Source organism: Manacus candei, unplaced genomic scaffold (genome assembly GCF_025592945.1).
Source record: "Manacus candei isolate 608988 ecotype Guabito, Panama unplaced genomic scaffold, ASM2559294v1 h1tg000014l, whole genome shotgun sequence".
Classification (NCBI taxonomy): Eukaryota; Metazoa; Chordata; class Aves; order Passeriformes; family Pipridae; genus Manacus; species Manacus candei.
In genome coordinates this window covers 40,658,385-40,801,383 of record NW_026138062.1, presented here as the reverse complement: position 1 = coordinate 40,801,383, position 142,999 = coordinate 40,658,385, and the positions used below count along the sequence as shown (strand labels likewise).

General features: G+C 37.8%; 2 protein-coding genes and 1 long non-coding RNA gene across 8 annotated transcripts; 1 reads left to right on the top strand and 2 right to left on the bottom strand.

Moving 5' to 3' along the window:
- Window positions 1-75,330: 75,330 nt before the first annotated feature.
- ANGPTL5 (angiopoietin like 5) lies at window positions 75,331-91,155 on the bottom strand. Of its 3 annotated transcripts, none has more exons than XM_051780187.1 (10): window positions 90,866-91,155; window positions 88,772-88,861; window positions 87,799-87,844; window positions 85,919-86,066; window positions 84,813-84,916; window positions 84,140-84,233; window positions 83,096-83,196; window positions 78,894-79,014; window positions 77,695-77,880; window positions 75,331-76,492 (listed from the first exon to the last, which is right to left on the bottom strand). In XM_051780187.1, the coding sequence occupies exons 2-10, from the start codon at window positions 88,825-88,827 to the stop codon at window positions 76,173-76,175; spliced, it is 1,176 nt and encodes a 391-aa protein (XP_051636147.1). In that variant the 5' UTR covers window positions 88,828-88,861; window positions 90,866-91,155; the 3' UTR covers window positions 75,331-76,172. The 3 variants fall into 3 exon arrangements, with proteins under 3 accessions (XP_051636147.1, XP_051636148.1, XP_051636149.1); XM_051780188.1 differs by lacking the exon at window positions 90,866-91,155 and adding an exon at window positions 89,827-90,015; XM_051780189.1 differs by lacking the exons at window positions 75,331-76,492; window positions 88,772-88,861; window positions 90,866-91,155 and adding an exon at window positions 77,136-77,296 and having other exon boundaries at window positions 87,799-88,144.
- A 101-nt stretch (window positions 91,156-91,256) lies between these two features.
- Window positions 91,257-131,569, top strand: CEP126 (centrosomal protein 126). 4 transcript variants are annotated; one of them, XM_051780173.1, is made up of 11 exons: window positions 91,257-91,360; window positions 92,197-92,322; window positions 100,271-100,416; window positions 101,818-101,923; window positions 106,824-107,019; window positions 115,538-117,650; window positions 124,213-124,337; window positions 124,625-124,712; window positions 125,225-125,434; window positions 127,854-127,917; window positions 130,983-131,569. In XM_051780173.1, coding segments are annotated over exons 1-11 (3,270 nt in total). In that variant the 5' UTR covers window positions 91,257-91,265; the 3' UTR covers window positions 130,984-131,569. The 4 variants fall into 4 exon arrangements, with proteins under 4 accessions (XP_051636133.1, XP_051636135.1, XP_051636136.1 ...); XM_051780174.1 differs by lacking the exon at window positions 92,197-92,322 and having other exon boundaries at window positions 91,261-91,360; XM_051780175.1 differs by lacking the exons at window positions 127,854-127,917; window positions 130,983-131,569 and having other exon boundaries at window positions 125,145-125,236.
- On the bottom strand, window positions 128,210-135,599 carry LOC127467810 (uncharacterized). The gene is made up of 3 exons (XR_007903317.1): window positions 135,483-135,599; window positions 129,985-130,060; window positions 128,210-128,449 (listed from the first exon to the last, which is right to left on the bottom strand). It is a non-coding gene; the product is annotated as an uncharacterized LOC127467810 (long non-coding RNA).
- Between the last annotated feature and the right edge of the window lie 7,400 nt (window positions 135,600-142,999).

The following is a 142,999-nucleotide window of genomic DNA, read 5'->3' as shown; positions in this document are numbered from 1 at the left end:
TATTTTGTCAAAGGAAACGACAGACCTGGTGCCCCTGAATATAGCTGAATGTAGTTCTGAATGACACTACTAAAATAATAATGAAACTGAAGACTGAAACACATCTTGCTACGGTTCAGACTGATGGCCAGTTACAGATGTTCTTGTACCTCAGGTGGGATGTACTTATGCAGTTCTCCTGGTATATGGACCAGTAGCTCTCCACCACTAGTGTGGAGTACTTGATTCAAAAAACATAGCTATGAATATGAAAGAAAATAAGCTGTTCATTAGCGTAAATGCATGGAAGAAGTAATTTTTACTTGGGAGGTGAGTTGTGTTGCAAAATTGAAAAGAAAATTATATTATCTAAATTTTTTCAGTCAGGAATTGTGTTTTATTACACACTTTTTCAAAAGGCTTCAAGAGTTGTTGCTGGTTCAGATAATTCATTTAGGCAATAATACTGGAAGTGGAATAATTTTTAATAGAAGACATTGCAGATTACACTAATGAAGAGAATTTTTATTAGGATTTATAAAATACTGGTTTGGATTGTATAGAAGCTGCTTTTCAAGAAAAGTATTGATGAATCATAACAGATAGGATGTAAATTTTCAATTGCCTGTAAAAAGGCCATGGTTTCTAGAAGAGGAACTGCAGCAAAAAAATGCAAAAAAATCTGCGCTTGTAAACTTAGGCCACAGGGAAGAAATAGAATTTAATTTTCAGCCACTGTTTCCACATACGAGCAGCAAAGCTAGGACTACTGATGAAGCATGGCTATTAACAAGTGATTAGGGTTAAAAATACTGAGGTAGCTCTTTCTAGCCAGTAGAATCAGTAAAAAGAAAGAATAGAATTACAGAATTTTTTGAGTTGGAAGGAACCTTAAACATCACCCAGTTCCAACACACCTGGCATGGACAGACACACCTTTCACTAGACCAACTTGCTCAAAACCCCATCCAACCTGGCCTTGAACACTTCCAGGGGTGGATCCTCCTCAACTTCTTGAGGCAACCTGTTCCAGTGCCTCAGCAGCCTCCAAGTAAAGAATTTCTTCCTAATATCTGACACATATTCACTGAAGTCAGCTCGTGTTATAAGCCAGAACTCTATAGCTCCTCTTCACAAATTTGATGAAAAATAATTTCTAGGTCAGCTGATCTGAAAACGTATATTTTGGCTGCTTAATGAGCCAATGTCAAGGCAGTAGCACTCACATTCTCTTGAGGCACAGGCAAAGTACACACAATTCTTGGCTCTTTAGCTGACTGAAGAAATGATTTCAAGAGCTGTGTGACCAACCTGTAGCAGGAGACGTAAGCCTGCTGCAGAGTTAAAGTAGCTCTATGATGTCATAGCCATCTGGAAGTTTGTACCAAAATAAATCAATATCTGGGCAAGAAGGACGTGTTGAAATCACAGATGTGTGGGTCTTCACAGTTATACAAATACAGTGCAAATACTTGTGGAAAGGGAAGGAAAAGATTTGCTAAGAAAGAATGTACAGTATAGTGGAAAAATTTAGAACGAACCATAATAGACTATGTAATAGTGCTAGAAGTACACAAGTCTAATCTGACACTTCTTGTTTAGAAAAATTATTTTCCAAACAAAAGAAGTATTGTAGTTCTGATTTATCCAGAATGTCAGATAAGTATTTTATAGACTATAAATAAAAAAAAAAAAATAAGTTGGGAATTTTTTTTTTTTGTAAGAACTGAAGAAGAGAGAGAAGACTGAGAGATAGCCAGCTTGGCTTAAAACTTGAAATTCTAATTCCCTGATGAGAAATGTAACATTATTAATGGGGAAAAGGCCTGGGATATCAGATATAAGAAAACCAGGTATTTCAAGAATGAGTACATTAGGAACAGCATGAAATATTGCTCTATAACAACCAAGTCATGAACGTGACTGTTAATAAACGTGACTTTTACTGCAGCAGGGGAAACTCAGATGGAATTTGACAACTAGGAGAGAGATCTAATTGTCTAAATCAAATCTCGGTGAAAAGTGAGTCTTTATAACCATGACAGAATATTGTTCTAGACTTAAGCAGTCAAAGTGTTTTCTGCAAAGAAACAGAAGTCCTGATAACTGAATCATCATGGACTCACAGGCAATGCACTGATGCATCTGAGACATCTTCCTGAGGATGATGTATTTGATAGTTGATCATACCTGAGGTACAAATGACAGTGAGAAGCTAAATAAAACATCTCATATTCCACTTGTCACAGGTGCTTGGGCCCCGGAAATGCTTCCTGGGATTTGTACCTGTTTAGGTTCATTGACTATAATAATGAAAAGGAAGAGAATGGAGTCCAACAGAAGAATATGTTTCTTCAATTTGATATTTAAGAATTAGTGAAACTGTATCTTTATGTCTGCAGCTTTTTAAGATATCCATTTGATTCCCAAGCAACAAGAAGTTTTCTCCTCGAAGAAAATGAAGAAACAATGTTTAATGTGTCTCAAAATATTTTTGACTGTACTTAAATGAAGTTACATCTTCTTAGGGGCACTCTCCATGTCATTAGAAAGTGAAAGCATTTAAAGCTCATGAATGATGCTTTGATGTTTCTTTTAATAAATGCAGATATGCCAAGATTAACTGATATATGTTTTATCTTGTGCTTCGTGAGCTGGTTACAGATACAGTGAAAGCTTCACCCAGAATTTTGCAAGATCATGTGAAAGTCAATATAAATCTCCTAAGCTTTCCCAAGACTTAACTTTACAAATGCCAGTAACGTCTACCACGCATGCCCATACTCATCCAACACAAACAGGCTGCACAACCAAATGAAGACCTCTCTCATTAGGATATCTGTCTTTCCCTTTGTCAAGTCTTTTTACATACAAAATATGAAACTTCATAAATTTACATGGTTATGTTTCTAATACCATTTCTTGGAAGGAGAGAAAAAAGAAAATCCACAGTACAGGCAATTTTTCACTTAGATCTATGCTGACATTTGGCATTGCAAGTCAGCCTTGTCCAGATGTCTTGTAGAGGAAGGGTAGCCTGTTTTGGCTTTTGATGACACATCTGCCAATGTCAGAAATATTTTTCATTGGCAGAGAATCTCATGCTTGCTATACATAATGCCAGTGATGCAGAAGGAAAAGACAGACAGTTCCTATATTCAGTGAACAAATTGTTTCATATGTTTAAACATTTGTTTGAGAGCAGATGCTATCCTTCCTCCTGTTTTTCAAACCTAGTAGAGTATCATCCTGCTAAAGGTCACCTGACTGCAGTTAACCTATGAAAATGATATAATTGTTTAAATATATAAGCAATTCCTCTCCAGATTTTTTCCAGGTTTTTTTTAAGGAGATAACCCTAATCTGCATATAATGCCTATTGTTTCTGAACAAAATATTCTTCAGCCTAAGGATCACTTTATAACTTTGAGAATGTTGAAAATGGACAACATGGAATACAAGAAAAAAGTCTGTAAAAGTAGTGTTTGCAAAATGAACCCAAATTAACAATGAAATCTAGTTACCACAAATTTCACAAAGCCATCTAAAATTTCAAGTGCTTTGAGAGAAGGCCTTCCAGAAGAGAAGATACGCAGGCTGGTGAGAGAAAAAGCACTACCATTCTTTGCATAAAGTTCACAGATCTTCATAATCTTCATAACCTGTTTGCTTTGACCAATTCAATTTACATTGCCATAGTTTTTCACTTATTATTAGTGACCTTGGTTTTGTTATGACACCTTAAAGCAAGCAGAATGAAAACTTACTCTGATGGACACTATATAAAAAGAAAGTCTAGAAGGCTGTGTAAGGATAAAGAAGGTGAACAGACGGGAGGCTGAAGACAGAGATGCCAAGAGGGAAAGTCCAGTTATTACTGCACAAGATCCTGCTAATGTTTAAAGACCTCTTTGATAATTCGAACATCTACTTCCATCATTTGATGTTACTTACTGATTTATTTTCATTATAGAACCCCAATTAGAAAAATCCCCAATCCACAAAAAAATCCACCAAAATGCCACCACACTTTGATAGGAAAGGGTGAATGGGGACAAGAAAGGGTTCCTGAAAAAGGCTCCCTTGTGCAGTCATTTTTCTGGGGAAATCTAAAAGTAATTGCATTTTAATTGGACATAATCTTATTGGAACAGGGAATAGTGAATGTAGCACATTATATAAATAAAATCAAACTACTTTCTAATTACCTTCTTACAATCTCAGTAAGGAATTCACAGTTAGATTAGGGTGTTTCAGGTAATTACATTAAGGATTTCCCAATTCAGAAGGGAATCCAGCTGGCACTTGAAAAACAATATTGTCCTTGAAGTGCAAAATGTAATGTTCTCCTGGTTTCCTTCAGCCTTCTTTTTTTCTTTTCCTTTTTTTTAAGAGTAAGGGAGTTTGGAACAAAGTATTAGATCATCAGTATGTCCTAGCGCATGTTTCAAGCCACAGAACATGGCAAAAAAAATAACTGTATGAATGAAGAACCTATTTTTTTTCTACACTACCAACCAACACTATAACTGTACCTTTTCTGTGTCCTGACAAAAGCTATATACAGACAGGATATAATAAAATACAAGTAATGTTTTCACACATTCATTTCTCAGCTTTCAATTAGTGGAGTAGAGGAGTAGCATGGTTGATAAACGACACTTTAGAACCGGTCAAAGCAGCATCAGAAGAGTGCCTGCTCTATTTGAGAAGCTGTGAAGGATAGAGAAAGAAGGCAGACACAGTGTCCTTCCTTAAAAAGGAGGAATCAAACACCTACAAACTAACCTACTTAGCTTATCATAGATATTCTGCTAAAAATAATTAAATAAGCATATAAATTAAGACACACTAACACAAACTTGTTATGAACAAATACTCTGAAACTATATTTTTCCATGACTGCATGACAGGCAGAAGCACTTGTTTTCACACAAGCCTTTTGTTCTTGTCAAGTATTGCATAGAATTTCTTAAGCAAAACAAGAATTAGGTTTCACTTTTCTAAAATATGATACGACTACCATAGTTTGGATATAGCATTAGTTAGAAAACTTCATTGAGATAGTAGTTATCTTTCATTGATTATCAAAACTGAAGGTTGTACTATTCTGTAGGGATATAAGGATAGGACAAGAGATAAAGGTTGTAAATAGAAAGAGGGTAAGTTTAAATAGGAAGAAATTCTTTATTGTGAGGCTGGTGAAGTACTGTCACAGATTGCCCAGAGAAGCTGTGGATGCCCCATCCCTCAAAGTGCTCAAAGGTAGTTTAGATGGGGCTTTGAGTAAGCTGGTCTAGTGGAAGTGTTTCTGTCCGTGGCAGAGGGATTGAAGCTGTATGATCTTTAAGGTTCTCCTTCCAACCCAAACCAATCTGAGGTTCTGTGATATGTCCTGTATTCTATATTACTCAATTACCTCATTTATTACCTGGACAACTGAACAGAAGGTACATGCTGTTAAACTTGCAGATAACAAGAGACTGAGAAAAAAAAGATTGCCTTGGGGACAGAATTGCAGTACAAAATGAGCTACTGTGGAGTGCTCTGGAAAACAAGGACAAAATTCAGCCAGAATAAGTACAAGGTATTTATTTAAGGATATTGAATTCTATAAATGCCTAGGGAAACAATTCATTGGAAAAATTTCATTAGAAACTCAAGGGAGATCACAAGCTGGAAAGCAGTTAAAAACATCTTAATGTTAAAAAGAGTGTATGTATTAGAATACGGCCTGCAAGACACAAGAAGCAATCCTTACTCTCTGCACCACACTAGTAAAGATTTTGCTGTAATACTGTGTCCCGCTTTGGAAATCGCACTATAAGGAAAACACTAAATACTAGGAATGCTTCAGAGAAGAAAATGATAAATAATTTATGTAAAAGGAAGGGGGGAAAACTGCTTTTCATGTTCATGCCTAATTATTTCAGTAGTAGCAGGTTTGAAAAGTTCATGTTAGACAGGCTAGAAAGACTTATGTCAGATATTAGGAAAACTTTGCTAATAACAGGGCTCTCAGAACTAAATAACCAGTTTGAGATCTCATCAGATTTTTGTTCTATGGTGCATCATATCTCCAGATTGCAGGTAACACTGGCATAAGATATAACATGGAGGTTTACATCAGGTTGTTGTTTTTTTCCTTTGTTAGGATTCTTAGAACTGCTTGCCCAAAACTTTGAGGCAGGGAGTGATGCCAAATGCACTCATTCTTTAGTCACTTCCGTGAAATCCATTATATTGTCAATTTTAAGGGCAAATATTTGAAACTGTTTAAAATCATATGTGCACTAATACCTGCAGAAATATGCTTTTTAATGTACTTACCAGTGTAAATAAATATGTGATGATCTTGATAGTTGCTACTCTATCATAATAAACTTTTATGAAAGTTCATTCTAGACGTGTATACTTTTTGATAACTGTATTTCATAACTACTTAACTAAAACAAATTCAGTTCATTCCCGTTTTGGTCATTATTTATAGCAAATTGTAACTAAGACTAGTTTACAGACTGAATTGCAGGAATTAGCCAAAAGCTGTTTATTTCAGCAGTCTGAAGAGAAGAACATTGAAAATACCCAGATTTCCTCTCAAGAAACTCAAAGTGAGTGAAGTGACATGACACATTCATGTGTGGTCCCAGTAAGTGCAAAGAAATATGTCATGGTATAGAAAAGGTGTTTTAATTGAAAGAATACCAATAGACTAGCTTATAATAAATCATGAAGTACCAGAGAGCAACATACAGATTTCACAAAAGGAGAATTACTTGTCATCCTCTTACATCTGCAAAAAAGCCAACAGAGCTATGAGATTCTTCTAAAAATTCTTCGGACAGAAAAGGTAAAAGTGGATTTAAATAAGGAGAAATACAAAAACATTTCAGGGAATGATGTCAACAGTCTTAAAATTCTGACCTCAATTTTTAATAGGAATCACTTTCAAGTGACTATTTTTCTATGATTTATTGCATCACGAGAACAAGATGAAAGAAGTCACATTTTTGGCATTAAGTAGAGACATGGAAGACCTCATTTACATTTCTGTTTATGGCAGTATCTCCTTATATCAACACCAACAAATTTTAATGTCTTTAGTATTCTGCCACTCTTTTACTGGGAATATGAACCTTTCCCTTTCTGAAAGTTTGTATGAGAATAACCAGATGGCACAGTGACAGGTAAATAAAGAAATTCGGAAGAAAATATGTCTCCTAGTAACCACTGAAGCACACAGAATTTTGGTACTAGATTGAAATTCAAACAGGACCTACATAGAATGAAAAATTTTATGGGGCCCAAGAAGAGAGTAGATGGGCCATGTACTATTTGTTTTATAGTCAATTATCATAGACAAAGGTGAACTAAATGGAATAATTGTACAACAGACAATTATTCTTGTCAATTAATTCTCTGCCTTAGGCTAGAAGAATTTTCTGCTGCTGTATCATAAGTCTGCAGGGTTCTTGGGAGAAGATGAACCAGAGTGAAAACACGGGCAGACTAGTTCTACTAGCAAAGAAAATAAGCTTTTGAATCGCCAGACTAAAAAAATAAAAAAATAATATTCTCATGATTCATTGTGAGCTTGTGTCAGAAGATAAATTAAAAATCTACAGTAGCATTTAAAATTGTCTACATCCCTTTTGCTCACCTCTGCAGAAGTGTAAGAGAAAGGTAGGCTCCAATGTCACTGTCAGAATACATCAGCTATCACTCACATTTGACAGCTGGAAAGTATCATGCTAAAAAATCCAGAAGATTAGTAGGAAATCCATAAAAGTTAAAAATGTCTCCCCTGTGGTCTAAGTAATTCAAATTACAATATTTTGGTCTAGAAAGGTCAAATATACAGCTAAGCTTTCTCACTATACCTGTAGCTCCTATTGGCAGAGGTGTGATTGGCATTTTGAGAGCAGAAAAAAAAAAATTTAGATCTGAACTGCAGTTGTATGAAAGAGCCAGACCACTGAAAAAAAAAAAGTGTACAAAATTGATAAAAGTCATTCTTCCTCCATTAAACCACTTGAACTAAATTTGTCTACAAATCCAGTCTTCTAACACAAAGATCTGGGTAATCTTCATCACTGGAATTGAAAACACAGATGTTTTGCTCAGTGTGGAACTCACATCACTGCATCCTGACTTAGAGGTAAAAAGACTCTTTTTTAAACCAACACAGGCAAGAGTGCAAAGAGGCCCAGGTAGCTCAGCTAACACTGAGGCTTCCTGGAATGGAAATAGTTACAATATTTTATACTGCGGAATCAAGGTCTGCGAGATGCCATTGTACCATCTCTATTCGCGATGCCTTGCTTCCTGTGTAGTCACCCTTATCTGCAGGGTCTATGTTTGGATTCAAGCATTTTCTCTGCATCAAGACAGCAACTTTCATCTAATTCTTTTCATAGACTGCCTTTTTTCTAGTACTTTTATTGATATTGTTTCATAGTTGCTACATAAGTAGAATGTCTACTGGTTTATTAATTATAATTGAAGTTGTACCTGTAGTCTGACAAATCAATATTAGCTCTTTATTAAAAAGATTTAATTTAATTAAGAATTAATGTCTTTTCTGCACTGTGCAAAATTCTCTAAGTTGATAATTTGTAACACCTGGATTTTTCATTGAAATAACTATGGGTATGCTACCTAAGCAATGAAAGTAATTTTTATCGCACAAGAAATTATGTTTTTAATATGTTAAGTTTCACTTGCCTCATTACTTAATCACGCTAATGCAACTGCATTCACCAGCAGAGTAGCATTTAAGTACTGCTGTGACTTCAGCAAGAGCAAATTCATGATGCTGAAGAAATCCTCCAGTTGGCATTAATAGGATTTTGTACAATGTGCAGTAGTGTCAGCTCGTTCCCTTTGCTGAGGATAGAACTGTGACGCAGGTCATAGGCAGCCATTTCCTTCTTGCCACCCAATGTACATGCTGTGCCAGGCTGGGAGTTGGGCCTCAGGGGCAGCCAGGGCAAACCCCACACTGGGGACAACTTTGCAGGCACCGCTTTCTTCCTCCTCACGAACTCCCTCCTGCCTCCCTCCAACAGACACACATGCATATTTAGGGATTAGGGCAAAGAGAAACACAGAGACAACATGAGGTGAGTGAGATGAGTGACATGTCTAGCATGTTCCTTTAGACAGGGCTCTGTCCAGCTGGTGTGTTTTGTGGCAGGGCTGCACCAGGAAGGGTGAATTTAAGTTATTTTTTAAAATTTATTTTTGGGAGTAGGGTGTCAATCCTACAAGTTTTCTCCCCAGTCTGTTTTGCTCCAGCCACCCAACTCCTGAGATATTAAATACTCTTGACCATTTCTATAACACAGTCATTTATCTAAGGCGAGACTAAAACAGAATTTCTTCACAGAGTTTTTAAAATCTGCACATGATATTTACATATTCTTTTTGCAATGTTAGAGAAAAGTATTAAAAGTGTCTGTAGTATAACTCTTTGACAGAATAACAGTATTTGCTGTTCAATATTTTATTGAACAATCAAATATTTTATTGTTTTACTAAGTACCTGAATTTTTTTTGGAGGCAGTTTGGCAAATCAGAGCCTACATTCTGCCCAAAGTCCTTTCCTCAGCACCATGATCAGTTGCTAGAGTCAGAATTAATTTTTTCTAACCATAGGTACCTAGTGCCATCTGAAAGGCTCTAGTGGTATCAAATAAACTTCACAAAGGACTGACAAATTAACGTAGCACCCACTAGAAATCTGTACTTCGCTGGTGCAGCCATTGGAGGCTCAGCAAAATAAGCCATCGACCTACAATGTCATTAAACATTCATGATTAGGCAAACATATGCTGCCCAGTGTATATCTCCTTTGGGTAGTGGAGACATTAATATGAAACACGTGAAACATGACCTGTAAGTAATCCATGTCTCACTGGAGAGGGTTACATGCTTATATATGAGTGACCAACCTTAATTCCAAATCTCTGTTGACTTTACTAGGAGCTTGGACAACTTCTGCATAAGCAAACATTTATGTATTTCTTAATTGAGGTATTTTATTTGCAGCCTGAATCCCATCCTCCATGGCTTGTATTGCTCTAGGGCAATGGTAGCATTCCTAGAGTTTTGACCTTGGGTTATTGAGCTTTTCAGTTTTAGTCTGTAAGGTTTGAGTCCTGTCTACTGCCCTGAATATCTTCCTCAGTCACTTTAACACACTTCCAGCAGCAGCACTGTAGATGAAACTAAGAGCTTCACAGTCATATAACCCACCTTTTTCCTCAGCATTGTTACAGAACAGATTCTTTGCCAGCTGGTATTTACCTGTATAATAACATCCTCTATCGTATAATCACATCTTCTATTGTAAGACCAACGTTACACAGCCCAGTTTTTAGCTATTTAACTTCTTTGTAGTGTTAATATTACTGTTTCTGGCACAGTTTTTGCCTCTAAACCTTTCTTGATCCAACTCAAGGTTTGCAAATGTTGTATGTGCTTTTGGGCTGCTAGTTTGTCTTTTGCTGCAGCGTAACCTTTTGTGTCTAGCTCTAATTCTTTTGAATTAAGGCAGTACTTCAATCCCCCAGTCCATGCTGTGCACACTGCTGTCATTTGCAAAGCCCAGTCAAATAATATAATCCATTGTTAATATTACCTTCTCTCCCAATCTCATCTCCCTCCCCATAAAAATGCTAATCTCGTTCTGGAGCTACACATGGCAAATACATGCTGGCTCTGAACAATTTTTCACCTTGGATCATTTTTCTTCTATTTTATGTTGTCTGTCTGTCATACCTACAGTATCAGAGCCCTCTCCATTCTTCATCAGCTTCAGTCTGAAGGGAGGGGTGGGAGTGTCTTAATTTTCTTGGCAAACTCTTATGACTCTGAAGGGTTAATTCTATTTCCTGGTGTGAGTCTGCACATCTGCCTCTTTTGTTGGCATCCAAAACAAATCTAATTATTTAACCAGTACACTGTCCTGATGACTGAGTGCTGTTAAAAATAATTGTAAAATCCACCACCAGAACTGTAACTGCCCTCAGACTTCTTGCTTTCATGCTGCAACCCACTGATTGCAGATTCAGTGATGTGTGAGTAAATCTTCTCCACATTTCATGAGTGTCAAATCTAACAGTGCTTTTACCCTCACCAGTCTTTCTCTCAGGGTGTTGTTTTCATCACCATAAAACTGACTGCCTATTATTTCTTATTGAGCTATTTTAGACAGGCATTTCACTGCAGGAGCATGATTCATTTCCATCTAAAATAATTTATCCTGTACATATCTCAAGATATTTTGTTGCAAAAAATTTCCAGGTTGTTAATTCCACAAAGTACAGACAGAATTTCTTAAAAGTTTTGTTGTGGCAGGCTTGCACACCCTGTGAAGTAAAGCACAAGTATCATCCTGTTTATATTTCTTTAGAGCTGATAGAGTCATAAGAGTTGAACTTCACTTACCAGTGACTATGTATCAGTTAAGAGAAGAGTTAACCTATTAAGACCTGTCTTCTGATTAGACTCCACCCTCTCATCACTATAGACCAAACTCCTAATTTTCATCCTCTGATGAGAATGTAGTAGATGATGTGTCATTCCCTTGTGTCCCCCATTAAGTATGTAAGCCTTGGTGAGCAGCCCTCTGCTTGCAAAAAGCATGTCTATGTTGAGGCATCATGTTGCCAGTTTGCGTAGGAAGTACAGGAGGCAAAAAGGTACCACAAGATGAAGCACAGTGAAGCCTCATTAAAATATGTTTCTCATATTTATTACACAATATAGCAACAGAGATTAAAAATCACATTTAAAATCCCTTTGGATATTTCAATCAGTCTAGGGCAGGTGATGCAGATCTAACATAACCATATTAGTCTTAGTGAAGCAATTCACCATCAGTAGTATCAGTTCCTTTCCTTCTTCCTCTGTTATTTACAGAACACTTTACATTTTTGTAGACATTAATCCAAAATGAACCAGAAAAATCACTGAGTACTTTCAGAAAACTGTGTGTTGTGAATCATGTTCTAGGACAGACCCAAAACCCATGAATTTTGGACATGTTGTGGTTGTCAGGAAGGCAACCTAGATGGCCTGCAGAGTAACGCCCTTACAGTAGTGTAAGAGCTAAGCTGAATGCTCCCTTGCTGGACACTGCATCAGGACAATGGCATCAGGCAGCATCACCAGCAACAGTCACTGCAGGACAAAGGAAGGAAGCCCTTCAGAAGAAAAATGGAAGAAGGAATTGGAAATTCTTGCAGTGGAAAGCTGTGCTTTGGTGATGGTGCTAAGGAGTAGGCCTGATAGAAGTCACAACTGTATAAACAGGGGTGGTTATGAGGGGAAAGAGGAAGAGGCAGCATGGAGCAGGAGGGTGACACCAGCAAAAATCAGCAACACAAGTGATGTTAGAAGATGAGCTGTGAGAGTAACTCTTGGGAGCTTGTCCACCTCTTCAGATTTCTCTTCTTCCCTTTAATAAAAACTATTTGTTAAGCCAATTTTTAGGGTTTGTAAGTGACAAAAACTCCCTCATTTAGTACCAAAATGTTAGTTTAATTTTTCTTTCACCTTTTGCTGGGAGGCATAAAACAGCATGTTAGCAGTGACCCCTTTAAATCTAAACCTCTCCCATTTTGCTTACAGTCAAGTGCTGACAGAAATATTGTACAGGGTATAATGAACCATGGTTTTCATGATTAAACACATTTATCTTCAAATATACTCTTCAAGTCAGCTCGTACAACAGTCTTCCTTGGAAACTCTTAACTTCAAACAAATCTGCTTGTTCAGTTAGAAGTGATTTCTCATTAAAATTATTACTAGGCAGTAGCAAGGTTTTTCTATAATTTTATTCCAATCCAAAGAGTAGTCTTGGACACAAATTAGGAGCACAAATTAGGCTTTAGAAATATTAAGACCACCCTTCATAGCAACATCCAGTATGGGTGCTTGGAAATTGTCCAAAGGAGGTTTAGTTGTTAACACTGAAGTCCTTGAAGCATCTCTTCAAAAAGCATGGATACAGCACAACAGTGCTAGAAATATTAGTCACTGCAATTAAAGCCTATTTCATATGCAGAGATGTCAAGTAGGAGTTGATTTTTTCCTATGTACAGCAGTGGTGGATGATTAATTCTCACCCAATTACTTCTTGTAACTACCTAGGTAGCCTCATCTCCTCAGATGGTGAGACTGACGGAGAGATAGACAACAGGTTAGCAAAGGCATATAGTGCTTTTGGAAAACTCCACAAAAGAGTATGGCATAATAAACACTTGAAGAACTTCAAGTACCAAGATCAGTGTTTACAGAGCCTTAGTGCTGTCTACTCTCTTGTATGGTTCCGAATCATGGGTCATCTACCGCCACCACCTGCAACTCTTAGAACACTTCCATCAGCGCTGCCTCCATACAATCCTAAACATTCACTGGTCAGATTATGTGACCAATACATCTGTTCTAGAACAAGCAGCAGTCACAAGTATTGATGCCATGTTGCTGAGAACACAGTTGCGATGGGCAGGGTACGTCTCCAGGATGAAGGACCACCGCCTCCCTAAGATCCTGCTTTATGGTGAACTTGCCACGGGCTGCCACAAGAGAGGAGCCCTGAAGAGAAGATACAAGGACTCCCAGAAACAACATTTCAGTCTCAGCCATATTGATCATCATAACTGGTCTACTGTGGCCTCCAGTCGGGAGGCCTGGAGACACACCATCTATAACGCTGCTGCTTCCTTTGAGAACGCACGCAGGATCACTCTCAAGGAGAAAAGACAACGCAGAAAGAATCGTGTCTTGCAGAATACACCATCTAAGGAGTCTTTCTGCTGTGCCTTTTGTAATCGGATATGTCTGTCACATATTGGCCTCATAAGCCACCAGTGTACTTGTAACAAACATGGATAGAGCCTTCCTAAATCTTCATTCGCAAAGCCCAACCATGACTTCTTGTAACATATGGGTTTCTAAAGTTCAGAAAAAAATCTGATGTTGGGTTCAACACTGTGGTTTCCCAGCCATTACTGTTACTAGGCACACAGTAAAGACAGATAGATAAATTCTCTCATCCATACAAAAACCCTATAATATTGGTCCTCTTCAGCTTTTATTGGTACGGTTTAATCCCTCCTTTGGTTACCCCATTTCCCTCTTGCTTCCAAGTTGTCTACAAGCATCATCTGATTTGAAATTGTCTTGGAAAACAGCCTCACAGTCCTGAACAGCTTGCACCTGGATATTCTCTAATCTTTTTTCACCATTTCACTAGCAAGTGTGCTTTGAATTGCAGCAGCTGCCACAGAGAAGAGTTGCCAGAAGCAAAAGATTAAAAGCCGGTACATTAAATAGTAGTTTATCCAATATACATAACCAGAATGTTACTGTGATTTATTCTTATAGAATACACCTTCTATTTAAACAGATACTTAATGTGGATTGTCTTGAGGCCAATCCCTGGCTACTCTGTGGTCCCAGGTTTAGCTGAACAAGTCCTATTGGATTCAGGTACTCTCTTAGCCAAAGGAGTAAAATGGAAATGAAAGTTCTGTTCACCACACAATTATATAGTGATTTTGTTTCCTTCTACCTCCAAGATTAATATTATGTCTAGTGTTTCCAGAAAAACCCACCAGGTTTTACAGAATTGTCCAAAATATCCCCAGTCTGCTCAGGAAAGCTGCTAGAGAAATTTATTGAAATGTCAACAAATACACTGCAAGGATCATGGCTGCTCTCCCTAAGATAACAGCCCTTAGACTGTCCCAAGCACTCTGACTTCAAATCTCTTATTATTTCTTTTTAGACAAAAGTGTTTGTGCCCTCCAAAAGCCACCTGTATTGGCCTCCCACAGAAATCTAGTGAGATGCAGGGTGAGTAGCCCAGTACTCCAGAGGGTTGGGTACCACCTTCTTGTATCTTTTAAGCAGCAGAGAGTTAATAGGGGTACAGAGATCTGAGTGCAAATGCTTTTGAGTCTTTCTATGATCACAGGCCAGAAAGCTTAGGTTTTGGGAACCACTGTAAGGCAAGATGAGGACAGGACCCCCAAAGACGGTTTTAATTTGAAATTTCTCTTTGCAGCGGGGAGAGGGAGAAAACTGAGGAGCGGTGGCTTTATCTTGTTTTACCCCAGCCAACCATGAAAGTTTTGTGGATGCTGCCTGGGATCTCTATCTGAAAACCCCTACAAGAGGCAGGGCAATCTGAACTGCCCACTGGGAAAGGTCTGTAAGATAGACTGCTCTCAGCATGGCCATAGAACAAATAGTGGTGAAAAGAGGCTATTTGGAGCATACAATTTAATAATAATCTGGGACAACTAGAATGCTAGTGTTGCTTCAATATTAAGCTCCTACTGGGAAAAAAATCTCTGGAAAAAAGGAATTACAAGTACTTTTATAACAAGGTTAAGCTTGTAAAAGGAAGCATATTTGAGACAAAAAAAACCCATGCTAACAAATTATTTTAAGCCCACAACCTAATTAGTCTGAGAGGATGAAGGTCAGTGCTATATAAAAACATAATATATTGTAACAGCACTTGGACCTTAATTTATTTTCACAGAAAGAAATATTCAATATTATCATAGATTGATAGAATGGTTTGGGTTGAAAGAGACCTTAAAGATCATCCAGATCAATCCCCCTCACATGAACAGGGACACTTCCACTAGACCAGGTTGCTGAAAGTCCCATCCAACTCGACCTTGAATGCTTCCAGGAAACACTTCCAATATATATGGATTTTGTAATTTTCTTCTTATCTACTCTATCAATTCACCTAGGGGAAACTTTTCCTTGTGTATTGCCTCCCTGCAATTTACTGTGCTGATCTCTTCTGCTACCTGAGAAACAGAAGAAAGCCCAAGTCCAGCTTAAGACCCTCATTTTCTTACAGCAGCAAAGTCCCTCCTTCTCCTTCTCCATAAATGTCATTTATACTCTATGAGAAAGCAAGGAATTCCAGATGTTCTGAAATCTGAGATCAAATCCTGTAGGATACAACTGTTTCTTTATTTGTTTACCTTTCATGCATAAATAGTTTCAAATTATATATTTTATCATTATGTTTATTTACCGTTCACTATTATTTATGATAATTTACTTTTCACTGAGTAAAAGCTGAGTTTTTCAAGTGTTTGCTTGGAGTTTAATCAGCAAGTAGCATTTCTAGTGATAGTTTATGATTTTTCTGCCTATGCAAAATAAATTTCACTGCCATTATTACAACATTTTCCATATTCTTTTTTGCCTGGTGCTAAATTTAGCTATTTTACTGAAGAACAGAAATTACACATTAGTTGAGATTACAGGAACTTCTTCATAGCACCATTAGCAATTTTTGAAATCTCCTTTAACACACACCTGAGTCACTGAAATCTCTTCTGCAACTGTGTGTGCCATTATGTGCACAGCGGGGCCATAGGGAAGGACATTTAGCTCTGCTAAATTGGCAACAGGTGAGGGGCAGCAGAAAGGGGACAACTTTAGCTGAGACTTGATTTTAAACATCATTATGGAGAACGATATATGCTCTAAAACAAAGGCTCTGTATTTATTATATCAAATTGTTGAACAGAGATTACCACTCAGTTTCCATCTCCCAAAAATGTAACTTCTTAGTATGTCTCTTTCTGGTTTTTTATTTATTTTTTTTTAAACAGCTCCTAAAGAGGGAGCAGTATCAAGGGCTGCATGAACTACAGAATTCCTTTCCTTTATCCCTCTATCTAGTTTTGTCTTGTGGAGAATCACACACAACATGCAAACATAAAATTCAGGCACTTTACATGAAACCTGACATCTCAAGGATCATCTGTCTAGCAGAGTTACTAGCATAAATACAATTTATGTGTAAGCTGTTAGATCTGCCAGCCAAGTGTTAGGAACTGGATACAGTCTCTCTAAATAGATGCACCACTTAGAAGTCATCACTCTCTTTCACCAAAAAATAAACATGAGAGTCACTGGAGTGACATGCCAAAAGCAAAGCTGCATTTTTCAGATGTACAGAAGTTTTAGCTAACACATATCCACGTGTTTGCAGCTGTGTCACCAACACTGCCCAATGGTTTCAAGACCACCAGAAGACTTTTAAAATTTTTTGGCTGCTCAGAAAATTCCACCACTCCAGTGCCCATGCTTGAGTCAGTCAGAAATTTGCCTAAACTGTGATTCTCTGTTCCTTTTTTTTTTTAATAAACATGAGTAAATCTTAAAAGGTCTAGATCTTTTAATTTATGAAACTTACAGTTTCAAGAAGTCCATTACTATTTTCATATATTACTTATGATAAAAGCTCAGGCTGTAGTAATGATGAGCAGCATCAGTGCAGTGCACTCTGAACACTAGTTCCAAGGAGTGATGACATTAGCTTTTTGTTACATAATTTGAAAACAGCCCTCCTGGAGCCTCACTGTCGCAGTCCATTAGGATATCAAATTTACTTATTTTTATGAGCGTAGTAGGAAAGACAGAAAAAGAAAAAAACTACAAACAATGGCTCAATCCCCTTTGTACAAACTAGTCTAACAAGTGATTCACTAATTCATGGCTTAATCCATGATGTTTCTAACCAAAAAATTCTCTAATTTATAACTTACAACTGTAACTTGTGCACCTACACACAACATACTGGTCAACAGTGAGAGAGTTCATACTTTGTCCTCTGTCACAGCACAGTCATCTCTTTTATCACATCAGCAAGCATGAAAACCTCAGCGGTTCAGCTGCTTTTGGATCTGCTTCAAAAACCTTCTTGGTAAACTGACGTATTTATAACTTTGAGCTTGGAAATTTGGTCAGAAGACAGCAAGTTGTAGGTTACAGTGGCTACCTGATGACCTTTACCCCTTTCTGGCCATGGTGTCCTGCCTTAGTGTTGTCCTTCCTTTGACCTTAAGGCACTGCTTCTAGCACACATCAAGCCTTAGCAAGAGTTGGGTTTTAGGTCAAATATGAGCAGAAGTTAAACAGTCACACCTGACTCATTTTCCCAATATGAGCCCTTGGTAGTTCAGTGACTTATTTGGTTAAGATTCCCTCCATTTATATCCCTAGGTGTGTAGGATAGTCTCTTCTCTTTATCTCATACCCTCTTGCTTTGTCAAACTGCATATGGAAGTGAGATATTTGATGAAAATATAGCCTTACATATCTGTTATTGTCTGAGAAGATATTTAGGTGCTATTTGCACAAAGAGTGTTTTGAACAATACATTATCTATCTTAGTGAGAGTTACAGAATACCAAAAGGACTTTCAGCAAGCTCAGGGGAATTTGAGAACTGTCACTTTGGCCTCTACGTATTCTACAATATCTACTCTTGCTGCAAATATAAATACTGAATTTACAAAATAAATGGGGAAAAGCCCAAATATTTTTCAGCAAACTGATACAGCAAAATTGATACTATAAAGCTACTAGACCTGATCCTAAAAATACTCATTCAACTAGTAGTTACAAATACTAGAAAGCCAACTGCATCCAAGGGAATAAAAAATACAGGAATAAAATTTGCTGTACTCTGTATTCCCTCCTTCACACATTTTACAATTAAATGAAATTTAGTTCATTAGCTGCAAGTGCAGACAGATTGTAAAGTCAAGCGTAATATATAGGTGAGAAAGAAAAAAAGTCTAAACATGCTCTGTCCCAATTCTGTCTCCCACTGAACAGACACATGCCTTAGGCTTACATGTCTTGTATCTGCTCACATATTCACTTGCTAGAGCTTGGCTTTCATCCTGTATACAAAATAATTCAACATCAGCCTCAGGTTTTTCTTTTGAGGCTGTCCCCACAGCTTTCTGTAAGTACTCCTAGTTTTCTCTCTTGTTCATGCTATCTTCTGGGCTGCTCCTGTCTCACTTTCCAAACTACTTCTTCAATAGAATTTCTATTCTCCACATCTTTTTCATATTTTAGTCATATTAGTGAGTCATATTTTGCCTTGTATACCATGTTCTGCCTTTTTTCTGCCTAAACTTCCTAGGCAAACAGGAGTTCTGTTAGAATAGATGATAAATGGATGTCTTATTCTTCACATATTATGGAAAGGGAAAGGTCTAAGAGAAACTATCTGGGTTTGAAGTTTTACAAACGAGTCAAGCAGCTCTAACAGTTATTACCAAAATGTAAAGCCTGCCTCCTCTTCCCTTTCTTTCTTCTCCCTTTCCTGTTCAGCTCTCTTGATTTTACATCCCAGTCCCACCCTTGAAATCACTCTGGTCATTATCAGGATGAATTCCGCTCACTAAATCAGAAAAGAATGAACCCATCAGAAACAATTATTTTTTGCCAATTTAAGGAGCTGAATCAACTCATCACAGAATCTTGTGTGCCAGTGCCAAGAAAAGAAAGTATGGCCAAGAGAGAGGAAAGTAGCTGGGCTGCCTCTTTTGGCATGCTGTAAAATCTCTCCTCAAGCTAAAATTACTCACTCAAGGTAAGTCTGCAGCAGAACAGGTGTAATCTAGATTTTGGTTTATTCATTATCTCTAGACCACCTCTGCTGTCAGCCATGTCAACAGTTACTTAAAAAGTAAAAAGAAATACAACTCCAAACACAGTCACTCTCCGTTTTCAACCCTGCTGAAGTCCCTAGTAGCAAAACATCATGCAATATTTCCTCTTAAACTGGTGCTTAAGAGCCTTCTAGGGCTGGGAAGCCTGTTTTTCTTCATATAGCTGGATCATACTGGGATGAGTTACAAGACTGTGTTATATGGCTTAGCTTTACTGGTATCATTGCAAGAAAGTAAATAACAGAACATCAACTAACTTTGTATAAGTACAGAAAATCTATATCATATGAAGATGAGCAATTACTAGAGCAAGAAAATAATTATGTCACTTAAAACATCAACATCACTAACAAATGAAGTCAATAGCTGACATTAACTGCTCAGTTTTTATTTAAAAGCTAACTTTATCACCTATTAATCACATTTAAGTCCCTTATTAAAAATCCTTCAATGTTGGCAAGTGCTTACAAATATTAAGGTAGATTAAGCTATTCTCTAAATGAAGGGAAGAATTCACAATCCACCTTTTACACTTCCAGGTACCTCACAATCATTATATGTGAGGCTCAACAGCAGCTACTGCAACAGTCTGAGCTCAACTCAATTACCTGAACACAAACTCTGTTCTGTTTGAGACCACAATTTTCTGAGAGAGCCTTACAGAGAAGGCTGTTATTACACAGGACCTGTCAGAGCCTAGAGTCCTTCAGCAACAGTGTCTAGAGGTCAAATAGAAGGCCATCTCAAATACATCTGGCTAGGTGTTGCAGCCCACAATGAGCTATATGTTGCTGAGCTTACCCTAGAAAATTTAAGGCTAGGTCAGATACATCTATATAAGCAGCAGTCACAAAGAGAATGACAGGAACACAAGAAAAGGGGATCAAAATAACCTGAAGAGAATACAGTAATTTAGGAAACCATGAATTTCCTGAAATTTCACAATTAGAGAGGCTGAGTCCATGAAATTCCCCTTGATGCAATCCAAGAATAATAAACTGTCTTTCCTGGCACAGCAAATGACCAGATATAGATCCAGTGATCCATTATCTCTTTTAGTCTTTTTGTAAATCTTTGTCCTTTAAGGACCTTATTTATTGACACATGTTCTCCAGGGTTTGTTCTGTGTTAATTTTAATGAGCTTTAATTAAAACTGAGTTGATTCCATAAAGTCTGTGAATATTATCATTAAAAGTTGAAATACTGATTTAGTGAAGCTTATTGCTAGCCTTTGGTTGCATAGTTCATAGATTCAAGGAACTGAGGGCAATTCATAAAAATTTATATGAGTGACCTTGCCTCTAAGCAAGCAATTTGTTATAGAGCTCATAACAATTTCAGCTCAAAGGTAACTGCCAGAGAGGCTCTCACACCATCCTTGACATGCTCTTTGTTCTCTACCCTTTAAATGAATGACAATGATTCATCTTATTTAGCCAGATATCTGAAAGCCTTGGAGATACAAAACAGTGCCATGTAGAGAGAACCACATTTGACACTTCCAATTCTGGCACTGACAGTGCCTAGAGGGTTCAAGAGGGAGTGGATTTTTATATTTGTTTCCCAAAGTGAACACAAGAAAAATATTTAGAGGAGATAACTGCAACTCTGGCATCTCTGAGCAGCACATTATTTCCCTGAATGTAGCCCAGGCTTGGCTGTACAACTTGCTGAAGTAAATCAACTCAAGACACGCAGTCAGATTTAGCAGAATAAAATATTTAATGTTGTTTAAATAGGCCCTCCATGCTCTGATGCAGACTCATTGGGCAGTGTTTTAAAACAGTCAATTATTGCCTCTTACCTCCCAAAAAAACCCACTCCTGCTTTCTACTTGCTACCATAAAATTGCCCTCATGCATCAGTAATCAAATTTTCCTATACTTCCCAGAGAGCAAGTCCTTGAAACTCTAAACCTCAGCCTACAAATAATCAAATATCCTTCCAATGCCATCCCAAAGAAGTGAGAATTGGTCCTTCACTGCCTGCAAAGAAGCAATGTCAGTGCAGAGAGGATAGACTGGAAGGTATGTTCAAGTCACTCCACCATTCTCAGCCAACACATTAAAGTTTACCCAAATGGCTGGGGATATCAAACGTTAATAGATTACAGTCAGCCCAATTAACTTGAATTCTTCCATATTTTGTCTTAAAAGAGTGGAAAATTACTCATTTTTGAACCAGTTCTCCAAATAGCAAACCATGCCATGCTATGTGAAGCTTGTGAAATCACACTTGGGTTTCTAGAGATTTCAGTGCTGGGGCTTTCTGATAAATGAGGACAACGGGCTTTCTAGGGCTGCTTACTATCATGTGGAATAAGAACTTTATTGATATACAGTTCAGGTTTTGTTGGTGCTACATTTTTGTAGTCTTCTGATGTAAAAATGTTCCAGTCAAATATTAGTTATCAGAATCCAAATTCATTAATTTTTGACAGATCACATAATTTTCTTGCTTATACCTTCCAGAGTTTTTAATAACAACTGTTTAGTCAGGAGAGAAAATAGACATTTCACTAGATGATCAGGAATTATGGAAACTGAGGAAAGACTTGTCCATAAACTGTCAGTACCAACTCCAAAAAGGTATAGAGCCAATATAAGAAATGATAGGTTGTATAAAGCATACTATTTAATTTTTGGTTTATGTTTTATTAAATCACTAAGAGGTTTTAACTGAGCTCATGTTTGAAGATATGTAATTTGTTACATTTCAAAAATCCATTAGTCCTGAATAGAAATGTAATTACTTTACAGATATCCGGATTTCACTGAGCTATCAACTCTGTGCTATTAACCAAGTGATTCAAGATTTCTTTGAGGATCCATTTGGAACCAGTCCTCCTTGGGAGCATGAGAAAAAAGTTAGAAGGTTCTTACAGTACTTTAATGAACTGTTATGAGTCTTTTGAGTTAAATTCTGGAATAAGAATTGAAGTATGTCCAACAGAGATTATAAGCAATATTTTGTGAAAATAGACTTTTCCGTTTTCTTCAAAACAGGGAAGTACTGGATTGAAATTAATTTATTAGTTCCAATAAAATTTAATAATAGTCAATTTAAATTACTAGGGATCAATTTTGAATAACCTCGAGTAAGCTTACTTAGAGAATTAATTGAACATGAGATTAAACAAAAGAATCCATAAAGCAAAATAATTAAAGGTGTATTACTATGTTTTGTCATCTTGTCTTTTACAATGCTGGCAACTCAGGTTTTGCCCGAGGCTTTGTTTATTGATTGTGTTCAACAGAAGGACAAATGTGAAAAAAATGAGAGGGGGAGCTAAATTCCGTCTGCAGATGAAGGTCAAATTCACATCGTCTGATCCTGGGAACGCGTATTTCCCATTATCTCTAAAATGAAATACCACAAGCACTTGGGCTGAAATACTTGAAATCTACGAACTTACTTAGAAAATCTTCAAGTAACCTCTTTTGCTTATGAGAGAAAAAATAATGTCTGTACAGTGGTGAAAAAAAGCCCAGGTTTGGTGCCAGCCTCTGCCCTGTCACCCTGGGGGAGCCTCAGCCCCCTTATCTCCCTCACAACTTGCTTAAATGGTCTTTAAACCCTAACAGGTTTCAGTTTCATTGGCACCCAATGGCAATGACTGCTGAACATGTGTGCCACACAATTTCAAGACAACATAGGACTTTGAAATGAAGATGATAAATGAGTAACAGCCTAAAAAGAAGAGCCATAGCTCCTGATCCTTTCTATAAAAATCATACTGATTTCAGAAGGTCAGTGCAATTAAACAAAACTCAATCCGGTTCCAGCCAGCAAAAAGCAAGGCAATTGTGAATACCAAATTTGACCAGAGGGAAAGAACAATCCAAAGGAAGCATCATACTGACCTGCCTCAGCACCCAGTGGAGAATGCCCATCTTGTATCATCACGAGTCAAGTCAGAACCAGGTGTAACTGAGCTGTGTGGGTTTTACAGAAGTAGCAATAACTCAGAAGCAAGACATTCTGAACTACAGTAAGAGAGAGGCCTGCAGTTTGCTTTGTCAAAAACTGGTAAAGAAAGTTCATCTTAACAAATAGATTTCAATAAATTCAAAAGAAATTTTGATGTTAAATACTTCTGCATCACTAGTTATGAGCCAGATTTTTCTCCTGAGATACAGCCTCAGGTTCACAATGTATCATTTATAGAAATATTTATATTATTTATACTTGGGGGGGGAGGAGAGAGAGACTTTTTTATGTCTACAGGGTCTCATTTTTCAGTAACACCTCTATTTGGTCTGGATGTTTTCCCTGTGAAGTTTGGGGGGGTTCAGAACTGGTATTAGCCTGATTTTGTACTACATTTGTACCTGTGGTAGAACTTCATCAGATTTGAGCATAGGCCATAACTTTGTAAATACTATTTATCTATAAACATTGAAGAGAAGGAAACAGTCTGCAATGACCCATGTAGACAGAAGCTAACCTACATATTTTGTTCTAGTGTCCAGCTGGAGCATGTAGCACAGGGCAGTCCCTGCAAACATCTTCCACTCATTTCAGGGACAGAAAGGTGCCAGTTCTGCAGTTCCTGCTGAAACATCCTCAGCACTGTCAGATGCTCATGGCTGCAGGGTTTGGGGATGGGTATGCCTTTAATTCTAGAGTTATGAAATAATACCTTCTGCTGCTTTTAATTCTCTTTAGTCTTTGCTGAGTTGCTTTCCTTTAAATCACACTACTAGTACTTAATTTCCCTTCCCAGCATTACCAGTTTGTTGGGTTTTGTGTTTGGGGCTTTTTTATGTAATTGTTTCTTCTTGCTTAGATGGTGGAAGATAATAGCCACCCCATCGCTAGCTGGAACTGCTTCCCCAAAATGGATCAGATCACAGCTTCTGAACAGGTCTCTCTGATTTAAACTGCTTTGCTGTAGTCTTAAAGAAAGCAGAAAGTCTTCCAAGGCAGGATTAATGTGCCACGGCTGTGGAGTGAGCAGAGGGCAGGCATTAATAACTCAGCATGAGCATAGCCATAGGTTGAAGCACTTTGGACTCCTGACTGCAGAGTATTGTCTTAAGCAGATTTCAGGAACCGGAGAATGCAAAGAAGGCACTGGGCAACAGATAGCAAAGGGTTGTAGCACTCTGGGAAAACATTTGTGTGAACTTCTGGATCCAAAGGCCATAAATGCCTTTGTTTAGCACCTCACTAAGTCTGAAAGCACCAAAAATTGCTGTGTGCCCCTCACTTAACGTTTAGGATCTCGTACATCAGCGCACTCAGGTTTCTGGACTCTGAACTCCTGCCTGCTGTTGATCATTATCCAAAAACTCGGAGAAATAATATTGCCTGCTCTGAGACTCATAACTGGTTCAGGTACTCACAAATCTAGTCATTGTTGATTTAAAAAAAAAAAAAAAACAACATGCATTCATAGGATTCACAGCCTAATGACAAGTGTGCTCAACAGAGGAAAGGGGACCTTGAAATTTAGATCTGTATTAGCCTAGTATTTCCACAATTTCAGATCTATATTCTTGGAGAAGAGTGCTAGTAGCTAGTGTTGGCTACTACTGATGCTTTGGGGATTTCTTGTTTTTTTCCATTTCTCAGAAATAATTTTTCTTCCTTTCAAGAAGAACAGATCATATCTTGTCCTTGGCTCAGCCAGTGAATTTTGTTGGTTATTTGCTTTTGGATTTTCTCTTTGGTTGGTTGGTTGGTTTTGTTCTTGTGGAAGCGAGGGTCTGATTAACAAAATGTGGAAATGAAGTTAGGATTAAAAAAATGTGGAAGAACAGAAGAATACAATAGAGAATTTGCTACAAAAAGCAGGTAGTACCAGTATGAGTTATGTAGGCATAGTAGTTTCTAACTAATGCAAATCTCTACAGTTCAGGAAAGAAAAGATTAAATGGGAAAATATAAGCAAAAGAAAACGTACCTCGCAGTGGAGATTCTTGTTTCTATAAATGCTATCTCAATATTTTTTTACGGTATTAATTATAACAGTGACAGAACAGTGAAGGGCAAGTGAAATATGAGAAAAAACTGTCTTTAAGCACACCATTATATATAACATATAAACTCTGAATAACACAGATTTGTGTTCTGTTACAATTCACACAGTGGTGGCACCTGAACTATTGCAAAATCATCATGGCAACAATAAGGTAAACCTTGGCCAATAAAAGCAGGGAACAAAAAAATCAGTTTCATCTTTAAAAAACTATCACAAAAATGTTTAAAAATGGAGCCTGAGCTCAATGAAGAATTTCAGATATCTGAAATGTCATTTCAGTAGAATCAGATTTTGTTGTTCAAACCCTTCAGACTGGGAGGCTGAGCATGCAGATATTTTTCACCAGCAGATTCTAGTGCAGCATCCAGCCTCCTTCAAATCTCACCCAGAATGGAGAAAGAATTGTGGATTACTCAAAAAAATGCTTTTGGTACCTAAGTCCAGACTCAGAGTATTAGCCTCTCAGGAGTGCCTACACCCAGGCTAAATCAGACTCCCTGTGTCTCTCCTTCCCTTGGCCCCATGAGTTGGATCCCAGGCTCAGCTCCATGAGGAGCTGTAGTAAGCATTCCCAGTCCAACATCCCACAGTGCTATGGCAAGGGCATTTTCTAAGAGATGGAAGAGTGAGTGGAAACTGTAGACTGGGAGAAAGTTTGACATGCTAGTGAGGGCTTTAGCCACTAAATGTTTTGTGCAAAACCATGTGTAGTACCTCTTCTTCCAGAGTTGGACAGACTGTAGTTGGCTGTCTGCCTAAACCTGGATTATGATGCAAATGTGGTCTGCTCATCCTTCTAGAGTATGTTTGCTCCACTTTGGAGTGTGTTTGAGGAGCTCAGTAGATAAGTGCCTACAGGACTAAGGCAGTATTTGAAAGCTGAAAGTCTAGGTTACTGTCTAGAAGAAATGCACGCAGCTTTGATTTAGGTGTCTATGTCTCAAATAAGATGAGATTTTGACATCCTGCTTCCTATCCAGAGTTAAAATAAAAAACATCAACACCTGTTGATGTGTAAAAATTTTTCAATACAAACTTTCTACAGTAACTTAAAACTAAATATTTTTTTTTATTTTTAGCTAAGTCTAAGATGATGAACAAGAATATACAGCTAAATGATAAATAAATGCAATGCAGGTTCTTAATAGTTCTTGTTCTCCTGTGCCCAAAGGACTCACGATTGCATTACAAGACCTGGACTTGTCCTGTCACACCACATAGGTCAAGTCTTGGAATTGCTTCTGAGAAATCTGTGTCTGTATGTTCTTATAGAACCATTCTAGATCTATCTAACCTAAATTAAATTTCTAAGACCTCCCAAAGCACATTATGAATTGTTTCATTTTTTAGAATCTAAATTGTAATTTAGAATCTAAATTGTATAGTAGCTCTGAAAACAGCAATTTATATTAAGAGGGAAATACATGGACTTAATGAGCAGGGAAGGAAGAAGTACCTATTAGAACTACACCTGTCTTCTCTCCAGACATCCTTGCAGGAAATATTAAAGCTATTATTTTCAGTCTTGGAGATTTAGACTCCATCTGACACAAATGGAATTTTCATTAATGTTAATGAAACTTATGCAGATGCATCAAGTGAAAAATAGTCAGTGAGTAATGAAAGCTGTGGTATAGTATAAACAGATGGCACGATAGAGAGATGACTCGTTGAAGCCAATATTTAAATATGGATCTTCCATCTTCCCCAAAATTACAGTAAGGTAATCAATTATAGGAATGCTAGGAACACTAGTTGCCTGCAAAGATGCTAATGGACCTAAATAGTTGGACAAATGTTTGGTCTTTTCTTTAACACCCATGTTTCCAACTGTTCCCCAAAAGAAAAAAAATCTCCTACTCTGAGTGTGTATGTTGCCCTGTTTCTTTAGCAAGAAAGTATCTATAAGATATTACTTCTCCCTTTCCCAGTAAGAAAATTTGTTCCTCTGTCTGAGGATTATTTTTTTAATAAATACCCATATATAAACATAAAATTTCCTGGTCTATCTCTCTCTGTATAGTTTACATATATATACAATGGATTTTTATCTGTCAACCCAAATTTAGCGGTTTTAGCTATCTGAAAACCTGAATTGGAGAATGCTCGACACAGGGAAGCTTTTTTGAACTTGTTGTCTTAAGTACTAAATAAGTCTAGTTTTTGAGACTGGGTAGATTTGTTCTGAGATACTAGTAATTCAAAGGCCTCAATATTCCTCTACATACTTCAAAGGGAAGCCAAATTGCAAGTTATATGTAAAGGGAACTATTCTGTATTCTAGTTGCCCCCTGTAGCAGTAAAAATACCTACATCTACCAACTCAGAATTTTTATTTGCAAATTAATTCTGCACTTAACTGTATTCCTAAATGGGGAAAATGAAACTAAAACCAATCCTATTTCTATGAACTAGACAAATGTGTTATCTTCCTATTTCTTGTCCCAACTTTTCTGAAAAGATCCACTCTTTATTGGCATTGCCTCTTTAGGCTGCAAAGTCATAATATTGAACTGAGTAGCCGGAAAAAAGTGATGCTTTTCAGAGGAAGGGGAATAAGGAACTGTAAAATCTGTGTCTTTATGCCTGAGTCAAGCATCTGATAAAGATGATGGTATGAGATAGCCTATATCTCTCTCCCTCCTGTCTGATAATTCTGACCCTGAGCCTGGGACATGGTTTTACAGAAAACCTTTAAAAATATTAAAAAAAATAAAAACCAATCAAACAAAAAAAAAACACCAAGAAAAACCAAACACTAGGTCTGTTTCTGGTCTGACTGACAGAGCAGACATACAAATGCTAGTGCTGACACCCCAGGCAGCAACAGCAAGGAGGGAAGGGTAGCAAAAGAGAGTCCAGTGAGGCCTGTTGCAATGAACCATTTGTTCTGTAAACAGGCACCTGATTTCCCATTTCACAGGCTCATCCAGCCTTTCATAAATCAGCAAGTGACTGCACAAACACTAAAGAAAAAGTCTTTGCAGATGTTTAAATGATCTTTTACTAGCAGGCAGGTGGACTCCACCTACACATGGCAGTAAGGGAGAGCATCTTAGTGATTGTTGAAAACAGCTGCCTGGGAAGCTTTTTCTTTCAATCCTTTCCTGCTGTACACCACAGGCTGCCTCATTGCCTGTACATTAACTCAGCAATTAGCTGAGGAACAGCAGCTGGCTACCATCAGTTATTTTGGAACACTAGTAGTTTCATTGAGTAAATGATTAGCAGCATTCAAAATAAACTGGAATTTCTTTTTTCTTTTTTTTGTGTGCGTTTTTTTGTTTGTTTGTTTGTTTTTGGGGGGCTTTTTTTGCATCTTCGTTACAAATGCTGTCTTTTCATCTTGGTTACCGATGTCCGAACTGCCTATTTTGAGCAAGATGGTTTAGTGGAAGGTGATCCTGCCCATGGCAAAGGGGCCGTAACTAGATGATCTTTAAGACTCTTTCCAACCCAAACCAGTCTATGATTCTATGATTTCTCTACTACTAGGATTATTTTTTAACTATGCCATTGTTTGAATCAACAATCTGCTATATAAAAAAAGCTGAGGAGTGTGATTAACTGGTGTACAGCATAGAAACAAGATAAAGTTATGGGAGAGGTATAGGTTTTCTTTTCTATACCTTTTTTTTCCTATTGGAAAAAATATCAGTGCAACTACACCCTAAGAAAAATAAGTGTATGCTATTATGGTCTGAATTTTTTTTTTCAGGGTCCATAGCTTCTATAGAAAATATTTATTACTTCACAAATTAGAACAGATTAAAAAACCACCACAAAACTACTAGAGAAGGACCTAAACTTACTCTAGGATTTGCAACTGCAGCTGTGACTAAAGTACTTCTGATGGAAGTATAAGATTCCCACTATATACCAAATTGTATAATGGTCAATTTGTTTATGAGAAACTTTAGCTGCAATGTTGAGTCCTCGGCTTTGGATGGACCTTTATCCTGATTTTAGTTAGTTATAGTCATAACTATATTTAAATATAGAATTAAAGCTATAAGGTTATTATAATAGATACAACTACCTCATTATAAAATACTGGACTATTATAGTTCCTAATGACATGAAATACGTGCTTTTTTTAATTCCTGAAAAACAAGTCAATATTTGAACTTCAAGAAGAAACCCAACTTTTGAATCAGCTCCAAAGATTTTGTTCATAATTTTGATCTGCACAACATTGTCATGCAGCAAAACAGCAAACTCCTTCATCTGTACATTTCTTCCTCCCTCACTCTTTTCCTTTTTTAAGGAGGTTACTGATGTCACTAGAGAAGGTTATTATGGTAAAAACTGTTAGGTCCTCAATGAAACAATTTCTTAGCAGTTTCTCAAATGCAAACGAAACTGGGAGATATACAGACTTGAGCAAAGTAAGAGGAAAAAGAAGAGGACACTTAGTATTTCTCCCAGACATGCTGATTTCCCTCTTGCCTGTTAATTGCACTCAGAGTTTTCCCCCTTCAACTCATCCAGAATATATTGCTGTGCAACAGAACTTTAGCAGCAGATTAAGCAGTTTTTCCCTCTTGCAGAGGTGAGTGCATACGCCCTGACACCTCTAGTCCCCTCAGCAGCCTCCTAGTGCTCAGAGACAATAGAATTTTTGTCTTGCATGTCTGCAGATCGCACATCTGAGCAGCAAATTCGGGGATAGTATCACAGTCCAACTTCCAATCTGGTCAAATTTCAAGTGCTTTAATGAGCTTAAAATACTGCTGCCTGGCATGTTAAGTCAGGGTTAACCTACCATTTCTGTGTAGATGTGCTCAGGGTCTTAATGTTGTTAAAAGCCTCTTTGGAGACTGGTTTACGTTCAGGATTTCTCACATTAAATATTGGGAAATGCCTTTGGGGAAACTCAGAGTATCATGGCCACACTAGAAAAAACCCTGGAGAATAGCCAGACAACCTTATTCCTTTTCTCTCACTTGAAAACCCTTGCCCACTTCTAATGAGAAGGACTTCATGAGCTCCAGAGGAAAAAAAAAGTAGCAAAAAAGTAATGACTGAAATGTGGCATTGAAATAAATTCTAATTTATATTTCCTCTGTGACATGTTTGGGGGCATTTATATTTCATTTGTGGGATGAGGGAAAAGGAGCAATGACGTATTGTGTGAAGAAGAACAAGAAGAAGAAGCATTTTCAGAGCTGTGGACCTGCCTCTACTCTATTTGTGAGTCAAAATGCTCATATACATGGACAAGTGACCTGGGGAACCTCTGGTTGGATCTAAGGAAGAATAATGTAAAATCAGTGAGGTAATAGAAATAACATTTAGCCTGCCATAACCAAACCAATTCCTACATGAGAAAAGTAGATTGACAGAGAAAATACAGAGTATCTTGAGCTATAATTAGTTCCTCAATTTTCAGGGTGATTTTGGGAAAATTGCTACAATCTGTAGTGCAATAGACTACAGAGCATAATGTAATCGCAGATTATTCTTTAATTTACATGGTTCTCAGAGAGTATGAGGGTGAATAAGTTGAATATCTGGTATTAGAGACATCTACCAATGAACTTAGAGCTGTATTTTAGCTCATGCAGCTGTCCTAGCCAGCCAGATCAAATACTTTTTTTCTTGATGTCTGCAACATATGTGTAAGAGTCTGTGGGAAAAAAATAAGTCTCACATCATTTTCAAACTTTTTTTGTGAAGGAAACTCTTCCTCTCATAAAATATGTATTCATTCAGGCTAAAAATACAGCTTTGTAAGTCATGTTCACATGACCTATGTACTAAGAATGTGCCTATAACATCAGAATAGTAAATGTACTAGAAGGACTGACAAAACAGTGATACCTGGCTCTGGATTGACAAAAGGGTTTTGTTCCCTTTGAGTTTTTTTCAGTATTTTTCCCAAGGAATCAAGACATCATGTATTTCTTCCTATGCCTTGAAAATGTAATGCATTTCAACTTAATTAAAGTTAAGTGCTTCCTGCTGCCACACTAAAAGTTAATGACCTTGCACAGTGTGTGTGTCAGCAAATAATTTGGAGGACAAATATAGTATGATTTATGCACACTGGACCCTTGCACTGTTTTTGCACAGGAGGACAAGATGATGGACTAATTACGAGAATGTTTCTTCTTCCCTAGGCAGGGAAGGAATGGGTAACATAGTCCTGACTACACTGTCCTGAGGAAAATTAATCTTTTCTACCATCATAATCTAGGACCTCTTGGTAGAACCAAATAGTACAGAATGGGTTTTACCTATTGCCTAGTGCAATGATTTTTCACGTATATGTGGTTGAACATCTGGGAAACCCATTCCTGATATACTTAGAAACTGCTCTAATTTTGTGTCTTTGAATTTTGAACAAGACACATGAGCAAACCAGTATTAGAAGTCCAGCATTCTGAATTTTCTTCTCCCTACCAATATGGGGTTGTTTCTAACTACAGGATGTTTGCTCCAACTGGCTGTAAATGAGATATTTCATTAGGCCACAGACATTTGACTAGAGTGTCCTTATTATATTATTCTTATTTGTTATTGAAATGATTCCTCTTTGTAGAGTTAGCAACCTCCAAAAATTGTCTGCTATCCTAAGCCACCTTATTACCAATATATTATTTGTGCTGCAGTATGCATCAGCAGCTCCAAATCATTTGCTGTAGGAATTATATAGACTCCTAAGGGCAAAAACGGGTCCTGAAGTTTCTATTTTAATAGAGGAAAGCTGTAAGTAATAACATACATAGTAACAGGGGCTGTCAGACAAAACATGTGTGATTGCTGGGAGGTTTAAAAAATCTTAAGGAAGAGCCAGTCAGACAACCTCTGAACATACAAACACTACACTTCTCCTCAGACATGCCTTCTTGGTACGGGCTCTTATTACTCAGACATTACATTGATTTCCAGACAAGATGGGGTCTTCAGTAAAGACTCTTTTGTCTTTATGTCAGTGTAATTAGATATAAAGAAAACGGAAATTTACCATTGCTGTGTTAAATATCCTTTAAAATCAGTATGAATTTGTGCTCAGTACGTGCCATTTTGAACTGCATTTCTGGGAAGAGGATTTTTATATCAACAAACAAGGAAATTGTCACAAAGGCAAGACTCATGCAGCACGTAGCCTTACTTCAGGAAACTTGGTAACATCTGAGAGTTGCTGTATGTAGCTGACTTTCTATTTGGGTACTAAGCAGAGGACAGTGTTTAATTAACAAAACCACTATTAATTTTCTATTTCCTTTTTACTAATAGGCAAGTTAAAGCAAAATGCAGTTGACAAGCATTTATATGATCCTGAAAAAAACATGTGGAAGTCAACCAAGCTCATGGATGCAAACAATGCTGTGCATTTTAGTAGAGCCTATGAATTGTCAGTCAGATCCGTGGGCACTCTTTTGGAAGCGCTTGGTAACCTGAATTTTCTCTGGGCACAGGCATGATTATGCCAATACCCAAGGCTACACACAGAGCTAGAACTGAGGCAGTTTTTCTTGCGAGGTTGTATCATCTCTTGGAGGAACAACTAACATTATATTTTTAGCACAATTGAGAGATGGGTTGTAGGATACTATATTTGAAAACAGGCATTACCTGACCTTATATCATGTTTCCTGACAATTATGCTTCAAGGTATATTAGACACTGCTATGAAATATGCTCCAAAACAGAAAGAAAGTTAAGTCTTTTGAATAAAGACTATTTATAATTAGTTACTGTGCTTTTCTGCTTTTTAGGTCTTTCTTGGATTTATGTTTTTTGCCTGTTTACCTGAGAAATCATCATTCTGTTTTACCAGACATATCTTGGTTCCCTTTAATGCTGCATTTTTACAAAGCATCATTATAAACAGTTCTCCATTGTAATTTAAATGAAGTTCACTTAAATTTGAACCACTTATCTGAAACTTTTCATCCTTAACTCTGCCGCTCACTAACAGTGTGTTCATCTTCAGAAGGTTCAAGATTATACATAAATTAGTATAGAAAATTCTGGAAACAGAGAGAAAGGTAGGTAAATCTGAGGTAACCCAAATAAGTTGTTTTATCAGGTTTCTTCTCAAATTAAAAAAAACAAGCATAAGAAATAAAACCAAATCTACAAAATCTGAAAGGCAGAAACAAGACACAAAATTATGGTTACAAAACTAAAAGAGTCTGACAGTCTCTCATGTGTTAATAGTTTTTAGGACAGACTGCATATCTTAAAAGATGGGAGTGAGGGAGTGAAGGTAGAATGAGAGAGAGAGAGATGTGTGGACAAGCTCTTGGATAATGCAAGCTCCTTCTTCAAGTGAACAGATAAAATGAAAGACAGAAAGCATTATACATTAAATCAGAAACTGTGGACAAACTGGGACTCATAGATATAACACTTTAAAATGGACATGTGGATGAGAAGAAAGGATACTGCTGTGGTCAGATTTGGGAATGTGAATGATATATGCTTTATAAACATAACAATGCACAAAAGACAGTCCTCTCCAGGCATGGGGGAACAGAAAATGTTTTCAGGAGCATATGCTTCATAGAGATACAATTTGATATCTTGACTTAGTCAATTTATTAGTTTTAGTTCCTATTCATATTAAGTATATCAATGGTAGAGGCTAATAATTGTAAGAGATATCCAGCTAGAAACGTCTGAAACAAAACATTAACCATTCCTCACATGGTCAACCAATGGAAAAAAAACATTGTATAACTGTTCCTCTATAAACCCATGTGCATGGGTTCATGTATGTTAATGTGTATGTGTGTGATGAGGATAAGCAGAGTTTTCAGCACATCTTGGTATCATGCTGGTAAAAAGAAGAAAAAGATGTGAAGATTGAAGAAGCTGCTTGAAAACCTTCACTATATGCCAAGTCATGCTTCTTTTGAGTACTAATATTTTAATTCTCTTTATCAGTTGACATAATGATCATAGTTTTTAATCTCAAAACATTCACTCATATAGTGAAATCCATTCAGTGTCTTGCTGGATGACACCTGGATATAGAATTCTATCAAAGTGTTGTCCAGTGTCAATGTATTGACTGAGCTGCTGGGCTGAACAATATGTTGTGGATTAAGAACAATGCTGAATAAATGTTTAGCACTGCAATTACACATATGAAAAATAACATTGTCTGCAGAAAAATATAATGATAATAGCTCAAAAGAATAAAACAAAACAAAACTAAAAAACCTCAATCAAACAAACAAAAAACCAAAGGAATAAGTCACCATGCTGTGAAAGCAAATTTCAGATTGAAAATTTCATGTTTTCACTAGAGATACCTCTCACAATTTAGTGAGAGGTACCTCTCACTATCAGGTTTATGTTAAGTATGCTAAATGCTTTAGGTAATACTTGCAGTCATAAACAGTGAATCCCTGGCATAAGTCAAACCTATTAATTTTCAGACATTTCAAGCTGCATATCTCTTATACTCATTACTTTTGACTACAATATTCAGTGCCTTTCAAACAATCAACATATATCTCAGAATGTGTTAGTGGTTACCAGCTAAAAACAAGACATATTTATTTGATTAACTACTGTGGTTACCAGTTCTAATTGGGAACATGCTTGATTCTTTCTTCTATAAAGCAAAGCTAAATACTCAAGCAATTTCTGATGGCTCTGGCTGCCAGGTAGGTCAGGAGCACCATGAGAACAGTTCCTCAGATTTCATTTTGAACATGTCCTTTCTTGTCTGGTCTAATAAACAAGAAGCACAGACCTAAGCAAAACAAGTCACAGAAAAGTACACAAGAGTTTTTTCAAGACTTAAAAAAGTTTCAGTCTCAGTTTGATGTGAAAGTTCATGGGACTTACCCAAAACATTTCTACCCTATTAATAGTCTTGGTTTAATATAGGCACAGAGCAAAGGCACTGTGAAAACTTCTTCACATAAATCTGTTAATGCACTTAAGGTTTGAGTTACACAATTTCTTTTGCACTTTTAGAATCTCTTCAGAAGCCAAACTCTATTAAGAAAAATTTAAAGTTTTCTATACATGGTTCAAGTCAGTGCTGGATGATATATCACGAGGAAGCAAAGAGAAAGGCTAAGATACCAGCTATTTCTCCAACAGGTTAGTTCTGTGTTGTTAACCAGTTTGAAGGGGTGCAGTATTAGTGTGTTTTTCCACAACTTTGGGGGAAAGTGTCCATAGGGAGATGATTTTTCAATCCTGGTCTTGGTTTTTGGGGCTGCAGATGGTGCTACTGAGCTATGAACTCTTTTGAAAATCTGGCTCTTAATGGAAGAATCAAATTACTTGAAAAAATTATCAGGCATCATCCATCGTGCAGCTGCCTCAGGACTGATGTCACTCTTGATCTCAGTTTACCAAACACAGTCTCTGAAAGATCATTGCACTGTCATACTTTCGTAGTGGAAGACGCTATGTTTGGCAGCAGCAGTGTGTTTTAACACTGGAGTATGCCTGTGAGATGTTTTGAGGTTTCGGCATTTCTTCTGATTGTGGATTAAATGTTTTAAAATTTGTGAGAGGTTTTTGGCCCTAATATTTCCAAATTAGTAACTTTTTACTCTGAAATTTTGTAAAAGGGTAAATAAGCTCATTAGTTTTCAGATTCTATTAAAATATAGTGACATTCTCATTTATTTCAACATTTGTTTTGAAAGATAAGAGCAAATTCAACCCTTTCGTTTGGCTTTTGTTCCAGCCCTCCTACTAACTAGGGGAATTAAAATAGGATTTCAGTTTGCAATCACAAATGTAGACAGGTGATACTCCTGGGTGGGGACCAGGGCATCTACGGGACAGGGAGGGCAGCCAGAAGAAGAGTCCTCAGGCATCGCCCAAGGCTCTGGGTGGGGAGAAGGGAGACCCAAGGAGCAAAGTTCAGGGATCAGCCACAAAATAGAAAGGGTGTGGGGTGGAACTATGTAGTAATAATCTTGCTTTGGGCATGAACTGAATTGTAGGATGATCTGATAATGGCTTTTCCAGTGATTAACTTTCTGGCTCAACTCTCTAACTACTGCTGGAAATGATAATGGAATATTTTTTTGCAGTGGTTACAGAGAAATAAATGATAGCGCCAAAAATGAGGGATGCATAATACACATCTGTGAGGCTCTCAGTGACAGATGCTCAAAATATGTCTCCTGGGGAGTTATGATTCCAGTGATCTTGACCCACAGCAGTTGTCTCTTAGAGATGTCCAGTAAAATATTGTTGTTATTCACAGAAAAGAGACGCATTTGAAACACACTGCCATGACATACAAATAAAACTGTGTTACAAAGGATCTCATACAGGGCGGACGAGCCCAGAGTTTGTTTTTATTCATGGTAGGATCACATTTAATGATCTCAATTGGAAAATAACTGAGTATACAGCTAAGATGATGAATCAAGCCCCTCATTCCAGCACATGATGGAATACTATTAAACCTGAAATTAATCTCACGGGATAAATCACTCCAAACTAGTGTTAAATCATACTGTATTTGAATTTTGATAATAAAGGCTCAAGTATGCTTTATTTTTTATTGCTTTAAGTTTTTTTTTCTACAAACAAAAAGATATCCTTTTAATTTCCTTTTTCATAATAAAAATATTAATTTCTATAAAAACTCATGGATCCCACATAAAGAACCTCTTTAGGGAAAACATAGAAAGAAAATTCCCAAGGATTGGAAATCTGTTCAGTACTAAAAGTTAGCCCCTTCCTACCACACACCTTCATATCAATTTTTTTTTTTGCAGAGTAGGAGGATGCATTTGAAATGACAACTTCTCAGTGATGTAACTGTTTATTTTAGGGCTGCACCAGAGAGCAGTCATTTGAGACACTTGAGAGAGTAAGAACCAAGGAGGTGGAAACAGTCTTCATATCCACGTTTACCTATTGCAGTGGCATTTCTAAGAGGCAATAATTGGGAAAAGATGAAGACATTTCAGAGAAAACCTTGTGTTTATTTGTCTAGTCCTTCACCTCAGGATTTATAACTTGGAATCAACTACAGACTGATATGACAGTAATTAAATATTATATTCCTCAAATCTAATTTTACTTTCATGGGCCTGTCACACTAAAGAAGCAATAAACACTACTCACAGTATGTTTTGGGTGTTTTAAATCCTATAATCTCCAAATAGGAAAATATCTTCAAATGAATGGGTTATAACTTCCAAGAAAGAACTTTTAAAGAAGATAGTCAATGCAAGAACAGATCAAAAATTAGCTTACAAAAAACAGAGTCACCAAACTGAGTCCTCTGCTTGACTAATCAGTTCTGTCCATATTCTCCGGCTAACATCAATTCACAGAATGTAATGCAACATCTTTGTGGTTTTCTCCAAGTTTTTGGTGGTTTCATTGTCAAGAGCAACAGAAAACAGGTTCACTATGATTAACTATTCTTCAGAAAGGAGAAAACATTAAGTATATTAAACATAAAAGCATTTAAACTATTAGTTTCTCAATTACAACACTTATCCTGTTTTCCAAAGCAATTCAGCCATTGTGTGAGACTGCAGGGAAAATCTGGACCTTTATATAGTGGTGCTGCTCAAACACAGCAAGCATGAAAGATGCAACCAGAAATGTAAGCTCTATGCAAGCAATTCTGCAAACAGTTTTTGTTTCCACATGAAGCTCATTAGTGCACACACTGAAATCTACTTGCCCAGTACTGATTTTACTACTAAAAGGTAGCTTGTTAAGAGACATGAAAATAATAGGATAGGCAGAAGAGTAAAGAAACATCACAATCTCTATCTCAAAATATCATCCAGGTGGCCAAATTCTGGAATTTCTGATCTGTGTGACTATTTATTTCTTCAACATTTCCTTTTGAGAGAAATTGAAATAAAATATCAAAACCTCTCATGAGGTGAAACTTCTAGAAAAATTCACTTCAGGATTATTGGGTATTATCTGGATTTTCATTTCAATAAATCAAAAAGACTCTTCTCACTAAAGCTTTCCATGGTAAATCATACTATGAAAGTCAACATGATAAAGGTAGAATAAAGCATTTCAGCTTTATCACAGCACTCCATTAAGAAGCTACTCGCAGCAACTATGAGAATTGATGGTCCCTGCAACCGGGGGACTTAATCTGATCTTTTCAAAGAGAAAAATTTTCAGAGGCCTTTATAACAAGAATATACTCATATGTCAATATTCCCAAACATTCTCAGAAATTTCAAGGACTGATAAGACCCCAAAAGTATTTTTAGAAGTGTATATTATTGTCCACAGAAGAATAATTTGTCTTCCTGTGTGGTTAGTTTTCATTGATGCTCATAATTATTCTTTTTTTTTCTCAAAAACATTGCACAACAGCAGCTGCTTCCCTCCAGTCCCACAGAGCCCCACAGCACAGCCCAGCACAGCTGGCAGACACCACAGGCAGTGGTTTCTGGTCTCTGCTCTGAGATCCTGTATGTCTTCTGGGAACTTTTACTGAGACTGTCAAGGGACTCTTGGGAACCCTTTGAGGAACACCAGGGTGCCTGCTGCTGCCAGAAAAGGTCAGGTGCAATAGGCTTCAACCACCCGGAAGCTCTCACAGCAGGAAGAGGTCAGAAGCCTGCACAGCATCAGGGTAAAGACGAAGAGGGTGGCTGCATCCTCTCTGAGATCTCCTGTCTTATGATCTTCAAACTCAGCTGCAGTGAGAGAGGGGCCAGCAGCATCTCTGCTTATTGGGTCAGGAAACATAGACTCACACAGTGGGAACCTCCAACCAGAGGCCAGCTGACTGGAAAGCAGCTTTGCATTGAGGGCCTTGTGGGTCCTGGCAGAGAACGAGTTGACCATGAGCCAGCATTGTGCCCTTGCAGCAAAGAAGGCCACGAGCTTCCCAGGTGGCATCAGGAAGAGTTGCCAGCAGATCGAGGGAGGTGATCTTTCCCCTCCATTCAGCACTGGTGAGACCCTGGCACAAGAGAGACACGAAGTGAAGTCTAGTGAAGGGCCATGGTGGTGATTAGGGGCTAGAAGCCTCTGCCATACAGGGAGAGACTGAGAGACCTGGGTCTATTCAGCCTAGGGGATCTTAGAAAAGGATATAAATACCTGGGGGATCTTAGAAAAGGATATAAATACCTGATGGTGGGACTGAAGAGAACAGAGCCAGACTCTTCCCAGTGGTGACCAGTGACAGGACGAGAGGTAATGGACACAAATTGAAATACATGAAATTCCATTAAACATTAGAAAAAAGAAATTCACTGTGAGGTTGGTGAGATACTGAAACAGATTTCCTGGAGAGTCTCTAAACATTCCCTTCTTGGGGGTCTTCAAAACCCAACTGCAGATGGCACTGGGCAACCTTGTCTAGCTGATCTTGCTCTGAGCAAGGTGATTGAACTAGACAATCTCCTGAGGTGCCTTCCAGCTTCAGCCACTCTGTGTGTCTGATAGAACTACTTTCAGGCTATAATCATGGATACATCATTGCAATATTACTACTTTGTAAGCAAGATACCACAAACTGTGTCAAATCCTTTCTCAGCAAACTTGTTTTACTTAGTTTTCCGTCCCTTATCTCCATATGAGTGCTGCCTCATTCTCTTTCTTATCTCCACCCTATTCACTGACAGACAAAATATGTTTGATTTTCCTGAATTGCTGAATTTTCAATGAGATGAAAATAGGATCTAATTTGAATAAAACGGAACATCATAGCTTCATAAGAAGATTTAAAGTGATTTTAGTAAATTTAGGATAATTACATATTTCCTTCCTTTCATGAAATTCTTCTGATATCAACCTGTCTGCTTGGCCTGATTCTTGTTTTGTTGGTATTTTCATGGTTTTAAGAGAAGAGGAAATGGCTTGATTAATATTTGCTTGATTTCTGTAGTTTTTCTCTCCTTCTTTTCTTTTCTTGTACATTATTACATACATTATGGGTAGTTTATGTTTAAAAAATCCTACATTTTAAGTATGCAATTAATATAATTTCTGTATTTTTGTTTAAGAGTCTATTGGACATCCTGCTCCGTGCTGGAGGTGAAGTAACTGCAAGCAGTGACATAGCTGTCAAGGCAGAATGAAAGTCTAAAACAAGGTAAGAAACAACAGAAAAGAAATAGAATCTTCACTATCAATAGGAAGGATGAGCTAGAAGGCTTGTGTGACCTTATTCCTCCCCAGCAGTGTGTTCTCACTGCAAATTGCAGCTCATGCTTTGCTTTTTAAGTTTAGAACTCTGCTGCCACTTTTCCAAATATATACTATAGAAGTCATTTTAGGCACAAAAGGTGCCTAAAGGTCCTCCAGGGCATGGGAATAGTGTATTGAGTCTAACAAAAAGCCCATCTAGGCAAGGATCCTCATTCTCTTTACTAGTCATCTTTCACTGTTAGAAAAACAACAGGATATTCATAGATGATGCTTCACTCTAATACCCTCCTGATTCAGTTCTTATCTAAATTTAGAGATATACAGCAAAGATGTCAACATCTGAGAAAATCACTTAGGGAACCTCATCATATGGAACATCTATTTGGTGAAATTTGCCTGACCTACTTTAAGCATCACTACTAGGATGAGAAGAGTCATGCTCTTACAGTACTTACTTCTCCTTTAACTGTTAGAGGGTGTCAAGCAAGATTAGTTCAGATGTAAGTGGCTTCCTGAACAGAGACAGGTGAAGTTATCTGAGATTAGTTTCATTCAAAATACCTCTAGTCAAACTTGGATTTGGGGTTTTGAAGAAGCAAGGTATGGGTTAGGGTTCAGATTTCTGCTGTGATCCACAACTGATGCAATTGTACCTCAAGGGAAGAAATCTTGCAGTGCTGAGATGTGTTCAGATAACTGGAAATAGTAACACCAAAATAATGATAAGAAACAACAGTAGAAACAGTATTCAGTGGCAGTAAAAGGAGCAGCAACAGGATAGCAGGCAAAACAAGTAGTTTGTAGAAGGAGATTGTGAGCTGACCAGGAATTAGGCAATGAGCACAAAGTGCAACACAAACAGGGAAGAAGGGTTGTGGCTTTAATCATGCCAGTACATCTCAGTTGGAGGAGTACCCCTTGCCACCATTTCTTCAAGAATGCCAGTCCATCCCACTCATAACATTATCAGGTGTTTTTCCAAGATAATACCATAATTCTGCTTTCCTTCCCTCACATAAAGGAAGACCTTTATCTTCCTTAAAGGAAGAGGCAAATATTATCTGGATGTGAATGCTGTTTGTTCTGAAGCACCCAGAAGGCACAATTTAGTGTCTGGAATGGAGCATGAGCTGCAGTTGTTTTAACTTTTTTAAGTGAAAATCCTTAGAAACTAAACATAGCCTTTTTTGCTATTTAAACACGTGACAGAAGGGTTGAGTCAAACTGAGATTGACTGGTTCTTCTAGCAAGACAATTGTACAAAAGAGCAGCTTTATTCTGTACAGCATCTTTCATACAAAACAAAGTAGTAACACCTTCAAATGCAAGAGAGAAAGATAGAATTATTTCTCTTAATGAATATCAGCAAAATAGTAATAAAATGCAAAACTAAAAAAGGGCAAAAACCTAATAACAGAATTCTAAGACTCAAAACAAATTAAGAACAAGAAGAAACAAGAAATCTTTGTAGGTTAGGTTAAAACAAGCAAAAGGCAAAAAATTAATCCAGACAGAGCACCAGTATTTCACTTTAATTCACTTAGCAAAATGGGACCACAGCCTCCAGATTTTTTTTCTCATATGGTATTTTAAATCAAACCTGCCCTACGGCAAAATAGATTGGCTAAAAGAAAACTACTAAGGATAAAACATAACAATTATCTCAAGAAAATGTAGTATTGCCAACCTCCTGTAACAGCATAAAGGCAATTCTTATTTAACCTTGATGAGCATGAACTTAGTGTATGAATGAGAACATGTAGAACAAAATTTAACTTTAAAGCCATTCCTACAAGTAAGGTCCTGCCTTTTCAATGCCGAATATTTGAGACTGGAGATATTGGTAGTCACAAGTCAAAAACAGTTTATCAAATTTTCATCTATTAGTTGGAGCTTTTCCAATCGCTGTTCCCACTGTTCTGCATTCCTGGCTTAGACACTTCTTCCTGCTGAGCATAGGAAAAAAACACTTTTGCATATTAAATGCTTTGTTATTTGACAAAAAGATAACTTCATTTTTCCTTCAAGCAGTTATCATCCCACAATTATCCTTTCTGCTGTCAAACCACTTTACTGTACAATGACTCTTGAGGTTACTTTTCATTCAAGAAGGAAAAAAATTTTTTGAGATTTGTTTCCCAGTTTTCATCCTTCTGCAACTAGTTACTACTTGTCTCTACTGATTCCCTGGGCAGTGGTGAAACAGTCCTGCCACCAAAGGACCACCTAATGTTTAGCTTTGATATTGCTTCTACTAAACCTAGCTATAAAGTTCTGGGGGTTTAGTGATGCAGAATCAGGCTCCTGATCTTGTTTGCCATTCATAATAAAATTCCCTGTGCAAAGTCACACTGAAAGTGCTAGCAGAGGGCAGCCTACCACAGTATTTCTGGAACAATGAATCTCAGGTGGGAAAAAAAAAAAAAGATTTATTCATATTCTTTTGTACCATAAGTGTACAAAAGTCTTAATTTTGGAAAATGAAATATTGCACATAGGCTCTATTACCATTTTTAGAATCAAAACAACTTCAAAGACCATCAAGTTCATCTGCCACGATAATATTTATTGTGGATTTTCAAGAGAGGCCATGAACAAGTGCTCTGAACTTTAAAAGCAACCATGACAAATTATTTAAAGCAGAGATGCCAAGTACTTTGACATCCAGGCCACATGGCGTTTACAAATAAGGACTGTGAGCCAGAGTGGTATTGCTCCCTTGGGTTATGTGGTCTTTGTTTCCACGACCTCCTGTGACCTATTTGTTCATGTATACTGTACATTTCCTTTCTATGTGAAAGGAATATTTCCAGTTCATAGAACAATTTAAAAGGTCACTATCAAAGCACGTTCTAAAATTCACAGGCTTAGCCAGCTTTCCTTGGAATTTTCTGTGGCCTATGGCATAAGGTTAATGATCCCGAAATGGAGTCATTTGAACAAATTGCTTCCGTGCTCTCCACCTGCTCCTAAAGAAGGACCATTTAAGATGAACAAGTTCTCCTGACTTTTTTACCTTTACATGGAGTTTGAAAAATGGTCCCTATCAACAGTGCTTCATGTTTTTCAGGGAATAATATGTATAGTAGCTGGTAATCAGAATCTAACATTTTCTTGACAGAGACCACATTTTTATTTGGAAGAAATGCACCAAACAGGCCTGATACTGTCTAGTTTCAAACAGAGAGTTCCTTCCAGATGAACACTTATACATTTTGCAGTCTCTTCACCTCGCATGGATACTTTTAACTCATGCACTTTAGAAGCCATGGAGTAGAGCACTCTGCCTTAAAGCCATATATATATCATTTTAGCATGTCAAATAAAAGTCAATACTCAAATAAAGTAAATCCCCTACCCTAGGCTGCACACAGATTTCTACCCTTTTACCCCAAATATGGGAGGAAGGGCAAGGATTACTGGTAAAACATCTCATCTTGATGGACTCTCACCACCAGTTACCTCTTATCTAAAGCCTGGGACACAGGCAACATTTCACCAGTTTCATAAACTGCTGCTCATCCACTGAGCCACAGCCATGAATCATGTTTGTATTCTTAGGTTTGGGAAAACAAAATAAAACATATTGATGAAGCAGATTAAAGCTATTCCATCTTATCTCAAATTTGCAAGGAGGTTAAGAGCATGTATGCAGTCAGTAATTGCTACTGCATGATGCACAGTGATGTGTTAAATCACAAAACCCATGCCCACAGCTAAGGCAAACTTCTCCAAGCTACCTCTCCCTATTTTCTACAGCCACCTGGGAAAATTCAATGCAATCACACCACATACAGATTATTCCCAGTCGCTCCAGTGCCTCCATAACTCAAGGTCTTTGGTAAGTGTCTGAACTCTCTACTGTGCAAATCACAAAGATGATTACTTAAGATTTCTGTTTTGCCTTGTGTCTACATTCAGCCATTTTTCAAATAATTTATGAATATTTAAGAGTCAAAAAATTACCTAAGAGGTTTCTGAAAGGGGAAATATCCAGTTATCAACATCATAGGAATCAGTGGACCAATTCTCCCCAAAATTTAGTTTTTACATGTGACTTTTCACTCCTGTTTTCACTCCATTTTTTTTATGTATGAAGCATTAAACGGTCATTCTGTGATCAAATGAAAGGTAGGTCTTTACTTAAAATGTTACAAACGAAGCAACAGAACTGAGTTTAATTACAAGGCATGTGATAAGGCCTGTCAACACTGCCTAAATATCAAAATAAATCTCAGTCACACTGAAACACTTTCCAAAAAATTAGGAATTTCAGGAGGCCAAGATTATACCTTTTGAGTTACTGTGTCTCTCTCTATTTGCTATATATGGATCATCTAAGATAGATAATGAAGACAGTACATTGCTTATCCAGAAACCATCACTTAACAAGTTACATAAAAATTATTAAAACCAAAAAGGTGACGCTAAAGACTACCCAGAAAAATATCTGGTCTATATTTCACTGACTCTTGTTATATTTTGTAAAGACACTTGCATTGAAAAGAAGCCCTTCTCTGACCTTTTCCCAAACTAGTGATGTTTTCACAGAGATGCAATAACAGTTATTTTCTGTAACATGAGAATCCATGATATCATACCCTAGATTATTATTCTTCCTAATTGAATCTGGAATGAAATCAAAGGACCAGAGATATCATCCACTTAAAGGGGACTTGACAGTCTAAAGTCCTGAGTTTGATAAAAATAAACATGTGTTGAGTGGTAGGAACACCATATCTGTCTTCAGCTTCACGTTTAGCTGCATACTGTGAGCAGTGAAAGATCTGCTGAGTCAGCCAGAACTGACATGCAAAATGAGTCAAAGAGGAACAGGTCAGAGGAAATACTTATTTATAAGTAGCTTTTATGGCTCTTAAACTAACACAAAGAAGACATCTCACGTTGCCAGACCACTTACCCCCAAAGACCAGGGATATTTTGTTTAGAGGTATGGGCATAGTTTTTCCTGGGCTACATATTTGTCACAGGAGTATTACTGTTGACAACAGGGCCTGAAGAGATAACCTGACAATATCAATAGGGCTGATTTCATTGTCTATACTCTTTTCCTCACAAATTTTCTGTATGTTCAAAACACTGTGATCTCAATATAACACACAGATTCTAAGAACTACAAGACTACAAGGCATTTTTCTTTCCCTCTAGGAGCAGTTAAATGTTTCCACATACACAAACAGTGTTTTTAATACTAATGAACAAGTTTTACTCAACAATTGTGTAGAGCGATTGCTCCACAACTTACACTAAGGGCCTCAGAACTGACTCAAGGCAGTGGCAACTGGACTCATGGTGGATGAAATCATACTGAATGAAAAAGGCAAAGACTGACTGGAAAACCACCCCAAAAGCTCAAAAGTTAGAACTGTAGTAAGCCTGTCTGAGTTCAAGAAGTGTTTGGACAACACTCTCAGGTACGTGGTGTGATTCTTGGGGTGTCCTGTGCAGAGCCAGGAGTTGGACTCAATGATTGTGGTGGGTCCTTTCCAACTCAGCATATTCTATGATTCTATGATTTTTTTAGAAAGTACATACTGCACCCTTGCCAATTGCTCCTGGTCTCATTTAATAGAAGACAAAATTATTCAGACAACTTATCCTTTTGCTCCCCTGACATCATTGCCTCTGCATGAAGAAGGCATTGATATGGTAATTCATAGACGTCATACAAGTCTTCAGAAAATACAAGTCAGGCATGTCCATACTTCAGAGGAATAGAATCCACAAAATAAAAACATAGAATGTGAAATGAGATTCTGGAAAATAATGGAATTTGTAGTTCAAACTGGCTCATCAGATGAATGTTATTCTAAAAGTGGAATGTTTGTCCGAGAATTGACTAGAAAATTTTCAAATATTGCTTTTTGACAAAAAAAATACCACTTCATCTTATACATAATTTTTTTAAAAATTATAGAAATAGATTTATGTTTTGCTTCTGTCATCTAGTGATTTATTAATTGCCACAGTGACTTGTTTTCCATAAGATTAATTCTGCTTTTACGTCAAATAATTTTCATTACAAAATCTAGTCTCTTCTAAGCTAGAAAAGATAATGTTTCAGAAGTGCTATATTCAAAGTAAAAGTTTCTACTCTCCAAAACGGATTACATTTTTAAACTTAAGTCATGAAAACATTAAGAATTTTAAGGTTTGTTTCAGACAGGATTCGATTTTTTTCAAAATTTGCTGGAAGGCAGAAAAGTGATTTCCTCCCCATTTTTGATATGTAATCTGGATTACATTATTCATGATGCATTCCTGCAATTTCTCTATTAACTGCAGGATCTTGATTTTCTTTTCATAGTACTTTGCGTAACAGATTATTTGAAAGTGTGCATTTAATGGAGCTGGCTTGTTTTCATTTCCATTTGTGTAAATATGACCATCAATTTCTGGGGAGATATTTTAGTCACTATGACAAGCAAGGTCAAAATTGGACTTTCTTCTAGGTACTGTTGTAACAAGTTACATCAAAGTGGTTTTATCAAAAACTTTCTAAATCACAGTAAATAGTTTGAAGGTTCTTTAACAATGTTATGGCATTGAAATTAGAACAGATAGCTGCAGTCAACACTAAGTTAGTAAAAAACTCAGTATTTTCAGTCAGTTAAGGTCCTTATTAATAAGCATCTTGTTTTATTTTACATTATCTGAAGTTTCACATTTGAATTTAAGTTCAAGCTAACTTAACTTAAGGCTCTTCCAATGTTAGACTGGGCAGTAGGGAATGAATTGAAACTGGCTTAAAACAAATTTGGTCCAAACACTTAAAACAAGACTCTTTAATAAATCACATTGGCATAATTCAGATTTATTTTTTTTTTGGTTTGGACAACCTTTACTTCTGCCTCTGCATATAAACTGTAAAAAGCATTGGATTCAGTTGTCATGCCACTGTTGTCTTTTTTTCCATATAATGAAATTACTGATTAAACTGACATGAGAAACTCAGCTCTGACTTTTGAATTTTTTTATAAAACCTATTTGGAGAGGGAGTTTTGGTATTTTTCAGACAAAAAGAGGAGAAAACTATGTTCTACACAACTTGCAGCTAGAGAAATGAAATATAGTTGTAAATCTACTGTTTTTTATTCTCTGACTTATAAGTTCAGTGTCTGAGAAGAAAACTGGAAGAGAAAAATATTGAGGACGTCCTAGCACACAGGTCTGTTATTGCTCTAAGATTTTATAGCTTACACAGTGTTTTGTTCTTGCCTTAAAACTGTAAACAACCCATTAACTCAAATATTTCAGAAAGCAATTTCAAAGAACCCTGTAAATGGGTTACTGTAGAATAACCAGCTCTCTGAGATAGAGCATGAAGCAGCCTGTAACTGCATACCCTTCTGGTTATCCTGTGTTCTGCAAGGTCAAAATGATGCTTTTCGATTTGCAAACCACTTTGTCAGCATTTTTGGGGACTGGCCCCAAACTGGTAGATTATTTTAACTTTCTATAATAGAGATTTCAAAACATAACTGGAAAATCTTGGTGGAGGGAAACCTTCCAAGTTCAAGTAAGGTAGATGGGTCATGGAAAAAAAAATATACTACTATAATGAGTTACTCAGTTATACAAACTATATTTTTAGGCTTTCACTAAAATGAAGGTGTCCTTAAGTATGTATTCAGCAAGGATATTGCAATATTAAAGTAATAAATTAGTAGTAAAAGTATAAAATGATTTTGTGTAATAATTGAATATGTGGCATGACTACTTTTAATATGTTTAATATTGTCTGATATTTCTACTGCATGATTCAGCAGAGACAAAAGAAACATGCAATGCAGGCACACAGGAAAGCAAATGGTCTCTCTGTGGAGCTTTAATAGAAGTACACACAAGAAATCTGACTTTAAAATGCAAAATGGAAAATTTCCAGCTCCCATCTTAAGAACCTTCTAAAAGATAAGCATATTTTCTAACCTCCTAGCTGCTGAAAAAAAAGAGCATCAGTAAAGGCCCATCACCAAGTTTTTTGTTTACTTGAAGACTGACCCTTTCTCTAGTTTTTTGAAGAAAAATATGTGGGCACTTGTTTCCAGAAGAGGTCTTGGCCTGCTGTTCTCAGGCAGATGGAGGCTCCTGGGCTGAGCACAGTTGACTGCTGCTCCGTCCTTTCTGTTATTTCTGCTTTGAGTCCTCTTCCTGGTGGGCATGGGGGCTGGGAATGCTTCATGCACTGGAACCTAAAAAGCAGTGCAATGAAAGTGGGTTGTTTCTGAGGACCCAAGGTGCACAGTAGATGCACAGTAAGAGGTTTGACTTTAGACTACAGCTAATCTGTCCCTGACCAGGCACAGTCCATTTGGCAGAATCAAGATGATATTAAAAAAAAAAATTCAGCTTAGTGGTTCTCAAAAGCTTTTAGTGTTCAAAATCACCACACAGCTAGTGAGTGCTTGAAACAATATGCTGACTGTGTCCTACCTTTTCCTCTTTCCTCTATTACCTTTACTTGGAAAGCCTGTTTCCAAGCAGTGTTCGCCAGTAAAGTACATCACTTGCTATTAACATTTAGAAATTAAATCCTTCTCTGATGACTCAGTCTGCTGGAAAAATCGTTTTTTCTTTCCTACTGCGCCATCGAATGAACATCCAAAAAGGATGCAGGACTCACTCTCTTGCATTTTTCATCTGCTGGCTATCAACTGGGACTTGCAAGTGCTCAGTTTATCAGATAATTTTGACGTCTCAGGAATCTTAAAATAAAATTCTATTTAAAAAGTTATACAGTGCTTCCTCCCTAAGCAGAAAGACAGAGAGCAGAATACTCCAGCTACTATGTCAGAACATACAGGGTAAAGAAGGACAAAGGTTTATTTGTCATGCAAAAGGTGCCTGTGACAGATAACTTTGAACTAGTACAACACTCACAGGAGACTGATCAGCAAAGATGCAGCTATAGGTTTGCTGTGCTCAGACAATACTTACTATTAATGCTGGCTTTTAGAGTATGTGTTTAGCTTGACTGCAATATTAGGCTAATACTGCATGACTGTGGTTGTACTGCACCCAATCTATACCAGCTCATACTGAAACAGTTTGGGTCTCCACACCCTGCTCTTCCATTCTACTGGCACCAGGGTGAGCCTGAACTAAACTCCAACTGCTCTAAACAATGGAAACGTTTTTTCCATATTATCTACTCAAAAAATATAATATTGAGACACTGCATGTCAATTGATCAATTCAATAGGTATTTCTGAAAGATAGGGATGTCTCTCAAATACTTAACACTGTTAGGAAAATATACTGAGCGTTTTTTGCCACCAATGACTTTAGTAAGTGCTTATGTTGTCCAAGTTCCCTATTTGGATGAGTGTTAAAGACTGCGAACTTGTCTTTATGTACTACACCTCCTGTCATGGACAACCACTAGGTCCGATCCTGAGGGTTTTCATGGTCTGCACGGGAACAGTGAGTGTTTCTGCAAAGAAATGGACCATTCAGAATAAAACCCTCCCCATTAGCTGGAGAAGAAAGGGTGATGTTTTTGGAGAATGTGTTTCACTTTAAAAAATACAAGCTCTCAGCAGCCTCACTGACAGTATCCAAAATAATAAGAAAATGGGCTTCAGAGCACCAGATGACTCCAGCACACTTGTGCTCCAGGGAGTAAGCATCATGTTAGACAACATGTGAAACAGCCACTGTTTGTGCAGATGCATTTTTCTTTTTTGAGCAAATTCAAATTGTTTTCGAACATACTTACCTCCTAGTATTATCAAATAACAACAATTTACTTTGAGGCATCAGGATTTCCTTGAGAAGAAACTATTAAAGCAATTTTATAGTCTTCCCAGGTCTTTAAATCCCTGATTAATGACAACACTGGTTTCTACTGTGCTTGCTCATTTGTTTGCTAGTTTAGGGACTGTGTGACCATCAGTTTAAAATTTTTTCCACTAGGACTTAATCCCTGTTCCAGGAAAATGGCACTGTTTCATGTCTGACTGACTGAAGACGAAGTGACAAGTTTCTTTCTCATTCTCTCAGGCCCCAGTGAACCAGGCAGGTTACAAGAGCCATTCTGGTGTTTTTTCTGGCTGTAATACATTGGGGAGGGCAGGCAGGGACACAGGATGAAACTTTTTCATATACTTCACATGCAGGAAGATGTACAGTAAACATTGCGTTTGCACTCTTGGACTGCGTCTATGGATCTGAAAGGGTATTTAAGGCTTTCTGTGTAATGCTGAATATGCACAGAATTAATTAAAGTGATACAAACCAACACTGACTTAAGTTACTAAACAACTACTTATGCAAACAACTCCACCAATGCAGTCCATTCCAATGCCTTTCTGTAAAGAATTTCTTCCTAATATCTAACCTAAACCACCCCTGGCAGATCTTAAGACCTTGCCCTCTTGTCCTACTGCTGGTTGCCTGGGAGAAGAGACCAACCCCCACCTGGCTACAACCCCCTTTCAGGAAGTTGTAGAGAGTGATGAGGTCTCCCCTGAGCCTCCTCTTCTCCAGGCTGAACAACTCCAGCTCCCTCAGCCTCTCCTCATAGGACTTGTGCTTGAGTCCCTTCACCAGCCTGTTTGCTCTTCTCTGGACCCGCTCCAGCACCTCAATATCCTTCCTGAACTGAAGGGCCCAGAACTGGACACAGTACTCCAGGTGTGGCCTCACCAGTGCTGAGTACAGGGAAAGAATCACTTCCCTGATCCTGCTGACCACACCATTCCTGATCCAGGCCAGGATGCCATTGGCCTTCTTGGCCACCTGGGCACACTGCTGGCTCCTGTTCAGCTTCCTGTCAAGCCAAACTCCCAGGTCCCTTTCTGCCTGGCTGCTCTCCAGTCACTCTGTCCCCAGCCTGTAGTGCTGCGGTGAAACAAGCGATTGGAGAACTCCAGAAAGACTACACTCTCCAGCCTGAGATGGACCAAGTGCACATTTTCTACCAAGTGCGTGATTAAGTTTGAAGATGTACCCAAAGGCAACAGGTCATATTTCATTAAAGCTTCTGTTTCAGCTTGAACTTGGTCACCCAAGAGATTGTTCCTGCTTTGAACGTCTGCTATGTATAGCAGGTGTAATAATAATGATTGTGATTCTGCAGTTGAGGCTGGTGTAGGTCTGTGTGCCTGGAGAAGTAAGTGATCACTACTCCCACACACAAAATCCAGAAGGTGATTCAGACAAAAGAGACGAGACTAGATAAGTAGGGAGAGACTAGTAGGGTGACACTCTGGAAGAAGTGAACAAATGCAAATGAGAAAGAATAGGAGAGATTAGAGTAAATATCCCAAATAATTTTCTGACACATTATTTATTTATTCATACTGGACCCTGCTTCATTTAAGATAATATTTGCCACAAAGGAGTTGAATGTCAGTTGAATGTTTCTGTAGAAGAAGAGAGGAACACAAAGTCCTACAAGTCAAGTTTTGCAATGAGGCTATGGCAGCCATGCAGCTTCCAAGCAAACACCAGGAATGAGTACAATCATAAGATAAGCTGGAACATGGCTATCATAGAAGAAAGAGACTTCATTTAAAATTTCATCAATATAAGATGTTCTATGTAAGGAGACACAGAATCTTAGAAAAACATACAGCTGTCTACAGGGACGTAGAGAAGGAATACAGAAGAATGTTCTTTGTCTAAACAAACAGCTTATGTAACCTGCTTCAGCCTCATGATAACTATGTGTAATACAGATGAACTTCAAATTCATATGCCTTCAGTCAAGGAATGATGCTGCTGACTAGTTGCTTTAATGATGTTCAAGAATGTCTATCTCATTGTATCTGGAACCTGCAAAAGTCCTTAATCCTGCTCATAGAAGTAAATTGTTTCAGGGAAGCAAACAGTCTCAGTGTAGGGTCAGACACTTCATTCTATCATCAGATCAACTCAAGTTAATGTACTTACTAAAAAGAATCACTAAACACATATGAGACTACCCAGGTATACTGTGGGGAACATCCAGCTGTCCAGGGTCTTATGGCTGCAAGTTGCTTAGGGCCTCACATCATTACTACCTACAACAAGAGCACAGGTCATTGTCAGTTCCTTGATAATTAACTCTGTGGGGACCTTGACATTCAAATAGTGTTGTGAACAAGTTGCTACATCATTTGATTACTTTTTTATTGCAGCAGAATAGGACAATCTAGATGATACTCAGTGGGGACAGACAATATTTAGCTCTTGGTTGCATCCTGTATGAGGGATTTCACTCAGCTTGGCAACTTTCTTATAGGAAGAGCAATGATAAAAATACATGTAAACCTGAATTTGGTGTTTGGTCAACTGAATTGGCCCTACTGAAAATGAAATACCAATTCCTTGTGTAAGAATCTACGCCAGTGTTTGTAAAGACAGAGTACCAACTCCCCAGTAAATATATCAGTAGCACATTTAGACCAGTAAGATTTTCAATGAGAGAGCTTTAAGTAAAATGAATGAGTCATATCCAGCTTTTTCCCTGCCTAAAATTGTATTGTGAACCAGGTGAAGGTAAAATCTGAAGATATCATATATCTGGATAAATACTGGATAGTTCTCCTACTGTAATCGTTTGGTAAAATGCAGCATGGAAATACACAGTGCATGACTCTGAACTTTGTTGGGTTTATAGCCATTTAAGTCCATAGTTCTTAGTTTTGCTGTCACAGTTTTCCTATACTGTGAATAATAAAAGAGAATTAACAATACTTAGGGGATCCTACCCTTTGTTTACTTAATCTTATTGTGAAAGGATGTTTAAAAAAGAGGTATTTTTAAACCTTCAGAAAATGAAAAGATCCAGTCTCGGTGTTCTTAGTGCTACTGGCTGAGTTGCCAAAGGTTTAGAGAAGATTTACTGGACATCCTGAAATTGTACAATTTGATTACTGGTAATGTCTTCAGAATTTTTTTGTGCTCTGATAAAATTTGATTTTCTCTCCAACAATATCTGTTGTGTTCACCCCACTGTTTTCTTGCTTTTAACTTTTACAACCTCATCTTCATCAGATTTATGTGCTAAAGACTTCTCTTGATTCATTCTGGTGATCTCACACCTCTATAAATTTAACTTAACCAATCAACAATGTTGGATTGACCACAACCCTATTTCATCATAATTATGATGAAAAAAACTACACTTACAAATTTGGTCAATGTCTTAATGAGACCCCATTTCAAGCTAAGTAGTTCCTGAATATACTGAATTAGTATCCCAGAGCATTATTCTTTGCTTTCACTTCCCAACAAGAGCAGCAGTAGTACATTTTATGAAGACTGATTCTCACTAAACTGGGTAATTTCTGACTCTGTATAATAATGCCTGCTCTGATTTACAATTAATTACTTTGTAGTGTATTTAAGTATCATGATTTCTCCTGTTTCCACTCAGAAAAGTAGTACATATAAGGCTAGAAGCAACACAGAAATAGCCATTCTTAACAGATGTCTTCGATTCCTCCTGAGTAAATGTTGGACAGTAATTCAGTTTTTAAGAAAAAGTTGCTCCAGAAGGAAATTTTATTTTATTTATATTCGCATCTTTTTATTCCTTAGGACTATATTACCAGTGAATTTAAATTGAGTAAACTCTTCTGTAACGTTTTTCAGCTCTTGAAAACAGAAATGCTTATATATATGTGTATATATATATATATATATGCAAACACCCAGAGGATATAATATAAAGATATGCTATAACAAGGGGACATAGCTTCAAATTGCACTAGGTGAGGTTCAGGTTGGATATTAGGAAAAATTTCTTCACTGAAAGAGTGGTTAAGCACTGGAACAGGCTGCCCAGGGAAGTGGTGAGTCACCATCCCTGAAAATGTTCAGAAAAAGTATATGTAGAACTTGGCAATATGGTTTAGTGGACAAAGTGGTATTCAGTTGAAGGTTGGACTTGATGATCATGAAGGTCTTTTCCAGTCTTAGGGATTCTGTGACTCTATAAATTGATAGCAATATTTCCATCACAAATGGAAAAATACTGATGTTACAAAAACAATGTAATTGTTAGCACTGTATAACATTATTTTTTTAAAGTTGAACTTTTTTTCCTGTCTTGGGAAAAGGTAGGAGATTTTAATGCAGAAGAACAAACAGTGAATCAAACCAAGTCAGTGTTGACACTGGGAATACTAGTTGTGTCTTACAGGTATTTATATGTCCCTCCTCAATAAGGTAACATCTGAATGCCTTGCATTTTTTTAATAAGTTCTTCCTCACCCATAAAACAGAGGAATATCTTTGTCTACAATTTGTCAGCTGTGAAGGTGAACCACAACAAATAGGAAACACAGGGATTCAGAAGGCTTAAATTTCTCTTAGATCTGTGATCTGAATATCATCTACTGGATGCCCATGGAGGTCCTCAAGCCAGCTAGAGCCAAACAGCTAGAAAATTAGTTGTGGGGAATGGAAGGTGTTTGACTATGGCCCCAAGCTTTTTTTGCCCAAGAGTTTCAAATTGCATGAGTAGATGGTCCTCATTAGATGTGTGTCTTTTCTCATTGAAATAAAAACATGTGCTTGTGTCACCCACCACAAACTATTTAGGGAGCTTCTTGACATTCAAGGTCACTGAATATCAAACAGGAAGTGTTGGATGTTGTGGGAAAAATCTCTTGTGTAAATGTTTGAGCAATACTGATATAGTGTAAAAATCAACTGCAGACAATTAGAAATAAGCTCTTAGTGTAGATGTGCATCAATGACACAAATCTAGCATCTGCTAAGATAAAAATTTCGTTTAGTATGATTCTTATGTCTATCTGTTACTATGAGTATTCTTGTTAGTTAGCTCACTGAAGATGTATTCTCTCTCCTGCTATGATTTATTCACATTCTTCATAAGGTCACTGTGTAGAACAATATACTGATGAACTCCTGAGTCACCCTAATGAATGTCTAGCCTTGCTGTTCTTCGCTCCTTTGACAAAATGCCTTGGCCTGAAACGGTTGGACCATTTTTCAGAGACGAAGGAAAGATTAAAGGGACTAGAGTCTGACAAACAAGAAAGAGGAAACTTATCTCCCATGTCTGGTGGATGGGAACTCCCCAAAGAGAGGTGGGATCCTGGTTTTCATCCTTTCTCTTGCTGTCGACTCTCTAAGGAAAATGTCTCAGCAGACTGAGGAGAAGGAATGTCTCTTAGGGAGTTTCCATCCTGGTACGCTTTTGCATTTGGTCCTTGCTATGTGGTTGTTTTCAGTCTCCAGGATTTTTGCACAGCCCTCAGTAGCAAAGGGAGTCAAGTTGCCCTTGCTAACAGGATTTTACGTAAGTGCAGAGAGCCACTATGCTGCTGTCACAGCTTGTTAAGAGGTAGAGAGGAAGACCAGCATCACCTTCAAGATCAAAGTTCAAGAACTTTATACACCCTGTTGGGATGAGCCAAACTACACTAAGTCCCAGTACAAAGTTGTTGATGGGAGTTAGATCATGTTTTGTGGCCAGGACTGGTCCTATGCAGCCATTTGCCACAGCAGTTAGCATGGTGGTGCATGCTGCATATCTCTGATGAGGTCTGTTGTTGCCCTGTCGCTTGGGCATCTTCCCACCACTTTTACTGCGTATAAGGAGTAAATTTGTTATTTTCCATTGGGGAGTTACTATCTCTGTTCAGTCCTTGCTGTTAAACTTGTACTTTCATGTTCCTTCAGCGTGCTGGGGTAAAGATGACCCTGTTTATACAGTTAAAAATCCATCAAGGAAATGCTGAAATTTGTTATAACCTCAGGAGCAGTAATTTTTGTTTTCTTCTCATTCCCCATAAGTAACCTGCCTTTGTTGCTAAGCTCAACTTTGGAACTCTACATGCAAGTAAAGCAGTTATTGTGGGAACATGCTGAGATTATTTACCATCATTCTTCAGAAAACGCATTTTTCCCTTTTCTATCTTCTTTTATTGCTGCACTCTCTGGCTTCTTTATTCATAGGTTTCTTTCACAATCAGACCTCTTTTTTTTTTTTATTTCTGTAGACTTGCCATTTCTACTTATTATCTTTTTGAGCCTTAAGACTTCAATTTTTTTCTTCTCCCCTTACCTAAGATACAGGTACCTACCTTTGAACTAGAGTTTACATTTTTGGCTTGTTGATTAGGTATCTGCAATCTTTTCACTCTGACATCAAGTGTATCCAGACTTTATAACATACTTTGAGGGAAAGAATTATCAAAGATATGCAAGTGAATTGAAGATAGGTTAGAATTACATGAAATTACTAAAGGTACATTGTACCACATTAATCCAGTATCTTTATTTGAAAAGTGTAACTCTTGACTACATTGAATTAGTGATATAGTACCATGGAAATTATTAGTTATATGGATGAAGGGATTAGGGCAGAAATTATAAAGTGGGGGGTAAACTGACTAAGTGAAAGATGGCAATGTGTAGAGCTAGAAAAGTAGGAATTAGCCTTGAGGAATTTTGCGTGCAGAGTTCTTAAAAAATTATTTTGGGGATTGGTTTCTTTAATATTTTGATTCATAATGTGGACAACAATTAGATTCTCAAAAAAAGAGACTGATTTTTGACGTGAAGAAATGCTCAGATGTGGCTGAGCATTGATATTTCAGTTTGAGGATGACATAAATATACACCTGACATAAATATTCACCTGTGACTTGTTTCTCCAGACAGCACTTCCTGATCTCCCTTTCACAGGGACTGGCTTTCATGGACAGGATGAGATCGGAAACAAACCAGAAAGGCTTGACAAAAGAGTAAAGGCCAGCTACAAGCAGGAGATTATTCTCCTGGTACGGATCAGATGTTTTCAACATTTGTCAGAGCACTGTGGAGAGAGAGAGATGAAGAGGGCTCCACCTGGGACCGATATGTGCTAGGTATCTATTCCACAGATTTAGTTTCATGCCAACGCAAACATTTTAAGAGTGTGTGCTTGGTCAAAGATAAATATTGCATATGCAAGAAAGTAGAGTTCCCTGACCCTGTGTAAATCAAAAAATGGCCATCAGTTTTCCTTCCTTTCCCCCCTCCAGATATTTCCACGCAGCTCTAGCAAATCTTATTCGGCCCAATTCAGCTTCTCCCCCCCAAGTCCTCTTCCACAGGAAATGGTGGGGGTGGGTGACACATGGAAAGAAACTGCAAAGTCAGCATTTCAGAATATCCTGTTGGGGAAAGCTATTTCTGCAGCAGTGGCTGGGAAGGCACAAAGGAGTGCTGGCTCCCTGTACCCCAGCCCCAGGACTGCCAGGGGAAAGCAGCACATGGAGCTGGAGCTTGGCACCAAGCACAGGTGTGTACAGGGAGTAGGGCTTTTATTTGGTCTCAGTTCTCAGCTGATTGCTCCTGAGTCACAGCTGAGTTCCTTGGAGTAGAATAGGTGCTGGAGGGCCTGCTTTCTACTGCTGTGCTTTTGCCACCTCTCAAACACCTGTGGGGTCCCACTCCCCATGTCAAAGGAGATTTTTAGATCTCTTGCGGGGTCCCAGACTTCAGGTCACACTGAGCTTCTGAAGAGCAACTGAAGAACCCAGGTGAAAAACCAGCAAATAAATACAAAACAAGATAACAAACAAGGTTCCAAAAGCTTCCTAAACCCAGCATTTTTCAACAGAAAACTGTTTGCCAGAAAAACATTGGACCAACTCCACTAAATTTACTTATTTATGCTTCCCCAGCAGTAAAACACATTTTTATTTTTTTCAATTTCTCTGAGAACCATGTACAGAGGTTCAGCTAATAAGCAAACACCCTAAAATGCTTTCAGTATTCCTGAAGAAAATCCTTGCATGGGTGTGCAAATTCAGAAACAAGGAAATGTCCCTCTACCTCAAGAATTTAATTAGCTCACTGCACTCACAGCTGTAAAGGACTCAAATGATCGCTATTTCATAGATGTGCCATAGAAAACTTATGCAATATTTTTGGTGTTTGCTTTGTATCTAAGGAACTTGACATTTTCTAAAGATCAGCCTCTTCAAAAGAGCCTTATACAATTTACAAATGGACCAAATGGATCAGCTGAGATCTGTCTGTCCAGCAGCAAAAATAATCACATATTTCTGCAGCAGACCTGATTCTAGAATAATACTGACTATAATGAACTATGGAAAAACATACCTTGCTCCCAGTTAAAATAGGTTTTGAAGTTTTTCTCTCAAAAAAACACCCATTTCTTAATCTAAGATTACATTCTTCAGTGTATTGCAAGGCTCTCTATTTTTCCATCCAGGACGTGTAATTTTTTTCTTTTTTCCCCTCTTTTCCAATAGGATATTCAGAAGAGATTTGCACTGCTTCAGGAGTAATCTGTGAGATGGGAGCTATACACTAAGAGTGACAGGGAAGGGAGATCATGGTGGCCTGGCTTAGCAAGTAAAGGGAGTAAGTTGTCATGGAAAAGGGAGACCCCAAAACTGGCAAAACAGGGCTGACAGTGGCCCACCTCAAGCATATGTACACAAATACAGAAGTGGTAAGAGGACAGGATGATGGGAGAAGCATTCACATCCTTTCTGGAAAATCTAGAACAGTGTGCAACTCTCTAAGGTGCATGGAAGGGGAAACCAGGCTTGATCAAGGTGTTAGCCTTCTATAAGGAGATTACTGGCTCATCAGATGAGAGGAGAGCCATGGATGTTTTTTATCTTGACTTCAGCAGTGCTTTGGAATCTTTCCCACTGCTGCCTGCTTCAAGACAAGCTGAGGAATTATATTTACGAATGGATGACAGTGAGGTGGATTGAAAGTTGGCTGAACTGCCAGGTTCACAGGGCTTTCAAAAACATGTTCCTGGATCTGCTGAGCACACATTGCAGTTATTACATGTACATACATTATAAACATATGGCATACAATAAATACATATATTATACATACCTATGTAGACACATTCCAATTTCCTGATGTAGAAACAAATAAGCATCTGTGTGGAAATGCAGTTGGCTTCAGGTAAACCCAACAGCTGTATCATGAGAGGATGGTAAAATTCTAGCAGTATTAACTGGAGAGGTAAAACAGCATTTATCAAGCAAAAGTGTTTTAAATCAACAGGATTCATTAATTTGCATCTACATACCACAAACTGGTATTACATTTCAATGCATCTTGAAATATGGGGGGACTAAAAGTCTTCAAAATTGTATCAATTCTCAAAAAAGGTAAGAAGGTTATCTGACTGAATTTGACAACAGTTTGCCTGATTTTTATTCCAGGCAAAATAAATATAAATTCTATAAGGGATCCAACTAAAACAGAAGAACAAGAATAGCAAAATACTAGTTTGCATGGCTTTTGAGTTCATTAAATGAACTAGATTTTCTTTCATTATCAGACCATGCACCTGATTTACTCATGTAGAATTAAATATATAAGAGTTTATAAGCCATCCACTTTAATACTATTTAATATTGTTAAATAAAAACTAGTACTCTAAGAGGTCTTTTCCAAATGTAATGATTCTATGATTCTATCTCAATTCAACAGAGACTAGCTAAAAAGTGGGTGTAAAATCTGTTAGCTAGTAACTGGAGAGTCACTCCCAAATGTACATATTTCTGCAAAGCTTCCTCAGTGATCAATATTTTTCACAGGTATTTTTCATGCTCAGTGAAAGGACAAGCACAAACCCCACTTTGTTCTTTTCCAGCATCTGCCTGGAGAGAGTTCAGCCCATGGCTCAAAGTAATACACCCTTGACCTTCACTGTGCTTCCAGCAAAGTCTGGGACTTTGCATTTTTCTATTGTCTAAGATCACATCAACTATTTCAGTTTCTTTTCTTACAAATCTTTTCCCTAAACAGTTATGCTTGCAGATCTGCTTATTAATATACCCTCACAAAAAGAATTTATTTTTTATAGACTTGATTTTTTCTGCTGACTTCAATGCATTTCCTGGGCATATACTGTTCTTTCTTGCCCTACTTCTTTAGCACACAGGTCACTGATGTCTGCACCTGTACTTGCTGGCTGCACTTTCATAGCAGGCCGTATCAAAAGGCATCTCTGTTCTCAGCAAATGTAAACTCAAGAAAGAGCCTATCACAGTGTCACTGACTGACCCACAGTCACAGATAACTCAAATACTTGGTAGGTCAAAAGAAATCTGGTGACAAAATGTCTTCATCTACTTCTTCCAGGGAATGAAGACACAAGCACATGGAAGAGTCATCTCATAAATACAGACATTGTTTGGGAATAACATATTCCTTCTTCTCCCAAATCGCACGAAAAAAAAATCAGAAAATACAGTTAATTATCTCAGAATTCATAGGAATTTCTGAATACAACATAAGGTACAAGTTTGAGGAAATTATTAGAAGTGTTATATCAGCATGACTGCAGCAACATCTCTCCTGCACTGACTACACAATTTCACCTTGTTTAAGCAACAACTTACAGACAACTTTTCTGCCACCTAAGGGGTAACACTATCAGGATATCTTAAGCATACAGTGGGCTATATGTAGTGGACATAAATGTGTTTAGCAGAATGTTCAAAGACAAAAGAATGCCTTTGAGAAAAGAAATGCTCCAAATTAGTCATCATATCAAGCCATCAGTTTACTACAGGTTGACTGTGCACTGAGCATCCATCCCAACTCAGAACTGCCATAAGTAGTTCATGGTAGGTAAACCCTAAGAGGTTCATGGAAACTCCCAGCTGACACACCAGCCAGCCCACAAATCCAGTGTGCGATGGCAGATGCAGGTTCTGGGTGGCAGAGGAAGAGGTGTTCATCACCATTGCACTGAACCCAGACCTACACACAGCCACAGTCTCCAGCACTGCTGTTGTGGGGCACTCCAGTGCATTCCTGACAAAATCTAGATGCAGCTCTGAAGTTATTTAAAGATGAATAAAAAACTCTGCAGCAGGGGTTTGGGTTGTGAGCAGTGTTTTCCTTCTATCACGTCTGTCAGAGACTGAGATAGTTGATGATTTATGCATTCTCAGGCTTTTGACACACCTACTGTCCTGAAAACAACAACTGACCTTGGGTTTTTGACACACCTGCTGGGCGATTAGTTACCTCTGATAGCCCATGAGGAGTCAACCTTGCAGGCTCTTGCCTATTGACACCTCTGCTGGGCGAACAACAACTGAAAAGACAATGTGCCTCTGGAGGACTAAGTCCAAAAAAGGGAGGCAACCCCTCATGCCAGGGAGGCGCCAGAGCATATAAACTTACTGGTGACTTTGGGAATTTGGGAGTTCTTCTCCCCCACCGCCTGCGAATCAAGACCATCAAGCATCGCTGGATCCAGTGGGCGGTGACTGTATACTCTCAGCCTCTCTTTTCCCCTTACTCCCATCTTGGTTTTCCTCTCCCCTAAACAGTTTCTCCCCCCCCCCAAAGGGGGTTCTTTTCTTTTCTCTTACTCTCCCTGGCTCTTATCCTGCCTTTCTCTCCCCTATGCATTTTTCTCCTCCCCAGAAAGCTTATGACAGCACCCAAAGGTGTTAGTTTACCTATTGATTATGACAGCACCCAAAAATGTTAACCTATCTGTTGATACAAAACTGTTAAAATAAATCTTATTAACTTACCTGTTGATACAAAACTGTTGAAATAAATCTTATATATTTTCATACACCGATTATTTAGTGTCGCTTCACTTTAATCCACCCCAAAGGAATTTTTGATAAAACCTGAGTTACCCCCCCCCTCTCTTTTCCTGGGGCGGGTCGTAACATTTTTGGCGTCACGGACAGGATACTTTGGATGTGGTGGAGTAATCGGTGTAGTCTAAAACTGGTACCGAGGGCGAGTCAAATGGTGACTGTCCCCTCGCAGTAAAATTATAGTAAGAATTTTTCTCCTCTCGGTGTGACCCGGGCACATCAGACCTGTTGAAAGGTTTCCTGGTGTGGCCTGGACCTGTTGAAAGGTTCTCTGGTACCTGGACCTGTTGAAAGGTTTTCCAGGAGAGAGTCAAACCAGCCCTCAGAGGGTTAAGGGGGAGAAAGACATTAACCTAAGCTGGGTTAATGACTGAGGCGAAGGGGATGATGACACCCCGGGTTGAGTTATATGGGGATTATTCCCTCCTGATAGCTATCCTTGGTTTAGAACTGTTTTTTTTGGGTGCTGTCTTAGGCGTATTCCTTAGGGCAGTGCAAAGGCAAAAATTAGCTATTCAAAAATCTGTAAGTGAAGTGATAGAATCTTTCCAAGAGTCAATGAGAACTTTGCAGGACCAACTAGGAAAAGAGGCTATTCAAAAATCTACCGGTGAGGTGATAAGGTCTCTTCAAGAGACAATGAAGGCGTTACAGGAGCAATTAGAAAAAGAACGCCTGCAGTTAACTGCTGAACGCCAGGCACTGGAGAAAGAGAGAGATTAACTCATTGCTTAGGTCAGCCCTTGAAGATGAGGAGGAACAAAATGAAAGGCTTAAAAAAATACTGGAAATGAAAAATTGTGAATTGCGAGACATCAATTCAAAATACCCTAAACCGGTAGATGTTAACAAATCCCTGTACCCCTCTGGGGAATTAGAAGAGTTGAAGCAAAGTTACCCGGAGGACGGGGTAATACATATGCGTCCCCTCATTAAAACTGAAACCACTGGCCAGGGGGCAGATCGGCAAACTACCACACGAACTACCCCGTACACGGGGGAAGCACTGGCCAAAATTCAGGAAAAATATAGCCGTAAGGCCAGTGAATCAGAGACTGAATATGTGTGGAGGGTGTCCCTTACTGGGGGAGATCGGATTTTGTTAAGTGAAGATGAGGCCAGAGGATTTTGGGGCCCTGGGGTTTTCCTGACCACAAATGATAACCGAGCCCCGTGGCCACTGACCCAGAGAGCTGCCTACTGGGCAGGTGGGTTAGACCCTATAGAAAGGGGAGATCCTTACACGATTAAAACACCCACAATTGGCCACATTGTAAAAAGCGTACAAAAAACCGCATGTCTCCAGTTAATGCATACAAAATTATTAGACCCACAACGAAATTCCCCAATGGAACTCGAGGCAGATCCACAGAGATTTCCAGTTTTAATTCGAGGCCTGCCTGATGCACTAAAAGTTTATGCTAAACAACTACAGGAGCGCATAAAGGCAACCCCCAGACCTAGAGGAAGGGGTGCTCCATCAGGAATAACCTGGTTGGAAATAGCCCAAGAATTAATAGCTACTGGTCAGCAGCTGGGGCTCCCTGGTACCAATGGCCAGAGAATACACTGCAGGAGGGCAGGGAAAGTCCAAAAACCTGCCTCGTCAGGTATTTGTCAACAAAATGTGTCATCTAGCGGAAGAAAGAGATACAGTCTGTGGAGAGAAGGTGTTGCAAAAGGAATTCCTCTAGAAGTGATGGATAAATTACCCACTGCTAATTTAGAATACTTGATAAAGCACTGGGATAAGATCAAAGAGCACAAGGCACCCCCTAAGGGCAGCCCCTCTAAGGAGTCCAACACTGTGATCCCCTCAGCCTCTCCAGAAACCGGACTAACCAGTTTGACCAGTTCTGAGTCAAGGAACTGGACTTACTGTCCTCAAGTAAATAAGCCAAAAAATAGCCAGTGGGTTTATGAGAGAAAGCTTACAGAAAACAACCAGGGAGATTTGGTAATCACTTTTCCTCTTGGCCCTTTTAAATCTTAGTTACATTCATGGTAGACACGGGTGCACAGGTCTCAGCACTCCAAACTGAAGCTGCTACCCAGTGTGGCATTAAGCCAGACAAAAAGGAAATATGGGTAACTGATGCCTTTGGCAAATCCCAACCCCAATACACTGCTCGAGTGAAATGCTGCTTACCTGGAGATGAGACAGCCCCAGAAACTACCATGATTGTGGGGCCACTACCAGCTAATATCCTGGGGTTAGATTTATTAAAGGGTCGAGCCTGGAGAGATGCCAGAGGGAGAGAATGGGTGTTTGGTCTCCCACCCCTCTCTGTCCGTCTGAGTTTATTTGTTTTTTGGAGAAAACATGTTCCAAACTTCTCTATTATTATTGCCCTAGTAACATTATGCCAGATAAGAAAAGGAGTTGGATAAATAGATAGTTCCTTCTTTTTAATAATGGGTCTGTAGTGGGCCAGATTTGTTCTTTTGCAGAAACCTGCCAGCAGATGAGATCAAACTGCATGGAACCAATGGAGCCTCAATTACAGCAAGAGGCAGCATGAGAAAACGAAATAGCAACGAGACTGAAGACTTATACTGTTCTTAATGTTTTTATCTTAATAACTTTGTAATATGCATGCCTATATGTATTTTTGTCTCAGTAAGTCTGCAATATGTAAAAGTTTGCCACAAACATTGTGTTTGTGCTCCCTCTACTCCCAGAATTACTTGTGTTATCAGCTTATTAATAATTGTTAACTTATCTGGGTTTTGTTTTTTTTTTATTATGAACAATTCACTGATAAGATTGTGTAGGACGGGCCATTTTATGTACTGCTAATTTCGTTTTGCCAAGTTTGTTTTATTATTTTGTTGGGGGGCAGGTTAGTTTGGGAGAAGCTTTTGAATGTGAGCAACTTACTGGTAAAATTGTATAAGATGTACTGTTAATTTGATTTTTGTCAAGTTCATTTTGTCCTTTTAAATATCTCTCTCGATTAAGAAACTCAACCAAATATAACCTGGGAGTTAGTACAAGTATTTGTGCATATTTAGAGTTATATGAATATGCATTATATACATTAGCCTTCTGCCTTGAAAGGCATTGAATTTTATATTTGGTTAAATTTAACAAAAACGGAACTAAATTTAGGCCTAAAAGAAAACATAAGAAAGCCTTTTACCAGCTCCCAAGTAACTCAGTGTTTTTTGATGTATAATTTCAAATATTTGTATGTATGTTTGTAACCTCATTAATGTTAAGAAATTTGATTGTAACCATTGAGATCCTATTACATCCCCTATGACGACCCACAGGGTGGAGAGAGTAACTAATGCAAATTAGCTTACTATGTTATTATAAAATTAGTTTGTTTTTTTTGAAGGGGGGGAGAATTGTAATGCATTAGGGCAATCTCTTCCTTTCCTTCACTCTTCTGTCTCCCTGTCCACTATACGAAAAGCACTGCCCACAAAGAAGATTCACAGAGAACGACAAAAGAAGAAAAACTATTGAATGCATAAATCACGGGGTGGTGTCAGAGACTGAGATAGTTGATGATTTATGCATTCTCAGGCTTTTGACACACCTACTGTCCTGAAAACAACAACTGACCTTGGGTTTTTGACACACCTGCTGGGCGATTAGTTACCTCTGATAGCCCATGAAGAGTCAACCTTGCAGGCTCTTGCCTATTGACACCTCTGCTGGGCGATTAGTTACGCTGTCCTGAAAACAACAACTGACCTTGGGTTTTTGACACACCTGCTGGGCGATTAGTTACCTCTGATAGCCCATGAGGAGTCAACCTTGCAGGCTCTTGCCTATTGACACCTCTGCTGGGCGAACAACAACTGAAAAGACAATGTGCCTCTGGAGGACTAAGTCCAAAAAAGGGAGGCAACCCCTCATGCCAGGGAGGCGCCAGAGCATATAAACTTACTGGTGACTTTGGGAATTTGGGAGTTCTTCTCCCCCACCGCCTGCGAATCAAGACCATCAAGCATCGCTGGATCCAGTGGGCGGTGACTGTATACTCTCAGCCTCTCTTTTCCCCTTACTCCCATCTTGGTTTTCCTCTCCCCTAAACAGTTTCTCCCCCCCCCCAAAGGGGGTTCTTTTCTTTTCTCTTACTCTCCCTGGCTCTTATCCTGCCTTTCTCTCCCCTATGCATTTTTCTCCTCCCCAGAAAGCTTATGACAGCACCCAAAGGTGTTAGTTTACCTATTGATTATGACAGCACCCAAAAATGTTAACCTATCTGTTGATACAAAACTGTTAAAATAAATCTTATTAACTTACCTGTTGATACAAAACTGTTGAAATAAATCTTATATATTTTCATACACCGATTATTTAGTGTCGCTTCACTTTAATCCACCCCAAAGGAATTTTTGATAAAACCTGAGTTACCCCCCCCCTCTCTTTTCCTGGGGCGGGTCGTAACAACGTCACCGACGTGTTGCTATGCGGGGTGAGCCCCCTCGAGCCCATTTAGACAAAGCTGTTTATGTTTTAAATTTTTTGACTTTTCCCCTGGATTCTCATTTTCCAGTTCTCTTTTTGCTTTTCTTTTTTTAAACGCTTTTTTTTTAACACAAGTTGCTAAGGCAACTTGTGGCAGAAACAGGGAGGCAGACACAATAGATGCCTGACCCCACAAGGTTAACGTGTCATGACATTTAGAGTCAAGGGCCAGTGACCATTTGGTCAAAACATGACTGTAGAGATGGGAATGATTCAACAAAAGCTTTTCTGTGGGGGTAAGCAAACCTAATTTACCAAAGGTACAGGGTCCCCTAGTGGGCTTTGCCGGAATACCTGGCCATGCCCGATTGCCACAAATCAAAAAGTATCCTTTCGGGAGTTGACGAGCAACTGCTACACCAGGTGAGGGTTGCTTGTGTGTATATAAACACCAAGCAGATGCATTCTGGTAAAAGGGCATATCTGGAGACAAGTCTTGTGAAAGGGTTTCTGTGGTAGCAGAAGCATCATATCACTTACTGTACTTATTAGCCAGCAGTGTTGCACCCGTATTATCAAAATAAAAGCAAGCAGCAGCAGTTAAGGTACCCAAAATATCTAACTCCTGTGGTGCAATGCCTACTGGTAGCTTAACAAGCCAGTCATTTATATTTGCGATGCAGCTCTGCACAGAAGCATTACAAGCCTTTGTTGCTAAATCAGGTAATCGTGTAACATTAGAAACAAGTTTCACTGCATCAGAGTTATTTACAGGTGCCCCAACAAGGCATGTGTGAAAAGGCAGCTCTGGTTTCACCAAGGAGGCACAGAAGGTAGTCTGGTTCAGTGCTTTCATCAGGGTCATCCAGACGTTGTGGCTGTTCCACGGGTTGAGTTGTTTGAGCTGTTTCACGTAGGAGTCATCACTGCCTGTTCCCCCGAGGCAAAAAAGGACGCATGCACTGAGCAGGAACCCACCACGGTCCATCGTCTGTAGAAACACAAAAACTGATAACCTTTCCCCAGGTTATCAGTTGATGAGGGTAGTACCACTGTCCAGACACCAGGTCCCATACCTGAATGGGAGCAGGAGCAGTGACAGGTTGAGATGACACTAACAAGGAAAAATGCAAAAAGAGAGCAGGAAAATGAGAATCCAGAGGAAATGTCAAAAAATTTAAAACATAAACAGCTTTGTCTAAACGGGCTTGAGGGGGCTCACCCTGCATTGCTCCATGGGTCTCTTCCCCTCTCTGCTCTGGTGCCAGCCTGCAGCTGCCCAAACCCACTCATCTGATCTGTCCCACGTCAAGTCCAGCCAGCAAGCCTTGGGTCTGCCACGTAATGTGCCTTAGGCACAGTACCAGTGAGTGCCACAGGACTTGTCTGCAAGCTTCAGGTCCCCCACTGAGACTCCACAGGCCTGGATGTCCTGTCTATGCAAAGCCTCAGGACAGTGAGGTGCCTTCAACGTGACATCAGGGAGACAGTCAAGGTCACCCTGCAAAAGAGGGCACGGCTCAGCCTCCCCATTCCCTGGTTTTCCTCACCATCCTCACAGCATGTCCCCATTCCCCAGTTTCCACTCAGGAGTGACTTCTCCAGGAGACATGAAAGTTGGGGGTTGCCAGGGGCAGGTGGCCCCTGATCAGTTTGGGAGTATTTCTACGGTAGGTAATTTATGTGCCTCTTTAGTTGATGCCTTTACTGTTTGGATTAGTAATTAAGACTAACTTTTGTCAGGCACCATGAAGCAAGCCTAAAGCAGATTCATATATCCTTCCTTCATAACCTTGACTTAGAAAAATTCCATGCAGGAAAAGTCCATATTGCAGATTTTTTTTCCCCATAATTCTAATCAGGAATGACACATATTTGGCTCAAGGCAGTGATGCATATTTGTGAGCTTTCCTTGCTCCTGGGTGGCTTCTGAAAATGTCAAATCTAGAATTTGAGCACTTCCTTTTCTGATGTAATTTGAGAAAGCAGGTTTGTAAACAATTGGACTATATCTGCTGTTGACGACATTAACTGCATCTATTAGTGAAGTCATACATCCAATTACTGTTTCCAGTAAGTCTGCAAGTAGTAATGCAGCAAAAGACAGAGGTTTTACAATGAACAGCGTCAACTACTCAATAAAAGTATATTTGATTGTCTCCACACCATGTGTTCTGTCATTACTGAATAGAAAATAAATTAAGCCAAGGCTTTCTCCAAGTAACATTTTAGAAGTTATCCACAAACTCATGAAATTAAAGCTTGGTATATACAGTCTTCAGAGTCAATACAAATATAGAGCCTGTTGAGCTTAAAATTATTTTATAGTTACTTCTGTAAAGGAGCTTAATCACAGTTCATTCAACTCGATAGACATTTCACTTTATAACATAGCTGAATCAGTGCAACTTGAAGGAACACTTTGCACCAATATGTCTGATACCAAACTTAATTAAATATTTCAGCTAAATATCTTTTGCCTTGATTGACTAATCATGGGTCCTAAACTGAGACTTCAGCTTCCAGAAAAATACCTCCTTTGGGTATCCACCTGCTCCAGTGTGGGGTCCCCCATGGGCTACAGGTGGATCTCTGCTCCCCTGTGGACCTCCATGGGCTGCAGGGGCACAGCTGCCTCACCATGGTCTGCATCACGGGCTGCAGGGGAATCTCTGCTCTGGCAACTGGGGCACTTCTCCACCTCCAGTGACCTTTGGGTCTGCAGGGCTGTTTCTCTCACGTATTCTCACTCCGCTCTTCTCTGTCTGCAAGCTGTCTGACAGAATTCGGTCACAGTTTGCCTGATGTTAATTCCCAATCAAAAAAAATTTCAAGTTCTACAAGGGGTCTGATTAATACTGAACAGTAGGTTCTGTATTAATACAGAATAGCAGGGTTTTTTCCCTGTCTCAAATACGTTATCCCAGAGGTGGTACCACTGTCACTGATGGGCTCAGCTGTGGAGACAGCTGGCATTGGCTCCACTGGACATGGGGGAAACTTCCAGCAGCTTCTCACCAAAGCCACATCTGTAGTCCCCCTGCAGCCCCCCACTAGCAAAACTGAAACATGCAAACCCAATGCAGTGTTTTAGAATGATAAGCACTAATCAATTGTTAATTTTCATTAGAATTCAGGAGTTATTTCTGCTTACGTCTTGTAATTATTAATTTAAAAGGACAGAAAAGATGTGAAGACAGTTTAAGCATCTAAAAAGGTATTAGCAAAAGAATATAATGCAAAATCAAAAAAGTTACAGAGATGAATTCCTTCAAATATTTCACTAGAAAATAGAATGTGCTTTTTCTTCTGATTGCAATTTCCTAATAAGAAAGGAGTTATTAAAATTGTAATAGCTAACAGGCTTTGTATAAATTATTCTTTTATATTACTTGGACATTCTTAGCTTTTGTACTCTGGCCTGCTGAATTCTGTTTATTTCTCAGCATTTTAGTGGACTGCCAATCTATGTAGTAGGATCAGAATTAAATCAGAATGCTAGAAAGGTTTGAAAAATATTTAACCTTGCAACAATCCAGGACCTTATTGAATATTATGCAGCAGAGATAGCTGCAAATATAAAAATGAATCTGTTGTCACAGGCAGGAGACATACAAAATGGAACCTTATTTTTTAAACACTCTGGTGTTCCTGTGATGAGTTCTCAGTGTCATAACTCATGTATTTAGTTTTGCAACCAAAAAAATACAGAAGAAAAAAATAATTTCTATTTTATATCTGTTCATTGTAGAAAATTAATTGGATTTTGACATTTTTTGCAGCTACATATCACAAAATAGCTAAGACTGGAAACATCTACTTCATTTTCCTGTATATCTCATAGTTTCCCCGTCCCTGTTTCAGCTGAGAGACACAAAGCTATGTTTTTGTACATGGGCCAGGAAAAGAGGTACAAGGACAGAGAGGGTAACATTTTCTCCCTCTACACTTAGGTGTGGGTACATGATGAACGCAGAAGTCCTGGTCTGACAAGCATTCTGACCAGCACCTGGCCAAAGTATGCTCTAACGCCTGCCTAGGAAGTGCCATGTGTTACTTCTGCTTGAAAACCCAGGTGCATCAGAGGAATTAATTGGGTCTGGCAGGCACCCAAGCAGAAGGGGAGTTAAGCACAGTGATGTTAAGCCACAGCCGAAGTTTATCCATCCCACCTTAACTAGGAAGTCCTTCTCACATCTATCTCTATAAATGCAACTTCTGCGCACTTACAGAAAGAGATTACCCACCCTACACATTCCCATTACACAATCTTCATCCAAAGGTCCATCTAAGCAAGCCTCACACCTGGTGGGAGCCTATAGTAGATGCCTATGGAAGCTATCAAGGCAAAACAAGACAGCCTTCAGAAACCTCTGGTGCAGGCATCTCTTATTCTAGTGTCGATGTCTGTGAACATAATAGTACAGGGGAAGGTTTAGACTGGATATTAAGAAAAATTTCTTCACTGAAAGGGTGGTTAAGCAATGGAACAGGCTGCTTAGGGAAATGGTGGAATCACCGTCTCTGGAAATGTTAAAAAAAATGTGTAGGTGTGATGCTTAGGGACATGTGTTTAGTGGTGGACCTTAGAATGTTGGGTTAATGGTTGGACTCCACGATCTTGGAGGTTTTTTTCCAACCTTAATGATTCTATGGTTCTATACATTCATCTCCCATGAATCCATCCAAGTCTTTTTGGAATACATGCAAACTTCTACTGTCTTTAGCAAACGTTTTATGTGCAAAGATTCATTGCCATGAGCCCCTCTTCCCCAGTGCTAAATAGAAAATTCCCCACAAAGTATAGTACAAAAACATTAAAAAAAAAAAAAAAAAAAAAAAAAAAAAAAAAAAAAGATGTGTGAAAACCACAGTACACGGAAATCCTGACAGGCAGTGCATGCTCTGAGGGTTTTCGCATGGAAAGCAAACAGCAGTGACCGCAGTTCTGGGCTGCAAGGGGAGCCCAGGACATGCTGTGCCTCCTGCCATCCCGTGCGTCCTGGGCTGAGCAATGCAGGGAGGGAACACGTGACATCGCAGCTGGAGGAGACTGTAGGCAAAATACACTCAGGAGAAGGAAGCAGAAAAAGAGAAAGCCGGGCAGGGGAAAGGAGAGAGAAAGCGGAAGGCAGGCTCTCACGGAGGACGGGAAGCGCAGGGGCCGCCCCAGGCGGGGCACAGCGGCGCCGACAGGGCGGAGCGCGCGCCGCGCCCGGCGCTTTGGCGCCCCCTGGCGGCTGTCCCCGCGAGGCGCCCCGGCCCTGAGCGCCGGCCCGGCCCTGCTGGGGTCTGGAAGCACCCGGGATTCGGGCCCTGGGCAGGGGGCAAAAGGGGTGTACCTGAAACAACCGTGTCAGTTTTGAATGGTTGTTATAACGGAGCTTTTCTGGACTCAAAGCTGAGCCTGATATTTGCTTCTGAGAGCTTGTCTTTGTTAGGCAGCCTTGCCTGCGAGCCCCCTGCCAAGGACAGCCGCTGCAACCACAAAACCCGAAACTGTCAGACCAGACAAGGCTGGGGAAAAGCTGAGGCAATGGAGGAAAACACGTGGAAAATAAACGGTTGGAAGCGTCTTTGATACTGGTCTTAGCAGCCTTCTGTCTCACTGAAAGCTGCATTAGAAATGTACATTAGTACGTAGGTTTGTCTGCACGTGTGTGATTTTTACACACACACACCCACACACGCACACAGAAATTGAAAATTTGAAATGATGGAGCAAAAAAGCTTTCTGTAATGAAAGGACCATTCCTTTGTTCATGTGAATTGTATCTTTGGACAGTCCTGCAGAATACAGTGTCATTTGCACTGTTTGGTATAAGAAGTATTCATTAGAGCATGTTGTACAGTAACAACTTAACTTCTGGTCGATGGATATAGACCACGTCAGCAAAACCTGTGTCCGCTGAAAGCCAAGGATGCCTTCCTTTCCTCAATTTTAACTCATTTTACAATGAGCTGCAAAATGAAGTGCAGCCTGTCTTTATGGATTAGAACAACTGGCAGATCAATACCTAGCCTGGAAATATGTATGCAGGTTTCCAGTACCCCTTTTGTAAATAACTTACTTTCTCTTTGCAGCCATGCCAACAGAAATCCCACAAAGCACCCCTTCCATGCCAATGGATTGTCTCTGCTGGCTTTTGGGTTGACAATGGGACAATGCAGGGCATGCTCCAGGGGGAGCGGTGCAAAACAAAACTAAAATCCCCAGAAAGGTTTCTTGTGACCAGAACGGTCAAATGATTAAATAATTTGAGTTCACCAAACTGAGACTTACAAATTAAAGATATACTATGGGGAAAAGAAAACGAAAGAAATGCAGTTTCATAACATCAGAGATTGCATGTCCTGTAAATACAACTTCTCATAGCTTAGAGTATCATTCCTGGAGTAGATATTAAAAGCATTTAAACCAAGATACTCTTTATTTGAAACACTCAATCAGTTTCTCTTAATATGGTACACCCTACATGTTCCTTTATATTATAGTCGAAATAAGACTGTTTGGGCAATGACCAACTGATTACTGGTTGTAAGTATATGGCCACAAAAATCTTATGTGTGGTAGTTGGGAATCATCAGCTGTAAATATGGAACATGGGCCTCTGAAACAGTTTAATATTCTTGTAAATTCTCTGTGTTTAAGTAAAAATTTGTTTTCACAGTTGTTTTAGTGGAAATGGAATGAACTTTTGAAGACAGTAGCCATCTATCACATGGGAAATGTTCTCTTGTCATTGCTGTATTTCAGATTTGAATAGGCAAGCTGCCAACTAATCTCTAGCACTCTGATTTTCTAAGCACATGCTAAATTTTAAAACAAAACTAGACTAAACCAACACTCACATTTCAGAACATCCAAATGATAATAAAACTAAGAGATTCCTATGCTCAACAGCTTTTCATAGAAACCTCCATGAAAGGAAATAAAATCATTAAACTATATTAAATTATATTATTATCTAATTACTTGGTTTGGTGCCACAGAAGCATTTAGTGTGATCATGACTAGTAGATAAAAAAGAATTAAAGCATTATCCATCTTTTGATTGAGAATATTACATTGAAAACTCATACCTGGAAGATTTCTAGGAGTTAAAACCTGACTAGTATTTGCAATTTGGACTTCACCCTGTTTGCAGTTAATGCTGCAGATCCAGCTCTCACAGCACAACAAAGACACAAGTCAAGCCTGGGGCAAAATAAATTCATTTTATCTACAAAGGGACAGAACTCTAAGCCACAGAGAACATAGTGTCTACCTGCAACCTTGCTAGTAGAGCAGTACCTAATGGTATTAAAGCATATGTATTGAGTTTAAAGCAAGTGTCTGCAAATAGTCTTGGAAACGTTTTTATCTTTCAAGGAACAGTAAAATTCAAAACCTCGCCCCACCACTGACATTGTGAATTCAATTCATTTTTTGTATAGGTTTTCAATTTGACTTGACTTAAAGATGCCATGCCTATTTGCAAGATGATCCTTCAAGATTTAGTTATTTTTCCAGGCCCATCTCCACTGTGATTACTTGCTGCCAGCTAATCTAACCAATGATGGCAAAGGGGAGATTAAACCTGATAATTAATCGTGGTAGTATCTGCCAGCACACATCTGCAATCTTCACTTGTCACCTTCATTTTTAATCAGGGATTCTAATTAAGCCACAAGCAGCCTCAGGGTGTCAGTAGAATATAGCTCTATGCATCCAGAATCCCTACTTAGACTCTTCCTTTCTGCTTGCAGGCTTGGACCTGGTTGTCAGAACAGGGGTCCCACCATCAAAGTTTGAGGCTTTCATTAAAGCCATTACATTTTCATGAAATTTAGCCAGTGGCATTCTCCAGTAGGATTGTTGTACTGCAGCCTGAGGACTCTTTCTGACATAAGAGCCCTAATAGCATAACACCATCCAGGCTTGCAGCCAGGATTAATACTCTTCTAAAGCTCTAATGCCTGTTAATCTTGGTGCAGAAGCTCTTTCATTGTAATATCTACCTTTATAGGTCTGCTGGGTCCATGTTGCCATTCAAAAAGATTGCATTCCTAATAAATATGGAGTGAGAGGGAGGGCTAAACAGGGTTTACATACAATCTCTTCACCTCTAATTTCAAAGACTAAAGTGTCTGACAACAAAATCACCCCACGCTCAGAAAATTCAGTCTCCCCCAAGAGCAGGACATATCCCCTTTCTCATAATCCCTCTACAGGGCCTGTGATATTTTTCTTCAAGCTACTTCCTACCCTGTTTCTCTTGCAGCCCCTCTCCCCTGATAACTATAGTCCCCAATTTCTCTCTAGCAGAGAGAAGCCTACTGCTTTTAGCAACTTTTTACATCCGACTGTTAAAGACTAGTACTAAAGGACAGAATAAAAGAGGAATGTTTTCTCTCTCTTAAGCTTGTAACATACCCTATGAAAAGATTCATTTCCTCCTATAGCTATGTATATCTTTGGGAAGAAGTTCTAAACCACTGAGGTTCTGAACTGATGATGGTTTCTGCTCACTGTATTAATGTTTGGCCTAAACAAAAAATAGCAAAGGGGAAACTCACAGTTTTTAACTGTTTTCATTCCACGTGCTACTACAGAGCTGATCTATTGAAACTGAAGCAAAGATGAGAAATACCATGCCTAGCTGCTGCAGATTAGATGCCAGGTTCCAGAAACACTGCTGTACTGACAATAGTCACATTTTTATTGATTATTATTTTATTTTTACTGACAGAAATTCAAAGAATTAATAACGTACTTATACAACTTAAATTGGTTTTGTTCATTACCACATGATCATTCAGAAAGTGAATGACAATCAGAATGAAAAACATAAGATCAGGCCCATATATCCAAAAATTAAAATCCAAAGCTATGCATTTTCTTTAAAAAAAGTTTTTAATTTGTAGTGAACTGTAAAATGGACAATGGTAGAGTAAAAATTGGATTATGAAACACATTGACTGTGCAAATTAAATACAAAATAGACCATAGTTCTTGAATCTCAGTATCAACCTTACTTGTATAAAGATCAGGACCTGAGGGTATACTGAACTCTATATATACATTGCAACAATTTTTAACTTGCCTGATAAAGAATATAAAAAGGAGAGCTGATTCTGAAAAATTAACCTAAGGTGAAGAAAAGATATTTTTCCAAAATATTATGATGGAAATGGCAGGTACATAGGTTTTTAAAAGAAAATTTGCTGCAATTTCTTAGAAATTCAGATATGCAGAGAGCATAGAAAAAGTACATTCAGAGGTCATCATTACACATCTTTTTATAATTTTTTTCTGCTGGTTCTGAGATTGCCTAAGAGTAAATAAAATTAAAAGTTGAATAAAAGCTGACAAGAACTAAGCTTAATCCTTTTTCTGAAAACCCAGTTCTTTTTAGGACCTTCTTACTCAAGCGGGAACACTACAAATGCTGACATTTCCCAATAAAAATTAGTAACTGTATTGTAGAAATACCTAATAAAGTTTTGACTGAACTCTTCAAGTGAATATGAAAGGTATTTATGATTGCAATGATACATTATTCCACATAATTGCCAGAAGAGATATATTTCTAATGGAAATATGGATAATAGGTTCTCCGAATTTTCATTGAAACTGACTTAATTTTGACTGGTTTATTCTTCATTTTCCAGGTATCCCAGTGAATCCCAGTTGCAAGAAATCTACCTGTGTAGCGATGAACACCATTAAGATTTGCAAGGCCACACTTGCTGAACCACCATCCAGTGCTATCACTGAAGTTACTGCAGCTCTTTACAAGCTGTTCTTTAATAGTGCATACTGGTCTGCATCCATCATTATCAACATCAAAAGTGCTGAAAGGCATTGAATTCTGGTTATCTTCTTTTCTATATCCTCTAAATGCATCACCTAAGCACAACAGATAGAACAGAAGGATAAAAAAATTATTTATGGAAGAACATTTCTTACTTGTTGCATATCTCACAAACTTTTCCTCTGATTTTATTAGAAAAATAGAATTCTTCAAAAACATTTCAAGAGCACCAGATAATGAGCAGGCAAAGTGTTAAAAATGAAGGAAAGAAAAAGAATAAAATACTGAGAAATATGGAAGAAGTTGAAATTCAATGAAACAACATCTTTATATTGTTGTTGCTTTCAGCAGTGCATACTGGCTAGGAAGGTAAAGGCTTCTGTCCTCAAAGACAGAGGAAGAAAAGATAAAGGAAACAAAAAGGGTTGTAATTTAAGATTTTCCAGTAATGCGTCCAAAGTCCCAGAGAGACTAATGAGAAAAGATGGAATTTTAAAACTCAAAGGTCAGTGATTATTGGCTCTGTTGTCTTACTAAAGAAATACAAATACACTATCTTACAAATACAGGTAGAATAAAGCACCAACACCTTTAGAGAATAGCTATTTCATTGGTAATAAAGAACATTCTTGCATATCACTAAACATGTGAAAAAAAAAAAAAAAGAGAAAAAAGCAGTAAGACATGCAATATTTAATGAAAACCTTTGCACACTTAGCTATTAAGAGAGGTCTGAAGTTGTAAATTAATTTGTGTCTATGTAGCACCCAGTAACTGTTACACACTGTAGACCAACTTTGTTCACTCAGTTTCTTTCTCTACCCTTTGTGCATGACTGTCTGGGCACTTCTGAATTAACCAAAGCATCATCAGGAAGACTTCCACTAACATCAGCAAATCTGAGATGAGATAATAGACATATAAAGAACTGTACCATTAGATAGATAAACACTAACACCTAAAAAATCCCTTATTTATTATATATATCCTATGGACTTGAATCTGTTAAAGATCCTTCCTTAATTCATCTTTATTAAAGAAGAGTTTATTCAGTTACTCCATTAAGGACATTGAAGTGATAAAGTGATTTCCTACTATGTAAAGATTAATGTTGGCATAACCAAAATTGCTATATCATCACCATTTATCTGCATAAATGTTCACTATGCGCCAGAGAAAAACACATTATAAATAATTTTTTTAAAAGTTATCTTAATTATTACTCTTTTGAATGCATTTTTTCATATTAAGAAAGGGACCAGCTACTTTTAAATACTTTAAAAAAGGAAGTTCTTACCAGCATTTCCTGAATAATGCCCCAAATGGATCTTAAAAAAACATGCTTCATCTTCTATCCAGAATCCATCATATAATGCATAGGCATGCTTGTCATTTTCTGATTCCAAGTCCACATAAAGATTGAAACTAGTGGCTTTTTGATTTACTATGTCAAAAATCTTCCTTAGTCCAAGCCAAAATTCCCCTTAAACAGAAATATAATATATAGTCTAGAAATGGAAACTGTAAAAGAAAAAAATATTGTTCTTTCTTTTCTACTTTTCTTCCTGAATCAAATGTAATAAAAGTTGTATGATAGGCTTATATTCCTTTAAAAGACTAATGAAGGAACAGAGTAATTTTCCTACTTCCTTAGGAAATCCATGGAAAGAATTCGATGTGGGCATCATCTTTTTTCTCTATGATACTTTTTAGAAAATTGTCCACATGATAGATTTCAAACATTTGTCTGCAATATATCTTAGGAAACCACAAAAAAAATGGATGTGCTAAAGATCCACTTGCAAAAATGGAGTTCAGCATTCCTAAGGGCAGTACTGAGAAATGATGAATGTTAGCATTCTATGAAACACAACAAAACACAAACCCTATTCTCGGGATTTGCTGCCTCCGTAAATCGCATTTGTTGCCCCATATGAGCTGTGCTTTTTTGTACAGAAAAGCTGTGTGCTTCCATTGCAATCCCAGATAAACTTCTGATAAAGCAAATGGCTTTAGACTTGCTGGATGAAAGGTGGAAACAAAAAATTATTATCACAATTGTGGTGTTATTAGCTATTGAAATATTTCCATTCTGTTTCTAACTTTGATTGTCCTATGGTGAAATATTACTGATTTTTCTCTCCTTTAAGGAAATATTTTGCAAATGTGATTCAAAACAACTATTTGGTTTGAATAGGCTATTTTTTTTAATCTGAAAAGAGAGCAAATACAATCTATACATTATTTCAGGCAGAAAATATTATATTTTAAACACCTCCTGTGAGACAGCAATGGCTAAAGACTCTAGCGGGGTCACAGTCATTACTGAGAAGATCATACAACAGATTTGAAAAAAAAATACTTATGTAAAAATAAGACTTAATAAACAAGAACTTTATACTACTGAAACTCCTACACAATTTAGTGGAATGTTGCTCACATAGAGGCAGTAGAAATGTAGGATACGAAGCACTTTAGAGTATTTAAAATTAATACCAGTAAGATCACCAAATCCATCCAGATATTCAGACCATGTTCTCTGGAATGAAATGATTCCATCAGTTCTTTTCTGAACCACAGTCCATCCACCTCCTCGAAAATCCATGTCACAAAAAACCTAAAAATAGACATAGATGTGACTTCAGAATTCAGATTCAGACTTCAAGCATTCTTGAAGGAGCTGTTATGAAGAAAATATTTTAATTAAATAAAGGTGAGCCCAAGATGGAGCAGGGTCCTGGCAGAGATCTGCAGCCCGTGGAGAGGGCAGCCCACACTGGAGCAGGTTTTTCCCAGGTAGGATTTGTGGCCCCTGTGGGGGACCCATGTGGGTACAGCTCATTCGTGAAGGACTGCACCCCACGGAGGAGTGACCCACGGGACAGCAGTTTGGGAGGAACTGCTGCCTGAGGGATGGACTCACGACAGAGAGGTCCATCAAGGACTGTCTCCAGTGGGAGGGACCCCACGGGAGCAGGGGAAGGACTCCTCTCTCTGAGCAGTGACAGAAACAACTACTGACTGTAAACTCCATTCTCCACCCCTCTGCACCACTGAGGAGGAGGAGGGAATACATGAAAGGAATGGGGGGGGGGGGAAAAGGTGATTTTAAGACTGTTTTGTTTCTCACTCTTTTAGACACTACACAACCTAAATTGTTCAAAGTAATTCTAGGGATACTATACATAATGAGTGTTTAAAAACAGAGGTTCATTGGTAAGTGCCTCCTAATGTGATTAATATCAGGAGAATTAACCTGGAAAATGCTTATAGCTATGGAGCTACTTGTGATAACAAAAGTAAGTTCAGAATATAACGTTGGCTGTCATAACATTAAGCAGATGCACAAGTGATGGAGTAAAGAAATTTTTGTTGATGTTTCAGGGAAAGTACATAATGAAACATATTTCAGAAAAGAGAGATTTGCAGTCTTAGCCAGATGATAAAAGTAGAATCTAGGTGTAATTCAGTTTAACCCTCAGCAAAATTTGTGGCAGTCTGAGTGTTATATGTGCCTGTACTAGCCAGATATTTTTCACGAAACCAGAATTGTTCCTTGGCAGTAACGCATCAACATCATATTCAGAGCCTCTCAATGAACACCAAGAAAGCAACAGGACAGAGCTGCAATATGGTCTAATACAACCTGGGGAATCTTAGATCTTCAAGTAAGCCAATGCCATTGGATGCTTTGGGCAATCCTTTCAACACAAATACTAAATGAATCATAGTAAGGGTCATGTGCACGAAAGAAACTTGTGTGCTTTATTCCCTGGAGAATCACATACTTATTTCAGTCACCCAGGGAGAGTGGAACAGGAATAGAAAGAAATACAGAAGATTCCAAAATGAATATTTAAATGCGAACACCTAAAAGTCATTCAAAATAATCCCATTGCCTCATCTGCTGTCTTGAGAAGATGATTGCATGCTTGGCTACTCCTCTGACTATGAGTCAGAAATACTAAGAGGAGCCCACTTGATCACAACAGCAATCTTCAGTCCAATATAACTCAGTGGGAGTGTTGATAATTCTCAGAAGGAGCAGATTTGGTTCTACATGAGAGGTCATCAGCCAATTAAATACAGCACCAATACAAACAGCAGCTAAGTAAAATATGAGATAGATTATAGATAGATAGATAAAGAGAGAGAGAGAGAGAGAGAGAGAGAAAAATACAGTCATAGCTGTGTAGTTTCTTAATTCCTTATAGGCTAGAAATGTTGCAATTGAAAAGCCTTGTAAGACTTTACAGTTTGCTCTGTGTCTCATATCATGCAAGGTATGAGGGGCATGATTGTGCCAGGTGCAAATTAAATTAAATGAGCAGGAGAATGCTTCCATTGAATATTTCTCCTCTTTCCATCTTCAGTGTGCATAAGAGGTATATTCCAAACAACTGTTTAGTTTGTCTGATCCACCTTACAAATATCATTGATCTAATTTCACTAATTGAAAAATGTATCAGAAATTGATCATGATTAATTTTTCCAAAAGTGAAATTGGTTTTAATTGCCTCATGTTTAAATGCTCAGACAAAAGCCCATTTGGAATTAACTTTCTGAGATGCCAAAAACCTGCCAATACCACTGAAACTGGATATTTTTATTGCTCCTGGAATTCAGGTTTCAATTAGCCCAAGATAAGCATCAAAAACTATGCTCACTTTTGACAATATGAGGTTTTAAACATGAAAACATGAGAATAGGATCAAGTTGTTTAATATTTGTCTTCTTCATTAAACTGGTATCTTCATGCAAATGATTCTAAACACATTTTCATTTAGTTTCCGTTACATTAAAAGGGCAGCTTATTGCTGAAAAGGTCCTCATTGAAATAAATTGTTTATATCAGAGTTCTTGGCTATTAGCCTCTAAAAAATGCATTATAATTTCTTGTTTATGTTTTAATGTTTTAATGTCTTGATATTTTTGTTCATTTATCATTTCCTCTACCTTTTTTATGCTTCCACACATGAAAGAATTTGCATAAAATAGTTTTCCTTAAAATAACATTCTTTATAGAACACATATTTTACATACTTTTCCTCTGACAACTTTTTGGCCCTGTCTTTTAAGTTCTGTGCAACATCTACCAGACAAGAAATGAGACACTCATTTCATGACTGCAGATATTCTTCTCATTATTTATTTTTACCTTTTTCTTTTAATCAAATTATTATGATTTTTTTTTTTTTGTTTCTTGTACTCCTTAAAGAACCTTTCCACTCATATAACTGATTTTCAAATTCTGGAAGTACCTTTAAATGTGGAAAAGTGGCAAAAATATTTTGAATGAAAAGAAATTTTAGCATTTCAGATTTATTTGTCAAAACCTAAAAGTGAACTGAGAAATCACTTTTCTCACATAATTATACCATCTCTCGAGACAAGTAATTTGGGTAAGGTATGAATATTTCCTCAGTGGAATCCCCCTCAATCTAAAAGAAATTCTGAAACAAATGCACTTTTTGGTATGGTTCATCTTGGGGTGAGGCAGACAGCATTTTCTTTATACTATAAATATGGTTGTTCCGTGAACACTGCAACATGTCTCTGCATTTCTTTTACATGGGAGGAACTTGCTGATGAGTTACAGACTGTTTTCCTGAGCTGACTGCATTGTAGAGAGACAATGACAGGTTTTTGTATCGGGGGTTGCAGTCCATTTTTTTTTTATATATTCCAGCATAATTCTGAAGCCTTTTCTTAATCAGTTTGATCTCCTTTTTTGTAGTATTTTGAAGGGCTCCAATTGGCTAGAGGTAAAGGGATTCATCCTTCCTTTGCTATATATAAAAGAAGACTATAAAGTTAGATATTAAACTTTGCTATTTATTAGTTCACCTAAATGTCATGTTTCTGTTTCAAAAGCTAATGACTCCAGCATGTACTGCAAAGTTAAAGGTTTGAAAGTGCCATATCTGCTTTTCCACTATACATAAGGCCTTCTCTAGGTAGAACAGCCTGAAACAGAAATAAAGACATAAAACAAAATATTCCTTGTGTTTGCATGGATGTGAATGTCCTGAGTCTGAGGAAATTAACCCAAAATTCTCTTCTAGATGAACACCATAACTCACAGCAATAACATAAAGTGCAGGTGGTGATAGGAAGCATGATTGCTGCAGTTTGTCTTAAGAATATATATCCTGCAAAACGGATATGAAAACTCAAATTTTAGATGCCTCTCTGCCTCAAGACTGGGTTATAATGATACTCAGACAAGAGCTAAGCACCTGCTCCTCACACTAACGTACATCTGCCCCTATATTTAGATGCTTATAGGTATTGGAGTCACACCACAAGAGAAGGCAATGCTATACAGTAGAATAATTCAAAAAGCCAAAAGTCCTATTGTAGAAGCCAAATGGATCAGTCAATTGGCTCTTCAGTTTTCCATCTCTAATATAGAAAAGAACAGCACTTGTAAATGTCCAAAAGGGGTGCTGGAAAGTACCTTGGGTTTTCCTCTTTGGTACAGTTTTCACTGCATATGAAAACTGACAACAGGCTCTTATGACAGAGATTAAATTGCTTTGTAAAACATGAGAAACTTGTCAAAATGCAGAGGATTTACTACATTTCTTATTCATCCGTTGAGAAATTGTCAAGGAAAACACCTTAAATCTAATAAAAATATTCTAAGTGCATATTCTCAAGCAAATTGGGATTATCCTGAGAGATAAATGTATTACCTCAAAAGGATAATTTGATCCTTCTGGATGGATAATGTACAGACCAGATGGAGTTTTTGAAACTGAACCAGTGGTATCTTTAATATGAGTGCAGTCCAAACCTAGAGAAAAAAAGTATTTTATGAAATTCATTAGCAAAATGTATTTTTTTAAAAATACAGATCAAGCACAGAAATATTACTATTCTTGGTAACGTATGAATGATTTAAAATAGCATTTTTTTCTCATGCAAGTTTTAAAATCATGTCATGAAATTATCTTGTAAATTCAAATTCTCTGATCTCCATTAAACTCATAAGTAAGTATAAATTACACTGCATAGAAAAAGTTCTTTCTAATCTTAATAGATATGATACAGAAATTAAAGATTATGCATCTGGGTAATTTTACAAATTTTTACATTTTATTCATAACATTTTATATTTTATTTATAACACTTGTACTGAGAAAAAGACATATTCTCTGGGGAATTGTATCTTTTTCCTACAGACACTTGTATTTATACTTGTAAAAGCCTTTTCATCATAATGTATACATGAAAAACCATTTGTCTCTAAGTGTTAAGCCAGGTACATGTTAAATATACTCAAAGAAGCAGTTTCCACAACCAGCATGGCTGCTTAGACATAATGTTTCCTTTAGTTTGGATGGACACTACAAAGAAGATCAACTGTCCAGTGAACAGTTGACTTACATCCTATTTGAAGAAGGATATTGCAGATGCAGAGTACACTTTATTTCATTGCAAAAGAACATGTCTTTTAGCAACATTAGATTACTTACTAACAGATAATCATACCTGGTATTTTGCACAAAAATCAACAACATGCTAAACAGGATGCCTGGAATTGTCAATTACAAATTATTTAAAGCAGTATTTATGACAACATTTTTAAACAGTTCATAAAGTTTCCAGAGTTTTTATACTACTAACATGGGATAAATGTCGATGTTACAATTCCTTACTTTTGCTTTAATTAGTTTCTTGTCAAGATACAAAAGTAAAAAGGGAAGGTGTCAAGACTATATCTGAAAAATATTTACCATGAGATTGAACTGCTTTGTAAGGAAGTGGATCCAGATGCTTTCTCAAAACTACTGCATTCAAAAGAACAAGTTTGTTCTTGAGTTCATTTACCTGCAAATTTAAATAAAAGATCTTTAATTAGGTTGCAATGAGGAATTTTACATTCTAAAGATTTTTTTTTTTACTCCTAGTAAATATAATCTGAAGTTTGTTTTTGTGATGTGTTAGTAAATTGTACCTTTATTAGGCAAATCAATCTTCTTTTTTAGTTTTTTCATCCAAAATCGATTTTAGGCACAATTCCGGTTGATTCAAAAAAAAGTCCTTCAGTTTGATTAAAGCTTTTTATCTGTATTGAGTGATGCAAAGTGCTTGTAAAATACTATCAGAGCTAACAATAGTGTAATATGTTATCTGCACAAATACAACAGGACTGGAGATGGCAACTAATGGGAAGGAATAGTCCTCCACTTATGCAACTGCCATGTATGACACTAAGTTGTAAAACAAGTGGTGCTTATCACTCCTTGTAGAAATGGAACTCACACCCTACCCAAGGTACAAGGAATGGTGATAGGGTCTCTAATTCTACTGGTTTAATGACAATAATAATACTTATTTTTCCTCAGATAAACAACACCTGCAGTGAGAAATAACAAATACAAACGTTAATGATAAAGAAAAAAGTACCTGACTAGAAAGGTAGTCCAAAGAAGACTGTTGATCATCCATCATGTCTCTCACCAGTTTTTGCGTACTTCTTGCATATTCAACAAGAGAGTCCTGCAAATTTCCTTCAAAAGAAATATGTTCATCCACTTTGTTATCATAAATCTAGAATTATTCTTGACCGAATGACAACACACTTATTTATGATATCTATGCAAATAGTGAAGGTGTTTTACCTTATGGCACCTGAAAGTGAAATGAAAGTAGTACAGAGACCACAGACTAAAGCCAAAGATGCTAAAAACTTCAGACTCGTTAATTGCAGTAAAGACATCTTAAGAAGTGATGGCTCTTCTTATGTTTTGAAGAAGAATTTCATCTTATCCTTGGGCAAATTGGATGGCCAGTTAATGGATATCACACAAATATAAATGCAAATTATAAAAGACAGATATATAACATTTCCTGTCATCCTACATTTGCTCATTCACTGTGCTACTTCTGTTTTTTGCCCTGATGCTAAAAATAAAATCATCATCATCGTCATCTGGACAGATAATTAATAATATATACTAAAAAATCATATGTGAAAACCAAGAATTTATATAATTGTTTTCTGAGGCTGATTATATCACTTGCTGAGTAGTTTATCAAGGTAGTGATAGAGAGTGCCCTGTGTATGCATGTATAAAAGGTAAACTGAAGTACAGATTTAGTCCCATGTAACTAACTAAATAACAAACTAACTGGCTAACTCCCACTTAACATCCCCACACCTAGCTATGATGTTTAAATGAGGGACAGACATCCTGCTCTTCCTCCCTAATGGAGATAGATACTGACATTCAGGGGGTAACACAGACCTAGGTGAGCTGTGCTGCTGCTTAGATTTGTCTGTCTTCACCCATGATTATACTTTAACTTTGCCACACCAGCTGCATCCCAAAAAAAGGGCACCCCAAATTTTCTGAACAATACTCAGAATTTGGGCAGCAGGGTCAAAGGCTGCCACATGTGCTCAAGAAGATTAAAAGATAAATTGGTACAGAATAATGTAGCATAGCAGAGGATTGCATAGCATGACATTGCATAGCTCATCACTAAAAGTATTTTTTATGAGTACATACTGCACATGTAATGTTTTTCCCCTCGTAAAATTTTAGCTTGAGCATCACATGGTACAAGGCATAGTTCTTTTTGTTTTGAAATGTCTGCAGATTTATTTTTCTCTTCTGCCTTGAGTGGTCCCTCCACAGCTCCAACATTCCTTGTGTCCTGTTGTACCAAAAAATGTAGGGGGAAATAAATTGATCATAAAGTATATAAAAAATAGCTCCTCCTGTCAAAATGAAGTAGGTTGCTCCACAGATCTTCCTTCAAAACCTCTTTCTTTAAAGCTTGGTCAAGCGATAATTGACAAAGCTGAGGCCAAAACCGATTAGATGTTTTCTGCTTAGCCATACCTCACAAGAAAAAGATAGTGTCAGGGCTAAAGAATAACCTCTGTAAATCCAAAAAATACCACCAACATTTCTGGTGAGGTATTCTGCCTGTGAGCACTGTGAACCGGAAGCAAGAATGTGAAAATCTTGCAATTCAGAAGTTCACATTTTAAAAATCACCACACCCAACAAACATCTCAAATGTTGACAGAGTATTTTCACTGGAAAGGAGCACGCTTTTGGATTTACCAGATATTAGCAAAATACTTTTACTCTTGAAAATCCCTAAATTATTTACTCAGACACTGATCAGGGAAATACCTGCATAAGTTATTAACCTATGTATTTAAGAAGTCCCAAGCAGATTTAAAGACAAACTCAGCATTACAAAAAAGCATTTTAAATGTTCTTATAGAGGAAAAAACAAAGAGACAGTATTCATGGGCACACAATTATGTGAAATAGTAAGAAAAATAGCATTAGTAGAAGTAGTTACACCAATTAATGTTATTTAAAATAATATTTTCCTGTTTAATAGTTTTTATTCTATGGTGTCATGTGACATAAAATAAGGGAGTGCCTCTGAGTCATCACTTAAAGAAATGCTAAAAGTAATTCCTGAAATATGTGTCACTGACAAAAGACTAAACAACATATTTTCATGAGAGTCTTTGTTTGTTGATTCCATAATCTCAGCAAACCATTTGCAGTATGTTCATATGATGTATTTTCAAATTAAATAGGATTCTTAGACATTTCAAGACTTTAATGAAGAAGAAAACTTATTTGGACTTGAATATATCTTCAACATAGTTGTTCTTTCCTGCTTCAGTTTTTTTCTTCCTGGTATTGGCACTGCCCTGGCAAAGCACTTAACAGGTTTTTCTCCTGATTTTTGCTTTTAAAAAGTGAAACTAAAAATTACATAAAACTCTTAACAAGGAGATTTTACAAGAAAGGTTTCCGAATTACTAGTATAATTACATTTTGTGCCTGGAAATAAATGGTAGAAAAGTAAAAGAATATGTTTCTTTAATTTTGAAATAAGCACAAAGTAATGGAGGAAAAACTATGTAAGAGATATAAACAGATCACTTGAAATTTATAAATAGATCACTTGGAACTATGGCTTGTTCCAGGACATTATCACAGCTACTCACCAGATGTTCAATTAAATACTCTCAAGCAAATATTTTTAATCAATATTTATCTTTAACAAAAGCCAACATGAAACAAGTGATTAAGTGTGAACTCGGCAATTCAGGCAAAAACTGTGACTCTGCCAAACACAATAGTTACTCTTCATTTATAGTCATGCAGATGAGATTAAAAATATGACCTAACAACTGAGTTGTGATAAAAGACATTAACACAAAAATGTTCTAATATCCTGAAGTCCTACGATTTCAATGTAGTTTTCTGAATCTGAAAATACCTGATTCTTCTGTATTTTCATCTCTATCTTGAATAAGGCACTCTACATCTTTAAAACATCTGTCACTTTTCTGAGAAATCATTCAGTTACATTCATTATCTTTTCTAAGCAAAGTAATTGAAAATCTTACCTTACATGCACAGTGCTTTCCATTACTTATGACAGTCTCTCCTAAACTGAACAAAAAAATATTAAGACAAATCAGTGAAGTTACCCTAAAGTGGTAGTTCATCTTTTACTTGAAGAAATGTTTTAAACGAGTTTCAAATTTCTGTGGAAAGGATTGTACACAATGAAGTCCTGAGCTAAGTATTTGGGAATGTCTACAGCACAAAGGGCAGCCAACACATCACTCTTTTACTGCCTGGATTTAATAAATCATATTTTAACTGCACAGTATAATTTATATACTAGTTCTTGCATCCTGAGGGAAATTACTGCTTATCACCTCTACATGACACATCAAACACATATATTTTTATTGTGATAAACTCTGACAGATTTTCTTATATGCTACTTTTGAGCATTAGTATATATTTGGCATGAGTGATCTTGTCTACTTGAAAGAAAAACTAGTATTAATCGATGTCTTCAAATTTTTACAAAGGTTTTTATCATAAAAATGAAGATGTTTGTATTGTGGTGGTAGTGCACTAGGACAGGTATGGAGGCAATTTTGGAATATATCATAAAAGCAACTTCAAAATAGAAAACTGAAAAACATTTTAAATTAGTACTTTGTATTACATAGAAAATGTTTACTGGGGGGAACACAGGTACTGAGAGTGAGACAATCATTCAGTACAATGATTTTTATCCCTGAAGAATGTCAAAGTACAAGAGAATGGCCCAAAAAAAGAAGAAAATGAAATGTAGTCCACATAAGCTTAATTAGCACTATGCGGCACTAACAGTTTTCACATACCCAAGTCCACTACTTTTGTACCTAAAAACTGGATCTGATATTTTAACCAAAAAAATTTATTAAAGAATTTAAATTGTCTATGCTCTGGCTGAATAAATGAAACCTCAGCTTCTAATGTACCACTGGGAGATACACCGTTTAAAGAATATTCAGAATACACTGTTCAACAGCACCTTACCCTGGTACAGCCAGATAATGTTCCAAATTTGTCTTGATAAGGTGGTTCATCTCCATCCCTGTCTGAAGCTGGAATACACAATAGCTTTTGCTATGAAGAGATTTGAAAGCATTTGGGAGCAGATGATTAATACAGTTTTAATTCAGTTTAATACAGATTTAATTCAGTTTTTTAATCCATTTTTTCTTTAAAATTAATAGCTAAAGGGTACTAAGCACGTGTACCTGAGAGGAGCATATTCAGCTTCTTGTGAAATTCTAAACAACTTTCATTATTCTGTACCTCTCAAAATCACATTTTTATTTTTTTCTGAAGTACCACATGGAAAATCATAGTTTTCCAATATGAAAATTACAAGAGTTTGACTAGTGCATCAGTTGATACTCTCTCAAGAAGACACAAGTTTTGATTCATAGTTCAATCTCAGGAAGGTGAAAAGATTTTCATGGTTATCTATACATGACATTAAGAGGGACAAAAAAGTTTTTCTTCTTCTTTCTATGCACAGAAATAGGCAAAGGTGACAGATTTCAGGAAGGGATGGTTAAAATACTGAGAATATTGACTGAATTTCTTCTCCCATGCAGTCACATGCACAGCTTGGAGGAATGGGGCATGAAGCAAATTAATCCCCCACTGCAAAAAGAAGGAAAGAAAAATGTGTTTCTGCAGCAGCACAGCTATGCTGCAGCCTTCGAATAAGACCTGTAATAAATTCAGAATCCCTTCCACAAAGTTTTAAGATTTGATCTTTATCCTTCACTGGAATATCAGTGTCTAGCCCAGAGTAAAATAACAAAACTTCTTTCAAACCAACTGCCAGAGCTGGACCTTCCATTCTGTAACTACTTAAGATGAGGCTAGTTGCTGTCCTAGAATAATCATATGTCTCAGAAATACAGGTCCTCAGCCAGTCACCTTCTCATCCCACAGTCTGAAAGATGTGAGGTTACTCATGAGGAGGAGTTATCCAATAACCATAAAACAGGACTGTGAGAATGTAAGAAAAATGTAAAGAAGGGAAAGAGAGAAAGATATACAAAAACTATTCTTACTTCCAAATCTCAGAAAGTATCTTAAGGTGAAGCTGCAAGTTGTGCTATATTAGATCAAAATTTTCAATAAATCTAAAGAAGCTCAAATCTGCCAGCCTGAGTTGATCATGAACTTGAATATTCTAGATGTGCCATGGGCTCAAATTCTGCAGTTTTTTCCCAGCTCTGCTTCAGTCTTGCTTGGGTGACTCAGTTCTCCATACTGATAAACCCTTCTGCTAATGAAAGCATCCTAAATGAAACAGCGTATTTTATCAGGCAAACTTGGATTTTAAAAAGTTTGCGTGGGTTGGAAAGCATATGGTGGTAAAATGACAACCACTTTTCTACCTGCAACACAGGTGAGCAGATGGGGCAAAGAGGTGATGAATTTGGGGCTAGTATTGTGAACTAGAGGTGAAAGACTTCCATTTTAGAGTCATTTCTCTACTGTGGTAACTGCGATATTATAAATATTATGCACATTTGGCGACCTGACCATCAGTGATCTTGACTGTAAAATGGCAATAGTGTGCTACAAATAGGGGGGAAAGGGGCTGGGGGACGGGGTGCCTGTAGAGAAAAGTATTTTACAAATGCCGAGTACTATTTTTACCTTCCTAGTCAGAGACATAGAACAGCTGCACAGTGGAAAAAAAAATTAAAAAAAAAAAAAGGGGAAGAATTGGTTTAAGCTGAAACACAACAGCCAAGAAATGTCTCGCCAGGAAATCACCAAGGCATTTAGCCTGCTGCTCACAGCTCATCCAAGGCAGAGCAATATCCCAAGACAACCCTACTTTACCAAAAAAAAAAAAAGTTTTGCATTTTTAAGAGCAAATTACTGTTTGGTTTTTTTGGTTTTTTACTTTGTGTAACTTTATTTAATGTATTTTTTAATATTTTCTATAAAATTTTATACAATTTTACTTTTTAGTTGTTGTTCTTATGACTTCACCCTGTGGTAAAAAAAAGGTTTATGCTGTAACTCCAAGTCTTCACCATCAACAGGTCTCAGAGGCACCCTCAGAGAGCTCTGGAGCTCGGCAGCGGAACTCACGAGGACGTGTTTTCGTTCGGATACCGGCTGCGTTTCGGTTTTTTAGGTGGCACTGCGCGGTTTACAGCGGTGCAGAGGGGATGGACAGCAGCGCGGTGCCCGGCGCCGGTGTCCCTGATGGGACGGGAAGGCACGGAGAGAGCGAGGTGCCCAAGCACGGCTTCCACCCTGGCACGGGGACCGACGAGGACCTGCGAGGCGAGGCGGTGCCGGGGCCCACCCTGTCCCTTGCTCCCGGCTTGGAGAAAGCCCAGGCACGCCAGCCAAACCGGCTCCCCCCTCCCGCTCCCCCGCCGCGGCCCCGCCCCGTTGCGAAGGAAGCGGCGTCCCGGTTGCCACGATGCAGCGGGGCTGGGGCTGGGGCCGGGGCCCGGCACTGCCCGCGGTCCCGGGGCGCTGGATGGAGCTCGGCGGGAAGGGCGGCGGGGCGGCGCGGGGGCAGCACCTCCCTGGCGCCCCGCAGGACAGCGCGGGAGGGAGGCGGAGCGCCCCTGGGTATCCTTCTGCGAGCCGTGCGGGGCTGGGGCCGGGGCCGGGGCCTCGGGCGGGCTCTCGGGGTCGGCTACGCTGTGTGGGGCCCGTGCGGACCCCGTGTGGGGCAGGGGCGGCAATGGCCCAGCCCCCGCCCCGCTCCTCGGTCAGGGACCGCCTCAGGGGTGGCCTTAAATTAAAACTTACACTTCGTGGGGTTTTAGCTGCTGTGGGAAATTCAAATTCTCAGGCAGGTTCGGAGTTTTCTTGTTTTCGTTCTTCTACGAGGCTCTGCTACTGGGAACTGTGTTTTCCATCCCAAGTGCTACTTAGATCAGTCTTGACTCCTGCCACTAATGATTTGTCTCCATGGAGAGCTTTTATGCAGTAATGTTAATCAATTTCAGTGTAAACAACTAATTTCAGTTGTAAACAACTATTAGATGTGTGGAGGGGGTGTTTTTGCTGTTGAATCATTTTCCCTGTGGTACATGTGTCCGTATGTTACAGATTTAGATAACTACAGAAATATGTCCCTACAAATGAACATAATAAAGGTGAGATTTTTCAGCTGGTGATGATCATGAAAGATGAGTGGAAAGCTCCTCTTAAAATCCCTTTAAACAGTAATATGCAATTACATTCTTTTCTGGATAAGCACAAAGTTAGTCATGATTATAACATACAATTATGGGACCAGCTATTGTATCCTTAGTCAAAAAAGGCATATCAGCATTTTGTATCTCATCGATAAAGTTTGCCCTTTCCCAAAAAGGGGAAATATAAAAATCAATCAAAAATTTAAAGTCAATCAAACAGGCTGTTCAATCCATTTTCTGTTGTCCTTAACACAATACTAGGGATAGAGCTTTAAAATTTCATTTTGAACAGGATTTAGAAGAAGAACGTCGGACATTGAAAGAGGATCAGAAATTACATCGGAGTAAGGCACAAAAATATTTGATAGAGACAAACAGAAGAAGAAGGTAACTAAGGTTCCTTTGGTGGAAGATTTAAAAAAAAAAAAAAGTCAAAACCTTGAGATAGCTCAATATGTCTCTACTATTTGCATGTTCACCTTGGTCTAGCAGAGTCTAGGATAAACAGTTTCACAAATCCAGTTTCTTGCTATAGGACAAATAAAATGTAGAAAGAACAATATTCTGATTTACTCACTAATTTTTGGAAACTCACTGTAGTCACCTCTTATTGTATAAAGTAAAAGTAAGTAGCACGTCCGTCTTGTGGCTCTGATCTGCATTTCTAGTATTATTCTGGGTTTTATTAGCTTCAATGGATGTGTGAAAAATGCACTCAGCTGTACAGAAAGGACCAGGAAGCTGGAAACTCTTGTTTCCTTCTGAAGTGTATGCTTTTCTGTCTGCACAGCATAACAGCTGCACAACCTCCCCTTCGTGGTGGGGCTTTGTGCTCCCACTTCCCAATAAACACAGAGCAACATCTTTCTAGTACAGGATTATATTTATAATAAAGTTATTCTGTACTGACATTTTAAACAGTCCTTTGAATAGTCTGTATTTCTGCATACATGAGAATGCAAAGCCATGACATATTCTGTGACAAATGGATTAAGTAAATCAGACACTGAAATGTTTCAGTGAAGTGCTGTAAGTAGTTTTAATAGATTTTCTCCCTCACACTGGACTTGTGCTCACACATACAGGAGACTTGCCTGTGTATTCTGTAGAGGCAGATGGGTTCCTCCTTGCCAGTCCCCAGCCTCAGACCAGTGTCCTCTGCCTCATGTTAACTCATTAACACTCATCCCCCACAGTTCCTGTGTCCGATGATTTCTGTTGTACCATGTTTACTTATTGACATATGTTCATAACTCCTAAGAGAGGTGGTATATATTTTTTATACTGCCATTTTAGCTTGACAGTATATGCTGTCAACATATGTTTTGAAATATAAAGAAAAGTGGAAGAGGAAATATAATCACCTGGGAGAGATTAAAGACTGTGCGACTCACAACCTTTACAGACAATAAACTGAGTCTCAGTTGAAAAATTAAATATCTAATTTAGTTTTCTGGAACAGTACCATTGAAACACTACACATCTCAGATGAACACTGTTTATTGTATTACTGGTCTTGAAATATTATACTCTAATGTAAAAGCAAATACCAGACAGCCTGCATAGTTTTGACAGACTGGTGTAGTTAAGCTAATACTCATTGATACATAAATACATTTCCATATGTATGTCATTGCAACTTTAAGAAACACAGTATAAATCCAAGTTACTCAGGAGAGTCAGTTAAAAATTATAGATATGGTATTCATAAAATGAAATTTTTTCAAATTGTGATAATTGAGAATGGCATAACTATTAGCATGATAAGCAGTTCAAGTGGAAGTCTGGTGTGACAAGTCTGAGAAAGGAGTTAGCTATCTAATGTTAGAAAGGTACTAAGTGCATACAGTTTTAATAAGATGTGAAATATAATTAAAAATTAAGGGTCACTGCATATATGGAGGAATGTAGTTTGGCAATAAAAGATTCCTTGAATCTGAATATTTTTCCCAGACAGTTTTGCAGGTAGGAATTGATTAATCAGCCACCAGGTCATGTCTCAAATCTGTGTATGAGCCAAGAACCATTAGCTTTGTTACACATGTAAAGGTAAGGGCCTGTTGTTGGCTCCTGTTGTACTTGTTGTCCAGCAGGGCCCCCACGTCTGGGGTTGTTCCTCCCCAAGTGCAGGACTTTGCACTTCCTCTTGTTCAACTTCATGAGGTTTCTCCAGCCTGTAGAGGTCCTTATGAATGCCAGCACAACTCTCTGGTGTATCGATCACTCCTTCCAGTTTGGTGTCATCTGCAAACGTACTGCGAGTACACTCTGTCCCATCATCCAGATAATTTTTGGTCAACACCTGGCTGAACATGAGCCAGCAGTGTGCCCAAGTGGCCAAGAAGGCCAATGGCATCCTGGCCTGTATCAGCAATAGTGTGTCCAGCAGGACCAGGGCAGTGATTGTCCTGCTGCATACAGCACTGATGAGGCTGCACCTCAAATCCTGTGTTCAGTTTTGGGCCCCTCACTACAAGAAAGACATTGAGGTGCTGGAGTGTGTCCAGAGAAGGGCAGTGAAGCTGGGGAAAGGGCTGGAGCTCAGGTCTTATAAGGAATGGCTGACAGAGCTCAGTGTGTTCAGCCTGGAGAAAAGGAGACTCAGGGGCGACTGCCTCTGTCTCTACAACTACCTGAAAGGAGGTTGTAACAGGGTGGGGTGTGGTCTCTTCTCCCAAGTAGCAAGTGCTATAGGATGAGAGCAAATGGCCTCAAGTTGTGCCAGGGGAGGTTTAGGTTGGATACTAGGAAATTTTTCAGTGAAATAGGTTGTCAAGCATTGGAACAGGCTGTTCAGGGAAGTAGTGGAGTCACTGTTCCTGATGGTATTTAAAAGCTGTGTAGATGTGGCACTTAAAGTCATGGTTTAGTGGTGGACTTAGCAGTGCTGTGTTTTTTTGTTGAACTTGATGACTGTAAAGGTCTCTTCTAACGTAAATGATTCTGTGTTTCTATGTTTAATGAAGATGTTAAACAGGATTAGGCCCAGTATTGAACTGTATTGTTCGACACTATGTACTGGCCTCCATTAAGACTGTTTCACTATCATGTACTTGTAATGAATTTTCTAAATATACTTGTAATGCAATTTTCCCTGACAGTGTTATATTGATTTGTTGTCAATACCTCTAAAATGCAGCAGCTTCAGCATTAAAAATACTCAATTCTACAAGATGTGCTCAGTTAATTGCTTTAATAGTAAAAGACAAAAACATCACTTGCTCGGAAAAGGGGTAGTATAGCTTTGGAAAGAAAAGTCTCAGTAACTTAAGTCACACACCTTTTTCAGCCTATCTGATGTCATCTGTTTCTTTGCATCTCTTTTACTGACCAAGCTTCTTACTTTTGTGTTAACAACAATGCTTCAAAACAGAAAAAAAACCCCTAGCCTATGGATAAGCTTTATATGAGTTGCCTGAGTATCAAGAAAGTAATTTCTTTATTGTCTCACTGATAGGTGAAGTTGCAATTTAAAGATCAGATTAAGAATTAAATATTCACTGGGGCAGTAGCTGACAGATATTTTGTTTAAATAACAATATTCTGGAAATAAGAGCTACTGACTAAGCACATACTTGATGTAAATTAATAGGATATCATATTTTGTGTTTATATGACTCACTGCTTTCTAAATACCAGCTGTCGGTTTTGCTGGGGACTATAGACTTCCTGCTGTTATTGCTCAGTGCAAAATGTGCATCCCATTCTACTGGGATGTTACTGGCTGCAGGTAGTTTTTTCATTCTGGAAATGCAATTGTCTATGTGCATGTTAAAATAAACCTTACAGTCAGTTATCTTGGTTCAGCGTTTTGAATTACCTTGCAATAGCTTATCCATCTGTTGTTACCAGAGAAGGGAATGCTTTCCCAATTTATATCAGTTTCCAATCTATTCTCATTACTATTTTTTTCATAATACTTAGTTTTCAACATGTGCACAAGCTTTGTGCTCCACCTACTGGCTGATTAACATTGATTATTTAATAAAAACTCTTTAAATTTTTCATTGGTGTTGTTGACAGAGAATGAAAAGCAGTCTAGAACCGGAAATAAGAGAACAATGCTAGCACTTGGTAAACAAAGTGTTATACATTTTGTATTGCTTTCTATATCAGAATGAAACTGTGAAAAGTAGGTGAACACTATAACCATGTAGACTTGAAATGCAGTATTGCCATTTCTAATAATGGCTGAATTTGCAAGGCCTTGGGACAGCTGCTTGCCAAACTTTGAACTTTTATTGACCTGACAGCGGCTTTGTTTTACTTGGTTTAGCTGTAACAACAGTTTCTCTAATTGACCAGGTATCTGTGGCTAATTAATTTTGCCTTGTGTAATTTTTTATGGTATGACCATAATTTTATATAGATTACACTAACAAGTAGTTTTTCTATGTAGAGAATGAGGCATTTATGGTGCTAAACTAATGATGTAGTGTAGGGAAATGCAGGCCTGGTACAGCAGCAGAGGCCTTGATATCTGGAGGTGCAGGATGCAGCACAGAGGAGTACAGGCAGGGAAGAGTAAGGGACGGCACACAGGCTTGGCACTGTAGACCCCATGGCTATAAACAACTCACCAATACTCAGTTAAAAAAATGCAGAACTAGATCTGACAAACCTTTAGAGGCTTTAGAGGTAACAAAGAGAAGAAAAGAATAATGTGTAATATACATGAAAGGCACCATGTATGGAGTATTTTTGGAGGTACTGTGGAGTTATAGATAGTGAAGATAGAACAAAGGTGTAGAAGTGTGTTAGAAAATATAAAAATTATTCCAAGTGGATCCTGAGGTGAGGAAAAAGAAAGCAATAACATGAACATCCTGTTGGTCCTGCTGAAGGGACTCTAGATGCTACCAGTTTACCCTAACCCCCCAGCACCACCAGAATGAAACTAGAAGCAATGCAAGTATGAGCATCAGGAAAAGGGGTAGAAAACTCAATGTGTGAATAACAGTTCAAACTGTTTTATCATTGTTATTGACCTTTTTCTGTATAGAAGTATTCTAACTGTATTATTATTTTTTCATTAACAATTATAGCTGGATTAATAATAATTAGACTCTTAAGATTTGAATTATACTAACAGAAAAAATGCTTGGCTTTGTATAAGGTATGCTTGTTTTTTGCTTATAAACAAGATATGTAGTGTAACAACTGGTATATAGTGTGGGCAGCTCTCCTGTGAACCTTCTGGGCATTTTGGAGGACAGCCCTCTGTGAGCCCCTTCAGCATTGTAAGGGTTGATCCATCTGAAGCCCTTACAGCACTTTTAGGCTGTCCTTTTGTATTCAGCATGTAATAATCAAAGATGAGGGAATAGGTTAATATGTGTTCCTGGTCTGGGTAAGCGTCTCACCTAGAGGAAAAAGTCGATTTATTCGCAATGTGCACAGATCTTTTTAAGGACATAAGACATGTTTCCTGCTTGCCCACGAAGGGAATTTTGAGTGTGACACCCCATTCTAGCCTTTTCCTGCACTCACTGTACTCACTGACTATACAAATACCTCCCTACCTCAATTTTAAAATGATTGTGCACTGAGTTGCAACGTCATATGGCAACCAAAGAACGAATAACATCAACTCAGTATCAAAAGGTGCATTTCATAGCATTCCATATGCACTGTATATATTCTTCTTTTTTATTATTATTTTCATCCGAGGCAGTAGTAAGCATTTAGTCCACCTGGGAAGGTAGCATCCATCACTTCACTGCGAAGACAATTTTGTAAAATTAACCAGGAAATAGCTCCACCATCTAGTCATGCTGTTTTTAACATAAAAATACCTTCCACATAATGTCTGTATATCTGAGACAGCTAAATATTTTAAGTTTCATATTCCAAATTCACTATAAACATTTTGGCAGCCGTTTCAAAAATTGCTGCACCGCTGGATTGTTTATAGTAGACAGAAAAATTGGGTTAAAAAAACACCAGTCAGGAAATTCTTCTGCTAACTCTTCATCTTAAAGCCATACTCTTTTGCCAATGTTACATCTGCGATATGAACCTAAGCTGGTGGCTTAAGGAGAGTGCATGAACAAACATTTGCTTTAACTGTTTTTCAATGTGCATTTGTAAAATTATTTATTTTACATAGTGCACCTGGGTGTCACAATTTACATTCTGTGAGGTCAAGAAGTTAACGATGCCGGCTTCACTGAATATCTTGCATGCATTTCTTTACATTTAAAATAAGATCCTTTTTTCTCCTTCATGTCTTAATCCAAACCAAATAATGATCATGATGAGCTGTGGTGAAAAAGATCTCTTGCATCAGCATTTGGCCTTGCTCGTTCCCAGCTATATGGAACAACGGTCCTTTTTTTATGCCAGTTATTAGGAATGTGGAAGAGTGCAGCTAAGTCATATCCAAAATCATTTTAAAAAATAACTAAAAGTTCTGTCAGAATTCACTTTTTCCTTTTTGGAGTTATATGCTGGAATTACTCCAGGTGTAAAGTTGCAGAATTTCCCACATGTTTGAATTTAACAACTACAGTTCAACTAAAGGCCTTCTTGACTGGCTTCTAGAAATATTGAGGACATCATGAAGAATGTGTTTAAAGTACTTACTAGGATAAGCAAGTCTGTTTCCTCTCTCGTGATTTTTTTTATTTCTTTAGTCAGGATAAAGATGTAAAACATTGCAGATTTCTGTATCAGATTTTAAGGTGAGTGAAATTCAGGACTACTGAAAGTGGTCGATGAACTCTAGTTCTACTTTTTAGCTGTCAAAACATGTTTTGACAACCATGTATATGTGAGTTTTCAAAACAGTGAAGGTTCTTTATGTGTCTCTGTGCTATGCTTTGGCTTCCAAGTGGATTAAAGTAGATATTCCTATATAAGTGTATACTTGGGAATTATTTGGCAGTTTTCCTATTTTTTTACTATTGTGCAGTTACAGCCTTTAGACTTTCTAAAATAAAAAGTACCTATTTCAAATTATTTTTCTGTTTGTTTTCACAGGTGATCAGTTCAGCACTTTGAAGGGATACTAGGGAGGCTCAAGTTGAATATTTCAGTTTGAACTTTTTTCCAAAAGGCAAAGGGAGGAATCACTAAAATAGCTTGAGTTAAGGAGAAGCTCTGTTAAGCAGCAGCTTTGCTCCATTAAGCAAGAAGATGTATGAAGCAACTGCAAGTGATTAAAGTTATGGGGTGATATCTTATTATGGTGAGAGAACTGAAGAACATATGGCTAAACATTTCTTTCCACTACTGCTGGCTAAGAGTGGGACCCTACTTAGTGTACTCGTGACCTGTCAAATCACGTTTCTAATACACAGAGAACTTCAAAGATGGGAAGCTGCCTTGCATGGCAGGCTTTTGAAGTTGAACTTGAAGAGTATTACTTTTACAGTATTACTCCATTTAGAATAGAGTGTTTCCAGGGAAGGGACATCTACAACCTCTCTGGGCGACCTGTTCCAGTGTTTCACCACTCTCACTGTAAAAAATGTCTTCCTTATATTTAGTCTGAATCCACCCTCTTTTAGTTTAAAACCATTAAATATGGCTTGCCTACATAGGCACTGTGCCAATATGTTTAATGGGTATATTTCACTCAAGGAGCTAGTTTGTCAGTAAAAGCTGATGATTTTGTCAGCAAGAAAAAAAATTCCACATAACTTCATCATCGAGCTTGTGCCTACTGAAGGAAACCTTTGTGATGATGGTTGGTTTTGATTAGAGCTGCTTTCCTTTCCAGGTAGTAGAAGGACATGTTTAATATATTTGATATTAACAACTGATTCTGTCAATTACAGTTTCACATTACTATTTTATCCCATTTTGTGCTGCTATCTGATTGTCTTTCAGAAAGCTTCTTAACAATTAGAAGTTGAAACTAACTCTTGCATATTTGCAGGTAAAACCTGTAGTTCCTTTGTGTTATTTCTAAATAACAACTTATAAACTGTTACTGTTTCTTCAACAGCTTGTGAAAGGCACACACACAGAGCATTTGCAGTTCAGCTTCCTGTTTATCTGCTCACTGTGGTACATTTAGGTGGTAATGTAAAGGCTGTTGTGAAAGTAACATTGGTAACAAGAACTGGTCAAGTCTGCATGTTAATTCAAATATAAAGAAGAATCAATTCTCTGGCTGAGGCTAAAAAATAAAAATATGTTGTGACTTCTTCCCCACCCACTGCCCCATTTACTATAAAAGTCCAGCTGTGCTGAAGTTAATGGCATTTAATTTATGGACAAGCAAGCTTTTGTACTAAAGTGGCAAGTTGGTAAGCAAGTAAGTTACTAATATTTTGGTAAAAGTAATTCAAAAACATAGGAATGATCTACTTCTGATTCTTACATACAGAGCCTTTGAAGAAAGACAGAAGCAAGAAGAAGAAAAAGAACAAAGATTTAGACAAAGAGTTCTTCAGCAAAGGAAGATTAAACTTCAGGAGGCAACTGAGAAGTTCCAGCGTGCTCATCTGCCTTTTTCTCAGCACAAACAAATAGGTTTGTAAACTAAAATTTAATCATTATTCACAATACAAGTGTTCTTCTATTCGCAGAATCATAGAATTGTTAGGGTTGGAAGGGACCTCTGGAGATCATTATTAGTCCAACCCTTCTTATTATTCTATCAGTATAAAATAATTGAAGCAAACAGAACAATTAACTTTACTCAAGTTCATTGAATTCATAAAAGCAAAACAACTGACAAGCTCAGATCTGATACATATGACAATTGAGTAGAGGGAATTAAAAACACAGTTTTGGTTTTATTCCTAAAAATTATACTGTGAGATATTGCACTGTATTCCGGACACAGTAAGTACATCACCTCCTTGGGGTATTGTGGCTTTCTGGGTTTTCCCCACTTTTTTGACTACAATGTGCTTATTGCTTGCAGTACTGTGCTTTCACAGCTGGGTGAGAGGTGTTACAAAGCCACTGACAGTTACTAGGGTAGAGTAATGGTCCCCTCTTTGAACCACTGGAAATGACATATTCAAGAATGTGCATTTTGTTTATCATTAAGTAAAAGCAGTCCTAGCATATATTAATGTGTTACATAACTTTTTTTCTGAATTAGTCCACTTTCTGAGCTGTTCTCTCATTGCTGGGAAGTAATGATCACTGCAGCTCAGTTCCTGCTTTCTTGGAATCAGTGCAGATTGGCAGAAGTTTGTAACAGCATTGGCCAAGTCTGATTTCCAGTCAACTTTCCAGTGTTCAAACTCTTAAGATATGGTCTATTACTTAGGTATGCTTTAGCAGATTTACTCTCCCAACTGCAGTTGTGCCAACTGTGAGGTAATGTCTCTTACTTCAAGATCAAATGTCAGATTAAAATAACAAAATAGAAAAGTACTGGTTTAGGGCTTCTTCGTAGCCCTACTGACAGCCCAGACTGTGTAGCAATAGAATGAATCATAATTTTTTTTCCTTGGTTTTCTTTTATAGCAAAAAGTTACTCTCTACCCTACTTTTACTTACTTGAAAGAGGCAATAACTTGTGCCTGTCTGGACTCTTTCTTTCTCCACTGATTGGATTATTTGGCCTCTGTAAAATATCTGCAAGCCATAACTTCGGCTAAGTGCATGAGCAGAATAATCATGATGTAAAAAAAAATTAGATTTTTTAACCTCCTACTTTTTCAACAATGCATTTAGAAAACAAAGAGCAAAACTGTTGAATAGATGTGTAACTTTAAACACTTAAATAGGCTGGCATTTTGTTTCAGAGGAACTCGAGGTTCTCTAGCATGTCTAATAATGCTATACCACTCTGTTTATTGTAACTCTGGATTTAGGCTTCCAAACTTCAGAAACTTAACCAAACCATTTATGGTGAATTATTCCAATTTTAAAAATATTTTTTCCGCTGTGTTTTTTTAACTCTGATCCCTCTAGTCCAGACAAAAGCATCTTCTCAGTTAGAAGAAGCTCTTGAACAACTTAAAGGATCAGTTTTAACATCAGGATTGTCCTTCCCAAGGATAAACAAAATCAACTTCAGGTAAGCATTCCTGTTTACTCTGATGATCACAGGAAGTAAATTGATTTATTCAATAAACAGGAAACGATTACTCTTTAAGAAATTGTAGGACATTTCTCTCATAGCAAAGAAGGCATTTCTGTGAAGTTTTCCAGTGAAGCATTATGCAACTTCCTTGAGTTGTTTGTGTCCATTTGGTAAGACAGCAGAGGAGGTGACACACACCTTTTCCCTTCAGCAGAACTCTGGGAATAGTCAGGACTAACCCAATCTCCATTCAGTTATAGCCTGACTCAGATTTCCATGGTTATCAAACCATTTGCAATACTGTGATTTCTAAAGTATTCTGTCTAGATGTTTTTCCTTCTGACATTCAAGGATACTTTAGTTTATATATTCATGCAAGGTTCTTCTTTCCAGCTGTCATTCCTTTATATTTCTCATTCTCTATATGTATTGTGAGTATCCTGTAATTTTATTTTATATCACATACAATTTGATTTGCATACTTTTCTCTCTGCCCAAGCATTCTTTTGAAGATACCTTGACTTATAACAGAATGTTTCTTCATACATAGTTTGTCTAGCTGCTTTATTTCATACTCCTTCCTGATTATACCCTTCCTAATCTCTTATTTCTTTAACATTTCAGTTCAAGGGGTTATTTTTGTTATTGCTGCTTTTGTTGTTACTATTATTATAATTATTTCCTGCATTATATAAATTCTGCAGATGTTCAGAACAGAAAAATTCTGTCTAAAAGGGGTCTTCCTAATTTTGAGCTTCAGTGTGTTCTTCATTGTGACATTAATATTCAGCTTGTTTACATAGCTACTGCTGATTAATACCTTTGTGTGTGATAAACTGATCAATTGACAAAATATTTCATAACTCTACAGCTAAACACTCATGCTGTTTGCCAGTCAACATTCATAGGAAGATTGCAGTCATAAAAACAAAGAAACAAGCAAGAAATTTACCTGTTAAACCTAAGTTTTCATTTATGGGAAAAAAATGTAGATGTTTCTGAACCGTGTCTCAGGGTTCCTGATGGTTTGCCTCATTTCACTTATAGGCTTCATTAAGGATAGCAGCTCAGTGCCTCTTCCCCCAGCCTTTATCACTTGTTTCTTTATTTTTCATCTTTTTTCAAATTGCTCCTTGTGCTTTGCTTTTGTCTCTCAGGACCTCTTAAAACCACTTACCATTTTTTACATTGCTGTCACTCCATTTTTATTTGTATAATTTTAAATATTCACTACCCTGTAATAATGATAGTATGTTCCTTTCACAATCTTCAGGTTCATAATGAAAATTTTATATGTCATTTTTGTATGATTTCCTAAGGAAATTAAATTTATATGTTCATATTCTTTTACAGCTTCTGTTTCCCTAGTAACCAAATTTGAGAGAGAGCTAAGAATCTCAAAGTTAATTATATTTTTATAAGTTCAAAATTAGTAATTGCTCAAAGAAAAAAATTTAAAATAAGTGACCCCAGCAGGAAAAAAGTTTAAAAGTTGAGTCTACTATGATCTATTGGCAGGTCACAAGCCACTTAAAACAGATAAAACAGAAGAGTGTTTTGGGAAGGTTCACAAAGATGAAGGTTCTTGTAATCTCTTTAATTGGAAATGTTGGGACAGCTAATAAATAACTCAGATGAAGTAGTAGATACCTTTCTGTATTTCTCCTTGCAATTCTATAAACACTTAAGCCAAAAATCTTGTATTATCTTTAGAATTTACCCTCCTTAAAAACAGAGTATATAGAATTCATTGACAGTCACCATTCAAAGGTAGAAATGAATACTGTATTAAGTATTCAAGATAAATATGGCTGTAGACCCAACAGTCTACACATATTAGTGAATTTTAAAAGGTTCTAAAATTCCTAATGTCTATGTTTAAAAAAGAAATAAATTGAGCAATGAAGACGTATTAACTCCTCTTGGAGAAAAGCAAAACCAGATTTTTGGGGGGCCAGGTGTCTGACAAGAAAGTTTTGGGATAGGGATGCTATCTGCCATACAAAAGAATAGAGCATGCAGTTTTCTGAGTTCTTTAAATAAATAAGAGATTTACCTATCTGGTAAATCTTGTTGGATCTCTGCTTTTAGGTAAAGGCATACCCTTTACCTAACATAAAAGTAACTTCACTGAAAGTTTATATTGATAGTCTGTTTTCTCTATTCTGCTTCTACCACCATTTGTAATCATTGTGGAGTACAACAAAGAAAATCATAGAGTCGTAGAACTGTTTTGATTGGAAAAGACCTTTCCAATCATCAAGTCTATTTGTTAGCTCAGCACTGCCAAGTCCATCATTAAATACTTGATCCTAAAGCAGCAAGACATAAGCTTGGCTTTCTAATCAATTGCAAGGATTATGGCTCTATTAAACATAGGTTAAAACATGGATCTGTTGACAAATAACTGTATGTACCACTTTGGATACACCAGACTAAGGGCATTTAAGGCCCTTGAACGAAGCTGAAGCCAAAAGACAGCATCAGTGTCCTTCACTAACTGTTCCACCTAGACAGCCTAGCATAGCTGGCAACCTGGCAATAGTTACACTTCAGAATACTAAAGCTTGATCTAGAACAAAGGTCTCTATGTAACCTTTCAATACTGTGAGCAGAAAAGGTCTATGGCAGATTTTGGAACGCTTAGGATGTCCCCCCAAGTTCCTTAAAATGATCATCTCACTCCATGAGGATCAACACGGCCAAATCAGATATGGCAATGCGCTTTCTGAGCCCTTTCTAATAACCAATGGTGTGAACAAGGCTGCGTTCTCCCACCAGTCCTATTCACAATCTTTTTCAGTATGATGCTCCAAAGGGCCACGGCAGACCTTGCTGATCAGGACGGTATCTACATTCGATACCATACTGATGGAAGCCTTTTCACCCTAAGGTGACTGAAGGCCCACACCAAGACCTTAAACCATCTTGTCCAGGAGCTGCTTTATGCTGATGACGCCGCCCTTGTCGCCCACACAGAAGCAGTTCTGCAGCGTTTAACATCCTGCTTTGCAGATGCTGCTGAGCTTTTTGGTCTGCAAGTCAGCTTAAAAAAGACAGAAGTTCTCTATCAACCTGCACCTCAGGAAGTCTTCCATCATCCCCATATCACCATTGGCCAATCAGAGCTCAAATCAGTCCAGCAGTTTAATTACCTAGGTAACATCCTCTCCTCGGATGGTGAGATTGACGGGGAGATAGGCAACAGGTTAGCAAAGGCGTATAGAGCTTTTGGAAAGCTTCATAAAAGAGTTTGGTGAAATAAACACCTGAAGAAAAGTACCAAGATCAATGTTTACAGAGCCATAGTACTGTCTACTCTCTTATACGGATCTGAATCATGGGTCATCTACCACCACCACCTGCATCTCCTAGAACACTTCCATCAACGCTGCCTCCGTTCAATCCTAAACATCCACTGGTCAGATTATGTGACCAATACATCTGTTCTAGAACAAGCAGCAATCACAAGTATTGAGGCCATGTTGCTGAGAACACAGCTGTGTTGGGCAGGGCACGTCTCCAGGATGAAGGTCCATCGCCTCCCTAAGATCCTGCTTTATGGTGAACTTGCCACTGGCTGCCGCAAGAGAGGAGCCCCGAAGAAAAGATACAAGGACTCCCTGAAACAACATCTCAGCCTTGGCCATATTGATCACCATAACTGGTCTACTCTGGCCTCCAATCGGTAGGTCTGGAGACACACCATCTATAACGCTGCTGATGCTTTTGAGAAAGCACACAGGATCACTCTCGAGGAGAAAAGACAACACAGAAAGAGTCGTGTCTTGCAGAATATACCACCTAAGGAGTCCTTCTGCCGTGCCTTTTGCAACCGGACGTGCCTCTCTCATATTGGCCTTTTTAGCCACCAGCGTGCCTGTAACAAATGTGGGTAGAGCCCTTCCCAAATCTTCGTTCGCAAAGCCCAGCCATGACTAAAGCTTGATCTACCCACAAGCTGTGGGGTTTGGCATCTGGGTTATTTTTGCTGGTTTTTTTTTTTCAGGCCTTCTTTTCTTATTGCTTAAAGCTACTTGTTTCTTGATTTTGTCATCCTTGATATCAACCCAGTTCTTGCTTCTTGTTTTCCAAAGCTTGGTTCTTATTCCTAGTGATCTTACCCAGCTTCATTCCAGTTCTATCTGCTTTTTGTTCTTGAACATACCTTGCTACAAACTCCCTGCCTTCCTGGTCACTAATTGCACTTTCCTTGTCATTTGGCTTTGCATGCTTCTTGACTTCTTTCATTCCTGGGTGTCAACCTGTCCCATGGTTCTTGTTAATTCTCATCTTGTAGAAACCTGTGGTTTCCTCTGCCTTAATTTTGGCCCACCCTGGTCGCAGAAGCCAGCTACACTAGCTACTCCAAAGGTGGTTTTTTTTCAGGCATCAAATACGTGTACTTTAACATACCATAATACTGACATTACACATCATCAGTAGATTTGGGATCTCTACATACTACAAAGCTTTCTTGCTCTTTGAAGTAAGGGAACACCTGACAGCATGCGCTATATAAGCCAATTTTATGAAAAAACAAAGCCCATTTTCCTTGTTTTTTTATTTTCTTTGGGCTTTTTTTCTTCTTTTTTTTTTTTTAAAACACAACCCTCCGTGTTCCATTTCTGCAAATTACCAAACTGTTGGCTGACATCTTCCATATTAATTCAGCCTGAGGCAGTCACCCAACAACCTAATCAGAAAAGTCTGACTATTTATAAATAACAGAAGAGAGGTCTTAAAATGGAAAGTGTTGGACACTTTTAGATAGTACTAACAGCACCACCTGTAGTTACGTGTAGTATGACTATCCTTCACTTGGACATATTTAAAAGTGTACTGTTGACACATAAAAATAAGATAAAGTAATAAGTTGCTTGTCTGCATCAAGCACTACAGATGATACATCCTCATCAGCATCTAGAAATGATTCTTTCCATCAGAAGCAGATGTCAGCAATGTTTGGCTGTGATAAACCAATACAAGAGAGCAGTAGAACAAACATGGATAGTCACCAACTTCTCTTCCAGAAAAATCTGAAAGAAATGCAACAGCTCCTTGAAAAACAGCATCTGAACAACTTGGAGGTATGATATTTTCCTGTGATTCATTACATGATACTTTTTAAGTGTGACAAAAAGTTTCTTGAGTGTGACAAAAATGAAAGATCTGTTAAGCAGTCTTTACCAAGTAGACAACACAACTGTACTATGCCTTACCAATAGATTATTTATAGTAAAATAATCTTTTACAGTAAGAAGTCAGAGATCTTTAAAAATATTTGTAAGAATATTTTCACAAATTCTTCAAATATATATGTCATGTTGTCTTTTTTCTCTTTGAATGTAGGATTTGTGTGTCAGACTTCTTGGCTCTGAAGTTGCAAGTCATTAGTCTATCACAGGAATCTTGTGCTACCTCCAAATTTAAATTGGTGGTTTTCAGTGCACAGTGAAGTTTCTGCTTTTCTATTGCTACAGCTCAGCTACTGCTATAGCAGTATAGTGATAGTAGGTCAAATGTTGGGGGATTTTTTTTTCTTGATTTTTTTTTTTCCCAATGCGTGGTGATTTGTTAAGAGATTGACTTCCAGTCTCTTGAGGCCCTTTTTTTGTCATCTTTGGAATAGCTGCAGGTGTTCCAGCAACAAGCTTTCTGCCTAACCTGATTTTTGGACCCAACATCAGTTTCAAAACTCACCTTAGAAACAGTGAAAATCAAGAACTGAGCTCAATAGTGATTTCTTATTACTGCACTTTTAAGTGTTATTTTACGTCTGTCAGTGTTGTCTTTGATTTTGAAAATATTGTCTTCAGAATTACATTTTGTGGAAAGAAAAGGACATACTTTTATATGTTTCTTTTATATATATAACATCTACTGATATCCAGAGTCATGGTATCTGAAATGACCTGGACTCTGTGAAGCACCATCCCTCTATACTTGTGATGGCTAGAGACATGAGATCATTGGTGGCCATGAAGTAAGAGCTTTTTCTTTAGATACATGTGTATGGATAACTTTTGAAAGACTGTATAGAGTTCAAATCTACTTTGATATGGATGTTTGCAGGAACATTCATCTCTGCCTTTGTATCTACTTTGTTCTGATGGTTATTTATGAAAATCTTGAGCAGCTGATGGCTAACACAGAAAATCTCACTCAGTTGAAGTGAGATTCAAAAAGGTTGAGAAGACAGAAAGTATAGTTGTACTGGCAATGACTGGTTTCCTTTCTTTTTTCCAAACATAAAAAAAAGGAAGAGCAAATGATAATTTATAGAAAAGAGATAATAAAACTGAATTCTAGATAACCACTTTAAAACAAAATACAAAGAAGTCTAAGCTATTTTTTTTAATTAATATCACATTGTGCATTTCATTGGTATAGTGCTTGCAAATCCCTCTCTAAATGATGATGCTGAATTTGGCAGTAATTGCATTAGGATATCTTAGAATTAGAAAACAAAATGCATTCTCTTTGAGAAAAAATGTATAAAAAGGTTATTCTTAATATATTGTAAGACGTATATTGTAGTGTATTTTATCAAACACAGTTATCACTTTCTAATTGAATACTAGGAAAAATCTGCTATGAGTCATGAATAATTTTTTACTTGCAGTTTTTTCTAAATGTTATAGCAACTTTGGACACGGCATATAAACTTGTGTTCACAAATTAATGTGTTTTTGAAAATATCTTGGTCCTGTAGAAAATTTAGCTTTTTTTTTCCAGAATGTATTTTTCTGCTGCCACTAGGGGTTGCTCAGCTTCTTTCCTCTGATAAATAGTTTCAAAACGTAAATATTTATACTTAAGGCATTTGGACTTTCTTTCTTTCTTGAAATTGCATGTTTTGGAGTCTGTTAAGAAGAAAAGTCAAGAAAGCTATTGTCCTTGTTCCATGACCTGAGTTTGGGAAGTTTAATGTTTAGATTCTGCTGGTGTGCATGTGCATTGAGAATTCCTGTGTTGTGAAATAGTATTTATAATACTCTTACTAATAAGATTTATAATTTATAATTATTTGTAATACTCTTACTGAAATGAATAGATTTCATTAGTCTTGCTCCTACCTGTTGTCCAAAGTCATTTCAACAGTGTTTGCCTCTCTGAAAGTAAAGTATTTCCTTGTGCACATGCTTTGCAATCTAACTATCCACTGAGATCCTTTGACCTCTCTTTATTTCTGTTTTTACAGGCCCAGCAGGATTATAGAGATTCCTAAAATTCTTTACTTTCCTACAAGGGAATAAAGTTCTATGTAAACCTTTACTAGTAGATTTGCTGTGTTCCCTGCTTTACATCCCTAAAAATTTGTATAGATTCATCAGTAAGCCAAGGTTTTTAGTGACCCTTCTACCATTTTCAAAAAATTATTTTGCTTAAAATATTGAGAGCAGTATATTTTGTTCTGTGCCACAGTTGCATCTGAGCCAGTATATCAAATCATTATTAGTTATATGTTCATGAGTATGTTCTGTTTTGAAGAATTTAATATTGTTAACTTCATTCACAAAAAAAGGATTTGTTGCACAGTCTTTTCCTGGTTTTATTGTATGCGTAAACAAAATCTTTAAGGTGGAGCTGATAGCATAGTCTTTGGCTAAACCTGCAGGCAGCTTTTCACCAAAAAACATTAGACCCAAGTGCTTATCATTTTTCAAAATTATTAACTGATTATGTCCAAATTTTTCATTTCTGGTGCCTGCCTTGAACTGAATAATTTAGAAAATTCCCATTAAAATGGTTCAACTGTGACTAGTAATAATATCTTTTGTCTTTTTCTTTTGGCCATCTCCTTAATTTGGTGGCCATACAACATTGTTTGGGTCAGTACAATGTTTCTAGGCTCCTCCAGAAGAATACATTATGTTGGAATCAAAGTGATTGGGATAACATTTTACCTCTTTGTTTCACTTTTTAAACAAAATACTTGAAGTAAGAGCTAATTCACAGACAAAATAGGTATGGATTATCACATGGAGGTTGCATTTTCCTCTTCCATCCTTTATGTGCCCATAATTAGGTTACTCAAGTGATATCCATGAAATCTAAATTTAAATCCCTTTCTGCTTGATTTGAAGCAGGATTTTTAGCTTGGTTCTCCTTTTCTTCCAAGCATATTGTCCAGCCATTGAAGTACTGAGTATCAATCTTTCTATGGATTCCATTCCCCTTGGAAGAAAATACTTCAGTATTTATTGAAATAGAGATGGAACATAGAACTTGCAATGCAAACCACGAACTCAGAAGGTTATTCTTATACTATCTCTAATACAAGAAGAATTTGTATCTTATTGTACTGTGTGTGTTCATGTGTGTGGCATGTAAAATCACATAAGTATCTGAGAAATAATGAAAAGTGTTTTCTAAGTGATGTTTCACTGAGTGGAAGCAGCATAGGTATGAACATGGCCTTCCTTGCCTGAGTTGACCTGTATGACTGTCAGCTGTTTGTGTTACTGTGACTTTGAGGTTGGACAGTGTCTATGAAATGGAGATGTTTCAGGTAACTGATGGAAAAACTGTAGTATGGCTGGAATGACTTAAACAAAGGTTCTTTGTGCAAGGAACCTAATTATGCAGTCTAATTCTTCAGAGGCAGAGACAAGACCAGCATGGGGAAAAGGAGGGCCTGTGTACAGAGTCTCTGCCAAGTATCAGGAACTTGTAGAATGCTCAGGGCTGGTTAGTGGGAAAACAGATTCTGAAGGGGAGGGTTGTGATAAAATGGCATTGAAACAGAAGTCAGACTAGATTTTGTGGACACCAGTCAACAACTTGAAATAGGTTTCTATGGTCACCTTGAATCTAGAAACGTTGGCCACTTTTTACTTACAAATGGGAGTGTTAACATTTTAATGTTGATCACTTAAATTTTGTGACGGACTTAAATGATTTCTCTCCTTATTTTCCTTTTGGCAAGATCAGAGGGGTTCAGTTTTCATTGGCTTTCAACCAATATTGCGATATACAGCTATCTTCCACATTATTTCACTAATCCAAAATTCACATATGCTATAAAAACAATTTGAAATGTATCTCCAGACTAAATTATTTTACCCATTTATTTTACTTTTAGATTGCCCTGTATGGAGTCAGGCTTTGGACTCAGTGATCTTTGTGGGTCCCTTTCAACTCAGGGTATTCTATGATTCTAAAAGAATTTCTGTATTGACTTTTAGGAGTTTGTTATATAAATCCACCTTCTGCCTTGGTTGCTGCTGTGCAGTGCATAAGATAGAGTGGGAACATGTTAAAAACTGTTCCATCTTTACAATCTATTTACATTGCTAAAATAAAAAATCATGTTTTGTCATAGACTATTAAAATGTATACAAATGTTTTAGCGAATTAGATAGTTCTGGTAGGATAGTCTCTCAGTTGACCTAGAGATTATTTTAAAAGTTATATTCACGCACTGTGATTCTTTCAGGAAGTGTGTACTAGTCAAATAGTATTAATTTATTCTTTCTTACTGATGCTACAGCTCCAGGTCATTCAAATCTGTTAGCTTAATCATTAAAATGTTTATTAGTTAAGGACTTAAGAACTTCTACAATTAATATTTCATATGCATGCCATATTTTTCTCCATGGCTATTTGCCTTATGATGGTTTTCATTTATGCAGTCCCATAATATTTTTACATGACAAATTTGCAGGGTAGATGGTGCCTGCTCACCAGGTGCATAAATTTTTTAATGGGTTAGAAACAAAAAAAGAGACTAATGCATTATGGTGCACAGTGCCTCAACATTTAATGATTTAAAAATTTTCATAGTATTTAAACCTAGCATTATGAGTTCTGCTCCTGGAGCTGAATGACCAGGTTAGTCTGTGAGGGTTAGATACCTGGGACAGGGTACCTGAGAAACAGCACTCTGAGTATTGAGGTGCTAAAACAAGAGAGAGACAAGTTTAGCTGAAAATCTGTTTCCTACACAATTGCGTACATTTACCTCAGGACTTAATGAAAACTGGAAGTCAGACTGGCACCCTGGCATTCAGTGTTCAGATCACTTTTCTTTTAAACTTCTCTACCAGTATGGCTTACTGAATTGCCCAAGTGCCCATGAAATTAGAAACATTAATTCTTTTTATCCCTAGAAGTTTGAACCTGCATTTCTAATATCCCATGGTGATTTTCAAACAAGTGAATCAGATCCCTTTAAATACTCATAGAATCATAGATATCTAGTTTCTGTACTCCAGGAAGCTTGGGGGAAGATCAGGCACCTAGGAGTTAGACTAGGAAAGACAGGAGTGTTGATAGTAAGATTTTCTCTGGTAATCTTACACCTCCATAGCTTCTTTGGTGGGTCTGGCACAATATAATGGATCTCTTGTGTAATGTAAGCATTAGAATCCTTTCTTAGTGGAATTTGCTCTCTTGAGTCTGCCCAAGTCTTCTGAGAAAGTAGTGCCAACCTCATATGGAAAAGAGATTATTAATTTTAATGGACTTTCCTATTCCATAGTTGGTAAATTCAAAACTAATGAAGGTGTTTAGGTACTTCACTGGCTTTGAGAAGTAGTTTTGTATCTATGTTGGTGTCTTTTACCTCAGAATCAGTTAGGTGTTACAATACATACATATATATATATATATATATATATATATATATATATATGTATGTATGTATGTATAACAAGCAAAGAATATCTGTAAAAATAAACCACTTGAAATTATCAAAATAGTAAGTAGTGTGAGAGGTGAGGGGCCTGGGTTTTCAGAGTAGGTAGCATTTTTTCCAGCATTTATCTTCAGAAGAGTGTTCCCATTCACCTCCTGGAATTGTGAACAGTCAAAACTTCTTTTGCAGAACATGTCAAATACACATATAGCAGCTCTTTGGTGTAATAGTGTTCTGACAGAGTCAGAACACTTTGGCAGAAAATTCACTTGTCAGGTTCCCTTAAAATTTCACTTATTACAATGTTTCATTGGCCTCATGAAAGATTTATTAGGCTCATGTTTTCTCTTTGTTTTAGTGCTTTACTAAAATGAAATTTTTTGACACAGCTGTTCTAAGTCTTAAGACATACAAGTGACCTCTTTAACTCCTCGGAAGTGTTCCCTTTCCTAGAATACCACATATGTGGACAGAGGGGGGTTAGATTTCAAACGTTAGAACATAAGATAATGCAGGCCACAGGCAAGGCAATACATTGTACTTATATAACAGAAACAGTATGCAAATACAGAAAATAACAAAATAGTACACTCTATGAACATTTTGTTTCCTTGTCATCCTATAGTATTCTCACAGATTAAATCAAATTAAATGATTGGGATTTCCAGGTTTATTTCTCTGCACTTACTGATCACAAAAATGGGTAATTGTTGAATGCTTTTTTTTTGTCTGCAGAAGTAGTTCTAGTTACACATTTCTATGAGGAAACATGACATTCAGTTGCATTACATGGTAGGTTAAAATGGGGAATGAAATATGTGAATATTTTAATAAGAATGTTAAACATCTTTAATGTGTGAAAGGATGAAATTGTATGCTGAAACAAAATAAACGTAAAATTAAAAAAAAATTAACTAAATTTGCATAAACTATGTAAAAGTAAGTATGTGTTTAAAGGAGGACTCTATTCTTTAGTTCCTAACATTTCTGGATGTTACCTCAACTGAGATTTGGGTTTTTTACAAGGAGAGTAAAATTATATATATAATGAAGGATGAAGTCTTTTGTGCTCTGGAGCACAACTAGGTAGAATTTTTCTTAATCCTTATTTTTAAAAGTTGCAAATTTTCTTGCATCCTCCTGATTTATCAGTTTAAGCTGACCTGCTATCAGATAGAGTGCTTTTTAAATCAATCCTTAGAAAATTTTTCTGCTGTCTAACTTTGTCATTTTAGAAACATGTATTTTGCCATACAGTTGCAGTTTCCAAATTAGACAAGGACTAAGCCCCAATTTCTTTTTACTGTTTTTTCTTTCCATCTGAAAATTTCAAAGCTAGTTCTTAAATTTGGCCTGGTATTGAAAACTCTGAGTAAATGCCTTTTCCTTGCTTGGTGAAGTTCAAGCAGAGGTTAACAATATAATTTAGCCAAACATAAAAGTTAATAAATAACTAACAAAGTGTTATTTCTTTTTTTCTATTAGAAAGGCACTGGTTTATATAGCTTTAGTTTGAAAATTTTCCCTAAAGGGATCTTTCCCTACACTTTGTTCTTTGTTCTTCTATTTAGTTTCTGTATTTCAAATGATAACTATAATGGAAGATTGCACCAACCTCTGAACATACAGTGCAAGATAAGATTTAATTCAACCATAAAAATCTTTCAGGACTTACTAAGCTTTTTATTTTGCAATTTAATACATTTGTACAACTATAAAGCATGCAATATTAAGGTATAACAATTTTATTAGAATAAAAAATGTTTACTACAAAAATATATTATTATTATTCACTAAAGAATTTTATGTATCCTTTGGTGAGTTTTCAAAATGCTAATTCTATGTTATTGCTAGGGGACATATATTCACTTGCCTAGGTTAACAGATTTTGCTACTTGAAACATTTTCCATTTAAAGTCACTAATAAAAAAAAATCTTCATTGCATAAGTTGCATATCTAATTCAGCTTCTCTTAGTTTATCACACCAGTTTTTTCCAACATAAGTTTAACAATCACTTTACTACTGAGTTGTGTGAAAGTGAGTGTACGAGATTGTGAAAATAGTTGACGTGCTTGTTATCCTTTATGCTTATGGGTATTTTGAAGTCTTGTACTTACAAAAGTATATATTGTCAATGATGTCAGCATCTCAGTGCTTGGATAGAGAAGTAATAGTGAGGAAAATGCTTGTACAGTACATACATAAAGTTGTCCCACTAATGTTTCAGATGGTACCAGTTCCTCTTATTCATCACTCCATTAAAATCTGATGAGAAGGTTGGGGGAGTAGATGGGACTCCCTTAGGCTCTTATACCTGATCTGTCCTCATAGATCAGATGATACTTTCTTCTTTCTGAAAGACACGAACAGAACAGGGAATTTCACTGGGGAGGTGGGTGCTGTTAGTTGCTGTGGTTATGATAGCTAAGAGATTTTTCGGTGTTTGCCATGACAAGGCTTCACTCCTTATCACTTGTGGCTCGTTGTATGAAAAGAAACATATTCAGTCTAATAACTATGGAAAAGTTCCAGTTTGGGGCAGATCCGCTATCAAATCTGCATTTTCATGGATTCTCTTTCAATTTGTAAACTCATTTAGAAGCCTTACAGAGTATGGAAGTCATCCTGTATCATAGGGAAATCCATAAACAGTATTGTTGTTTAGATAAATCTAGTTCGTTTTTTGATATTGCAGAATTCATATATAACTAAGGATTAAATTTGTTGAACTATGCAGCTCTCTCCTCTAAATTTCTTCCCAAATTACACCATTTTCTTTTGCAACTTAATACAGGTAAATTTTGACTTGGTGGAAACACTCATGGTGATGTGAACCCAAGTCATAAAAACATCAGGCTTAATATTGTTTGTATTTTAGTCTAGGCTCTCATTAATGAAAAATTAGTATCAGCAAAACCACATTTCTGATAAATCTAACAGTCTGATTCTTTGCCTGTATTTCAGAATTTTCATCAAGAACTCCACGAAACAGATGATTCAGAAAGCCTGACAAGCCTTGACAGTCTTGAGGCTGGAGGACAAAGTGGAAATTACACAACACCGAATGAATCATCTTTGACTGCACAGTGTGACTGTGCCCTGTATGATCCAGAAAAATCCCAGACTAGGAATAATGGTTTACTTCATATAGATCAAAGTACTTCTAAAAATGCGCATCTAAATAATTGCCTGAGAAATGCAGATCCACACTACCACAACATACCTATTCATGATCTTTTAGCTAAACATAATGTTCTAACTCCTGCTGAACATGTGAACGCTTCAGAAGAGGAATCATCTGCTTCTCAGAGATCTGGAAAAAAACCTCCAGAGTTCTCTACCTCTGATAAGCAAAGGAGCTCTGTAATTAATACATTTAGTTTTCTGCAAAATATAGAAGAAGACAGAAGCAAGCCATCTTCTGGAATGGCTAGCACATTAGCCATTACTCATCCTGTTTTCAATCCTAGCAAAGCCTGGGACAGCCCTGATTCTATTCCAGGAGAAAGAGTTCAGGATCTGATGCAAGATCAGAGTTTTAAAATGACCCCACAGAAGAGAACTATATCTGTGCAAGCATCCAGTCAACCTATTGCAACATCTATAATCTTATTTCCTAATCAGGGATGTTCCACTGGCATTCCCAGCACAGCTGATACATTACCAAAGGACAAAAATATCAGTACAAAGTTTTTAAAAAATACCTCAGGAAAAATGACTGAAACAAAAGAAGAAAATATTGAATGTAATAATGATACTATTCCAGGAACATCTTTATTTCAAGACATACCAAATGCCTCAGTTTGGTTGGAAGTTAAGCAACAGAATAACAAAGATAAAGGAAAGGGAAATATAATTGACACTATGTCACTGGTGTCAGATACAGAGTTCAATTCTGGAATTCCTGCACAGGACAAAACCCTGAAAAGTAATATTTTTGAAAGAAAAAGAGCAAAGTTATTCAGAAGTATCCTAAAGAAGGATTCTAAATATGAACCCAGTCCTTTCAAAACTGTGGTTATGAACCATGGGATCAGTTTTGGAACTCGATCCATGTCATCTATCAGAGACAGTTTAGAACTGGCAAAATTAAAAAAGAAAAGTGCAGAAAATGAAAAATACAATAGGAAGCTAAGATGGTGTGATCAAATTGACCAGATAATAACAGAAAATAATGAAAAATACTGTGAAAAAAGCACCAGTGAAGTATCTTCTTCAAAGCTGCAATATGTTCAAACTGCAAATAATTCTCCTAAGAATAATTTAAGTATTGTTGCTCAACCTTCAAACCCCACGTTCATGAAAAATCATCAGGAAAATTCTCATATATCAAAACCAAATGTTAATACTGAACAATCAAATAAAGAATGCACATCTCAGAATATATTTATGTCTACTGAATCCTTTTCTGCTAAAAAAGCTTGGATGGTGTCAAAAGATGAAGCAAGTAAACCCTCAGTATATAGCAATAATTCTAAAATTAATGAAGGTAATCAACTCCAAAATAAGGCAAAAGTAACTGGAAGAGCCCAGACAAGTTTTATGCCCAGGAGAAGAGGCACTATACTCCAACTGCAGTCAGCCACTGGAGCCAACAAAACTCAAAAAGCTCCAGGGAAATTGCTGACACCTCACCCGCCTTCCGCACCTCTGCCAGGAAACAGAAGTGTCAAAAACCCAGCCAGCCCTGGGTGTCAGTCACTGCCGCCTTCAAGCCTCCAAGCTACCACTACTAGCAGGAATGATTTAAATGACAAGCATGTTGTGCTAGCAAATTGGGGTTTAAATAGGAATGGTAGAGAAATCAGTGAGAACATTGCTTGTTGTTCTGGCTTGGCCGCTGTGATCTCTCCACCCGACTGCAGCACGGCCAAATATGAACCTTGGGCAAAAAATACTTGTTCTGTGAGTGGTGTTCAGGCAAGAGCCTGTCAAAATCATTCAGTAACCTGCACTGAGAGAAGACCTGTTAATGCAGAAAATGGATTACATCTCCATCATATCCCAGCAGCTGGAAAAACAAGCACCTCCTGGCGTGGAGCACATTCTGTCCGAGCTGCAAAGGAGTCTGCTACTGGTAAGAGTCATGTTTCTGGGTCTGGGGTGGGGGGATGTTCAGACAAAAGTCTTCTTCAATTACATCATGAATTTGTTTTCAGTTGAAATGTCCAACCTTTCATCCATCCACACAGTACAACCAGTTTTAACAAGCTTTCACCATTTGTCATTGTCATTTCTATTCTACTGGTGCCCAGAGGCCTCTCAAACATTGATCCTCATTTTTAATAGCTCTCTACAATATTAAATGAAAAGGAAGTATTTTCCCTGAGATTATATTCATGACTAATGAGCAGATGTGACAGGTGGTCTAAATAATGATATAGGAGGAAGTGAGTAAGTTTATACAAGCAAGTTTTACAAGGTAACTGAGAATCATAGCTTGTTGTTCAACAGTCACTGCCACATGAGAGTGAAAGAAGTATAGATCTACTGTGTTTTTAAAATGTTGACACTGAAAATGCCTAAAATTATTAAGAGTTATTCCCAGTAATACAATTAAAGCTTTAAAAAAAAATTAAAGGTAGGTTAAAATTAAAGAGCTTCTGCCAAGCAAACTTTGCTCTGCTGCAAAGTATGTCTGATTTATGAAGAATTTTAAGGAATTTGATAAACAATCCTGCATTTCATTAAAAATTAACCTTGATGAAGAGATTGATTGGTAAGATAGAGGAAAGATGCATAAGAAATTTTTGGGTGAATAAACTTTCATCTCCCACTTTTTACATTTCAAATTACATTTCATTTTTGATTTGCCTTGTTTCTCCTGTGCAGCCTATCTATATTCTGTGCCTTGGGCACTGATGACATCCTTGTGCTTATAATTTCTATGTAGTTTGTTGGTTTGCTTCCTATTGAGGGCTACAGCAGGAGTTCCTGCAACTGTAGACCCTGTTTCAAGTATAAGCAGCATTTCAAACTGCTTCATGTACCAAGATCACCCCAAGGATTGGCCATGCAACTCAAAAATACTTTCTAGCAAAATAATTAATTCAGATAACTTAACCCCCCCCTACATTTCTAGTTTTATCTACATATATCTAGTATTTATCTACATTTATCTACATTTATCTAGTAATATATAGTTTTAACTATGGAATGATTCAAAACAGCTCTGTTATGTAAGGCAGGCAGGTGAATATTCTTGGCCTTAAGTAGGGCTGGGAAATGAAAAATGCTATCTGTTTGTCTATTCCAGTTCAAACAGATGAATTTAAGATCCGGGTGACTTAACCTATTTGATTTTACATTGGAAATGAATGAAGACTTGCATTACCATGCCTTGCCTCCAGCAGAGATTCTTGCCTTTTGATGTCCTTATCTGCACATCAGATCAATCAATCAGGAAATGTACTGGGTCAAAGTTGTGTGCACTACTAACACTGTCTTCACTGCAACTTTAAATGCTACATTCCCAATGTCACATACCTCCAGCTCTTTCAGGGGAAGAGCTGAGGAATAAATTTGGGTGGGTTACCCTTTCTCAGTATCTGCTTAGATTTTGTGTTTTGAAAGTCTTCTTTATTTTAAATACTCTAGATAACTCTTACTGACTTGCTGTTATTTGTTCAATTGCCTACCAATTCACATAGACATCATAGCCTTTGTCCTGAAGTGCTTGCTGTGAGATTGAATACTGCATTGCTCTCAAGTAAAATATCTGCAGAGTTCCATGAGGTTTGTGAAGACACTGTAGAAAATGTGATTTGTTGCAATGCTTGGCCAAATGTACCTAAAGTATAAGTGAGAAAAAAATGAATAAATAAAATTATCATCCATGAGGATCTTAATTTAATTTGGCTTCCAGGCTTCAAGTTGTATATCTTCTGCTGACACATATTATATTGTAGCTGGATATTAGAATTATTTTAAGACCTTTCTTGTTTAGTCAGTAAAAGGCTTTAAAAACGTGTTTGACCTTTAGCCTGTCACAAATATGGGGCTAATTACATGCTTATAGTTGAACAGCTGTAGACTGCTTAGTATCTTGTTCCCTTAAAGATACTGATGCCTTAAGCCCCTAATAGTTTTTATTTTTCTAATACTTTTAAGTTTTATAAGTAGTGGAAGTAGACTCTAAAAGCAGCATCCCTCCCTTCCTCCCTTGTCCCTTTCCCTCTAGCACCCTTGTTTACACATTCCTTAACCCTCTTACCCCATTCTATGCTCCCTATATCACTCCTACCCCCGAATCCAGTAGAAATGTTTAGTCTTTTGTCAAGGCAAGGCCTAGATTGTTGGCAGAACAGCATATCAGGGCCTAAACCACAGAACACGGTCAAAAACTGGGTAACTATGTACCCTTTGTGCTCTGAGGGAGATGAAGATGAGATGAACGGAGGGTCCCAAAAAGCCCCCAGATCCATTTTCAGGGGGTGGACCCGGGGCAGTCCAGAGTAAAGACCACAGGGTGGACACATCTGGGATTGGATGGATGGTGTTATAAAATGTAACATCTCAGGCATGGCCTGTGCGCGTCTTGTAACATCTTTGCCTTGGCAAAATAAACCCTTTCTTATCTCACCCCTAATTAACTGCTCCGGGAGATTTTTTCAGCACCTAACTCCCACGGCAACAATACTATTGCTTATTATAATTTTCTCTTACATGTCTCGAAGGAATCTTTCCCTTGGCATATATCTAGCATGTCTTGCAAACTAATTAAATTAAGTATTGATGCATCTGCATAGAGCAAGTTTGACTTTTATTTTTTTCTGAAAAACATCATGTGATCACTGATATAATCAGGGGTCTCTTGTTTTCTTTTTGTTTTCTTTTTTTTTTAACTTTCTGCCATATTCAATATAACATTTCTTTTCAGGTGCTATTCAGCACCATGCATCATATTACAATAATTTGCGCTTAACTAAATGGCAACCTTTTAAATCTAATGTGTCCCATGTTACTATTGATGGTAGCAGCCTGTTATGACCCGCCCCACAGAAAGCGGAGGGGGTAACCCAGGTTCTTAACAATAATTCCCTTGGGGTGGGTTAGAGTGAAACGACCCTGAATAATCGGTGTCTGAAAACATACATTGATAAGGTTTATTTTAACAATTTTGTATCAACAGGTATGCTAGCATTTTGGGTGTTGTCATATAACAATGTGACATAGAGGTAACCTTTGGGGGAGGGAGAAAATGCATAGGGGAGAGAAAGACAGGATAAGAGTAAGGGAGAGTAAGGAAAAAGAAAAGCTGAGAGTGGACAAAAGATATATAGTCACCGCCCACGGGGTCCAGTGATGACACTTGATAGTGTCAAGCTTCCATGTCTGTCAGTTGAAGTGGTGGCCTTGATCTGCTGGGGGTGAAGGAGGGAAGCCCCCACACTCCAAGAAGTTATGAGTTATTATACCCATGGTTAGTGCCACGGGCCATGCCTCGAGCCTCCAAACTCTCCCTGGGCCTGCGCAGAGTTTCTGTGTCTGGCCTGGTTCCTGCCTTTCAAGATTGGCAGAGGGGAGGATGGGCTTTGATGGGCCATCAGTGGTATAAACTTGGCTCTTTCTGCCTTTTCAGGGTTTGACACTTAGTCAGGGCTTCAGCACTGGAGGGAGGGATGGGCCCAACTGCCCATCAGAGGTCAAAAGCCTGCAAAAGTCTCCTAGAATGCATAAATCATTAACCGTTTCAGTCTCTGACACCACCCCGTGATTTATGCATTCAATAATTTTTCTTCTTTCATTGTTCTCTGTGACTCTTCTTTGTGGGCGGCGCTTTTTGTATAGTGGACAGGAAGATAGGAGAGTAAAGGAAAGGAAGAGATAGCCCCAATGCACTGCAATTCCCCCCCGCAAAAAAAAAAAAAAAAAAAACTTTATAATAAAATAGTAAGCTAATTTTCATTAGCTACTCTCTCCACCCCATGAGTCATAGGGGATGTAATATGATCTTGATAACTACAATCAAATTTCCCAATATTAACAAAGGTACAAACATCAGGATTTAATACTGACACAAATCTAATTTTCACTAGCCACTGTCTCCACCCTGTGAGCAATCAGGGTGTCCTTTAATGTGTAGCGGGTGTGAGGGATTCTATAATAATGTGTCTGTTGGGGGGGGCAGTGTGTCTTGAAATTGTACTTGAAATTACACATCAGTTCTTATGCAAACACATTGAGTTACTTGGGAGTTGGTAAAAGGTTTTCTTGTATTCTCTTCAGGTAACATTTTCTTTTGTTTTGTTTAGATTTAGTTTCATTTGTCAATATTTTGTGAAATTTAGCCAAATATAAAATTTGATGCCTTCTGAGGCAGAGGGTTAATGCATATAATACATATTTGTATGATTCCAAATATGCGTAAATTCTTGTACTAACTCCTAGGCTAAATTTGATTGAGTTTTTTGATTCTCAGTTGATTGAGACAGAACTACACACATCCAAAAGCCTCTCCTAAGCCCACTCGCCCCCCCAACAAAAAGACAAAACAAACTTGGCAAAAACTAAACTAGCAGTACATAAAATGGCTTGTCTTACACAATCTTATCAGCGAGTTGTTCATGATAAAAACACAAATTTTGGGAGTAGAGGGGACACAAACACAATGTTCATGGCAAACTTTTACATATTGCAAACTTACTGAGACAAAAATACATACAGACATGCATATTACAAAGTTATTAAGATAAAACCACAAACACATGTCAAAGAAGAGTATAAGTCTTCAGTCCTGTTGCTACTTCATTTTCTCATGGGATACTTGTAAGCTGATAATAAAAGCAGTTGTGGGGGCAGTTATCTTTTCTGCCCATTGCTGCAATTGAAAGCTTTATTGGTCTCACGCAGTTTGATCTCATCTGCTGGCAGGTTCCTGTGGAAAAAAAAAGAAATCTGGCCCACTACGGACCCATTATTAAAAAGAAGGAACTATCTATTTATCCAACTCCTCGAATGCATAAATCGTTAACCATTTCAGTCTCTGACACAGCCAGATGACTAGTTTCAAATATGCTTCAAGTATCAATTAATTGTTTTCTTTTTCTGTGAATGGTAGGAATTCTGCTTTGTTAATGTCACTGTAAGAAACAAAATTCTGTTAGAATCAGTAAAAGATCTCTTGGTGAAATTGTGAACTGTACATTAAACGGCACATGTAAATATTTATTATGTAAATAAAGAGGTAATTTATCTTCCCAAGTATAAATCAAGTAACTGCATTTACAAGTCTAGTAACTGTGTTTACAAATGAGAATATAATATCTCCTTGGGTATGTAGATTCCTGAGTTGTCCATGAAAATGCTAATTTGCATCTTCGGTTTGTATGCATAAACATTTAATTAAGAACATAATTTTAATTTTGAAACTTGATGCTTTAATTTTGAAAATGTATTGCTACACCAGACAAAACTGAAATAGATTTTGAGGTACAGTGTCTAGCTTAGACCTCTCTGACTGAGGGAAAATGCTATACAACAGTACTGTCATTACAATTAGCATACAGATGTATGAATTAGTAAGATTAACTACAAAATCCCAAGCTATAGAAATAAGGTTTAAAACCATGACTTTTAAACCTTACAATGCTTGTGAGGCCCTACCTGGAGTACTGTGTTAGTTCTGGACTCCTCAGTACAAGAGACATGGATGTGCTGGAGAGAGTCTAGTGACTGGCCATGAAAATGGTAAAGGAACTGGAGCATCTCTTCTAGGAGAAAAGGCCGGGAGCTTGGACTGTTCATCCCAGAGAAGAGAAGGTCATGGGGAATCTTATCGATGTCTATAAATACCTGGAAGGAAGCTGCAAAGGGGACAGTGCCAGGTTCTCTTCTGCGGTGCCCACTGAAAGTACCAGAGGCAAAGGGCACAAACTGAAACAAAGGAGTTTCCTTCTGAATATCAAGAAGCATTTTTTTTTTACTTTGTGACTGAGCACTGGCACAAATTGCCCCAGAGATTTTATTGAGTCTCCATCCTTGAAGATGCTCAAAAGCCATCTGAACATGGTCCTGGGCAAGGAGCCGTATGTGGACCTGTTTGAGTGGAGGTACTGGAGACCTCCAAAGGTCTCTTCCCACCTCTACCATTCTTTGATTCTGTGAATCAAATAAAGTGTGAACTACCCCGTTTTCTGCAAACTGCTACGTAATCTTAACAGAAGTTGAATCCATTAAGATATACATTACAGCAACTTGTCAACAGGCATTTACTGTCTTGGGCAGTTAGACTTCAAGATTATTCTTTAAATACAATTTATTTTCTAAAACATTACTTTTTGGCACATTATTTGGTATTTTTATATCATAGCTCACCTTTCATTCTCCTTTTTATTTGGTAAGACCACCTTGTATCTTTGTACTTACCATTTTTATTATCTGGGATTCAAAGTGGGGCTTCACTTAGCATGCTTATGTCCACATACAATCCACACCTCTATCTCATAGTCCTATGCTAACATGAGGTAAAAAACACCTTAAAAGTGCCTTTTCTCTCTTTTCATTTTAAGAAAATATATTTAATGAGATCAGATGTAAACATCTGAATGTGGGCAGAGATATTTACTCATTAGTTTTGCTACTATCTTTATCATGGTTTTACACATTTTTGGTTTATTTTTGTCTGCATGTTATTTAAGGTTTTGTTCCTGTTACAAGACAAAATCAAGTTCTCGGCAACTATGAAAATAAACACAGAGCTGTTTCAGAACACAGAAGACAAAATGTAGCATCTAAAAGATGGGAGCCTACTCATCATGCACAGGTTAATATAAAAAACTACAAAAAATAAAAAGCTTGTTTATCTTCAAAATGGAAAGAGCTTTAGAAATATCAAAGAATTGTTCAGTGTCATGCAATTTTGAATCAGTATGTTTGCTGTCACTGCTAACGACAAGAGTAAAACCAACCAGAATACCTCACTGAATTAGTATACACTAATACTTTGGCACTTCAAAACATTTGGTAATATGAAATAATAAATAAAACATGTTCAGAAGGTAGTGGTTACCTTAAATTATACTTAAAATATTCTTATAATATTTTTTATAGAATTCGTTATGTACTGTCCAGCTGAGTCCTGCTCCATCCACATTCGATCCAGTACAGAAGATGAAAAACATCTATAAATCTGAGGAAGGTATAGTAACACAACTCCAATTCTTGGTTGTACATAAAGTAGAAGGACCTAATACATCCACTATGTAACATGGCTTGTGCCTTTTGACATCAGTGATTCTAAGCAGAAAAGGGTAGTTATCTATCTAGACCTAATTTTTTTTTCCTGGAAATGCAATATATAACCCTATCATGGTATGGATGGTTTTATAAATGCATTACAACACGTATTTAATTTTCATTCCATGCCCGTTTGTAGCTGTACATGTCATACATAACTGTATGATAGGGACAGGTATTGCTTGCTACCATTACATATTTCCAAACTCATTAGGACTTGCTCTGGTGCCAATTATAAGATGAATTAGTGTTCTTAATTATTTTATTTTCTAATGTATCAAGTTTCTTGATTTTGCCAATTGATCTTTCAATGTTGGTTTTATGTGTTTCACAGACATACAGTCATGAAAACAAGCAGTTTACTTAAATGTAATGAGCTCTTCTCATTTGAAGTTCCCTCTGTAATCTCTTCAGTTTCAGCAAGCACTGTTCAGTTTCTAATGGCAGAAAAACTAGCAAATACACCCATGGCGGAGGGTGAAATCCTGGCAGCTATGGACAGTGTGCAGCCAGCCAGACAGCCCTCACTGCTTAACAGAGCTCCGTGGCCAGGCATGAGTGCACTCTCAGTAGAAGAACAGAGGATTTTCCAGTCTCTTAATTATCTCAATCAGAGGCTACAAAGTAAGTTGGATAATAAATAAGATGATACACCAAATGATTAAATAACTTTATATTTTGTTGCCATAGATTTATTTGGGTTAAAACTAGGAATCCCGTGATAGAAATTATTATTATTATTATTATTATTATTATTATTATTATTATTATTATTATTATTATTATTATTATTATTATTATTATTTACTGAATTTAGCAAACAGTAGATCAAAATCATGAGACCTTTCTTGAAGTCAGTGAGATTAATTTAAAATAACGGTGACCTTTTCTTGGTCAAAAATATGATTCAAAATATGACTGGACGACATCTTCAGCCCAACTGTAGATGTTGTTTGCAACAGATGTTTGTCAAAAATGTTCTTTCAAGATGCATCAGGCACATCAGCCTCACTTGGGAATCTGTTTTTATCCATCTCGATTTTTTTGCAATTATTTTTGCAAATAATTACCTTTTATTTGATATATCATATATTTTTTGCAAATATATTCCTTTATAATGAACGGCTTTTCATTTTCTTCTAGTATTTTAGAATGTTCCTCTTCTCCATGAATTCTTAAAAGTCACAAATACTGAGTTGTGACATCGCTGCAGATAAATCTGAACGTTTGAGTGAATATCACTTGTGCAACCATTTTAAAAATGTCAAACTTACTTAAGTATTCTCTAACTTGTTCTTTCTCTCTACCAGGCTGATTTCTTACCTGGTTTATACTGGTGCTTTTTGTATGAACTCTCCAATCACAGCTTCCATTTTGCTGAAGAATGTGGGGAAAATGTCTATACTTGTTCTCGATAATTTTTTCCCCAGTGATTAATTAGCTAACATTTTCATTAGTTCTCTTATGATAACTAACACAGTTGTAGAACAAACTTACTTCTTGGGTCCGTTCCTTTATCTAATGGTTAGGATTTGCTTTGACCTATGTGGTCATACGTGTCTTCCATAAAAGCTCTCATTAGTTTGGCATAATTTTGGTATTTTGTGTGCCCCATCTTGTATTTGAAATCAGTGGGGAACTTGTGACTTAGTCTACGTGATCTCTTCACTGTTTGACTTCTCATATGATTGAAATAACTTCTGCTTGCCATTTGTGCTGTTTGTGGAATTGCCAACTCTCTTGAATTTTATATTTTCCTTGGACTTTTTTCATACAAGATTTTACATGTCAATTATTTGAGTTTATAAGAGTTTCTTGAAGTCCATTGATTTCATTTTACTATTCCACTACTTTTCCTTCTGCACTGCACCATTTCATGATCAAGTTACCCAAGTATACCTCCTTATTGCCTGGAATCAAACTAAACCAGGGCTTATTTAGCTTCTGCGCACTATCCACTCATTTTTACATCACATGGTGGATTGCATGACTTCAAGGAAAAAGGCTTCAGTTTCCTATAAACTGCACAGCAGAATAATAGATCTTTGCAACTGTTTAAAAATTTTCTGCAGCTGTAGCTTACAATTCCTGCTCCATCAAACAGTGGTTCCGACTTTCATTATATCATAACTTGTGGTTATTGCTTCCAGGCAAATGGAAATGAAGAATTCCATTTTTTATCAGAGAGGTGTTTTAGTATGGTGTGCTTGGGTTAGGAAAGTAGATATGAAAAGAGAAATACACGAATATAGAAACTAAATTGCTGTATAAGAGGGAAATTACAAAGAAATATAGGGAAAGGTAAATTCAGTAAAAGAACTGGGAGACAGAATGCTGAAGTTTGCAAAGTGTGAACGGGAAAACTGTAAGAAGAGTATGTTAGGAATATGAAAGAAACAAAAAGTCATAGGAGTTAACAGATTGCAAATGAAGTAACTGTGAAAATTAATGTAATACATACAGATACTTATGTACCTGGGAAACTTAATTAGCTTGCCTAATTATTTAGGGATTAAAATTGGTAGTAGGAAGCTGGGAAATTTTACAGGTAGACTTACATGTAAGTAGGTACCTGTAAATCAGTAAGTAAATGGTTGTCTGTACTTATGTGTCATAAAAGTACATTGCTTTTTTAAACTGTGACCTATCTGCACACCTTTTTTTGTCTTTGTTTTCACATGTTAAAAAATTAAGTGACTAAAACTGTGTACCTTCATAGTGGTCTTTTTAATAATGGTCACTAACTAGTCTACACCTGGAGTATTTGTTGCCAGCTTAGAGTAGCTGGCATTCTTTTCTCTAGCTTTAGATTTCTTTATTGACACTAAATCTTTTGTCCATATAATATCTAGATACAAGTTTTAAAAATAGATATATGGCCTATTACAGCAGCAGTTAATAGGGAAAATAAAACTAGTGTTATTAAACTACATTTCCACAATCTTCAGAAAGTTCTGTCTTGAATATTTGACTGTGAATCTTATTTTTATTAAAGTATTTGGTTTGCATAATATTTATTATATACTTTCATACTTTTTTTTAGATGTTCAAGAAGCCATTACCAGAAACCCATTTGCTTCACACATTTTACAGATAAGCACTCCTTAGTAAGTATTTAATTTAAATGCTTTCGGTTTTAATACCTACAAAGTAAACTTATGGCTTATATTGTAAAAATAGAATTGAAATATTGACATCAATCTGTTCATCTGGATTGCCATATTTTCACATTTCTATTATGCAAAACAAAGCCCCCACAAATATGAACTTTATAATACTGTAAACAGGCTTTAACAGACTGCCTCATCCTCTGGTTTCATTTTCATTTTTGGATCTGAAGACACTTTCCAAGTGTCTCTAGTGTCTTCAGGAAGTTCTAAGAACTTTTAAAGAACAGTAATTTAGTAGGGTCTATTTGAAGTATGTGTAACTAATAAATAATTTGTATTTCTTAATAACACAGAGGAAAGGGGTAATTATGCATGGCAATGCATAAAATAATTGTTACTGCAGTGAATTTTTACTTTGACCTGAAGATAAACCATTTTCTATAAGTGACGGGTATTACCTTTCTTCAATAAGTGTTTGTATTTTGTTTCGTATATTCTAGATCTTGTCAGTTTGAAACAAATACGATACCTGGAATGCAAAGAAATGAATAGGCAGATGAGTGTCTGAAGTACAACATTTACATTTCAAATGTTCCGTTTATGATGCAGGAGTTAATATTTATAATTCTGTATTATTGATCTTCTCCTTTACTATGTATTTATACTGAAGAAAAATTATAGACACATGACCATATACTTAGAATCATAGAACTGTTTAATTTGAAAAAGATCTGTAAGATCATCAAGTCCAGCCATGAGCCCAGCACTGCCCGGTCCCTCCCTAAACCATGTCCCTAAGTGCCACATCTACACTACTCCAGGGGTGGTGACTCCACCACTTCCTTGGACAGCCTGTTCCAATGCTTGACAACATTTTCCATGAAGATAATCTTCCTAATGGCCAATATAAACCTCCCTGACAAAATTTGAGGCCATTTCCTCTTGTCCTTGTCACTTGTTAGCTGTGAGAAGAGACCAACCCCTGCCTGGCTACAACCTCCTTTCAGGTAGTTGTAGAGAGCAATAAGGTCCCCCCTAACCCTCCTTTACTCCAAGCTAAACAACTGCACTCCCTCAGCCACTCCTCATAGGATTTATGTTCCAGACCCTTCCAGCTCCATTGCCCTTCTCTGGACATGCTCCAGCATCTCAATGTCTTTCTTATCGTGGGGTGCCCAAAACTGAACAAAGGATTTGAGGTGCAACCTCACCAGTGCTGAGTACAAGGGGACAATAACTTCCCTGGCCACACTGTTGTTGATACAGGCCAGGATGCTGTTGGCCTCCTTGGCCACCTGGGCACACTGCTGGCTCATGTTCAGCTGCTGTTGGCCAGCACCCCCAAGGTCCTTTTCGGCTGGACAGCTTTCCAGCCACTCTGCCCCCAGACCGTAGCACTGCCTGGGCTTGTTTTGAGCCAGGTGCAGCTGGCACTTGGCCTTGTTGGACCTCATACAAATGGTCTTGACCCATCAATCCAGCCTGTCCAGATCCCTCTGCAGAGTCTTCCTGCCCTCCAGCATATCAACACTCCCGCCCGACTTGGTGCCAGCTGTAAAGTGACTGAGGGTGCACTTGATCCCCTCATCCAGATATCAATAAAGATATTAAACAGAACTGGCCCCAGTACTGAGCCCTGGGGAACCCCACTTGTGACCGGCCACCAGCTGGATGTAACACCAGTCACCACGACTCTGTGGGTCCAGCCATCCAGATAGTTTTTTACCCAGTGAAGAATGCATCCATTCACACCATGAGCAGCCAGTTTCTCCAGGAGAATGCTGTGGGAAACTGTGCCAAAGGCTTTACTAAAGTCCAGGTAGATAACATCCACAGCCTTTTCTGCATCCACTAAATGGGTCATATGTACATAGAAGATCAGATCAGTGGAACAGGACCTGCCTTTCCTAAACCCATGCTGGCTGGGCCTGATCCCCTAGTCCTGTACATGCTGTATGATCGCACTCAAGATGATTGTCACATACTTCATATACTTTACTGGATAAACTGTTACCAAAAATGTTAGAGAAAATATTCTTTATTCATTAGGCTTTTGCAACTTACTGAATTTGAGACTGAAACACCCCAGGAATTATCCCAGCTCATAAATTCAAAATGGTTGCCTGGTTTTGAGGTGGAACTGTGAAAAGACCACAGGGTACATCATTACCTCTCTTCTTGTGAACCTCAGTTATAGGTGTGACTTAGAATATCAGCTGCCTTTCTTCTGCCTCCTGTCTTATAGTGTTTTATGGCTAAACATCTTTTAAATTTTGCATTTTTCAGCAGAGTTACCTTTATTGGATCTAACTGTGTTTTACTAACATATTTTTGAGCTTGCTCTCTGGTCCTTTCTTCATAGTCTGTCCTACATTAAAACAAAACAAAACAAAACAAAAACAAACAAACAAACAAAAATCCCAGGAAACAAATCTGTTCCTCTCAGCAGTGTGTTTTTCCTTGGTTGGCTGGTCTGTGACAAAGCTTCCTCCCACTAATTCTTCATCTACAAAATTTTTGTTTCGCAAATAAGATATAAACACTACATATTACTCAGGCTGTCCAGTCTCTGGAACTGTAGGTTCTCTGATGGACATTTAAGACCTTTCTTTCCCTACAAATGTATACTTAAACATTTAAACAGGTGTCCAATTGCAGATAGACATTCATATCTCAGCCACTCGTTTAGAATAATTCTTAGTGATAAGAGTGAACTGTTGAACAAGTAGCCATCTTCATAAAAAGTACAGATGAATGAGATTTCATCAACTATGATAGGAGAAAGAAACACTGGGATTTTAAATTTTTACTTACTGAGAGAACACCCTGCTTCAGCTCTTCTAGTTTCAGAGCACTCTGATAAAGTATGGATATTCACTCAGTAATTTCTGTGAAGGACATTGTACTCTGTAATACCAACCTCTAAATCCAGGTGAAGGTACACAATTGTTAATATAATGGAAAACATATCACATAATACCATCAAATGATGTTTCTTGAATGTTGTACATAATCACATTTCGATTTAAATTTATATCTCATTATTCTCCATTTCATTATAGAGTATTCAGCAATGCATGTTCTCCCTTTTGGTGAGCCCTGCAGTGACCTCAGAGCAGTGCCAGAGTGCCTCAGCTAGCAATCCATTGCAAATGTACAGAAGACACTGATATTATCTGCTACAGGATCTTGCAGCTTTATGTGCTTTATATGCAGTGTCTATACTGTTTGACACTACAAAATTAGCAACAAAATAAAGAAGAAAGCAAAACTCAAATAATGAATTTAAATTGACTGGTAAGCATTTTAGGATAATTGTCTGTTTTATTCTGCACTTTATTGTCAAATTAATTTTAAAAAACCTGCCTGAGTTGTTATGCCAGTTCTAGACTAAAGCCCCTTTGTTAGTTAATCAGCATGATACCTAAATCTGTGAAGTTAGTTAAGTGCAAAGAAATGGTGACTTTTTAACTTCCTCTGTTTGCTCTTCCTCTGCTCTTTCAGTACAAAGTAGATAAACATTCACAGAATCATAGAATCACAGAATCATTTAGGTTGGAAAAAACCTCTAAGATCATTGAGTCCAATCTGACACCACCATGTTTACCACTAAACCAAGTCCCCACGTGCCATATCCACACTTTTTTTTAAAAAAAAGTTCTAGACTGGTAATTAGCTGCAAGAAGCAATAAAAGCAATTTACTAAATCTCTGGATTTATAACTCCCTCTTAGATGCCTGATTTTCTGCTCATATAAGTATATAGTAAGAATTAGGTAGAGTAGGGTAGGGTTTGTCTGGGGAATTAAGTCCTATACTTCCACCAGGGCTGTGGTGGAAGTATGGGACTTCCACCCCACACAGTGTCATTGCTAGCCTTTGAAACAAAGAGTATGGAAACTAAAGGAGAGCTTTATTTAAGGAGCTCCATAACAGTGCAACCATGGGAACATGCCTCCCGAGGAACACTGGTATTCTCTAAGTGGAATGCATCTTCCCAAAAGAAGCTATTAAATGATTATTTGGCAAAAGTATTTTAAAAACTTTATTGTTCCCCATCATACTATCAAGATCATCATGCCATTATCCGTAAAAAGTACTGCCATTGCTTAGGAGGGAACCAACCTGTAAGAAAAAGAGAAGAGGAGAACATGCCATCGTAACAATGGACAGTTTATCAGGGATTAGAGCTACCTGCTGGTATGTTGTGTCAACTAAGGTGAGCTACATATGCAAATAATAGTTAGCAGCTGAAATTTTACAAAGAATGTTTAGGGAAAGATTGATTTCTTTTTTGATACAATGTTTTGAAGAATGGAATAATAAATAATAAATAACCTTTCTCCTCTAGCTAGGCATTCCATCATCTTTGGAGGAAAAATCTGACAGGCTTAAAGGAGCTGACTTCAGTCTGGAGCCTCTTAAGATAAACTGTATTTAATCATAAACATTTGAGAAACTTGGTGTCTTTTAATCACTGTTGCCATCTGTACTGACACTGCTGCCAGAAAAGGGAAAGTATAGCTGAAGTCCACATGTCTAAAAATTCTGATGTATGGCAGGACTTACAGTGTCTTAGGTGATCAAATACATGTAGAATTTCCAGCAAAAGACATGAAACAAACAAACAAAGGGCCTTCTGAGTTGGAACTCAACATTGGTTCGCACTGAAATACTGAGCCCTGACATCTCTGTTTGTAAGCAGTACCCTGCAACATTCCAGTATGGTGAGGATTTCATACTTAAATAGCAGAGGAAGGTTTCCCCACAGAGATTAAGAGAGGGGAGAGCAAATAATCCAAATACCAGAGACCCTGGATCAAAAGCTGTCCTGATAGTCAGCAAGCCAGAGCACCAGCTTAACCAGGTTTCTACTCCTGTTAATCGGTTTAGGTGGCAGAAGTAAAGCCCTTGAGTCAGCTTCCTCAATTACATGGAGACATTCTTTCATAAACAGGTTGCCTGCATTTACATTTCTAGGAAAAGATTTTCAATTTAGTTTTTTTATTTAGGGTTACAGGCTTCAACTCAAAGATAATAACCTTGTTTCTGAGGGGACTTTGGCTCTTTTGACAATAGTGAATTATAGGTTTTTGTTTAGGTGACTGAACAGTGTGACTCTTGGGCATCATGAATTTGCACTATGAGAGTGGGCCCAGGGGCAGCAGCTGGATTCTGAGCACTTCTGAAAAGCCAACAAGGTCTTTTGTTCCATTTAGTTGATGGTTATTCTTCTGATTGGTGTTCCCAGGCTTTTCTATGCAACACACAAAATTAAAAAAAAAAAAAAAAGACTTTATTTTTCAAGTATAAAGAAAACTAACTATGGTAAAATCAACAAGCTTGGTTTAGAAGTGAACATACAAAATTTGGGTACCTTCACTCTGCCTACCATTTTAACTGCTTTTTTAAATAAATTAATCTATATTGTTCCTGTGATAAAAATTTAGTATGAAAAACAATTTTCCAGTACGAGCCTAAATTCAAAACACCCACAAAGTTTCTTTAAATTTGTACCTACGTACAAACTTGATTGAACACCCGTGGTTTCAGGTGCAAGCACACCTTGGTACTTTTACAGAGAACGACATGGAAATGGTCCCAAAAAATAATCATGTGCAAGCAAGCAGTAAGGCTCCCAGGTCAAATAAAGGCAAGATTTCAGCACGAGATGGCAGCTCCACAGCTCTTCTGTGGCACTTTGTGGTGCGTGATGACACATCCATTACAGTTTAACTCAGGAAAAGTTACAATAGTGGTGTACACACAGCACTGTCTTTTGCCATCAGCTCATGCAAGGCAGTAGCCTGGGAGAGTGTCCCAAATGGGTTGCAAACTGCAGCAGAGCCTGATTAGAATGTGATTGACAAGCAGCTTCCTGAGTGCAGACATTGCCAGGAAAAGGTCAGGGTTAGAAGAAAGAGGTCGATGTTAACACAACCTTTATGCCCCATCAGGGGTTTGCAGGGCGTGAAAGCACCTCTGACACGGTCCACCTTCTCCTCCATCGCCTGTGCAGCAGCCTCCAATGCCAGGAAGAATATTATCTCCCTCCACATCTGGGAGGGCACCACAGCCAATAGCCATCATCCACTCCAGCACTTGCAGCTAGGTTCTAGGATGGCAGGAGTCAACAGACCTGAGGCCTGCTGCTGGCATGGGGGGCAGTAGTGACAGGCATAATGGTGCTGTGAATGTGAGGGCTAGGTGCAGCTGCAGACACGTGGGGACTATGTCAAGTCCTCCATGCTGGCAGGGACAGGCAGCGAGACAGGGATAGGCTGAGCTGCAACCCCCGCCACAGCAGCCTGGGGATTGTGAACAAGGCTCTGGTTCTCCATTCTCTTCTGGAACTTTCTGCCAGCCAGGATCATAAGGCAGCAGGGTCCTTGCCTATGCTCATTGGTAAGGTCTTGGTGGTGGCAAGAGCTGCAGTGGTAATGGGAGGGAACAGGAGGGCTGGGAGAAGCCAGAGACCTTCCTTCTCCAGCCACTGCTCCTGGCCAGTTTACTTTCCTGGGGAAAAAGCATTTTCTGTAGCTACAAAATTCACAGACTAACAGAACTGTAGCCTTGTGAAGGGCTGAAGGCCTTTGCAGAGCCACTACTGACACCTGTAATTGATGCTTCAAGAATTTTAAACACTATGTTTTGCAGCCAAAACAGGCACAAGCAAACCTTTATGACATTGTTTAGGGGCAGCTAAAGTGTGTGTAGAATTGCAGCAGTGAATACTGCTGTGTTGTACAACCACAGGCTGTTAGGACTGAGGGTGCTTCAAAGCATTTGAGACTAAAGTGCACCCTCAAAATATGCATTTGCCTGTATTAGGCCAGTATATAGTACACAAGTCAGCTGTGGTAAAGCGCTGCTGCTGGGAGGAGAACATGACTGATACTGTCAAATTCCGCAGACATAATGGGAATGACAATGCACATTACAAAAGAAACTAAAGATGACTCCACAATGTTTTTGGAATTGTATTTCAAATCATAGCTGCAGGATTCCTTCAATATTGAATATAAATCCCAAGCCGGCAACAATGGTGGCCATGATCCAGACAACAGAAGTCGCTGTGGGTGACATGAATCTACATATAAAGTCTCTATTATTGTATATATTAATTTTGTTCTTGTTTGGAGAAGGAAGCAATTGTTCAACATTTTTATTTAATCTGTATCCAATAGTTTGTGCTCTTTCAGAGAAAAAGAAACAAAGAAGAAAATAAAAACAAAAAGGAAAAAGAAAAAAAAATAGAAAAAAAACAAGGAGGGGAGGGGAAGGAAGGAAGGGAAGGGAAGGGAAGGGAAGGGAAGGGAAGGGAAGGGAAGGGAAGGGAAGGGAAGGGAAGGGAAGGGAAGGGAAGGGAAGGGAAGGGAAGGGAAGGGAAGGGAAGGGAAGGGAAGGGAAGGGAAGGGAAGGGAAGGGAAGGGAAGGGAAGGGAAGGGAAGGGAAGGGAAGGGAAGGGAAGGGAAGGGAAGGGAAGGGAAAAAGGAAAAAAATTACTTTTTTATGCCGTTTATCCAATTTTTAGCAATGTCTGTTCATATTTAATCTTCCTACCTGGGCCATGATGAGAATCTAAAAGATCCTGAATTTCTTTAAGGTTGTGCCATGCTGTAGTTAGGTAAAAATGCTGATAGAATGGACTGTTGTCTGCTATTTGATGGTTATTGAAGAGCTGTGACATTAAGCAAACCGAATAAATGAAAACATATATTTCTAAAGAAGGAAATGCTCCTGAAATAATTCATATTCAGAGTTTTGATCAAAGAAAAGAAATCAGAAAAGTTGAAATACTTCTGTTTGTATATAAAAATGTGACTTTTCACTTCAAGGTAAGGTTTTGAGACTATCTTAATCCAATTAGTCAAAAGCTATGTGAAATGTTTAGTTTCAGGTCCACTTTTACCAATTTGGTAATTTCTTACTTGCGGAAATTATTTCCCCTTCTGATTTCTCAGTTTGGCTGTCTAATAAAAAGCAAAATTTGCACAATCAAGCAGCCTGAATTCTGTTCTCAGCTGTAGGCAAAGGGTTTGGCACTAGGGAGCATGACCTTCAGAGGTCATATGGTCAGTATGCAGGAGTTATTTTCTCTTGGTTATTCACACTGCAGCACTGATCTCTGTGTTGTCCAGTGAACCCATGCCCATGGTCTGCCTTTGGAGAACAGAGCTATGTGCTGCTGCTTTGCACAGCTGCTGAGGCAGTACCAACACAGATGTTCTCAGTAGCTGAGAACAACACAGGGAGGTTTCAGCTAGTGGGGATTTGATGGGAAGGATGAGTATTTACACAGACTTTTCATGATATAGCTCTGAACAGCAGGAAGAAGTAGGGAGACAGAGCACACGGTACTAAGAGAGAACCTCTTTCCCTTCCTGTAGACTGAGTCCTATCAAAGACAAAAGGTGACTTGGCTGAAAGGTTGTGCATTTAGGTTAAGTATTTAATGAGTTACATCTGGTGGAGCTGATGAGTGAGCTTGGGATCTTCTATACAGCTTCTGAGCCAGTAATAAATATAGTAGGTCTTTCCCCATTTTCTTGGATTGCTAGAAAGCTGGATGAAAATGTGGAAGCAATTATGTCCTTCAGAGCTCTTGAAATTACTGCACCATCCACACCCTATGACTAAGTCCCTCTCTCTGACTGAGATCGTTAGAGGGGATCTTTCTTTCTGAAGCAGAATGTGCTGTGAGGTCTCATGGGATGGCAGAGGCTTCGCACACACAATGAGCCTTTGCAGACAGAACTAAACCTTTTGATTCTATGATCTTATTACACGTATGTGTGTTTGTTTTCTAGAGGGATGGAGATATATAGAATATACATAAACATAATCTTTAGCAATGAGCACTGCTTCTGACAGTGCTTTTTTCTTTTGTTTCTAGATTCCAAGATGTGGCACACTATAATGCATGCTTCTGTATCTTTGCTACAAAAAATACCCTCCTGCAAGTGGGGGGGATTTGTCTTCATTCAGGGGGGGGTTGTAGACCAAATATGGCCCAAGCCTGTTAGATAGTTCTCTCGTAACTGAAATGATGACAATCCTCTTGTGACTAGGAAACATTCCAGAGCCAGGGTGTAGGGTTACACAATGGTACAGTGTCTTGCCCCTGATTTATAATTTGAGAAGCAGATTGCGTTCAGACAGAATGTGAGTTGAACAATGAGGTTTCTAGTCCTGATCTCATTAACAGAGATTTATACCAAGGGGCTATTGTATCTTGTTCCTTTGGTTTGCCATGCCAGCAAACATTCATAAAGTTATTTAAAAAAGAAAGCTTCTGTCACACACTTAGGTCAGAAAGTTCTCAGGAAAATAGCTAGTCAAATACAGAGCAGTCTCAATCTGCACTTAACTAATGCTTATGTTTCTGGCCTTAGTAAGTCTCAGAATGATTAGTGGATCAAACATCACATTCAAGCTTATTACATGTAAAGGTTTATGGGGACATGGCTTAAAATGCCTTTTCACATATTTATGTTTGTTCATGGTTGAGTCACTCTAAGATGCTTACTATTTGCAAATCATACATAATCACCAAAAGAATGTTCTTCCAGTACAGAAGAACCATTAGAGGGTGGAATAACAATAACATCCTGAGAGCTACTTTCCCTCCTGCGGCCCTAGAGCCTCTGTGCTAAATGAAAGGTTATAAAGACATGGCCTGGAACCTGCTCTTCATCAACAGCCTAGTAGTCATTGCACATCCCATTAATCAATATTTCAATAATCCTGCCAGGCAATTTGGACTGACCACCAGTAAAAAGAAAATGGAGGTTCTTTTCCAGACTCACCACTCACAGTGCTAGAAAATAGACTGGCCCATCCACGTGTATTGACAACATAGCTCTGAAGCCTGCGGACCAATTCTACTTCCACAGCAGGAGGCTGTCTCGGAGTGTCACAGCAAGAGACGAAGTCACCCAGAGCACAGCAAAATCCAGCACGACTCTTAGGAGATTAAAGGACAGCGTATCTGGAATACAGGAGGCATCTGGCTTCAAAGTGTCACACAGCTGTCATCACCACTTTCTCATACTCCTGTGAAACATGGACAGCTTGTCATTATCAAGGCATGTGACTTCCCAGTTTCACCTGCACTGACTACTGTGTTGTTGCTGGTATAAATAAGCACACAGTGCAATTAGCCTGTTATTCACAGTCCCATCAAATGTTGAGTGCTGTAGTAATACTCCTGTGGGCTGTGTTCTCCGAGGCAGCTGATGCACATGTCGGATGAGAGGCCACTCAAAGCCAAATTTGATAGTCAGTTTCCACATATGAAACACCTGAGAGTATGTCAGGAGACAGGGCAGCAAAAATGTCAGGCAAACCTTCAGATGGCAGCTAACTCCACATCATGGAAAATTGCTGCTAAATAACATCTCCTGTTGCAAAGAACTTGGATCGGCCAGATTACATATAGAAAGAGGGAGAGTAATGCTGTGCAGTGCAAGGGCATGGAGGAAAGTGAGTGTTGTAAAGATTGACAATAACTACCTTTGGTAGGTTCAAATTGAGCTGTGACAATGGGACACATTTATCCCTAGAAAAGACAAAACAACTGAGTCTTTGCGTGTTGAGTGAACAGCAACAATCATCCTTAAATCCTGTGGTGGAACTGTACCTAGACCTTCTATTGGTCTCCTCTGGCTGAACTCCTAGTAGAGTTTAAAAGAAGTGATACAACACACTCTCAACTCCTGGCCTCAGTGTTACAGAAGAGTTGAACTGAATTTTTTACCTTAATTTTAAAACACATTTTGAAATGGATTCAGGTTATCTTAGCTTCGTATCATGTACCTTTGCTGTCTGGTGAGCCTGGGGAAATTGGAACGTGTTGCTCATGTTTTCTGTACCCTTCATTGTTTTGCAAACTTTTTCCAGAGGAGTTCAGATTGTACTGCAATAGCAGCTTGTCTATCTTGCTAATGACTTGTTACTGAATGCCAGACGGCCCAAATATGGAATAATTAGGATAGGAATGAATGACATTTTCTAGGCAATATGTGAACGATAAACTTTAACTAACTTTGGTAGTCTTCTGCTTAATCCATACCTTTTTTCCTTGGGCTGAACATTTGGTGTTAAGTGACAGAAAAATGTGAACATTTCATTCTTTTTTTCCCCCCAAATGTATTAACTATTCTTTATCTCCCACAACAGCCACACTTTCCATAAAACTTATTCTCGATCAAGAAAGTTCTTTACAAGTTTCCTATCCAAGTGCAATTGATTTCTAGCATTTTTCACTTCCTTTATTATGAAAAACTGAAAGACACAGTCCAGACAGTTTGTTTAACTCCAGTTACTAAAGCTCTGTCAAAGGGCAATGATCTGACAAGGCAATGCTTAAAGCAATGAAACCTATGTTAAATCTTTGCAGCAAAAAAACAGTTTTCAATTCCTTTCTGAGTTTCCCCTCTTGCTATCATCACCATTCACACATTTCAACTGCAGCACTCACAGCAGGATCACCCAGTTTCCTGCTGCCCTTTCCATGTTTCTGAGGGCCTAGACCCAGAGTGGAAAAAGCAGGGCTGAGGCTGTGCAGGAGGAGGTTATGCTAAAGCTTCTAGCCTCAGCTTTTGAATCAAGCTCCACAATGTGTCTTCTTAAATCGTATTTTGTATTGATGAAATCAATATGAAAAGAGCCACTTTATTAGATTCCCACACTTTGATTTTTAAAAAGGTATATTTGACAGAAAGGGTCCTACTGTTAAGAGCAAACTCCCTGTCTGAGGGACTGTTCTGGGTATTAGACCCCCACACATGTCATGGAATTATTTATCCACTTAGATACATGCACATCCTGCTGAATCTTTCCAGAGGTTAATATCCTTCAGAGAACTAAATAGTTATTTCTTGCTTCTAGTCACTGTAACATATATCTCTAAGATATACCAATAGTCATAGCAGTTGTGCTTTCTCATTATTCAATGAATTAGGACAGAGAAAAGGAATATAAAAGACATCTCCAATCTTACTGAGCTTATGTCCTACTCTAATACATACAGCTGTCTCCTGAGTATGCCTCCTGTCTTTGCAATGGTCCAGCCACATGGTTCCAATCTCAGTGCCATTGAACCCCTATTAAGCCCGTTGCTCACAAGGTCTGATAGCACATTTAAATCATAGGGTCATTTAGGTTGAAAAAGACCCCTAAGATTACCAAATCAAACCATGGCCCAACATTGAGCCACTTAAGGAGTCACAGACCTCATCTCTCCCTCCTCCCTGTCTCTGGAGATTTGCATCCCCATGGCTCAGCTCTACTTCATGAACAGAACATGTTAATGAGCACCCAGGGCTGGGACCTGGGACACCTCAGGGCTCTGACTCACAAACCTTGTCATGGACAGCACTGGAAGTAAAACACAAGTGTTTTCCAGGCTATCCTCAAGTCCTGTTATATGGGAGACATTCAAAGAAGGAGAAATTGGATAGAAAACATATACTTGCAAAAGAGAAGAGCCCCGGGATGCTCTCAATACCCATTCACCTTCTTGTCTTGTCAGGAATCTGGTAGATATTTTATGCTCTTCTGACCATGAGTGTACGACAGGAAAGGAGAGGAAATGACACTGTAATAAGCACTGACATGTACCATTTCCAACAAGAAAACTGCGCCTGGCACTGCATGTCAAGACAGTGCCTACACAGATGGGTCAATGGTGGCTACATAGATTAATATCTCCAGAATTTCTGACTACAGGTAAAATAAGCTTGTTTTACTTTCGGTTTAGGCCTAATTTTTTTTTCCTCTAATATCATCATTAAAACCATTGCCACATCAATACCTATGGAAAATGGTTGCAAAGCCAGAGGCAGAGACTTCTGGATTCAAGTTTTGGCAGGCAGGGAAGAAGAGGACAAGTTTGAAACTGAGCTAGCTATGGCACTACCATTCCTAGGAGACCCTACAGCAAGGTGCAAAGCTTGCCACAAACCATTTGGGTACACATGGTAATTTCAACAGCAAGATCTACTGAACTGTCTTCAGCACAGCTGTGATCTAAATGTATTACTTTATTGACTATGTTCAATGCAACTGTCCCTCATGCATATTAGTTGGACAGAGTATATTGCCCCTAATTTTGTGTTATTTTTTATCGGCATTTGTAGCAGACTTAGTCCCTTCTCTTCTTTCACTTGAGAATGCTATGGGATACATATTTTTTGAGAGATTCTGTACAAATGTGATAGAATCATAGAATGGTTTGGATTGGAAGAGACCTTAAAGACCACCTAGCTCCAAACCTCCTGCCATGGTCTGAGACCAGGTTACTCAGAGCCCTATCTAGACTGGCCTTGAACACTTTCAGGGATAGGGAGTCCAAAACCTCTCTGGACAACCAGTGCAAGTGCCTCACCACCCTCACAGTAAATCTATCTAATCTAAACCTTACCCTTCTTCAGCTTAAGGCCATTCCCTTTTGTCTTATGGCTGCCTGTGGCTGGATATCCTTGTGAAAAGTCCCTCTCCGGCCTTCTTGTAAGCCACCACAGTTTTGCATTATGGCAACCCATATGATGAGAACATCATCAGGACAAACTTTGCCCGAATAATGTACAGAAAACTGTGCTTAAATTGTTTTGAGAGTGGTTCATCTCCGTTTGTCATCCAATATACAAAAAAATGTTAAGATCAGTTCTAAGTTGCTCTGCATCTGCTATTAATGGAGTAACAGAGACCCCACAGAAAAGACAACTCTGTACTTTCAACCCAACACCAGCACAGCAGGAAGAAAGTCAGTACCATCTTTCTGCAGAACACCTCAAGGGTCTATTTTCTGAGGTCCTGTCCTCTGTGCTCAGTTATTCCAAGAGCAGTAAATACTAAAATTCTTTCATCTCTCTTTGCAAGTGACCCTTTGTGTATCGCATAGGATTTACACAAACAGGCCCCTCTGGGAAAGCACATTTCAAGTTTCCTATTGGTCATGCCAAAGATTTTCAAATAAAACTGTACACTGGACAAAATTTCTTGATTTAAAGTTTAGATGAAGCAGATTATTGTGAGACACTATATCCGAAAGGCCATTTGTGTAAGTATGATTACATTCTCGAATAGATTAGGTGTAATAGATCGGATGCCATGTCGGGAGTCAGATGGCCCTAGTAACTCAGCATGCTCATATCTCAGAATCTGTTACTCACATGTTTTTAAAATCTTGGGGGTGTACACCATGAGGAGGGGAGCATTATGGAATCTATTTTTCAATATTCTTACATTAGTATATAAAAATATGTAATAAGGATTATATACATTGCATACATCTATTATTATATGTTGCTAATAGTATCATTACATACCTAGTTTTATATTGGTGTCTTCTGCAAATGGGAAGCCAAGAAAAAACTTGAGTTTTGTGGCTTACTGAATGGAGATAGGAAAGTAGAAAATGTAGCAGGAGACTACTTTTGTTTTGAATGTAAAAGCAAGATGATTCTGAAAAGCAGCACTAGTGTCTGCAAAATACTTTAATTTGACTTTTGTGCTATTGATAAAAATCAAAAATCAAAACAAATATGTTGCCATGAAATTCTCATCAGAAGTGCTTTTTTTTAATCTTATTTTTTCTTCATTTTGCAAGGAAAGAAGGTGAAATAAAGTATTCAATATACTGAGATCAATAATTATTTGTACAATATTATAATAGTCCAAATCAGCTTCAGAAATTTTAGTGCCAGCTGAAGGCATAGGGTTCAAAGTTCCTGTTCATTTTAATGGAAATTCTTTGTCCACATTTTTTAGAAAGGTTTTTAAATCTCAGGTACTATTTATAAACCAAGTACAAAAGCATCTGAACAGCACCCAAAAAGAACAATAAACGTACAGAGCACATTGCAGCAAATCAAGGTGAATCCAATTGAAATGCGTAGTTCAGTTTCCTGATTTCCAAAGTGGAAATCCTTTACAGAAGTTTTGCAGAAAATACTTTAACAGATAACATAACTCTTAAAATCATACAGATATTCTCAGTGTGTCTGGGTCCAAGTTCTCATTCAGTGGTACGTAGCCACATTACCCTTCCTCTGAGAACTGACTACAAACATACA

Coding starts and splice junctions, on each gene's coding strand:
- ANGPTL5 (XM_051780187.1), bottom strand. CDS start 88,827: ATGGAGATGAACCACCTTATCAAGACAAATTTGGAACATTATCTGGCT. Junction 83,197..84,139: donor CAAAGCAGTTCAATCTCATG/GTAAATATTTTT, acceptor TTTTTTCTCTAG/GTTTGGACTGCACTCATATT. Junction 79,015..83,095: donor GATCAAATTATCCTTTTGAG/GTAATACATTTA, acceptor GTCTATTTTTAG/GTTTTTTGTGACATGGATTT.
- CEP126 (XM_051780173.1), top strand. CDS start 91,266: ATGGAGCTCGGCGGGAAGGGCGGCGGGGCGGCGCGGGGGCAGCACCTC. Junction 92,323..100,270: donor GAGACAAACAGAAGAAGAAG/GTAACTAAGGTT, acceptor TCTTACATACAG/AGCCTTTGAAGAAAGACAGA. Junction 107,020..115,537: donor AGCATCTGAACAACTTGGAG/GTATGATATTTT, acceptor CCTGTATTTCAG/AATTTTCATCAAGAACTCCA.